The sequence below is a fragment of the Callithrix jacchus genome, chromosome 14, assembly GCF_049354715.1.
Source record: "Callithrix jacchus isolate 240 chromosome 14, calJac240_pri, whole genome shotgun sequence".
NCBI classification, from domain to species: domain Eukaryota; kingdom Metazoa; phylum Chordata; class Mammalia; order Primates; family Cebidae; genus Callithrix; species Callithrix jacchus.
In genome coordinates, this window is record NC_133515.1 from 24582142 (window position 1) to 24723944 (window position 141803).

At 48.7% G+C, this 141803-nt stretch overlaps 2 protein-coding genes across 10 annotated transcripts; one reads left to right on the forward strand and one right to left on the reverse strand.

The window, feature by feature from the left end:
• The first annotated feature begins 509 nt into the window (after nucleotides 1-509).
• On the forward strand, nucleotides 510-45850 carry PSD4 (pleckstrin and Sec7 domain containing 4). Of its 7 annotated transcripts, none has more exons than XM_017964171.4 (17): nucleotides 510-808; nucleotides 25059-26120; nucleotides 27500-27625; nucleotides 27917-27995; nucleotides 28430-28808; nucleotides 35098-35274; nucleotides 35741-35821; nucleotides 35951-36063; nucleotides 36285-36343; nucleotides 36558-36647; nucleotides 38302-38345; nucleotides 38719-38879; nucleotides 40388-40458; nucleotides 40574-40737; nucleotides 41539-41683; nucleotides 41798-41941; nucleotides 44104-45850. In XM_017964171.4, the coding sequence occupies exons 2-17, from the start codon at nucleotides 25173-25175 to the stop codon at nucleotides 44359-44361; spliced, it is 3039 nt and encodes a 1012-aa protein (XP_017819660.3). In that variant the 5' UTR covers nucleotides 510-808; nucleotides 25059-25172; the 3' UTR covers nucleotides 44362-45850. The 7 variants fall into 7 exon arrangements, 6 of the variants coding, with proteins under 6 accessions (XP_017819660.3, XP_078204544.1, XP_008978545.3 ...); XM_078348418.1 differs by having other exon boundaries at nucleotides 27920-27995; XM_008980297.6 differs by having other exon boundaries at nucleotides 510-676.
• Nucleotides 45851-59560: 13710 nt separating this feature from the next.
• PAX8 (paired box 8) lies at nucleotides 59561-119507 on the reverse strand. Of its 3 annotated transcripts, none has more exons than XM_035272008.3 (12): nucleotides 119417-119507; nucleotides 118955-119151; nucleotides 87368-87533; nucleotides 85049-85246; nucleotides 83020-83108; nucleotides 82506-82628; nucleotides 82047-82222; nucleotides 77275-77395; nucleotides 76622-76828; nucleotides 68734-68835; nucleotides 62262-62348; nucleotides 59561-60799 (listed from the first exon to the last, which is right to left on the reverse strand). In XM_035272008.3, exons 2-12 carry the CDS (start codon nucleotides 118977-118979, stop codon nucleotides 60723-60725), a joined length of 1371 nt encoding a protein of 456 aa, XP_035127899.1. In that variant the 5' UTR covers nucleotides 118980-119151; nucleotides 119417-119507; the 3' UTR covers nucleotides 59561-60722. The 3 variants fall into 3 exon arrangements, with proteins under 3 accessions (XP_035127899.1, XP_035127898.1, XP_054100719.1); XM_035272007.3 differs by having other exon boundaries at nucleotides 59564-60799; nucleotides 118955-119054; XM_054244744.2 differs by lacking the exon at nucleotides 76622-76828 and having other exon boundaries at nucleotides 59564-60799; nucleotides 118955-119054.
• Nucleotides 119508-141803: the final 22296 nt, after the last annotated feature.

Sequence of the window (141803 nt, forward strand, 5' to 3'; positions counted from 1 at the left end):
ATATTGAAAAATAATAGCTTCTTGCCAATGGCAACCTATTCTGAGCATAAGTTCTCTAAAATAGATTAAGCGTAAAATCACAGCTATTTGCTTCTGTGCCACCAATCTCTAAACCAACTAGTGAATGTTCACTGTAAGTCAACAGTTACAGACAGCTGAAATTCGGAGATCAAATAGTAAAACTTTTTCTTGTGCCCAATGAATAGTAAATGAATAAGGGGTTTGTAAGGACTCCAGATAAACCCTTTCAAGGCGTGCACGTATCTGGGCAGGCCTCAGTTTCCGGTTTAGGTACTGGAAAAATAACCAGAGGGCTTTGGAGTGCCCGCAGCTCACTAGCGCACAGGTCAGGCTGAGCCGTGCGGGGCGTGCTGGAGGTACCCGGTCTGCCTGGCGGCCCAGCCCGGCGTCGCCGCGGTCAGACCAGTCAGACAGCTTCGCCCCCAAGCCCGGGCCCGGCCTCAGCCCGCCCCTCCCCGCCCTGCGCCGCCACCCGCCCTCCCGCCTGCAGTCCCGGAAACCGAGTCCCTGCTGTGAGCTCCCAGAGCTGGACTGGCCCAGCCCCCCGCGCAACCGAGGCCCCGCAGCTCTCGCTGCCCACCGCCGGCCCCTCGGCGCGGGGCCATGGGGCTCCCGGGCCCGCGGGAGGCCGGAGCAAGAGCCAGGCGGGAAATGGGTAAGGGGTTGTGGGGAGGCCTGGGCCGGGCAGGGGCACCTCCCGCCGTCGCCGCCCTAGACAGTGACTGTGTGCCACGCACCGGTCTCGCCAAGCCGGTGAGCACCTGCGGAGCGGCTGTCGCTGAGAAGGGTAAGGGTCTCTGGAGCCGGAAAGAGGGTTGAGAGCGAGCAGAGGACCCAGAGAATCCAGCCTAACCAAGTGGCGGAGACTGGGACAGCTAGGGGACGCTCTCATCACTGAGAGAATCAGCCTGCGCTCTCCCGCTGCGGGCTACCCCAGCTGCGCTGCTGGATCTGGGCTCCAAGCCCCGCTGGCGAGCAGAAGGAGCCCTTAAAGTCATCCAAGTGTCAGAACCAGGCCACACTGAGGGCTTTCCTTCTAATCTCTCATCGCGCTGTGGTTCGTGGTGCTCATGACTAGGCCAGGCTGTCCCTTGCTTGGTGGGAGCTTCCCCACCAAGAGGGCACTGGGCTGGAGGATGAGGCATCTCTTCCCTGTCCCCTTGGGTGCTGGCCCTTCTCCTAGAGGGTCTAGCAAGGAAGTATTAGAGATTTCTGGGAAGGTAAACAGTGTCTGCTCAGCTGACAAGCTCATATCCCTCTAAGATTTCTTTCTGGTCCTAGAATTGCCTAGCTCATCTTTTCTGGAGGATGGTGAAGCTAAGAATGTGAGTTCTTTGCTGGATTTTTCCATGCCGCAGGATGGACTTGCTGCTTTGGTCAATGCACTTGCCAGGCCTCTATGCATGGTCTGCATATCTAGGTCAGGGGGCCAGTGTCAAAGCGAAGACTGAGCAAGGTCAGCCCATCTGCCCTTGAACCTCAGGCTTGGCCCCCTCCCAAGTCCCAGAGCTGGTTGAATGTAATTAGCAATTGTAATTGGATGTCCATGAGCCTCTCTACTTAAGGAACACACCAAGATCAGGTTTAGACAGTGCATAGCACCAAATGATTCATTCTCTTCTTCCAGATGTGGTATTTCCTGTATGTGAAGCATATTGAAAAGAGTCATTCATTCATTCATCTAACAGATATTTACTGAGTGCCAACTACAAATCAGACATGTAGGTACTGGGAATATGACTGCTCTCATTTGCATGCAAGTTGGAGAGAGAAAATAAGCTACTAAGCAGTTGAATGACATTATTTCAGAGAGCAATAAACACTGAAAACACAAAACTGAAAAATCCCCCAAAAGACAGATATGGGGCATGACAGTGAAACGTATAAGAGAAATTGGTCCTTAGCTAGAAAATGTAGCAAGCAGACTTTCTAAATTAGGTGGGAAAATGGTCCCATGTTCAGGTCCTCAAAATCTAGGGAGACAGGATGAGGTGTCCTCTGTTCCTATCAACAGAGAGTTATAAGCTGCCTATAAGGGATCAGTGAGAAATGGACTAGTGGTGAGTAGCCCCTCTCTTAAGAGTATGTTTCTTATTGGGAGGCTTAAATCTAAGACAGAGATTAAGATTCTCAGAAAACATGCTCTATTGACTCACTCACTCATTCTTATATTTATTCAGCAAACATTTATTGAGGGCCTGTATGTTCCAGGCACTATTCCAGGTTTGAAGGATACACCAGTGAATAAGACAATCCTTACTCTCACAAAGCTTATTTCTTGTAGGAGAAACAGACAATAAACAATATAACAATTTTAATGTCATGTTAGATGAAGGCTCTGAAGAAAAGCAAAGCAGCTTAAGGGGTTAGAAGTTGATTGGGGCTACTGTGTTCAATAAAGTGCTTAGGACAGCCTGTGCTAAGATGAAATTTGAGCAGAGAACTGAATGAAGGTGGGACATGGCCATGTGACTACCGGGGGGAAGAACATCCTAGGCAGAGGGAACAGCAAGTGCAAAGGCCCTGAATCCAGAGTGTGGCATGAAAAGTCTGGGCATGCTGGATTAACAGGGAGGAGGCCAGTGTGGCTCTGGGGTAGAGAGCAGGCATCTCAGAGACTCGCCTTGAAGGAGGTCGGGGTAGGGCTCAGCCTTGACCAGAGGCATATAGGAAAGCAGATGGTGCCCCTCACTGCTGTGGCAGGAACTTGTGGACAGGCCTGGTGGTTTATGCCAAGCAGGACAAGAGGTGATCACAGAGATGGAGAGTGTGTCTTTTGGTGCGAGAGGTATCATTTGCTTTTCTCACTCACACCCTGCATCCGTCAAAACACTGTGGGCAGCCTGGCCAACATGGTGAAACCCCATCTCTGCTAAAAATATAAAAACTAGCCAGGAGTAGTGGTGCTTTCTTATAATACCAGCTACTAGGGAGGCTGAGGCATGAGAATCGCTTGAACCCAGGAGGCAGAAGTTGTGAGCAGAGATTGTGCCACTGCACTCCAGCATGGGTGACAGAGTGAGACCCTGCCTCAAAAAATAATTAAAAAAAAAAAACAAAACCCAAAAACATTATGGGCCCACACAATGAGAATTATAGTGGGCAGCAGACCCTGAGGATTTCAAATTTATTATTAGGTTGGTGCAAAAGCAATTGTGGCTTTTGTCATTAAAAATAAATGCCTACAGAGTGGAAGATGAGAAAAAACTTGCCTTCTGGGAAAATGCCAATAATCTATTTTTTTTTCATCCTGAAAACTATTACATGATCTCATTAGCAGGTTTTTCTTTAAAAAAATAAAAAATAAAAAAAGCAGCCAGAGACCATCATCAGCAGCATTTATTGAGCACACACTAAAGGCCAGGCCCTCCTTTGCGTACTTTGTGCTCAGTAACACACATAATTCTCGCAGCCAGTCTATGCAGTTTATACAGTTAGGATCCATCTTCACAGATGAGAAAACTGAGGCCCAGAGAGAGAAAGAAAGTTGTTCAATGATTGCAAAGTCTTCAGTGAAAAAAGAAAAAAAGAATAAAGAATAAAAATAGAAAAAAAGAAAAAAAGAAAGTTGTCCAAGATTACATGGGTAGTAAGAGAAAAATCAGAATTTGCCATCAGGGGGTGTCATTTTTGAGCCAAGTGTTCTCACACTATGCTGTAACAATGTCAGAGAGCCAAACTTGGGTCCAAATTTTGAAGAGATTCTGTCCACCAAAATGGACTTCTGACTGTCCTAACTTTTGGAGAAGCTTCTAGTTGGCAAATGAAATTGTTTCCTTTATAAAATAGTCATGGCCAGCCAGGCACAGTAGCTCACGCATGAAATTGCAGCACTTTGGGAGGCCAAGGTTAACAGATCACTCAAGGTCAGGAGTTTGAGATCAGCCTGGCCAACATGGTGAAATCCCATTTCTACTTAAAAAAAAAAAAAAAAAAAAAAATAGCTGGGCAAGGTGGTGCATGCCTGTAATCCCATCTACTTGGGAGGCTGAGGCAGGAGAACCGCTTGAACTCAGGAGGTGGAGGTTGCAGTGAGTTGAGATCGTGCCACTGCACTCCAGCCTGGGCAACAAGAGTGAAACTCTGTCTCAAAAAAATATTAATGCAAGCAAACCTCAAGGTACACATTGAAAAATCTCTTTCCCTCTCCTGTCCTGTGATCTCCAATTCTCCTGGGAGGCAATTTCTTGAGAATACTTTCAGAGATATATATTCTATTTGTAAACAAGCATATATATATATATACCTTCCTTGTTTTATTTTTTAAAAATATAAATAGTAGGAAATAATACCTAGATATGCACTTTTAAAAAAAACTCAATATACTTAACAATCATTCTGCTTCAAGACATATAGACAGGCTTCATCTTTCTTTTTTTTTTTGGAAACAAAGTCTTGCTCTGTCACCCAGGCTGGAGTCCAGTGGCCTGATCATGGCTCACTGCAGCCCCACAACCTGGGCTCAAGTGATCCTCCAGCCTCAGTGCCCTGACCTGTCTGCCCCTGCCATTAGCTGGGACCACAGGCAGGTGCCGCCACACCAGGCTAAATTTTGTATTTTTTGTAGAGATGGGAGTGTCACTATGTTGCCAAGGCTGGTCTGAAACTGCTGGCCTCAAGCAATCCTCCCACCTCGGCCAGCCTCCCAAAGTGCTTGGATTGCAGGTGTGAGCCACTGCACCCCGCCTTCATCCTTTTTAAGTACATGTATGATATTGTATCTCATTGAATGGGTTACCATATTTATCTAGCCAGTACACTGGGGGTTTATAAGTTATTTCCCCCATTTCTGTTTGTCTCCTGTGATAGACGATAACACATTAAGCATACCTGTACCTATATAATCTCTCAGTTCTGTGACTGTTTCAGCAGGAGGAATTCATAAATGTGTTTTAAAAGTTATATATTTTAGATCTTGCAGGATGCTGCCAACCTGCTTTCTGAAGGCACGCATGTCTTTGTACGTAGGCAAGTGCTGCTTTCCCCTCAGTTCCACCAGCTTGATGTATCATCATCTTTTTGTTCTTGCCAATTTGACAGATTAAAAAAAAAATGCCCTGATGCTATAGTTTTCGTAGGTGTTTCTTTCTAGTGAATGGTGTTACAATACTTACAAGCCATTTGTATTTCTGTGGACTGTTCATATACTTGGCCTATGTTTTCAATTGGATTTTCGTTGTTGTTATTGAATTATCATTTTCTCTTCATCCTTCATTCCTAGTCCCAGTGATTTTGCCTCACACCTACCCCCTCACCCTACCCTCATGAGCAGCAGCTACTCTGACATATTTATGACAGGTTTATCCTTAGATCTGGATATATTTTAGAAAGATATATAGAAAAAAAGAAAGGTATATGATGTTGATTGATATATGCTTGCATTTTAACCTTACATAAATTGCTCTATGGGGCTGGGCACAGTGGCTTATGCCTGTAACCCCAGCCTTTTGGGAGGCTAAAGTGGGAGGATTTCCTGAGGCCAGGAGTTCAAGACCAGCATGGGCAACATAGAAAGACTCTTCTCTACAAAAAAAAAAGGGGGGGCAAATAATAAAGAAATATTATCCAGGTGTGGTCGTGCACTCCTATAGTCCTAGCTACTTGGGAGGCTGAAGCAGGAGGATCACTTGAGCTCAGGAGTTTGAGGCTGAAGTGAGTTATGATAGCATCACTGTACTAGAGCCTCAGGAACAGAGTGAGACCCCGTCTTAGAAACAATCGCTTAGGCCAGACATGGTGGCTCACGCCTGTAATACTAGCACCCCGGGAGGCCAAGGCAGGAAGATCACAAGGTCAGGAGTTTGAGACCAGCCTGGCCAATATGGTGAAACCTAGTCTCTACTAAAAATACAAAACTTAGTTGGGCATGGTGGCAGGCCCCTGTAATCCCAGCTACTTGGAAAGTTGAGGCAGGAGAATCGCTTGAACCTGGGAGGTGGAGGTTACAGTGAGCCCAGATTGCACCACTGCACTCCAGCCTGGGCAACAGAGCGAGACTCCATCTCAGACACACACACATACACACACACACACACACACACACACACGCAACAAACAGAAAACAACAACAACAAAAACAAAATACTCAATCACTTTTTTCTATAAATCATATTTTTCTTGCTTTTTAAAAGCAGCACTATTATTTTGAGACAGAGTCTCACTCTGTCAATGATCTTGGCTTACTGCATCCCCCACCTCCTGGGTTCAAGTGAGCACACCCAACTAATTTTTATATTTTTAGTAGAGACGGGGTTTTACCATGTTGGCCAGGCTGGTCTCAAACTCCTGACCCCAAGCGATCCGCCCACCTCGGCCTCCCAAAGTACTGAGATTACAGACATGAGCCACCACACCTGACCAACCAGTACTATTTTTTAAAAGATCTATTTGACAGCGATGTGTTCTCTTGGTTTGTTGCTTCTGATTGCTGCATTGCACCCTGTAGTTGGAGTTATGGAATTATTGTAGTAGTCAATTCTTTTTTTTTTTTTTAAGATGGGGTTTACCATGATGGCCAGGCTGGGCTTGAACTCCTGACCTCAGGTGATCCACCCACCTAGGTCTCCCAAAGTGCTAGGATTACAAGTGTGAGCCACTGCGCCTGGCCTGTAATAGTCAATTCTTATTGGATTGGTCTAGAAAGACTGCATGGAGAGTTGGCATTATGGTGTGAGCCTCGAAAGATGAAGAGGATTGGGGATGGAAATGGAGCTCTCCAAGAGGATGTGTGAACATACCAAGAACATTTAGGGAAGGACCCGTAGCCTGATGGGGCTGTAGGTCAGGGTGTGGTGGTGTGTGGTCATAGGAGAGGGTGGAGAGTTCTCAGATAACAGAGCTGGACATTCCCTAAAGCAATGGGGGAGAGAGGCAGTTAGGGGCACTATTGGGGAATGGGGGAGGAGGGTGCCAGGTAAAGATTTTTCTAGGGCAGGAGTGATCTCCCAGTGGAGAATTATGCAGGCAGTTGCTGCAGTTCTCCAGAAAATCGAGGAGGTGATCTGTGTGCTGGTGGAGCCCAGGGACCAGCAGGGGAGGAGATTCCAGCAGGACAGGGTACCAACACCATGAGGGGAGAGGCCTGGGTTGGTGCCAAGGTTGCTAACTTGGGAAGCTGGGGGATGTGATGCCTGTCACTAGACAGGTCCTGGGAAGGGCAGGCATGGGCACAGGTTGAGAAGGGTGCTTACAGGCATGTGAGAAGGCTGTGAAGTCAGATACTCTGCTGTACATCTGCTAGAAGATTCCTGTTGGTAATTAAGAGGCTGGGCTAGAGAGAGAATTGCGAACCTTTAGTGAGTAGGTGGGAGGTTAACATGTGGGACTGGGTGAAGTCCTCCTAGATGAATGTGAGGTTGAGAGATGCCCAGCCAGAACAGAGCCTGGGGCAGGTTTACGGGGAGGAGTGGACGGACAGCATGAGACAGGCAAGAAGACGTGGTGCACTTTTGAACTCTTCCCTTTCCTGGCTAGACAACCTAAGGAAATTATCCTCTTGGCTTGAACTCTGTGCTGCTGTGGAGCATGGGTAGGGGAGGGATGGGAGGTGGGTGTATACAACAAGGCCAACAAGTAGTCTCTGCCTTTCTGGAGCTCCCAGTGTGGCCTTGGGGGATGCATAGATGTACTGAGTTAGAGAGGAGAGAAATGGCTCCAGGAAGCTTAGGTGTACCGGCTCTCCTCCAGGGGCATGACCTCTGAGGCCCCAGCGCTCTTCCTGCTAGGAGCTGCCAAATCATCGGTCTGTTTTTTTCCTCTGAAGATTACAATGGACAGAGTGTGGGTCAGCCCCTGCTGTTGCAGAGGGCACTGGGACACTCACGGCTTTGCTGCTATGGGCAGGGTTAAGGGTGGGCCTTCCCAGGGGAATGCGTGACCCTGTACGAGGCCCAGGAAATGTCCTGGTGTGAGTTTGTCTTCCTCCTTCACTTTTTCAAAGCATACCTGGTTCTAGGTTTAATGCCCAAGCTTTGCTTTTGTGCGAATCGTAGCCACCCTGAATTTCTATTCAGTGATTAGTCGATAATCAGGGCTAAGGAGCATTAGGAAGACTTTCAGTTCTTTCTCCAAAGGAGAAAATGCTGCAAAGGTCAGATCCAGCTGCACGAAGTGTCCGCTTATTTACATATCCCTACTATAATTTTTGAGATGAGAGTTTTGATATTTATTCATATTTGTATTGTTAAATGATATTTAATATTTTTCTTTGAATATACATACTTAAAAACCAACATAAAGTAGATGTTTTCTATTTTGGTGTGTTCCTAAGCAATCTTATCTATAAAATCACAGTTTTGCTGCACTATATCTTATTCTAATGCAGTTTCAAATAGATGTTTAACTATTAATGTTCAGTATGTGTACCACATATCCACGTAGGCAAACACAGCCTCATATTTGTGGGTTCATGGAGAAGGTAATCTTGGGGTAGGTTAGGTTTATCCTAACCCTAGGTAGGGGAGGAAAGAACCATTTTCCTCTTCCTTCTTAGGTTTAGGGACTAGGATCTGTGAATTAAATTGACAAAAGCTAGATTAACAGAAGAAATGTACAAGGAGGTCAGTAAAGGAAGTATCTGGCTTGTTAGATGGTTAAAGTTCAAGGCCATATACCTAACTCAGCAGGGGAAAGAGAGAGAGCAGAAACAGCCTTCTATGGGGAGAAAAATGAGTTTCTTTAAGAAAGATAGATAGGTTTTTAGGAGAACAAATGAGAGAAAGTTTGTGATAATGTTTATCTATTAATCAAGGTAGGAGTGGTCTTTCTGTCTCCTTTAGGGTCTTAAAACTCCCCTGGAGAAGGAATTTGGGATGGGTTTTATTCTTCTTCTCCTTTCTGGGAGTAGATCTGTCCTGAGGCAACCTTATTTTTCCATAAGTTGCTGCTTGTAGTCACATAAGAAAAACTGAAGTTTCTGGCGGGGTGTGGTGGCTTCTGCCTGTAATCCCAGCACTTTGAGAGGCTGAGGCCAGTGGATCACGAGGTCAGGAGTTGGAAACCAGCCTGACTAACATGGTGAAACCGTGTCTGTACTAAAAATACAAAAAACAGCCAGGCATGCTGGCATGTGCCTATAATCCCAGCTACTCAGTAGGCTGAGGAAGGAGAATCGCTTGAACTGAGGAGGTGGAGGTTGCAGAGAGCTGATATCATGCCACGGCACTTCAGCCTGGGTGACAGAGCGAGACTCTGTCTCAAAAAAAAAAAACAAAAAGGGACCATAGTGAAATTATAAATAGTTTTGTTATTTAACAAAATTCTGTGAGCGTATTTCCATTTCATTAGATACTCTTTAAAAACAAGATAGCCAAAAGTTGCCTAGGTTCACCATATAGCTAAATGGCTATGAGTAATGTATTCATTTATCTCATTCCTTACTGTGGATATTGAGGTCATGAGCATTTTTGCCGTCATAAGTAACTGCACACACATGTGTTTCAGCAGATGTTTTGTGGGTGCCTTCTGGTGCCAAGTGGGCTGGGGGATGGAGGGTGAATAACTACAGACCCCCAATTCACTGCTTGTATGAGAAGGACAGACCCACAACAAGTGGCTGGCTGCAGGGAAAGGGCTTATCTAAAAAAACACAAAGCTGGGAGACAGCCCAGGAGAAGGACCTTGAAAGTCTGGGGCAAGCTTTTGTGCTGGGGCAGAGGAGAATCAGGGAGCTGTGACCTGGGTAGCCCCATCCCTGGCCATTTGTCCACAGACACTAATTGTGCTCCGTTTGACTGGCCACAGGCAGGGTAAGGACAGCCTCTCAAGGTCACTGCACCCGTATGGGATTGGGTGAGCAAGTGCAGAGTTGGAGACTTGTCATTCACTTTTGTAACCACTCCCTGCCCTTCTCCAGAACGCCCAGGGCAGCACAGGCGCACACACATGGTCAGGGGCTGGTGCTGTCAGTGCTGGGCTGGGCTGTTCTCCCTTTCCTCTTTTCCCTGACTCTAGGAGAGTTCTCCCTCCCACTCTAAGGTCATAGGAGGCCCTGGCCCAGCCCTACCTCCCTGCTCTCACCCTGGGAAACCACAGCTGAGCTGGCCACTGGGACTGTAAACATCTAGCCGGGCAGAGGAATGGATGCAGAGGCAGGTGTCCCATCTGCCCTTCTCCATGACTGAGGCATGTGGAGGTCAGAGAGCTAGGACGGAACAGGGCCTTTTCTGGAGAAAGGAGTGTGGCCGCCACACTCTCAGCCTTCTCTAAAGTTTAGAACTTTTGGCTGGGCATGGTGGCTCATACCTATAATTCCAGCACTTTGGGAGGCCAAGGCAGGTCCTTGAGTTCAGGAGTTTGAGACCAGCCTGACCAACATGGTGAAGCCTCGTCTCTACTGAAAATACAAAAATTAGCCAGGCATGGTGGTACGCATCTGTAATCCCAGCTACTCAGGAGGCTGAGGCAAGAGAATTACTTGAACCCAGGAGGCAGAGGTTGCAGGGAGCTGAGATCACGCCACTGCACTCTAGCCTGGGAGACAGAGTGAGACTCCATCTGAAAATAAACAAATAAATAAATAAATAAAAATAAAGTATAGGACTTTTATGGAGACTAATTTGGAGCCCATTTGGATGCTTCAGTCCTCCTCTCTCACCCTGCTCAGTCCAATATTTCAACTCCGTTAGCACAAGGGTTTTCATGAACTTCCTGTTGGGAGATGTGAGTCAGGCTTACCCTTTCTAGCTCTGCTTGTTGGGAAAAAGGCCTGCTCCCCACCTGAGTTTTCATTTCTGCAGCATGCAGTGGTAACAGAGTCCAGCAGAAAGTACATTTGGACGGTTCTACAGGCCCAGGTCCAATCCTAGCCTTACCATTTCCTGCCTGTGCATACCCGAGTGATGGGTGGCCCTCTGTCTCCTCGTCTGTTCTGTGGGCTGGGGATAATAATGCCCCTCACCCTGACCCCAGACCCCTAGGGACTACAGATGATGTATAGAGAGGGTCTGGTAAGTGTCAACACATTGGGGTCCTCAGGAAAGGGTCCTGGGCTTTATGTTAGGTGCCATTTCCTTCACTGGTGGCCTCTCTCCTCTCTCCCCTCTGCCTCCCAGGAGGGGCTGACTGTGTGCTGAAATCCCCAGGGCCCCTCTCCTGGAAAGTGGGCTCTACTCTCTGGTCTGTGCTCAGTTTGGGAGAAGTTACCTGTGCTGAGCAGCTTCTTGTGCAGGCAAACAGGAAGAAGCTTACCTCGAGGGAGGCAGGAAAGCTGCCTGGCTGTGCTGTGTGTCTGCTGTGTTGTGTGTCCTCTGTGCCGTAGGGAGGAGGACAGGCTGGGGAGGGAACTCCAACACACATACACCGTACATATGCAAGACCCACTGTCATAGAAGGATCAGGGAGAGGCAGGTCCCATACCACTTAGCATGGTCTTGAAGAGAAGCTGAGCAGCATTTAGTCATTCACCAAATGGCTGTGGAGCAATTGTGAGTCAGGCACTCTGCTGTAAAGCACTTGAGCCAGTCCATGCCCTGGAGAAGTTCACGGTCAAGGGGATGATAGGAACCCATAACTCAGCTGAGTGGCAGGGCCTGGACTTGGGGAAGGGAAAGATCACTGGTGCCTCCCCTTTCAGCCTCAGGAAGCCATGGATCACCCAGAAGCCTAGACTGGGTGGGGCAAAGCCCCAACTTGAGGAGTTTGACCCCTCACCCCTTGATCTCCTGTCTTCTGCCTCAGCATTTGCTGTCAACCCCACCTGTCCATAACCTCTGGCCATGTTCAATATAGATCACTTTCGCTTCTTATCTTCCTCGACTTTTCAGCAGCAATCAACCAAGCCAACCACTTCCTCCTTCTGAAGTAACCCCCTCTTGTCTTCTGTGACGGCACGGCTCTCCCCTTGTTTCTCTCACCTTCATGACAGTCCCTTTTCTGTCTCCTTTTCAGACTTGTCCCCTCCCATCCTGGGTGGTGCCACCTTCCCTCTCCCAGCTCAGATGGGTTCCGGGTGCGTTTTTCAGTTGTCTACTTGAAATATCTTACAGGTAGTTCAAATCCAATATTAAAAATTAAACTCTGAGCTTCTCCCCTAAGCCTTATCTCCCAGTTCTTTCCTATTTCGGCAAATGCCATTATGACCGCGCACCCGGCTGCTTGAGCCAAAAATCTGGAAGTTGCCCTTGACTTCCCCTCCCGTATTGACCCCTCACATATAATGAAGCGGCAGGTTCTACACTCATCTCCCCATATGCATTCCCAGTCCTGTGTCTCCCTTCTGTGCCATGACTGCCCCAGCCAAGCCACTGTCCCCCATTGCCTGGACTCTCACAGAGCCTGCTGACTGGTCTTCTTGAACTTACGTAGCCTCTACCATCTCTTCTCCATACAGCAGACAGATCCATCTGTTCTCCATATAGCAGATGGGTGATCTTAAAACACACAAATACTCCTTAACCTTTCATTTCTCTGCTTTAAAAATGCACCCTTTTTAGGTGCATTGGTTGGGTGTGGTGGCTTACTACTGTAATCCCAGCACTTTGGGAGGCCAGGGTGGGAGGATCACTTGAGGTCAGGTGTTACAGACCAGCCTGGAGGAGTAGAGACCAGTCTCTACTAAAAATAGAAAAACTAGCTGGGTGTGGTGGCATACTCAGTAATCCAGCTACTACAGAGGCTGAGGCAGGAGAATGGTTTAAACCAAACCCAGGAGGTGGAGGTTGCAGTGAGCCGAGATCTCACCGTTGCACTCCAGCCTGGGCGACAGAGCAAGATTCCATCTCAAAAACAAACAAACGAAAGTGCACCTGGGCTGGGTGTGGTGGCTTGTGCCAGTAATCCCAGCACTTTGGGAGGCCGAGGTGAGAAGATCACTTGAGGTTAGGAGTTTGAGACCAGCCTGGCCAATATGATGAAACCCTATCTCTACCAAAAATACAATTAGCTGGATGTGTTGGTGGAAGCCTATAATCCCAGCTCCTCGGGAGGTAGAGGTAGCAGAATCACTGGAACCCAGGAGGCAGAGTTGCAGTGAGCTGAGATCATGCCATTTCACTCCAGCCTGGCTGACAGAGCAAGACTGTCTCAACAACAACAACAACAAAAAACACCCTGTCTTGCCACTGCCCACCTGTGGGAACTGGCCCTGCCCCTCTGGCCCCATCTTTTCCCACCCTCCTGGGTGCCTGGGTCTGGTGCTGCTTCTTGAACTTACGTAGCCTGCTTCCTATTCCCTGGACAGGTGGAGACCTTTCCTGCCTCAGGGAAGGAATTAGAAGCCGAAAATGCCCTTCCATGCTGGACCCATCTCACCAGGACATGGTGCAACTTCAGAGGCCTCCCCGAATTCGCCTAGCAGTGTGCTCACCCTTGCTTGTTTCTCTCTGCTTCTTCCCAGGCATTCCTCACAATGTATGATAAGGTTTGATTCATGAGTCCATTTGTTTATTTTCTTTCTCTGTCACTAGACTGGAAGCTCCCTGAGAACAGGAGTGGTTCTGCAGTAGGCAGGCCTATGCAAAGCTGTCTCAAAGTCTGAGGAAGCTGAGAAGTTGAAGAAAGACGCAGGCAAAGCTAGGGGACTTCCAACAGACGCCGTGTAGGTATCTCAGGAGGTGACGAGATGAGATGGTGGATCCCGGCATTAGCACCCAAACCCGGGGCTCATATACCATAGGGTAGGGGTGGTTCAGGTGGGATTTGTAAGACAACTGAAGTGTGATGCCATCAAGATTGTTTGACCTAAGGTAGCACTTATAGGCTTACAGTAAGTACCTGCTCTTACACAGGGAACAATAGATAAACTGGAAATCGTAGAGCCCTTGCCCTGAAACTGGGGTCAATCAGTTAAGTCAATGTGGCAGGTTAGCTTCCAAGATGCAGTTGCTTCAGCTTCCACAGGGGTCATGTGCTTTATTCCTGATAGGTCAGCAGCTTGTAGCATAGAGCCTGTGCAGAGCAGGTGCTGGCTTTGAGCCATGGCCATGTTCTGGAGGCACTCCTAGAGGCTGGGGGCTGAAGTGGAGGTTTTGCATTTAGATCTTGGTGACTTCAGGTTTCTGACTTACCCAGCTTGGTGGAGAGAGTTGTAAAAGCTGAAATATAGGAGGAAGACCAGCTTGGAGGAAAGAGTTGTAAAAGCTGAAATATAGGAGGAAGACCAGCTTGGAGGAGAGAAGTAACCGGGTTTGCCTTATAAATATTGAGTTTGAGGTGCTGGTGAGATAAGTGTGCTCCCAACATTTGCCAGGCCCAGGAAGTGGAGAGTGGGGGACCCCACCTGTTAAGTCCAAATATGTGAAAGTTAACACTGAAGCTCACAAACTATCATATAAAATGTGTCCTGTCAGACGTGGTGGCTCATGCCTGTAATCTCAGCACTTTGGGAGGATGAGGCATGCAGATCACATGAGGCTGGGAGTTGGAGACCAGCCTGACCAACATGGAGAAACCCCGTCTCTACTAAAAATACAAAATTAGCCAGGCATGGTGGCGCATGCCTGTAATCCCAGCTACTTGGAAAGCTGAGGCAGGAGAATGACTTGAACCCAGGTGGCGGAGGTGGCAGTGAGCCAAGATCTCGCCATTGCACTCCAGCCTGAGTGACATAACAAGACTCCGTCTCAAAAAAAAAGTCCTACCTCCCGCTTTGATCAGGGCCTAGGTGACCAGGTTTGAAGGAGGATTCTCTGCCCCTGAATGACCCTGCCGTAGCACAGCCCGCCCCAGCCTTTGGCCCATGATGCAGCTGCAGCTCCCTTTCTCTTCCTCACCCTGCTCTGTATCACACATGCATGTGGGTGGGTGACCTGCCTCCAGGTTCGACCTGTCTCTATCCACTCCTGTCTCCACTATCAGGAACCTTGCCAGCGCCCCACCCAGTCTCGGGCTGCACAGGGCAGTGGTGCAGTGTGCCCACGAGGGGAGGGGGCCATGTGGGCCCAGAAGCAGAGAATCTCAGGATCTGGGAACCCAGAGTGTGGTGGAAAAGCAGGGTGCATGGGCTCCATGTTGGTATGCTCCTGTGGACTCTGCATCCTGCGGGGAGGGGTGCAGCTGGAGGAGAGCTAGAACTTGACCCTCTCAACTCTGGGTCGGGTGGCTGGTCCACACTGCTGTGCAGACATGCAAATAAGGGAGTCTCCTGGGCAGCTGGAATCATGAAGATGAGAGTTCAGGGAGGCCGGGGATGGTGGAGTCTCAGCAGAGAAGACAGTGCTCATTGAAGCTGAGGAAGTACATTGTGTGGAGGGAGGGTAATGGTATGGTGGGTGAGCTCCCCACCAGCCTCACTCACACTCGTGGACACTGCAGCCTATGTCCAGAGGATACATGCTAGGAATTCAGCAGAGGGGAATGGAGGTCAGTTAGTTCATATAGTCAGAGGCTCTGTATTTTAACTTCAGCTTAGTGACTTTCCAGCTGTGCAACCCTGGGCAGTGGCTTAGCGTCTCTGAGCTTGCCTCCGGATCCAGATCTGTATGATGAGTTTATTAACGCTTCATAAAATAGGTGTGAGGAGGGGTTGAGGTGCTATTGGGGGACACTTTGTAAAGAAAAAGGCAACTGTATTATTTGCATAACAACCAGTGACATGAGACATAGCCATACAAAAATTAAAATGTTGTTTGTTAAAAACCACAATTTGCCTGATTTAGGGCCCTCCTGTCCCCCTGCAGGGGACTGAGACCAAGGGCAAGGCTGAGAACCTGGGGCAGAACCACAGGGAGGAAGGAGGTGGGGCCTGCTTACTGACCAGGCCTCGGCCCCTTCCCCTTTCTCTCTCCCAGGCCTTTGCATGGCAGGGAGAGGCCTGTTCCACCATGGTAGGTTCTTTCTAGGCTGGTGTGCAGGGTGGGGGCCTCCAGGGAGCAGGGGCATGGGGAAGGGAGCTGGAGGCACTGGGCCTAGGAGGAGAGGCTCTTGTCTTGTGGGCAGGAAGTGTGAGGTACCGAGCAGCTCAGGAACCCTGCGGAGGCAGCGGGGAGCAGGAGGGGGTGTGTGCTGTGGTGAGGAGGAGCGGAAGTCGGAAGCTCCAGCTGCCACAGCCACACTCACTGGGCAGGCCGACTGTGCAGCCAGGAAGTGCTCCTGGGACCTCAGGCCAAGTCATCCTTTCTTGGGTCCTTTGGAGGTGAGCTAAGTGGGTCTGCCTAGGGTGGGGCTGGAGGGACCTGCGGGAGAAGGGAATGCGGAGACTCATTTGTGGGTCCTTGTGGCAGGGGCCGGGGCAGGCGGCCAGTGGTAGTTGAGGGCTCATGCAATGCCGGGTGCACCTGCCATGAGCCTGGAGGAGGCTAGGCCCCTCCTTCCCCTCACTTCTCTCCATCCTGTCCCCCTCCTCCCTCAGCCTACCCCTTCTCATCTGACCCTTCTCTGATTCCCTGCCCTGGCTCCCCGCAGAGCCCCTGGAGGTCTGGAATAGTGAAGGGAGAAGGAAGCTCTTTGCTAAACCTCTTGTGTATGTCGCTGGGTCCCCAGTGACTGCTCTGGCTGAGTACCCAGTGGGGGCTTTTGTGGCCAAAGGCTCCAAGTGATCCCTGACCCTAGACTCTGGAGGGAGGGAATCTGGAAGGCCTGGGTGTGGGGAGGGGGCAGCTCTGGGTGTGGCTGCTGTAGGAGCTCAGCGTCAACTTAGCCATCAGGGGACTCCCAACTTCATCTTGCCTTCCGGGACTATCCTGGAGAGGCTCCAAGAGACATAAGTGGACCCTCCTTGCTGGTTTAGCTCTGGCTTAGGCCTGTTGTCCTGGTGGACAACAGGAACTATTGAACTTTCAAAGAGTGCCTGTTTGGGACACTCTAAGACCCACTGTAGTCCTTATTGTCACAGTAAAGGGAGCTGCATGGAACAAAGTTCCCACCCACCTCAATGCCATTCCCCTCTTATTCCAGGGCTTAAAATCCCACAGTTGAAGTCACTCCTTTGCTAGAATGCAGAGAAGGGTGGCCTGTTATCAGCTAGTGATAAATACCCCTCTGTTCGTCGGATCTTGGCCCAGCTTTGAAAAGTAGGCCCCAAGGGGGCCTGTCTCCCAGCTTCCTGGGACTCTAGAGCATCACACGGCCCCGTCCTATGGACAAGGAACCACCAAGCATGAGGGTCGGAACCCGGGCTGCTGAGCCCTTTGCTGGGGAAGGGGGAGAGACCCAAGGAAGGGGTGAGTGATGTGGGGTGAGAGGACCCAGGGAGGAGAGGCCCAGGCTGGCCCTAGCCCTCTGGAGGTCTTTGTCCTCTCCAGGCAGTGTCTGTCCGGAGTGCCTCTACCTCTATCCGCATGCATTCTCCCCTGGATACTCTCTGCCCATCTCAGACCCCCATCTTCTGCTCCCTTCCTGAGCCTCAGCTGGCCTCACCACAGGCCTTCAGTAGCACTGGCTTTCTCTCTCTCTCTTTCTTTCTTTCTCTCTCTCTCTCTCTCTGTGTGTGTGTGTGTGTGTGTGTGTGTGTGTGTGTGTGTGTTCATGCACACGAATTTGCATGGTGGCTCTTTCTGTGTGGGCAGGATGTGGGGCCTTCTCGAGTCATTTCTCTCATGGTGCTTCAGGCCCCAGGTTCAGACAGAGGCCTCTGTCCTGCAGCTTCAGGCCAGAAAGCGCCACTCATGGTTCCTGCCTGGGATACATCTGTAATTTGGCAGCCTCCTGGGCTGCACAGGGACAGGACTGGTCACCTCCTAAGTCCCTGGAAAGGCCAGAAGCCATCACACTTTTTCCATAGGAAGGAAAACATTTCCAGGGTAAAAGGAGGGAGTGTTTGCTTGCTGAGTCTGGAAGCTCAAAAAGGGAAACAGAAAAAGGCACCCTCTGGATGAAGGCTCAGGGCTGACTCCTCTAGGAGGTTGAGAGCAGGGCCTGCCTGGGAGGGCTATTTGTTCGTTTTTGTTAATTTTGTCTTCTCTAAATGGACAGCAAAACAACAAAGTTAAACTGAGCAGGACACGGTATTTCCTGAGCATCCACCAAGGGCCAGGCCCAGCACTCAGACCCATCCCAACTTTACAACAAACCTGTGAAGTGTAGCTTTTACTGGGTCTTAGTTCCTTATTTTACAGATAAGGAAGCAGGTGGAGTTTTTCACCCAGAGCACATGGCTCTCAGCTGTAGAGTTAAGATGGGAGTCTGGTCTGTGAGCCTCTGTGTTTGCATTCTTCACTATGACCCTGAAGTGGGCCAAGGAGGACAGTCAGGGCACCCAAGACTATCACCTTCTTTTTTTTTTTTCCCCCAGCTCTAGTCTTCCCCTCAGAGTGGGGGTAGACACTGAAAGCCGTCACCTTCCTGCTCAGGGCAGGCTCACACCCCAGCCTCTGTGCCTGATCTCCCAGTTCTTCAGCCAGAGCACAAGGCTGCAATGGCAGGCTGAGGGTGAAACACAAACTCAGTTAGAAAGCACAATCTGGGCAGCAGGTGTCAGGTGGGCTCCTTCCTGCCCTCTAGGGTCAAAAAGAAATTGCCTTGAAGTCAGGGGTTGGGGCAGGTTCTATCTTTTAGTCCCTCAGCCACCCTTTCTGTGTCCTTCACCTCCCGCAAGAGGGACACAAGGCTTCCTTGCAGGATTCTCCATGAGAAACACACACCCCCTCCCTACCTTGGTGAAGATGCCCTGGAATGTAGTCAGCTGTGCTCAGGAAGAGTGCCTGGGGGTGGCAGAGTGGAGTGGTGCTCTCTCTTCCCCACCTCCACTCCCTCCCTGCTCCCTACTCTCTGAACTGTCCTTACACTGTCAGAGCCACCTCAGTGCTCAGAAGAAAGGAAAGGCCACTTTAATGTAGAGGTAACAGAACTCACCTGATGGGGCACATGGCAATTCTTTTGCAGTGGATTCCTTTCCTCCTGCTTTCATGCTGGTTGGGGTGAGACAGATAGGAGATTTCAAAAGAGATTTAACTAAACACCAGGGATGGAAAAACATGAGTAAACCAAGAATATTTTAGATGTGTAGACCTGGGCTCTAGCCAGGTGCGGTAGCTCACGCCTGTAATCCCAGCAGTTTGGGAGTCCAAAGCAGGAGTCCGAGACTAGCTTGACCAACATGGAGAAACCCTGTCTCTACTAAAAATACAAAATTATCCAGGCGTGGTGGCACATGCCTGTAATCCCAGTTACTCAGGAGGTTGAGGCAGGAGAGTTGCTTAAACCTGGGAGGCAGAGGTTGAGCCAAGATCGAGCCGAGATCGTGCCATTGCACTCCAGCCTGGGAAACAAGAGTGAAATTCCACCTAAAAAAGAAAAAAAGAAGACCTGCTGCCCAGTTCCTGGCCTGCCTCTGCCTAAGGGATGCCACCCTACCTTGGGGATCAAAGGCTAGTTCCATCCTCCACCCTTCCTAAGTCAGACTGACCTCACCTGGGTACCAGTAGGACTGCCTTCGTGGCCTTAGGAAGTGACCACACCTTTTAGGTCATCCCACCTCTATATTTAGGCAAGAGCAATTTTAAATAAAGGAAGACATCTTCTAAACATACAATTACACAATGCTCCTTCCACAAGTGGAAAGCACAAACAAGATGATTGAATGGGTCCTCCTTTCTTTTCAGACTGCTGCCTGGGAACCAAGACCCCTAGGGACATTTTTGGCTGCTGATTTTGTAGGGACCTACCTTCCTGGGGATGGTAGGAAGAGGTGATTGGTCATGGGCAGACTGGCCCCCAGGAAGAAGTCTTCATGTTATATAGATGCTAATTCTCCTTCTCCAAGCCTCGGTCTCCCCAGTCCTCTGGCCTGGTTGTTGTGGAGGGAGAGTTCTGAGGATCCATTTCATTAGTGTTTCTTCCCATCCATCTGTCCGTTCATCTAGCCATCCCCTCTCTTATTTTCATAAACATTCCACATTGCCAACTCTCAGCCCTTGCACTGGAGTTCAAGTGACTCTCCTGAATTCACGAGTGAATTCAGGAATGACCAAGGAAATTGATCAGTGGGCAGGAAGACAGAGTGATGCTTAAGAGAGCTGTAAGCTCAAGTCACAGGCATGCCTGAACCTCTCAAGTCAATGCCAATCTTTAATGCTAATCCACTTGAACTAAAGTATGCTTCCCAGAGCTTTGTGGGTGGGAGTGGTTTAACAAATCAGTCAATAAAGTGACTGAGCCATTCAACATTTTCATACTGAGACAAGTGGCAAACAGGGAACACAAAGAACCTGCCATCTTGGCACTTACCTTCTGGGCAAAGTAGAACCACGTGGGTAAACACACCAGAAACTACACACCGGGATACATGCACTCAGAAAGTAAAAGTGAGGAGTGGAGTGCAGTCAAATTGAGTTTAACTAGTTTAAAAAGTCATAGCCATGGGGCACAGTGGCTCACACCTGCAATCCGAGCACTTTGGGAGGCCAAGGCTGGTGGATCACCTGAGATCACGAGTTTGAGACCAGCCTGACCAATATGGTGAAACCTCGTCTCTACTAAAAATACAAAACTTAGCTGGGCATGGTGGCGAATGCCTGTAATCCCAGCTACTCGGGAGGCTGAGACAGGAGAATCACTTGAACCCAGGAGAGAGAGGTTACAGTGAGCTGAGATTGCTCCACTACACTCCAGTCTGGGTGACAGAGTGAGATGCTGTCTCAAAAAAAAAAAAAAAGTCAAAGTCGGTCAAACCACATGCCTTGTCCCCATTGAATACCTGATCTGTCTCCACCCTTCCTGTCTCCATTGCCTTGGGCTCCCCTCCACCACTCAGTTCCTAACACCCCACCACTCCCAGGCTCCTCAGGTGCTGCATGCCCCAGAGATCAGCTGTCTTCTCTTTGCTCTCTGGAAAGCTGCTGCAGCCTCTGGTATTTATTTATTTTTTCCTCTGAAAAAAACCCAGCAAGGAACATTGGGTTTCTTCTGGGAAGGCAAGTCCAATCCTCATTTATATCTAGCATCCGCATTAGCATGTATCTACAGGGCTACTTTATGTACATATATGTACCTATTTGCAAGTGCATATATGCAAAGAGAGACAAGCAGGCTTCCCTCTTATCTTATGAAAAATTCAGGATGGCCTTTCCAGCAGGCCCGGCCCCTCATTCCCACTCCCATTCCCATATTGGCATTGGAACTTCTCCTGCCAAGTGAGTTGACTAATGGTGAGAGAAGGTGAGTTGGCATTATCCTGGCAAAATGTTCTGATGCCCAGAGAGCCATGAGGCTGGCACTCATTCAGGTTCAACATGTGGGGTTGGGTGAATGAGAACAGGAGAAGGAATCAGGGGTTGTGCATGGCAGGTGAGCTATCTGGGCCCAAAAACCAGTTCCTAGCAGACCGGGAAGGGGGCTTTGGAGTCTGGGAAGGGAGGCAGTTGAGTAGAGCTAGGGATATCTCATGTTCTGGTATGTGTAAACCAGGTGCTATACCCCATGGGCTGGTTTCTTGAGGAGGCTGCTGTGTGATGTGGCGGGATGAGTCATGTTTTTGCTCACACTCAGGTGCTCTCCACCAGGCAGGCCTGGGGAGGGAGATTTGGGGTCCAGGGTTTTTTCCCTAGTAGAGAAAATAGATCCTGAGGCTCCTCATTCCTTTTGCCTTGGAAGTAGAACTGTCTCAGACTTCTTGCCCAGGGAGCACTGAGAGTGGACAACGGGCAGCTGCACAGGGAACAGATAGTGGTAGGGACTTAAGGAGTAAACCATAGAAACCCTCTGGCTATCACCTAGAGGTAGTGGTGTGGGGTGGAGAGACAGAACCTAGAATGATGAGTGAAGGCTGGATCCACAGGAGAAGAATGAAAGGCGAGACTGTTAGCAGAAAGGGTTCTCGATCCAGACCCAAGAGAGGGCTCTTGGATCTTGTGCAAGAAAGAATTCAAGGTGAATCCGTAAAATGGGGGCAAGTTTACCAGGAAAGTAAAGGAATAAAAGAATGGCTACTCCATAGCTTGGGCTGCTGGATTAAGGATACCTGTACCGTGCTGGGTGCAGAGGCTCACATCTATAATCCCAGCACTTGGGGAGGCTGAGGTGGGCAGATCATCTGAGGTCAGGAGTTTGAGACCACCCTGGCCAACATGATGAAACCCTGTCTCTACTAAAAATACAAAAAAAAGTTAGCCATGTGTGGTAGCATGCACCTGTAACCCCAGCTACTCAGGAGGCTGAGGCAGGAGAATCACTTGAACCTGAGAGACAGAGGTTGCAGTGAGCGGAGATCATGCCATTGCACTCTAGCCTGGGAGACAGAGACTGTGTCAAGAAAAAAAAAAAAAAAAGCAATACCTGTATCTTGTGCTAACCTCTTATGTCATTCTGTGACATAGCATGCCCAGCCTCCTGGGAATGCAGCCCAGGAGGTCTCAGCCTTATTTTACCAGGCTCCTATTCAAAATGGAGTCACTCTGGTTCAAATGCCTCTGACAAGACCAAATCCAGTATATTTGATTCAGAGCACCAAGTATAAGATTAAACGTAAGAAAGGACCCCTCCTTTCAGGAAATCAGCTTGTTGGGTAGGCTGCCATAACTAACAGGTGGAAGAGCCCTGAAGGCCAGTCAGGGACCATTCCAGGTGGGCTGAAACATCAGAATCCTGAGGCTGTTGTCCAGCAAATCTAGATTCCTGTTATCTAAAACAGGAATGCAGGGGTTGGGTCAGAGGGACGGGTAAAAACTCAGAAAGAGATTCTCTTTTGGAGGGACTTTTAGAAAAAGGATACTTTCAAGGTGAGTAAGAAACTGAAATGCATACTGGTCATCCTTCCTTCTCTCAGGTGCCCTCCAGAATGGAGGATGGGGCAAAGCGATGTTTTCTAGGTGACCTTGAATAACAGCTGGACCCCCTGTCCTTGGTGAGAGAGTGTTGAAGGTTACCATTTACCGAGTGTCTAATGGTGGGCCAAGCCTGGGCTGAAGGCTGGGTGAATCACCTCCGTTAGCCCCAGCTTCCTTCTGCAGTGGGGCTCCCAGATGCTAAGGAACTTTCCAGGCTTATCCATTCAACTGTATGTGGCATGACAAGGGTTTGAGCTGCGGTCCACGTGGCTACTGATTCAGCCGCTGTCTTCTAATGCTGGGCAGGGAGGAGTCGATCCCCATGGGTTTGTTATGTGTCCTGGTTGGGGCCCTTCATGCCAGTCAAGCTCCTGCCCTACAGCCTGCCTGTGCAGGACCTAAGTCTGAGGTCTGGAGCCCTGGACAAGGCCACCTGGGCTCACTTCCTCCGTGCTGGAGCTGGGACACGGTAGAGAGCCGCAGACTGCAATGTGGGTGGTCTGGGGTCAGAGTCTGACCACCGTCACCAGCTCTGTCATTAGGCCAGACTCAGGCTAAGGCTTCCTCATTGTGAAACAAGGACACACAGGGTCCTGCTCATTTTTCAGGTGCGAGATTGGGGTAGTGGTTGGGGGGACAGGTCCGGTGTTTGCTGCACGTGGAAGGGGCTGTTCTTGGGTATCTGGAAGTCACACATGGTTATAAGTTGAGAGAATGTGTGTTAATAGTCTTGCTCCCCAAAATATTCTAATACAACTCACAAGCACACACACAGCCTTCAAGATAGAAATCTGTGAGTGGCCTGACACGGTGGCTCACGCCTGTAATCCTAGCACTTTGGGAGGCCAAGGTGGGTGAATCACCTGAGGAGTTCATGACCAGCCTGGCCATAATGGTGAAACCCCATCTTAAAAAAAAAAAAAAAAGAAAAGAAAAGAAAAAGAAATCTGTGAGTGAAGAAAGTAAGGCAAGGGGAAAAGAAAAGACAGCTGTTGGGCGCAGTGGCTCACAGCTGTAATTCCACCACTTTGGGAGGCCGAGGCGGGCAGATCACTTCAGATCAGTTCAAGACCAGCCTGGTCAACATGGTGAAACCTGTCTCTACTAAAAATACAAAAAAAAAAAATTAGCCAGGCGTGCTGGTGGATGCCTGTAATCCCAGCTACTCAAGAGGCTGAGGCAGGATAACTGCTTGAACCCAGGAGGCAGAGGTTGTAGTAAGCCGAGATCTTGCTGCTGCACTCCAGCCTGGGTGACAGAACAACACTCTGTCTCGGAAAAAAAAAAAAAAAAATACAGCTGAAGCCAGGGGAGCACTTACGACATGCCATAAGGGCCTGTGTACTTGACCCTGTACATCCACTGTGGAGAGCCAGAACCATGGGACAAACCAGTTACAACTTTACAGTGTTCTCTGGATCTAAACAAGCCAGCTATACTGAGGAAGTGGGGCTGCTCTGAGAGCCTTGTAAGCTGTGGGCTGCATGCAGGGGATAGGGATGCATGCTTCTTGAAAACACCCTGCGAGCTTCCTGGTCTCATCTGATAAGGGCCCACCCAGAGTGTTAGTGTGGCCTGTGCACAGGGCAGCTCTGGGCAGATTTGTGGCAGCTCCAGGCAGACACAGCCACTGCATCCCAGCTTCTTCCTCCCTAGAAGGCAGAGATCTCACCTCACGCAGCAGGTGGTCTGCCGGGTGATAAGCAGCAGGGCTGAAGCATCCTCCTTTTATGAGGGCTTGGGCTGAGTTGAGCAGAGAGCCCCTTACTGCTTCCACCTGGGCCAAATTCCAAGCTGTCAACAGCTTACAAGGACCAAGAAGCATCCTGTGAGCCAGCTTCATAAACAGGGTAGGCCCAAGGATAGGAATCTTGGAAAGTGGAAGTAAGGAAGGCTGTGGCCTCACTGTTATGGGTGCCTGCTTCTCCCGCGAGTCTGTTCCATTCTCCTCACCGCTCACCTCAGTCTGTGTCTATGTGGCTCCCACATGCTTTGGTTTACATGTCTTTTGTGGCTTGCAGCTGCTTCCTTGATACCTAGAGGCATTTCTGCCTTCTGTTCCTGGTGCCAACCACCTCGGTCTCCACGTTCTCCAATCCAAATGCCAAGAGAAGGATCTGATTTGGCCAGTTGGTTTTTTTCAGCTAAGCCACATGGGCTACCTTCAGCCAACAGATGGGTGTCTTTGGGGCAGGTGCTGCCCTGGTGCAAGTTTGGAGATTGTGGGGGCAGATGGAGTATGTGGTACACCCCTTACTCCCAAAAGGGGAGTGGAGGGCAGTATCCCTTAGCAGTGGGCATAGATGGGGCAGAGACTCCAAACACATCTAACACACTAGGTATGTGCCTCCAAAGGCTGACAACCCTTCCCTAACCTGCACTTGCTCTGGACATTTCCAGGATAGACATGGATTCCCAGTTACCGCAGCGGCCAGTGCTCCCCCTAGTCCACACAGTGAGACTGTGAAAGCAGATACTCCTGGGGGCTCCTGTGCAGTGTTTGCCCTGTGGATAATGGGTGACTACAGACTCTCTGACCACCCCCAGCCCATGGAAATTCTCAACCTTTACCTGGGAGACAACCTGCAGCCCCACCCAGGAGAGTGTCCAAGGGAAACGTGCGGCCATCAAGACCTGCCAGAGCCTTGTGGGGAGCAAACCTGGGCCACTGAGCCTCCTGAATCTACCAGCCAAGATGCTCCTCCCTGGGGCTCCAATGTGGAGCCCACACACCTGGGGATCTGCTCTGCCCAGGGGGAGCACAGGCAGAGCACAGCATCACCAGGCTCACCAGGCTCACCAGGCTCACCTGGGAACAGCCGTCTACTGGGGAGCCCACAGCAGAACCGGAGCACGTCCACGCAGGTGGTGTTCTGGGCAGGCATCCTACAGGCCCAGATGTGTGTCCTAGACCTGGAGGAGGAGCTGGAGAAGACTGAAGGGCTCAAGGCAGGGCTGAGATGCTGCCTCCCCTCACCTGCTGCGGACCTCCCCGGGGACATGGGCCTGCACTCCAGCCAACCTGAAGAGGAGGACTCCGGGGAAGACAGCAGCGAGCCTGAAGGGGAAGGTCAGGCATGGCTGACAGAGGGAATCCCAGACTCTTCCCCACAGTGGGTAGCTGAGGAGAACAGCATATTCTTCAACAACCCCCTCTTCCTGGAGAGTCCTTTCTCAGAGAACAGTGCTTCTGGAGAGCACTTTTCCTGGGGGGCTTCAGACTGCCATGCAGATGTGAGGACAGGACCTGAGAGTCCAGCCACCCTGGAGCCTCCCCTCCCAGGAGACACTGTGCCGTGGGAGCTGGGAAGTGACCCGGATTTGGGGGATGGTGCTGCTACCAGTGGGCGTCATACCCCTCCGTTCCCTGTGCCCGTCTATAAACCACACTCCATCTGCTGGGCCTCAGTGGCTGCTGCTGTGGGGGCTCCTGCAGCACCTCCTGCTCAGGGGGAGAGTGAGGTAAGCCCAGTCTTGGGAACAAACTAGGGCTGTGCTGGGAACACAGAAGGGAGGATCTTCCTTGGGGTCACCAGGCCCAGGACATCTTTTCTGATGCTAAGAGCTTTTGGGATAACCTGCCTCAGTATATAGCAAGGTAATGGCAGAAAATCAGGACCAGTATGGGCTTCAGAATGAGATAGGACATTTTATTAATGCCGTGATGTCAGCTGGTAATTAAGTCCACAAATGTCTCCATCTCACCAGCTCCAAGGGGCTATGTCTAGATACGTTTGGAGAACAAACAGCTCCTCCAATTGCAGCATGTTCCAGGTCATCTCAGATTCTTCCCCTCCCACCTCCAAGACACTCCCAACTGTAACAGGGCAGAGCTCAGCCTGCAAGGGTGACCTCTGCCCCTAATAAAGTGGTGCCTATTTCGAAAGTCCTGTCCTCTCTCTTCTTGACAGATTTCAGCATTTTGTTACTTTTAGGTCATCATTTTTCATTCTTCCCCCATCCATTATCAATAGATCAGGCCCATATGACAATGGCAGAGAGTCTTAATATCAACTAAGGATGGGGACAAGCTCTGTAAGACAATAGGGAGCAGTTTTCCCAGGGAGGCCTCTCCTTAAGAGATAAGGAGACTCAAGATGGCAGAACGTGGCTATAATTTTCTAATCTCTCAATTCCCTAAGAACAACAAAGAGCTGTTACCCAGAGCAGCTCTGTCACCCGAGCCCCAAGATCAGAGGAGCTCCTGGGCACTGATGGGAGTCCCCTCTACCATGGTTAGGGCTGTGCCTGTGGAGGTGCATGTTCTCAGGACTTTCTTTTTTTTAATTATTTTTTGAGATGAAGTCTTGCTACGTTGCCCAGGCTGGAGCGCAGTGGTGCAATCTTAGCTCACCCTCTGCCTCCTGGGTTCAAGCGATTCTCCTGCCTCAGGCTCCCAAGTAGCTAGGATTATAGGCGTGCCACCACACCCAGCTAATTTTATTTTTAGTAGAGGTGGGGTTTCGCCATATTGGCTAGGCCGCTCTCAAATTCCTGACCTCAGGTGAACCACCCGCCTTGGCCTCCCAGAGTGCTGGGATTACAGGCGTGAGCCCCCACGCCTGGATATGGACTTCCTTGCTCTAAGCACTAATTTATCAGAGGAAAGCCTGGGAGTGCTATAAGTTGCACGCTGGCTCCAGTCTGGGAAAGCAGAGCCCACCCAGCCCAGTATTCAGGGCTCTCACCCTCCCTAAAACACAGCCCCTCCTTTGGCTGGCACCACCTGAGGCAGGGCCAACTGGGCAGACTGAAGGGAGAAGGCCTCATGGGATTTGAGAAAGGCCCTGGGAGCAATTTTCCTCTGGTTATCTCTCCTCTCCTTCTCTCTCTCTCTCTAGACTTCTCAGGGAGATCAGCTTGGCCCTGCTCCATCTGCCGCACTGTGTGTGGACGAAGCATTGACCTGGGAATCAGGATGCGTCGGATCTGATCTTGGCCCTGCTGCACGTCCTGTGCAACCTTGGGCAAGTCACTTCCCCTTTCTGGGCCTTGCTTTCTCCATCTTTGGAGGAGGAACATGAACCCATTCATTTCCAGGGCCTAGCACCAACAATCCTAGGATGTGGGACTCTCCTGGGACATCCCAGACTCTCCTGAACTGAGGCTCCAGCCTGGGTGGGAGGAGGAGGGAGGGACTTCTGTCTACTCTTGGCATCCTTCCCCTCCCCTCCTTTTCCCCTCTCCCTGCCTGTCCTCTCCCCTGGTCTGCTTCCCTGTATCTCCAGGGCTCATGGGAACACCTTTGCCTCTCTCAGCAGGCCCTGCCCAGCCCTGAGGGCTGGCAGAGAGCAGGTCCTTTTTGGTCCCAGGTGCCTCTTAACTCCCAGGACAGAGGTGAGCCCTAATAAGGGGGTTTGGGAAATTGGGTCTTGGAAGGATTTAGAATTTGGAGTGCGGACAAAGATCATTCTTGGATCTATGGTTGTCATTAATGGGTCTCATTGTATTATGTTTAAGCCAAACAGACTTGGGGTTAAATCCTGCCTCTTTATAGAGTAAATGAAGGAAATCTACAAAAGACCTATTTTTTACCCCCAGTCTTTGTGGTTTAGCAAAGGTCCTGAGCCCTTAGTTGCCTGGAGGCTGGAGTCCTGGGAGCCGGCTGTCTGCTGCCTCTGTGGCTGGGAGAGGTCACTGCCTGAAGGAGGGACAGGGCATGCTGCCAGGCTCCAGGGGAGGAGCCCCAGGGAGGGAGCCTCTGGAGGTAGTGCCCAGGCTGTTCTCCTGCCTCCTGCCCTGTGCCCGCCTCACTTCCTGCTCTTCCTCAGGTGACAGGGAGGCTGGGCACCCCCAGGAATCTGGTCCCTGCATCTTGGCCCCCAGCCCCTCAAGGAGCCCAGCTTCTTCTCCAGAGCCTAGCAGCCCAGAATCTGAGAGCAGAGGCCCTGGCCCCAGGCCCAGCCCTGTGTCATCCCAGGAGGGCAGCCCGCAGCTTCAGCACCACAGCGCAGGGATTTTGCCCAAGTGGACACTAGACACTTCACACTCTTCACTCTTGGAGACGGATGGGGAAGAGCCAAGTTCCTTGAAGAAAGAGGAGGCAGGGGAGGCCCCAAACCCAGGCGAGGAAGTAAAGAGTGAAGAAACAGTACAGCTTGCAGAGACTGGAAACGTCCAGCCTGACATTCACCTGATTTCTGCAGAACAGTAAGTCTTGGACTGACTGGCTCTCGTGCTCCTAATTATGGATGCATTTAAGAATATCCTGGGGCCGGGCGCGGTGGCTCAAGCCTGTAATCCCAGCACTTTGGGAGGCCAAGGCAGGTGGATCACGAGGTCAAAAGATCGAGACCATCCTGGCCAATATGGTGAAACCCCATCTCTACTAAAAATACAAAAAAAAAAAAATTAGCGGGGTGTGGTGGTGCGTGCCTGTAGTCCCAGCTACCTGGGAGGCTAAGGCAGGAGAATTGCTTGAACCCAGGAGGCAGAGGTTGCAGTGAGCTGAGATCTCACCACTGCACTCCAGCCTGGTGCCTGGCGACAGAACAAGACTCTGTCTCAAAAAAAAAAAAAGAATATCCTAGTCTAGATGGAGTGTGAGAAATGCATGTTGAAATTAAACATACCCATATTTATTAAGCAAGGATTACATGAGTGGGCACCAGGAAAGAGTTTTGAGAAAGACTATAAGGTTCAGAAGCATCAGAAATGAAGAGCAGATAGTCATACACGTGGAGGTGAGATCTGAGTGTGCTGGGGCAGGGCTTTAAAAGAAGCATCCATAGCTGGAGACTAGGAGAGGAGCAAGGGGAGGAGATGTCCACGGAACCTGAGCAGGGGCATGTGCCTGCCCATAAAAATGGGAGCCAAGCTTGGCAGGCTAGGGAAGTGCAAGGTCAGAGCTAGGGATGTGGGGATTACAGACTGCTTTGAATTTGAGGAGGTATCTGGGAGGCATTCACCAAAGAACCTAGGCCTGGGGCAGTGGCTCAGATCTCATCAAGTGGAGGTTTGATGGAGACCAAGGGAATGCATCTTGGGGCCTGACATAGGATTGTGTAACCCCAGAACTGTGACCAGAAGTAGGAATAGGCCAACTGAAAAATCAACCTAGATGTCTACTTGTCCCAGAATGCAGCCTCGAGAGACTATCAGCCCCAGGGATCTCTATACTGAAAGAGAGGTTTTGTTCTCTGGTTGGCTGAATGTGAGTCATATTAACGGGACTAGCAGGAACCAGCAGTGGTTCATGTCATGGACTTAAGGGTGCAGTCCATGCAGGTCAGTTGCGGCAAGGGTGCCCTGAGCTCCGGGCCTTGAACGGTGGGGCCTGGAGGACCTAGACCCAGGCCCTCATCCAGGGAAGAGACAGAGTCACAGCCAGACTGACTTAGCCTGGCCTGGGACCAGAAGCCCAAGAGGAAGCTATCCATGCAAGGTTTCCAGGTCTGCGGCCCTGTGCTTCCTCAGGTAAACCGCAGGCACGTTCCAAGCTTATCTCACCTCAGGCAGCAGGCGCATCCCTCTGAGGCCCCCAGGGTTGTTTTTACCAATGCAAGGCACGTCGGATTGTCGCCCTTTCCTGTCCTGCCATCCTGCTATACCTCCTTGTCTCTTCCCCACCTCCCAGCTCTGGCTCTAGCCTCCACTCCTAGATCTGGAGCCAAGAACGCTGTAAGGATGGGCTGAGAACAGGAAGCTAGCTGGGCCCTAGTAATGGCAGCAGCTGGGGGAGTCCCGGAGGTGGTCCTCAGCCTCTCCCTATCCCCACCTAGCAGCCTGGATGACAACAAGACTGGGTGGTGACCTGTGATCCAGCGTGAACAGGCCCAGGTGCCCCCAGCGGACTCAGAACCTCAGAGTCCAGCACTAAGACTCTCAGATGTCCCTCAGTCCAATCGTTACCTGACTCTTCTGTTTCCCCCACTATGTAACAATCAGGTGTGGGATATTCTAGAGATTTAAACATTCATTATCCAAGTCACCACAGTTAGGAAGTTGACCTGGTAAGCAGGAGTCAATCTTAATATGAAAATGTTCCCTAATAAACAGATGTATAACATTAGGCTTCACTTAAGCACCCTCTCCACCTAACACAGATGGGTCAAGGGCATTGCTGGTGATTTCTCACTGCCTTTTGAGGCTCATACACACTCCACAGTGCAGGAGAAACACAACAGAAAGTAACAGAAAAGTTTAATTACAAATCTTGTCAAAAAACATGTGATTTCATAAGCTCTGTTGAAGTGATGTTGAAAAACTTCACAAATCACATGGAAAGCCACTGACAAATCAGGAACCAAAAGAGTTTGTCCAGTGAACAATGGAAGAGGAGAAAATAAAAATAATGAACCAATTGCACATCTAAAGAGAATTACTTGAATAATCAATTAACAAAGGCCTAAAATATGCTTTTAAAAATTACCTAGTCAATTAGCATTGTTATTAAAATAATACTTAGATGAGGGAGCACTTTGAAAAAAAAGTAAGCAAATATAAATTATCACAAAATTGTACATTTTATTTTATTTTTTGTTTTGTTTTGTTTTGTTTTGAAATGGAGTTTGGCTCTTGTCACCCAGGCTGGAGTGCAATGGCACTATCTTGGCTCACTGCAACCCCCCTCCCAGCTTCAAACGATTCTCTTGCCTCAGCCTCTGGAGTAGCTGGGATTACAGGCACATGCCACCATACCTGGTGAGTTTTTGTTTCACCATGTCACTCCTGACCTCAGGTGATCCACCTGCCTCGGCCTCTCAAACTGCTGGGATTATAGGCGTGAGCCACCACACCAGACCCCACTTTATTATTTTATTTTATTAACTTGAATTTTCTTTTCTTTCTTTTTTATAATTTTTATTTCCATAGCTTATTGGGGAACAGGTAGTGTTTGGTTACATGAGTAAGTTCTTTAATGATAGTTTGTGAGGTTTTGGTGTACCCATCACCTGAGCAGTATACATTGCACCCTATTTGTAGTCTTTTTATCCCTTACCCCCTTCCCACCCTTTCCCCTGAGTCCCGAAAGTCCATTGTGTCATTCGTATGTCTTTGCATCCTTATAGCTTAGCTCTCATATATGAGTGAGAATATATGATGTCTGGGTTTCCATTCCTGAGTTACTTCACTTAGAATAGTAGTCTCCAATCTCATCCAGGTTGCTGTGAATGCCATTAATTCATTCCTTTTTATGGCTGAGTAGTATTCAATTGTATATATATATACCACAGTTTCTTTATTCACTGGTTGATCAATGGGCATATGGGTTGGTTCCACATTTTTGCAGTTGTGAATTCTGCTACTATAAATGTGTGTGCAAGTATCTTTTTCTTATAATGACTTGTTTTCCTCTGGGTAGATACCCAGTAGTGGGATCCCTGGATCAAATAGTAGTTCTACTTTTAGCTCTTTAAGAAATCTGTACACTGTTTTCCATAGTGGCTTTACTAGTTTACATTCTCACCAGCAGTGTAGAAGGGTTCCCTGCTGGCCTTATCCATGCCAATATCTATTTTTTGATTTTTTAATTATGAACATTCCAGCAGGAGTAAGGTGGTATTGCACTGTGGTTGTGATTTGCAGTTCCCTGATCATTAGTGGTGTGGAGCATTTTTTCATATATTCATTGGCCATTTGTGTATTTTCTTTTGAGAATGGTCTATTCATATCATTAGCCCACTTTTTGATGGGATTGTTTGTTTTTTTCTTGTTAATTAGTTTGGGTTCATTGTAGATTCTGGATATTAGTCCTTTGTCGGATGTATAGATTGTGAAGATTTTCTCTCGCTCTGTGGGTGAGAGATTTTCTCTCACTTCTTTCTGTTTGCTCTGCTGACTGTTCCTTTTGCCATGTAAAAGCTCTTCAGTTTAATTATGTCCTTGCAATTTATCTTCATTTTTATTGAATTTACTTTTGGGTTCTTGGTCATGAAATCCTTACCTAAGCCAATGTCTAAAAGGGTTTCCCCAATATTATCTTCTAGAATTTTTATAGTTTCAAGCCTTAGATTTCAGTCATTAATGTATCTTGAGTTGATTTTGGTATAAGGTGAGAGTTGAGGATCCAGTTTCATGATCCTTCTTGTGGCTAGCCAATTATCCCAACACCATTTGTTGAAAAATATGTCCTTTCCCCACTTTATGTTTTTGTTTGCTTTGTTGAAGAGCAGTTGACTGTAAGTTGTATACTTAGGTGAGTGAATTGGATGGTATGTGCGTTATATTTCAAAATAGATGTTATTATTATTATTATTTGAGACAGTGTCTCACCCTGTTGCTCAGGCTGGAGTGTGAGGTACAGTCATGATCACTGAAGCCTCAACCTCCCAGCTCAAGTCGTCTTCCCACTTCAGCCTCCCAAGTAGCTGGGACCACAGGCATGCACCACTATACCCAGCTAATTTTTACTTTTTATTTTTTCTAGAGATGGGGTCTCACTATGTTGTCCAGCCAAGCCACAAGGCTGGTCTTCAACTTCTGAGCTCAAGCAGTCCTCCCACCTCAGCCTCCCAAAGTGCTGGGATTATAGGCATGAACTACTGCACCCAGCCTGCTATTGTTGTTAATGGCCTTTAAGATCCTACTGTGAAAATCAAAGCAGGAATGAAGATGTCTTATCCAGACAGAAAACTGTGCAGGGAAAATTAGATTTTAGGCATTGTGCTGAATATAAGATTTAAATAAACTTATTTGTATAATGTCTAGTGTCATTTACCAAGATAAAGCCCCGGTTAAACCTTTTCATTATTTACTATGAAAATATGTTCTCATTTTAGTTAGATTTACTTACTTCTATTTTGGGTTGGGTGAACTTTAATTTTTGGCATGAAGAACCCTCCGTTTTCCGAGGCTGAAACTACTCTGGCTACCAAGCCTCTGAACCTCTCCACAGGGCAGCCTACTTTCCAGATGCACAAGGAAGATGGTTCTTTGGTTTCTGGCACTGATTGACATTCTGTCACCATCACCCAAGGACCTTGAGATGGGAATGGAGTTCACCCTCCAGTTAACCCTGACCCAATTGTGTTAGGTGGAGAGGGTGCTTAAGCGAAGCCTAATTTTACATGTCTGTTTATCAGGGATTTTCTTTTGTTTTTCTTTTAGATGCTCTGTCATCTGGGCTGGAGTGCAGTGGTGAGATCTCAGCTCACTACAATTTTTGCCTCCCAGGTTCAAGCAGTTCTTCTGTTTTAGCCTCCTGAGTAGCTGGGACTACAGGCATGTGCCACCACGCCTGACTAATTATTTTATTTTATTTTATTTTATTTGAGATGGAGTTTCGCTCGTTACCCAGGCTGGAGTGCAATGGCACCGTCCCGGCTCACCGCAACTTCTGCCTCCTGGGTTCAAGCAATTCTCCTGCCTCAGCCTCCCGAGTAGCTGGGACTACAGACGTGCACCACCATGCCCAGCTAATTTTTTTGTATTTTCAGCAAAGAGGGAGTTTCACCATGTAGACCAAGATAGTCTCGATCTCTTGACCTCATGATCCACCTGCCTCGGCCTCCCAAAGTGCTGGGATTATAGGCGTGAGCCACCGTGCCCAGTCTAATTTTTTTATTTTTAGTAGATATGGGGTTTCACCATAATGGCCAGGCTGGTTTCAAACTCCTGGTCTCAAGTGATCCACCTACTTTGGCCTCCCAAAGTGCTGGGATTACAGGCGTGACTACTGCACCCGGCCCCCTTGAATGTTTTTATATTATGATGTCTTCTGCTTACTGATTCAACTTCCTAACTGTGATGACTTGGATAATGAATGTTTAAATCTCTAGAATATCCCACACCTGATTGTAACATAGTGGGGGAAACAGAAGAGTCAGGTAACGATTGGACTGAGGAACATCTGAGAGTCTTAGTGCTGGACTCTGAGGTTCTGAGTCCGCTGGGGGCACCTGGGCCTGTTCACGCTGGATCACAGGTCGCCACCCAGTCTTGTTGTCATCCAGGCTGCTAGGTGGGGATAGGGAGAGGCTGAGGACCACCTCCGGGACTCCCCCAGCTGCTGCCATTACTAGGGCCCAGCTAGCTTCCTGTTCTCAACCCATCCTTACAGCATTCTTGGCTCCAGATCTAGGAGTGGAGGCTAGAGCCAGAGCTGGGAGGTGGGGAAGAGACAAAGAAGTATAGCACGACCTCAGGTGAGGGAGACAATCCCAGATGGCTGCATTAGAAAAAACAACCCTGGGGGCCTCTCAGGGATACAGCTGCCCTGCCTGAGGTGAGATAAGCTTGGAACAGGCCTGAGGAACAGGGCCCCAGACCTGGAAACCTTGCGTGGATAGCTTCCTCTCGGGCCTCTCCTGGTCCCAGGCCAGGCTAAGTCAGTCTGGCTATGACTCTGTCTCTTCCCTGGGTGAGTGCCTGGGTCCAGCCCCTCCAGGCCCTGAGCTCGGGAAACTCTTGCCACAACTGACCTGCAAGAACACTTGACCCAGAGCCTCTGCATGTCTACCTCAAGTGAGAGTCTGAGGACACCTATGATCTCTTCTAGGCTTCCTGGGAGCCCTATGCCCCAAGCACAGTACCCAGAAGAAGGCCAGAGGCCACCATCTGGAGACAAGTTGTCTAATGGCATCAGGAACAAGGAGGTAGCCTGGAACTTGGCCTCTCGCCTCTATCGCCTGGAGGGCTTCCTGAAGTCTGAAGTGGCTGCCTACCTGCAGAAGAAGTAAGGGGCTTTGAGCCTGCAGAAAGCTGGAGGCTGAGGCAGCCAGGGAGGAGCTGCTGAAGGGCTCCCTTGACTGGCCACCCTCCCCTTCTTGTCTCTGCCCTGTTCCCTCCCCATCTCCCCTCCTAACTTTCCCCCCATACCCTCACTGTCCCTGCTACTTTCTGCCAGTCATGGTCACACCATGTCACCTCTTCTTCACACCCTTGGTCCTTGGGCCTCACTGCCTTGCCAACCAGACTCCACAGGTCTCTCCCAGTCTATGATGAATAGGGTACCAAGGCATACCAACCCTCACTGCCCCCTTGCCCTGTTGAGACCCAAGGCCCAGCGTGCCTGCACCCTTCCCTTGCTTGCCCCCACAGCATCAGGCCCCATAATGTGTGCAGGCCCTGGAGGCCCGTGTGCATCTGCGGCCCCAGCCCAGGCCTCTGGTGCAGACTCCATCCCCCTTTTCCTTCTGCAGCAATGACTTTAGCAGGGCTGTGGCTGAGGAGTACTTGTCCTTCTTCCAGTTTGGAGGCCAAAGCCTGGACCGAGCCCTCCGGTAACACTTTTGGGCCCTCTCTGGGGAGGGTGTGGAGGATGGCATGGGGCAGTGGCACCGGCCTGAGGCTGGGATCTGATTGGCCCCAAGCTTCTGGGCTCTTTCCTTGACCCTGGCCCTCCTTGGCAGGGGCTTCCTCCAGGCCTTAGTGCTCAGTGGGGAGACTCAGGAACGGGAGCGAATCCTCTACCAGTTCTCCAGACGCTTTCACCACTGCAATCCAGGGGTCTTCCCCTCAGTAGGTAGGGAGGGGCTGGCCCTGACAGCAGGGCAGGGAGACTTTGGGGTACCCATGTCTGCTTGGGAGTTTAGTAGGTGGCAGTGAACTGGTGGGAGTGTGTTGGGGGCTATGGATAATGAAAGCATTCCCGGAGTTCTGAGGTTACCCCACCCAGTGTGGGCAGAGGAAACAGGAGCCCTGGTTCCAGTGAGCTTTCTCTCCACTCACCTATCTCTGGGGCAGATTCTGTACACACCTTGACATGTGCAATCATGCTTCTTAACACGGACTTGCATGGACAGGTAAGACAGTAAAGAGTCCCTGTGGGAACTGAGGCTGGGGCTGTGGCTTGGGGTGTGGGGAGGAGGAGACCAGAGGCCTGAGATTGGGCAGGGAACACCCCTAAGGGATGTGGGCCTGGGGAACTGGAAAGAGTTCCATGGTGGGTGGCTTGGGGATTATTCTATTGGGATGGGATGTGTGCTCGAGTCATCCCATTTCTCTCCATGGCCACAGAATATTGGGAAGAGCATGAGCTGCCAGGAATTCATAACCAACCTGAATGGCCTGAGGGATGGTGAAAACTTCCCCAAGCAGCTGCTGAAGGTATGCACCATGGGGTCTTCTTACAGGCTCAGGACCTGGTGAGCCCCATTTAGGACCTGGACCTGGAGCCTTGATTCTCTGTTCCAAGGGAGACGCTGAGCTTGGGACTGGCTTTGCCAAAATATCCTTGAGAGGACAAGGCTTATTTATTGTAGGGCTAGTGAAAGAGTGGTCCCTGGATGGCAGCATCAGTAGCATCTTGGAATCTGTTAGCCTGTTAGATGCAAATCTGCTGGACCTGCTGAATCAGACCCTCTGGGACTGGGACCCCTACAATATTTTCTTAAGTTTTCAAGTCATTCTTACCCCGTCATAGTCTGAGAAGGGCAAAGCTTCATTCACATGGTGCAAGTCTGGAGCTTAGACTTGGGAGCCTCGTGTTCCTGGGTTTGAATTCTAGTCTTGGGCAATTTGCCCCTCTTGGCCAACTCAAGTTCCTCCTGAGGGTATTAGCCACTTTATAATGCCATTATCAAGATGAAATAAAATCCATCAAGTGCTCAGCATGGTGCTTGGCACAGAGCATGTGTGTCATAAGCAATTAAAATGACTTGCTGTTTCATCACAGTCATGTATCACTTAATAATGAAGGTATGTTCTGAGAAATGCGTTGCTGGGCAATTTCACTACTGTGTGAACATTATAGAGTGAACTTACACAAACCTAAATGTATAGCCCACTGCACACCAAGGCTATATGGAATAGCCTATTGCTCCCAAGCTATAAACCTGTATGGCATGCTGCTGTATTTAATACTGCAGGCAGTTCTAACACAGTGCTGTATTTGTGTATCTGAACATAGAAAAGGTACAATAAAAATATGATACAAAAGATTAAAAATGATATACCTGTATAGGACAGCTCCTCCATAGTCTTATGGGACCACCATCATATATGCGATTCATCCTTGACTAAACCATCCTGATGCTGTTATATGGTACATGACTGTATTTTGTGAACATTTACTGAACACTTACTATGTGCCAGACAACTTGCTAGGCACTGCAAGGGCTATCAAAGCAAGTGAGATACATCTATGTTAACACTATTTGTTATTATTTCAAACTTCTAGTGCATCATTCACTCATTCATTCATTTACTGCACATTTATTGTGGGGATTGGTCAGCCAATTTCTTCTCCATCAGTTCCCTCCCAGCAGGATAGCATGTAGGTAATTCATTTCTCCTCCAAGAGAACTAGTTAAACCCTCACTAAGCATGGGCAGGATAGAGACTTGTCTCCCTTGGTCATCTTTATGTTTCTAGCACCAAACATAGGTGTCTGAGGGTGTCTGTCACTGGGAAATGCGCCGGAAGTACTTGTTGCACAGATGGGTGGACAGATGGATGGATGGATGGATGGATGGATGGATGGATGATGGATGGATGGACGGGTGGATGATGGATGGATGGATGGATGGATGGGTGGATGATGGATGGATGGATGGGTGGATGATGGATGGGTGGATGATGGATGGATGGATGGAGGGATGGATGGATGAATTGATGCTTGCCTACTCAAGGAAGAAGGGTAGCTATATTGGGGATGGAGGAGTCAGGCTGTATATATGCCCCTATCCTACCTCTGCCAGACAGAGAGTTTAGGCTCCACAGCCCTGAGGCTCCCCTGCCCACCTGTGTGCTTCTGTTCCAGGCCCTCTACTGGTCTATCCGCAGCGAGAAGCTCGAGTGGGCTGTGTGAGTGAGAGCCCCTTTCCCCTCTCCTCCTCACCCCTCTCCCTTATCTTTGGGCTGTTCTCCCTCTGTCACCCACCCAAGAGTTAGGGGAATCTCAGATAGTGCTCCCCTCTGAGTGGGGCAAAGCCAGAGGCAGGGCTCTGGGCAGAGAGCATAGAGGAACCCAAGTAATACTGGAGGGCCAGAAGTAGTGGGGCGCGGGGTATGGCAGAGTTCCCAGGAATTGGTTAGCTCTGAAGGAGAACTCCTTCTGGGGGGTCCTGGGATGTGGCTCCCCAGCAAAAGAGAGGTTGCTGAGGCTCTGGGAGGCAACAGATACCTCCCAGTGGTCTTTCCACAGTCAGCCCTCCCAGCCCAATTCTCTGATGTCCAGGGATGAAGAAGATGCAGCCAAACCTGAGAAGGCCCAGCTGTCCCTGCCAACTGGCAAGATGAGCAACCCCTTCCTTCAGCTGGCTCAGGATCCCACGGTGCCCACCTACAAGCAGGGCATCCTCGCTCGAAAGATGCATCAAGATGCAGATGGCAAGAAGAGTGAGTGTCTGCTGCCCACAAACAGGGTGGTGTGCTGGGAGTGGCCCTGCTCAGGGACTTGGGCCGATGCATGCACAGGTGTGCAGAGAGATGGCCCTCGTCCAGGACAGGCAGCCAGCCCATGTTCCTTCCTCAGTGTGTGCTGAACAGTGACTATGTGCTGGCTGCTGCGTGAGGCACTAGACAGTAGGTAGGGGAATCCAGACAAAACAGGCCTAGTTATTCCTGGCCCCTGAGTGGTAAGGTAAGAGATTAGACAAGTATGTCAATGTCTGGGAAAAAAAGGTAGCAAGAGCTGAGTGTCTAGGGGCTGAATCAAGTGAGGAGAGAAAGGTGTTTGGTTTTGTTTTGGAGGTGGGATGTGGGGACAGGGAGAGGTAAGGCTTCTGGGAAATGATGGTATCTATACTGAACTTTGGAGAAGAGGTTCTGGATTTGGAAGCTGGGCAGAGGGCATCCCCCACAGAGAAAAAACAGCAAGCCGAGTTTGCTCAGAACATGGGGTGTGTGGAAGGGAGGTACACTTGGGGCAGAATTGCCAGGGCTGTGTTTGGGCCTCATTCCCCAGGCAGCTGAAGGCTTTGATTAGGGCAGCAATATGATGAGAGTGGTGATCTCAGAAGACTAATACACAAGCACAGATTGAATAGGGTGGGTCGACCAGGAAGGGAACTAGCACTGGCTGTGAGAAGCCGCTGGGGCCTCAGGGCTGCCTTTTGCCTAAGCTTAGAATGGATCTCACCACACAAGACCAGGGTTGGGGAGGTAGGGGGAAGAGGGGACTGATGGTGCTCAGAATGGGTTACACAGGGAAAGACACCCCAAGGCTGGGTCCTGAGCCCCCAAGCCCCTCTGGATGGGTATGCAAGTTCGAGATCATCCTGTAAGGACAAGAAAGCTGTCTGGGTGGAGTTGTGTTTGTGCCTGGGTTTCTGCACTTGGGGTAGTGGTTGTGTGTTTGGAGTTGGAGAGAGGATGGTCTGTATGAACATCCCCATTTGGATATGAGTGGTTCTGTGGTTTTGTTTCCAGGCAGGATTGCCCGATTTTTTTTTTTTTTTTGAGAGGAAGTCTTGCTCTTTCACTAGGCTGGAGAGCAGTGGTGAGATCTCGGCTCATGCAACCTCCCCTTCCCGGGTTCTAGTGATTCCCCTGCCTCAGCCTCCCAAGTAGCTTGGAGTACAGACATGCACCACCATGATTGGCAACTTTTTTTTTTTAATTTTAGTAGAGACGGGTTTCATCATGTTGGCCAGGATGGTCTTGATCTCCTGACCTCGTGATCCACCCGCCTCAGCCTCCCAAAGTGCTGGGATTACAGGCAAGAGCCACTGCAACTGGCGGTTGTGTTTTCTTGTGTAGGTGTGTTCTGCATTTGTGTGCATCCTGGTGAGAGACTGGAGTTGGTGTGAAGGGCGGGGGGGGGAGGCAGATGCACACTTGTGTGTATGTGAGTGTGTCTGGATGCGGGTGCCCCCACGTACATTTGTGTTCTGTTCCTGGAACAGCGCCATGGGGCAAGCGTGGCTGGAAGATGTTCCACACCTTACTGCGGGGGATGGTTCTCTACTTCCTGAAGGTAGGAAGGGAGCCAATACCCCTGTCAGAATCAGAGACTGAGAGAGGCCCAGAACTGTGGGGAGGGTGGGCAGCTGATGATAACCTCTTCTCTGAGCCCTTGTGCCTCATGGCAGGGAGAAGACCACTGCCTGGAGGGGGAGAGCTTGGTGGGGCAGATGGTGGACGAGCCCGTGGGGGTGCACCACTCGCTGGCCACCCCCGCCACCCATTATACCAAAAAGCCGCACGTCTTCCAGCTGCGCACGGCTGACTGGCGCCTCTACCTCTTCCAGGCACCGTAAGTCCCTGGGGTGGAGACTATGGCAAGGCGTCACCCTGCCCTAGTTCTTCTCTCCCCTGACCCTGCAGACACCTGAGGCCTGTGGGCCCCTGGAGGCCCTGGTGGGAATGGCCATACTGATCAGAAACCCTTAGAATGTGGCAGCAGGGAGAAGAGCTGGGGAGCAGGGATGAAGCCCGGGCATTGCCTGCTTCCTCCCCATCCTTAGCCAACTTTGCCAGTGCAATATGCCTTTTCCTTGCCGGTGGGATCAAGCCTCCTAGTTCAGAACAGAGGATTCCAGGAAGTTGTTAACAATTGACTATATTTGGCATTTGTTATAAAATCTATTGCCTTCCCAGATTTTCCTCTTTATTTTAATATTTATTTATTTATTTGAGATGGAGTCTCACTCTGTCGCCCTGGCTGGAGTGCAGTGGCATGATCTCGGCTCACAGCAACCCCTGCTTCCCGGGTTCAAGTAATTCTTATTTGATGACAGGCGTGTGCCACCATGTCCTGCTAATTTGTGTATTTTCAATAGAGACGGGGTTTCACTATGTTGGCCAGGCTGGTCTCGATCTCCTGACCTCAGGTCATCTGCCTGCCAAGGCGTAGCCACCGCGCCCAGCCTCCAGATTTTCCTCTATTGATAGAAAATGCTGTGGTCAGGGGTCAAGTACCCTGCTAGTGACAGGGCTTTGACTGTAGGAGGCTGAGTCCTGGGCAGCTGGCCAGCTGTGCACCCACAGGAGGGGCGGGAGGACGGTGACAGGACTGACTCGGCGTCCTGGGGACCAATGACCTCCTTTGCCCCAGCACTGCCAAGGAGATGAGCTCCTGGATCGCGCGCATCAACCTGGCTGCGGCCACGCACTCCGCACCGCCCTTCGCCGCCGCCGTCGGCTCACAGCGCAGATTCGTGCGGCCCATCCTGCCAGTAGGCCCCGCCCAGAGCTCCCTGGTACGGCCTCCGGGAAGGGTTGGGGTGCGGTGGAATTGGGAGTGTGCACCCGGGCCCGGGCCCGAAAAGCGGTGCAGGGAACACCCGGAACAGCGTCCCTCCTGCCGCTCGCAGGAGGAGCAGCATCGATCCCATGAGAACTGCCTGGACGCTGCCTCGGACGACCTGCTGGATCTGCAGAGGAACTTACCGGAGCGGCGGGGCCGCAGCCGCGAGCTGGAGGAGTACCGCCTGCGGAAGGAGTACCTGGAGTACGAGGTGAGGGGCCGAGCCCACCTCAACGCCGCTGCGCCGGACCCTCTCCGCCCTCTCGTGGCTGCCTCGGTCCCTGCAGGCGTCAGAGACCTGACCGCGCGGGGGACGGGGAGAGGCGCCTGTGTGAGGGCGGGGCCCGTGTGCGCTGTCTGCAAACGGGCATGGGTTCACATTTGGGTATCCGCGTGCACGGGTGTGTGCCCCTGTGCACTTAGGCTCCTTGACCTCTTGTCCTGGGGGCACATAGCAGTTGCTTGTCTGGAAACACTCATAGCAGGCGTTATTTTATAGTTTTCTTTCTCCCAAGAGTATATTTGGCTTTTCCCAAGTTGAAGGAAAAACATTTTAGCTGAAATTGTTCCTTCTAATACCCACCAAATATTAATAGGTAGTATTTATGGAGTTTGTCTTCCTTGAATGGATTATCTCATTTAATTATCTATCTAACAACTCTGGGTAGGTACTGTTCTCATTTTACAGATGAGGAAACTGAGGCACAGAGAAATTAAACTACTTGTCCAAAGCTCGTAAATTTACATGCTGCTCCAAATGTCTTATTTATGGTCTTAACTAAGAACTAACTTTTTTTTTTTTTTTTTTTTTTCTGAGTCACAATCTCACTGTTGCCCAGGCTGGAGAGCAGTGGCCCAGTCTCAGCTCACTGCAATCTCTGCCTCTCAGGTTCAAGCAATTCTCCTGCCTCGGACTCTCAAGTAGCTGGAATTACAGGTGTAAGCCACCACACTTGACAATTTGTGTATTTTTAGTAGAGACAGGGTTTTATCTCCCAAAGTGCTGGGATTACAGGTGTGAACCACTGCCCCGGCCAGTATTTTTTTTTTTTTTTTTTTTAGGCAGAGTTCTGCTCTGTCACCCAGGCTGGAGTGCAGTGATGCAATCTTGACTCACTGCAACCTCTGCCTCCAGGGTTCAAGTGATTCTCATGCCTTGGCCTCCCAAGTAGCTGGGATTTCAAGTGCGTGCCACCACACCCGGCTAATTTTTGTATTTTTAGTAGAGATAAGATTTTACCATCTTGGCCATGCTGATCTTGAACTCCTGACCTCATGATCCACCTGCCTTGGCCTCCCAAAGTGCTGGGATTACGGGCATGAGCCATCCGGCCAGTCTCAATAATGACTTTTATTGGCTCTAGAGCCCATGTTTAAATGTTTTATCCCTTAGTTTCCCCCAACCCTCACCTATCCACCCACACTCCCAATTCTGCTTTGGTGTCATGTCAGTGCATCTGGGACTCTAACACTGGGTGCCTGCTTCAGAGGTCCCAGGTGCCTGCTTAGGGAGAGGGTCCACTGGGCAGAAAGGCTAGGTGAATGCAATATGAAAATAGAGGGAATCAGAGGCCACCCAGAGGCAGAGACCAGGAAGTAGGAATCAGCATCAACTTCTACCTGTCCCCACTGTGCCCTCTTGCAGCCTCTGCCTATTTTGCAAGGTCCCAGCCTGTCCCTTGGCTTGTTGGTTGTGTCTATGGCTGTGAACTCCCCACTTGTCAGAGGCCTCAGGGTATGGCTGTGAGGACATAACCTCTTCCTCCCTGACCACCTGGGACCTTTAGCAAGCCACCAGCCCTCCCTTCCACAATGATTTGTGCCCCCTCCCAGGGCTGGCATGAGGATCCAATGGGATGGAGCGTGGGGAAGCACTTTGTAAACTGGAAACCATATTCCAAGGATGCTAGCTACGGGGGCCTTAGGAGTACTGTGTTAAGTAGATGAGGGTAGTTAGCATCATGCTCCACAGATGCTAATTGTTATAATGCTATTCAAACCCAATTAGGGCTGTACAGATGTGAGCTGTTTGTGTGTAGGGCTGCCAAGATCTCAGGCATAGTGGGTGAGACATCTTTCAGTGCCTCAAAGATGTAAAGTGGAATACAGATGTTAGTTACAGCACTCCAAGGGGTTGGCCATTATTAGAACAGGGCTGGGCTGATTTGTGTCAATATAACACTATCCAGAGGTGTGCTGTGCAAAGTCAGCTTCCCCAAGCATTATACTAACACACACTATTGGCCAGCTCCCTTTCTGCAGAGGTCTGTATCGCCACAGCTTCATATTCCTGTGGGCTGTCCCTCATGATTCTAGCCTCCTCCTGACCTGGAGCCAGGATGGTGCTAAGGTGGTAGGGCTTGTGTGTTGCAGAAAACTCGCTACGAGACCTATGTGCAGCTGCTGGTGGCCCGCCTGCACTGCCCCTCTGATGCCCTCGACCTGTGGGAGGAGCAGCTGGGGAGGGAAGCTGGAGGCACTCGGGAGCCCAAGTTCAGCCTGAAGAAGTCCCACTCGAGCCCGTCCCTGCACCAGGATGAGGCTCCCACCACGGCCAAGGTGAAGCGCAACATTTCAGAGCGCAGAACCTACCGGAAGATCATCCCCAAGCGGAACCGCAATCAGCTGTGAAGACAGCGCCACCTCAGAGACACTGGCTCCTGCTCCAGGGTAGACCTGAGATAAAACTCCCTGGAGGAGACTTATTTCAATAAGTCCACCATGACGGATGAGGCACCTCCTTTCCCTGCTGAAGGACAAACCTCGTTTCCCTGTGGCTCTTATTCCCATGCTCACTGAAGCTTCCCTAAGAGTGCTGTGTTCCCTCCAACCCCATGGCAGTCCCTCCACAGCCCCAGTCCCTGACCACTCCCAAGGGAAAAGGCAGGTTGAGGACTTGACTTTACTCCCAAAGTTCATCCCACATCACCTTCCAGGCCACAGAATCCAGAGTGGCCTCATTTCCTAGACCTGCTCGGTCCTCAGCACTAGTTTGAGAACCAGTGCATATATGGTGTGGCCCTGGCTTCTCGGGGAGAGCTTGGAGCAGCAGAGGCTTCTGGGCAGCCCAGCCAGGGGAGCCCCAGTCCTGATGATGGTCTTGCTCTGGGAATTAGGTGACCTTCCTGGGGAGGCCTCAGGAGAGTGAATCAGGGACTCTTGAGAGATTCCTAACTTGCCTCCTGTGACCCAGGGAGCAGGGTCAGTAAGGTCCTGCCCATTGAGGGGATGGCCTTCTGGGCAGGGACCTCGGCAGGCTTCAAGGGCGCCACGTGGCCATGAGGCCCCATGTCTTTGTCTCCTTGTGTCTCCTTTTTTCCTACAGTCTTCCTTTCCTTCGAGGCAGATGAAGGAATCTCACACACCCAACTGCTAATCAACAGAGCTAGCTGATGGCATGAATGATGGCTGGGAGGGGTGGGGCCTCCAGAGCTCTGCAGAGAACCCTGGAAACAAGGGGGCTTTGTTCCAACAGAACACGAAAGGAGGTTCTCTAGGTTCAGACCACTGGAGAGGGTAGAGAGGTAAAGGGTGGTGACAGTTTCCCTTGGGGTCTGCCTAGCAGGAGCCATAGCTTAGGAGAGCTGTGAGGGATGGGACAGAGGCTGGAGACCAGGTGAGGCCTAGGCCAGGAGCTAGAGATTCTTCTGTGCTCCTTCCTACACATGCCTTAAAGTTTCCTTCCTGTAGGGTGCCTGGACCCCTTCCCCATCTCTGGCAGCTCAGAGGGTCTCTGCTGCTCTCCCCTGGGAAATCCCCTTATCCTGCCCTCTGGCTGCCTCCCAGCCTGGCCTGTTCTCTGAGGAAGGTTCCGGAGATTCATGAACTTGGGCTCTGCCTGTAGGAAGGAGGCTGGGCCGGAGGGAGCAGCCACCATTGTCTCTGTTCAGCCAAGTGTGCAAGTAGGCTGCCCGCCAAGAGGGGGCCTCTGCTACCCGCTGCTGCCTGCCGGCTGACGCACTGGCTCCCCAGCCTTCCTGCTGGGCCACCCTCCTCCCTTCCCATGCTTGTAACCAGCTCTGGGGCCTGGACCTCCACAGTTAAGGCTGGCCCATGGAGGACGTGTCTGGGGCTGGGCCATGCACCCAATGGGTGCACAATAAATACAGGTCAATAGAGATGGAGGTGTGTCAGTGTGCGAGGAAGGGAGGTCAGGCAGCTGGGACCACCCACAGTGTGGCAAGCTTCATCCCTCTTTGCCCCAAGTGTGTCTGTGCATGTGTGTAGTGTCTGTGTCTGTGTGTTCATGCATATGCAGGAGTCACACAGTCATAGGCCATCAAAGCTGGAGGAGACCTCAGAATCATTCATTTGCCTACTTGCTCATTTATTCATTCATTCATTTCACAAATAATATGGAACACTTTCTACAGGCCAGTACTAGGGGATTTACACATACATTAAAAATGTCCCTGACTCCATGAGTTGACAATCATGTCCACTGGTTTCCAGCTCTCAGTTTAGAGATGCCCTTTATCTTGCTGGGGAAGTGTGCTGAAAAGACACATTCCCGCCCCACAGCCTGGGATGCTGATTCAGTCAGCCCAAGTCAGGGAGATAGATAAATATGTTAAAGAGAAATAATACGTTTAAAGCTCCTTGGGTAACTCTGATGTGTAGTAGCAGTTACTGCAGTAGAGTTCAACTGTCTCATTTGATTGAGGTGGAATCCCAGCATCAGGTGGACATGACTTTTGGCCCAAGACTGATGCTTACAAACTAAATGGCCTTGGTAGTTTATTTGACCTCACTGAGCATTCTTTCTTTTTCTGTTTTTTTTTTCTTCTGAGATGAAGTTTCACTCTTGTCATCCAGGCTGGAGGGCAATGGTGCTATCTCGGCTCACTGCAACTTCCACCTCCTGGGTTCTACCAAGTAGCTGGGATTATAGGCACGTGCCACCATGCTCGGCTAACTTTTGCATTTTTTTTCTTTTTTGAGACAGAGTCTTGCTCTGCCGTACAGGCTGGAGTGCAATGGTGGGATCTTGACTTACTGCAGACTCTGTCTCCTGGGTTCAAGCAATTCTTCTGCCTCAGATTCCTGAGTAGCTGGAACTACAGGCATGTGCTACCATTGCTGGGTAATTTTTGTATTTTTGTATTTTTAGTAGAGATGGGGTTTCACCATGTTGGTCAGGCTGGTCTTGGACTCTTGACCACGTGATCCGCCCACCTCAGCCTCCCAAAGTGCTGGGATTACAGGCGTGAGCCACCATGCCCGGCCTAAGTTTTGTATTTTTATTAGAGATGGGCTTTTGCCATGTTGGCCAGGCTGGTCTCAAATTCCTGACCTCAGGTGGTCTGCCCACTTTGGCTTCCCAAGGTGTTGGGATTACAGGTGTGAGCCACCATGCCCGGCCTATGCATCCTTATTTCTAAAACTATGATAAAAGGTGAAAGTTTGAATGCATGTGTGTGTGACACTTTGCTGCTCCTTTGCTCATGTGGAACCGGCACCTCTCTTTCACCTGAGCACAGGGAGTCTTCAGAGCCAGATGACAGTGGCTGCCTGGCCTATCATAGTCAATGCTGCGCAGGAACCTCTGCCTGGAGGGTCTGGTTTGTGGGCTGCAGTTATGATGTGTGACCACTTGGAGGCAGCCTTGCATCTTTCTAGCTTCTGGCTGCCCAGGTGTCCTGCTGTGGAGCTGAGCTGTGCTCCCTGAAAGCCAGGAAGTTATTATGTGTGCCACTGTGCCAACGCAGAACCAGGACCTTCAGCTTTGCAAAACCTACAGTGGCCCAGGCAAGGACTCCCACCATCTAGGGATGCCTCTCCCATGGAGAAGGTTGGGGCTCTGACATCTTCCTGGAGATGGAGAGAAAGAAAGACATCTCCGCAGTCTGTGGGGACAGTCTACAGCTCCCCACAGGGTTGCTTCAGGTAGTCCTGGAAGGTGAAAACTGAGAGGGCCCCAGTCTCCATCCTGGGTATGAAACAGATCAAACCACCATAGGCCTATGTCTCACCTTGTCCCCACCCCATGCTCCTCTCCCACCTGTGTAGTGGGTCAGTCCTTCTCTTTGCAGGAGAAGGGATAGACAGAAGTTCTCGGTGATGAGCTCAGGCTCTGGAAGGGCCGTGGACGTTTGGCTTTAGTTCTTTATTTTCCCATATAGGGAGCTCAGCTTCCCTGCTGAGCCTGGCTTTCTGCTGATGACATTTGTTCGTTGATTGCCAGGCACTAGGGAAGATGAAAAGATCACTAAGGCCTACCTTTTTCCTTAGGAGGCTCTGCCTCTTCTGGAGATGAAGACATATGGAATGTGTTGGAGTTGGAAGGAGTGGGACTGGAGGGTCAGGGTGAGGTGGGCTGAGGGAAACAGGGCCATCAATCAGGGTGGCCTGAGCCCAGATCATTCAGGGCCTCCAATGTAGCCAAGGAGAGTGGCTTTTTGTGAATGTGCAGTGCTGTTTTTTTTTTTTCTTTTTGATATAGAGCCTTTCTCTGTCACCCAGGCTGGAGTGCGATGGCTCGATCTCTGCTCACTGCAACCTCTGCCTCCTGGGTTCAAGCGATTTTGCTATCCCAGCCTCCCAAGTACCTGGGATTACAAGCATGTGCCACCATGCCCAGCTAATTTTGTATTTTTTAGTAGAGATGGGGTTTCACCATGTTGGTCAGGCTGGTCTTGAACTTCTGACCTCAAGTCACCCACCTGCTTTGGCCTCCCAAAGTGCTGGGATTATAGGCATGAGTCACCAAGCCAGGCCAGTACAGTGCAATTTTTAAAGAGAAGAGTTATAGGCTCAGGACTTGGGGGACAGCCTAGGGATTATGTTAGAAAAAGGTGAGCTTTTACCTGGCCAACACTTTGGGAGGCTGAGGCAGGCAGATCACTTGAGGTCAGGAGTTCGAGGCCAGCCTGGCCAACACGGAGAAAACCTGTCTCTACTAAAATACAAAAATTAGCGGGGTATGGTGGTGTATGCCTATAAGCCCAGATACTCTGGAGACTGAGGCAGGAGAATGGCTTGAACCTAGGAGGTGGAGGTTGCAGGAAGCTGAAGTCATGCCATTGCACTCCAACCTGGGCAACAGAGCAAGACTCTGTCTCAAAAAAACAAAACAAAACAAAAAAAAGAGAGAAGATGAAATATCTTGAATAAGTAAGGCCAATGGGTAGGATAAGAATATGGCCTGCAAATGCACATTATTTGTGTAATTTATATGTAATTCTGAAATTATTTCAAAATAAATATGAAAAGAAAGAAAAAGACAATATCCTTGAACCTTGTGAAAACCCGGCCATAGCAGGTCCTCTTTCCTCCCTGTTTCCACAGACAGGCTCACAGGTCCTCAGGCTTTCCTGAATGGCTTCTGTCCTCCCCACTGGCCCCTCTGCCAACACTGCTGACCTCCAGCTCTTCTGATGCCTCCCCACCAGCTACCGTGGCTTGCACCTTTACCTGTTCCCTTCATCATCCTTTCTCCAGTGAAGAGGTGCTCTCCACAGCCTGTGACCAACCGTTACCCCCAGCCAGCACGCTGGCCCCTTTCTCCTGCCTGCCGCAGACCTCTCTCCTTCATGGGTCCATTGGGGCTCTTTGGGCCTATTTTCTACCCACTTCATTAGCATGTCTTGCAAACACCATCATGAGCAAAAATCAAAGCTGGTGTTAGACACTCTTGCTTTCAGTAGCTGAGCCTGGCTTCCCTGCTTCCTGTGATAAACTCACGGGATATGTGGGCTTTGACAGCTGTTTCCAGCCCTCACCAGGTTCCCATTCATACCTGGCTCTAATTCACACCTTACAAATCGGCGTCCAATCAGCGTCTATCCCACCTCTGCCTGAAATGCCACCTCCTAGGGGCATTGATGGCTTCAGTCATCAACTCCAATGCCTTCTCAGCTTTCTTCCCCACTCACCTCTCAGCAACCTTTGGCCTTGGTAGCCACGTGATCATCTACTAGACCCTGCACCAAAGCTCAGCCTGATCTTGCCCTAGTGGCCAGGCCCTTGAGTGGGACTGCTGGGAATTGAGTCCAGCTGTAGCTTTTCTAGTCATCTGACCGTGGCCAGTTAGCCTCTTATGTTCTGTTTGTTTCTTTATAAAATGGGGATAATAACACTACTTATGTCGTAAGGTCCTCGTGAAGATTAAGTGAAATTATGCACGTAAACATCTCAGAACAATGCCCGACACAGAAGGAATGCCTGTGAGGTTAGCTATTAATTCATAGCCTCAGCAGACTTACCCCACGTCCACTCCCCTCCTCCTCTGGGCTCTGGTTTAGGCTCTGCCCTCAAGCATGCCATCCTGTATGGATGCTGGGTCTCTGTACTTGGCTATGCCTTGGCCCACAGGTAACATATCTTAGCTCATGAGCTTTAGCAGAAAAGGACTTTGAATGGCTCCAATAATTGAATCATCTGTGTCCTGGTATGGTGAGGTTTCATTTAGGGCTCCACTCTGATCAAAGGCCCCTTTTCTCTCCTGTTCTGGAGCTCCATCTTCCAGGCCTATGAGTAGGAGCAACCCTCATGCTTCCAAGATGGCCCCAGAAGCTCCCAAGATCCCTTTTCTTGGTGCACATCTAGCAGAAAGTGACTCTCTGTTTCCTGGAAACTTCAAACTCCAGTCCAGGAATACAGTCTCCTGGAGCAGCCTGCCTTGAGCCATATGCCCATATCTGAGACAGTCACTAGGGCCAGGGGTTTAAGGTGATCAAGAGCCTATGTCTGGAAAGGACGAGAGTGAAGCCAGTAGCATCCCGAGCATAGGGATTAGCTGCAGAGAGCTAGAAGGACAGGCTAGGAGGAATGGATGATGGGGAGAAAACCAACTAATATGCAGATGCCCTTTCCTCCAGGAGGCCTTCCATAAATCTTCCTCCTTCAGTTTCTATCACATCAAACTCTGTAACTCTCCTCTCCCATCCTCTTCATTTCTTTTTTGCCTCTCTGCTTCCAGAGCAACATAAACTCCCCATGGGAGTTGTTGATTTCCACTGCTCCCCGAGGGCCCGATATCTAGAGTCGAAAGAATGCACATCTCAAAACTGTCTCTTGGTTCTTTTTCTACTTTCTCACATATTCTTTTTCTGTCTTTCCTGCTACTCCCTCTTGCTCTTCTCACCCATAAACTCTGCAGCCTCAAAGATCTTACCTGGATGACTACTGGGCTTTCAAAACAGTTTCTGGAAGAAATCTCTAAATCTGAGCCTTCAACTCTCAACTCTGTTCTGAATTTCAGACCTGGAATTCTAACTGTCCACAATACATGACTCCTTAATATAGCTTCCTGGAAATTACAAATGACCATACGGTACAGGTGTTACTTATTTCCTGCAAGACCACACATGGTGTCATCTCTTGCAAACTCTCCTGACTCCCCCATTTCTGTGAGTGATTCTGCCACGGCTTGAGCTCATCCACTGTTTTGAATGACCACCCACCAGGGTACATACAGAGATTTGAGCTGGATGGTTGGACCTTTGTCTCACGATCAGGGTAGAACCCTTTGGTTTTCTGATTTCTTCGTCCTCCTCTGTGGTGTGACACAGAGGAAGAGGTACACAGAGAAGAGATGCTTTCCCTGTACAGGGTTGCTGGCTGTCTTACCTGCCTCTCCTGGCCTTCCCCCAACTCCATGTACACATTCACTGCCCCGACTCTGGACCCAGCTAGAAATCACAACTTTGGTTACTCATATTTCCTCCGAGCCTCTAGTCATGGCCATGGACTAATCTGTGAATGAAAACCCACCTGAAAAAAATCCCAGTGCTGAAGAAAGGATGGAAACATACAGTATTTCTTTGCTCAAGAGAGTGTGGGTTTCAGCACTCCCACTGAGCAGGGACTGTGGATGCCCACCTTGGCTCTCCTGCAGGAGACGGCCCAGGGAAGCGGAGTTTTTGAGGACATTATCCATGCTAATCTTTTTTCCGGGCTGAGGTGGGTAATTTTCCTTAGAGCCAAGTACTAGAAAAAGTGCTGCTTCTCCCAAGAGCTGGTACATTGCCCTCTTGTGAACGAGAGCCATATACGTGACCACTAAGGAACTGAAGGCCAATTCCAGATCAACTTTGCAGCCGCCTAGGGCCCGCTATACCACCCAGGACATACCTTCTGTGGTCTGATGCTTTATTTTTTATTGTATTTTACTAATTTATGGCATGCATATCATATGAGCTGTCTCAAATCCTCCCCGGAACAAGGCGAGGAATATATTAATATTTAAAATAAAATAAACAAAATGTCAGTGTGTGTGTGTCTTAGGCTGGAAATTCCTTAAGGGCAGGGACCATGTATGTTTATATAGCACCTGGCACAGTGTCAAATTGAGGCTTAACAAATGAATTTTGATGAAGAGCAGAAAGAAGCTGCAGAGACTTAGGCCTCATTCTCCCACTGATAGTTAGCCAGACCCTATTTGCCAAGGGTCCCCTTCCTCATCCCTGACAAATCCTTACCCCACTTCTGACCATACAGGCTCACCACCCACAATCTACCTGGTTCTCACTCAAGCTCAGGCTCCCTCATAAGCCTAGACACCCCCATACCTCCTCAGAGGTTCACCCCAAACACCCAACCCACCCTTTCACCCACTGTCCCCACCGCCCTGTAAGCCCGTCCCAGGGTGGGCAGCCGCACGTGATGCTAGGAAATGCCACTGGCATTCGAGGCATTTGAGGTGCTGTCCCCACACGTGCCTTGGCCCTGTGGGGGCCTCCAGCCAGGCGGGGACCTGGCAGAGGGAGGGAGAGGATAAGCTGCTTCAAAACTCCAGATGCAGCAGTTAAAAAGAGGACAGAGGCAATGATCCTTCAAATTGCCACATCTGTATAATCTGCCTTTTATTTTCTGCTTCATGAAGTTTTATTTCCTATTATTTATTCACCTCCCCACCCTCCCCTCCCCTGCCTTCGCTCCTCCTTAGCAGGCGACATGCTCAGATGGGCCCTGAGCCTTGGCCTGGGTCTGGGCCCACCCCCATTCCCTCCCTGAGGCTGGCTGTTGGGAGGAGGCACCTGCTCCCTGCTTCTCTGACTCCCTCTTTTCTACTTTCCCTCCCTTCCTTGGGACATTTGGGTACTGCATCCCCCCCATCATTGTGTTTCAGCCTCTTAAGTTGCCTCCCTCCATCTTCCAAGTAGAGCTCTGAGCAAATGTGCACAAATCATGGGGATCATAGAGGTAAGGCCTGTCCCTAAAGCTTGGATCACCATCACCTCCCCCAGCTGTCCTAGAACTCACAGCCAGGTGATGTCCCTGGCTTTCTCCTTTCCTCTGCTTGTCATTTCCCACTTTCTCCACCCTGGACCCTTTTCTCCCTTTTCTAGTCCTCTGATCTGTGGTTGGGGAGCTGGGCTGGCCCACCTTGGGTGCAGGGGGCTATCAAGATGGGAAGGAAAGAACCAGCCAGATGTGCAGGGAGGGGCAGCCTGTGGTCTGTCTTCAGGCCCTGGGCAGCCACTGTCCCCTTCCCCATCCAGGTGTAAGAACAAAGAAGTACTTCGGAGAGAGGCCCAGGCCTTGGTCCTAAGCATGCAGTCCTGTTAGCTAGGTTTGGGGCAAGACTGGAAGAGGGTGGTTGGAACGGGCGAGAGGATGTTTGGGAAAGGATGCTGATGATATTTTGTTTTTTACTTACCTAGCACCACCTTACTCTTTTCCAGACACAGAAGCACAGGAAGCCAGGGGAGCAGACATTTCCAGGAAGACAGGTAGGACTTTAGGCTTAAGGGTTAGAGTTTACAGTTGTTATTCCTCATAGCTGCTTCTTGGAGAAGACAGTGATGCCAGACAGAGGCCTGGGATGACCATGAGGGACTTTGCAAATAGTATCTGAAACTCAACAGTATTTGTATTTTATATGCAACTGTCTTCTGATCTCCACTTTCTCACTTTGCTGTATAGTCCTGTACAAGTTGTGTTTCTAAGCTTTTTTTTTTTTCCATAGGAGTTGGGAGTCCTTTTGGGCTCATCTTATTTTCTCCTGATGCCTACCAAAGGGAAACGTTCCTAGTAGGTGGTTCATGAAAGACTTCTGAATGAATGAATGAATCAACCAATGTGAGGGCTACAGCAGAATCCTCATGCCCCAGCGTATACTAACTGTGGCTAGTGGGCTCTCCTCTGGTTTCTGCCCCATCCTGGAATTTTTTGGAAGCCTGGCTTTAGCTCGGCAAGCTGAGTCAGGACCCAAGCTCCCATCAGGATGGGTGGGGCACTAGAAGCCGCCCCATCCCCACCCCAAACACAGGGTAGATTCCAAATACCGAAATACGGTGTTTGCCTGATGGAAAATTACCAGGGAAATTTGGGAGAAAGAGAGCTTCATACCTAAACCAGTCAGATGAGGCCCTCAATGCTTTTCACTGACCTGGGTCACTACTGCGTCACAGTATTAAGCTGGACATTTTCTCAATTTGACAGTTGAGGTAAGTGAGCAGTCTCCTGGGGTCACCAACAGGGAAGGGACAGAAATCCAGTCATAACCCTACATCCCAGGGGGCTCTTTCAGCAACACCTCTCAGCCAATCTTTTCCAGAGGGAAAACAAAAGCAATGACCAGGGTCCATGTTATCATAATATGATAACTAGCAAACCTTATTTTTTTTATTTTTATTTATTTATTTTTTTTGAGACAGGGTCATGCTCTGTTGCCCAGGCTGGAATGCAATGGCATGATCTCAGCTTACTGCAACCTCTGCCTCCTAAATTCAAGCCATTCTCCTGCCTCAGCCCCGCTAGTAGCTGGGATTACAGGTGTGTGCCACCACGCCCGGCTACTTTTTGTATTTTTAGTAGAGGAGGGGTTTCACCATGTTGGCCAGGCTGGCCTTGAACACTTGACCTTAGGTGATCTGCCCGCCTTGGCCTCCCACAGTGCTGGGATTATAGGCGTGAGCCACCATGCCCAGCCACTAACAAACTTTAATAACAACAACCAGTTCAGCCCCTAGAATAACAGACAGAGCAGACTCTTTCCCCCTTCCTCAGTTTCTAGTGAAGAAATGGCTACACTTTGCGTGGGTAAACACTTTCATTGTCCTCATGACCACAAGCGCTCCTTGCACCAGGCCTTGTCCCTCCCTTCTTTCTTCCTCCTTGTCTCTTTTTCTTCCTTGTTTTTCTTTGGTGGGAAAATGAGTTTCCATTCTGACCAAGATCATTTGTTTTAAGGACAATTTCTTTCTTGCTGCAGTTAAGTCTTCTGGGTGCTCTTGTCTCCCCAGGGGGGTGGATATATGTGAGGTTACCCATGTTACCCATAGCTGGGTGCCTCCCCACTGGGTCCCGTTAGGAGGTGAGGACAGGGGAATGATGTGACTTGGTGGGAGGATGCGAGGGCCTGGACTCCATCCCAATCTGTGCTCCTGGCAAGGCCTGTGGTTGGCAGTGAAGCTTGCTACCGGGGCCCCCGTCTCCACCATAAAAAGCAAACAAACATAAAACAAACAAAAAGACGGTATTTATAAATGAACTTGTCTCTCATTGGGGCGGCTCTGGGCTTTTGGGCAGTAGGTGGGTAAGCCTGGTTATGTGCAGGGCAGGAGCTCGGGCTCCTGAAACTGGTGGGAGAGTGGCTTGCCTGAGGGAGGTGCCCTGGCGGTGGAGAAGGCAGAAGAGAGTCTGATGGGAAGAAGACCATGAAGGAGGAGGGGAAGTGGGGGGGGTCTCGGAGGGGTGGAGGAGGGAGGCGCGGTGGGGGGGTGTTGGCTTCATGCTGTTACTAGTTTGATTTATCCCTAATGAGTTCTCAGCACATGGCTGCTCCCGGCTCACTCCAGGGGCCAGCCCGCCCGCCCCGACTGCGCAGCAACAGCCACAGCTCGCTCAGAAAAGAGCCAATTTCCACACTGCACAGTCCGCTTCACTCAGGGGGAAATCATATTTCCCCGGGAGAGCCGCAGGCAGCGCTTCCCTCCACAGCCTGGCCGGCTGCCACCGGGCACAGATGCCAAGGAGCTGGGTCCCCCACCTCCCCTTCTCTCCCCACCCAAAGCCCCTCTTGCTGCCTTCCAGGAGGCCTGAGCCCCTCCACCATGGGCCTTAGCCCCTGCTGCTTCTCAAGGGTAGGAGAAAGGGCGAGGTCAGGGGAAGAAGAGACCGGTCTGCCCTGCCTGCCTTCTCCAGCTTCTTCCAGGAAGGAGAACCAGGCACCCTCCTTCTATGTGAAGGCATAGAGATGTGGGGGTGGGGTTGGTGATGGTGGTGTGTGCCTATGGGAGTGGGGACTCTCAGGGACAGGTGTCTGCCACCCAGGAGGTAATGAACTCCAGCGTCGGTGTCCCAGTGGCCCCCAAAGAGTAGACAATAATGAGAAGAGTAAGAAGCCAAAGAGAGGGCCATGGGGAGAGGAGGAAGGGGAGAGAGTGAGTGGGGAGGGTGAAGGGGTGAGGGTGATAGGGAGAGGGAGCTGGAGAGAGGGAGGAGAGATGCTTCCTGGCATTTCCTGAGCACGGTCAGGGACTCGCAGCTCTCCTCAAACATTCCCTTGCTCTTTCCCTCATTCATAGACTTGGATACACAAATGTCTCTCAAACAGTAGGGAAAGGAATAATTGCTATAGACTCAGCAGAAAAGGAAAAAGACTAGAAAACTAAAAGAAATGAACAAAGGAAGGAGATAGAGTGAGAGAGAGGGAGTTTCCTCCATGAAAACCACAGTCACAGTGACTGGGGTCACTTGGTGTTGAAGGTAGCACAGCAGCCTGGGCAGAGGAGCCACCAGCTCCTTTATGGAACATGGAAATGCTTTATGACCCTAAAGGTTAGAGAGGGTCTGCTAAAGGGAACCCTGAAGGGAGATTTAAGGCCAAGGATGGAGGGAGGTCTGAGATCAGCCTGGCAGAGCTCTGCCTGGCCCCAGTGTTTCTTCTGTTGTGCTCTGGGCCTTGTGTCCAGTCATGCTTTGTAGGGATGGGCAGCAGAAGTCACTGTGCCCTAACTAGCCAAATGACTTCTGCCCCTCCCTGCAAAGCAAAGGGTGTCTGAGGTCTCTCAGAAGCCTGGTGATGCCCAGATATCTGAAGCCTGACAATAGGATGCATATCAGGCCTCGGATTAGGGTTCAGGCTGTGGTCTCTGCTCCTCTGCTGACTGACTGAATGATCTTGAAAAAGTCATCTTTTGGTCTCTGATTCCCCAAGCACAAAACAAAAGGGGACCAATGTTCAGAATCAGAGATGTAAATGGATATGAATAGGCTTCTTATGGAGAAGGAAACTAAGCCTGAGTGGAGAGTTATTATCACATCTGAGGCTGAGGCAGGGCAGTGCTGTTAAGCTATGGGGGCAGGAGCTGCCTGGGAGGGAGTTCAGTCCTGCCTCCCCACCTCTCTCTCCCCTGATTGACCAGGCTGATGCTGACGCCCAGGCCCAGTAATGATGGCATTGAAGTCTGCAGTCCCCTTCCTCTGGTGCCCACTCCCAAAGGACAAGAAAGTGTGAATTATCTTAAAGATGCCTCATGTTGATATGGATGGGAAAGGTGTGTGTATTTTGGGTCATGGAAGTGGGAGGAAGGTGAGGACAGGCAGGGGCGGGGAGATCTTAGCAAGGGCCTCAGACTCTCTGTCTTTGTTTCTATTTGGAGGCTGCTCCTTCCATTTCCAGTTGATTTCACTACCTCCTCTTGCCTGTAGTTGTCCTCAGGGTTGAGTGTGTTTGGCACAAGATATATGCTTCTTAGTCACAACTCATGGCAAGAATATTGGAGAAGTGAGAGAAGGTGCAACAAGGGGAGAGGTTGGAACTGGCCTGGGGGCTGTCTTGTAGGTGAGGACTCCCAGTTCCATTGACTCTACCCCTGGAACTTTGCGGTAGAGGGTACAGGGTCATAGCACTTCTGCTCATCTGGTGGGACCCGGGCAGGGTTCCAGCTGTCCCCTCTCCTAGCAAGAAACCCACTGCCCTACCCAGGTTGGTTGATCCACATGAATTTCCTGCAAGCTCCTAGCCCCCTGGGCTGGCCTGGCCTGTGCTAGAACCTGAGGAGGAGGAGGAGGAGTGAAGTACCAGGGAGATGTTCAGGGCAAACTGCCTGGGAAGCTCAGGTGGTCTCCCTACATGAGCAGTAAAGGGAATATTCCAGGGGGAAGGGTGCCTCAGGAATGTTTTGGGTCCATGCTCCATCCTCAGTTCTCCTACCAATACACATAGTACCCCCAGAAGGCCCCTGACTTCCTTACACCATGAAGTAAACCCCCTTCAACCTGCGACCACCCTCAGATGCTGGCCTCACTCCTCCAGGTGAAAGTGGCTCCTCAGCCAACCCACAAAGACCCCTACACATCCTCCCTGTCCTTGTCACACCCTTCTTCATTGTGTCACCCCATGTGCCAGCCTGATTTCTCCCAACACCACCCCAAATGCTGGGGCACTTTGAATTGTCTTTCTTTCACCCAATACATAAATGACCCTATTTTCTAAGCCCCAAAAGGGGAACCATGGTTTGACCATGGGCAGAATATTGGATAGTTACTAGCCAAGGCCTACTGCATGGGGTCACATCCCACGGTCACCCAACACCCACTCCGAGCAGAGCGTCCTGGCAAGTCCAGCTCACCTCAGGGAAAGAAAGGTGAGTTTTAAACCATAGTCACCTTAGCCAAAGCACAACCCAAGCTCCTTTGCTGGTTGTGAATTGGAAAGTGTCTTCTGGGGGTACAGAGTGTCACCAGAGGGGTTGTGGCTGCAAATGCAGGGGATGGCTATACAGGCTCACTGGGATGCTGCACATCTCAAAGTGATTCTTTGGGTAGGAAGCACTCAGGATCCCAGAGGTTTGAGGTCAGGAAGACTCTCAGATATAAATTCGGAGTCTCACTGCCGAGGGAAGTCCTGCCACTGAAAAAACAGCTGCATCTCGGATCCCCTCCAAAGACATGGATTTACTTCCTGGTCCCCCCTGCCATGCCATCCAGGACAGCATCCCTAACCTCTCTCTGGGAGGCCTAAGGAGGTAAGATCTCTGCCTCCCAGCCTCTGTTCTCACAGCCCTGGAGTCCCTGGGCCCCTTCCACCTGACTCAACCCCAGAGTTGTCTGTCCAGCTCTGGAGAGGGTCCATGTGGGCACCAGATAGCTCCCTGGAGTGCAGAGCCCAAGCTGTCACATTGCATTTCCCAAGTTTCCTGGAGGGGGCTGTCCTAAAGTCCTGTCTCTACAGCCTCCCTTACCATGTCCGGGCCCCACCACACTACCTCTCCATTCAGTCAGGTCAAATCTTTAGCAAATCAAAAGAAATGAAATCCCCAGTGGCAACTCCAGAACTTCCCTTGGGTCTAGAACCCTTTGGCATCCCTGATGACTCTGGGGTTTTGGGTAAAAGTCCTGGACTTACAGTAAGAGGACTCGGTTGAATCTACTACTTCCCATCTTGGGCAAATCATTTCACTTTTTTCAAAGTGTCAATTTCCTCAATATGTAAAATGAGGCTGTATGTAAAACAGGGCTAATTTCAACTTAACTCATATGAAGCCCTCTATACTGTGCCTGGCACACAGGAGAGCCCCGTCTTCTCTCTCCCTTCAGGCTCTAGTCATAGCTATTCCCGGATCCTTCACCAATCCACCCTGCTGATTCTCTGGTTTCTTGTTAATAACAACAGCAACTTTTTTTGTGGGGAGTCTGTGATTGGCTTGACACTGTGACCTCTTTGCATTTACTGAGTGTTGAAGAACTTGGGATGAGTGAGGTACCCCGCGTTCTACGTCAGTTACAGGCAGAGGGAGAAGGCCAAGCCAGAGCTCTGGGGCATTAGATGGTCCCTTCCAACCCACAGCCCCAAAGTGACTTTGTTGGCTACTCAGCTCTGATGTTCTTGGGAGAAAGCCCGGCCCTGAGGTGTCTCCTTTCCCAGCCAACCCCAAAGCCTGAGACGAAGAGCAATGGTTTATTGAGTGATGTGACAATGGCAGGTTGTCTTTAAAAATGAAAGAAGCATCAAGGAGTGAAGCCCCATGTGGCAGAGAGACATTTCAGAGGCCAAAGTCTGAGGGTGGAAAGAAGGAAGCTTGTCCCAAACAAAGTTTCATTTACAGTATATACAGTCAGGCCTTGGGGGCAGGAGCTGCTGGAGAGCAGAAAGGGACCCTCTATTGCTGGCTTCAGGGGGTGCCTCGGGTCTCTTCAGTAGCTGGTGGGCGTGAGCTGCAGGAAGCCCTCTTGGCTTGGCAGGAGCTGTTGGGATGGGGAGCGGGTTCCCTGCGATTCTGTCTTGCTCTGCCCTGGGTGCAGCTGCACACCACACCTCACTTCCCAGGGGCCCAGGCCCTGTGGAATGTCTGTTTTAAGCTGCCTGGGACTGGTGTGGCTGATGGCAGCTGCCAAGGGAATGCCCCACTGCTGGAGGACCTGGGGTGGGGCTGTACATTCACAGCAGCAGGCAAAAGAGGTCAGCTGACAGCCTGGTGGAATTTCCGAGGGACTCACCCCAGCCCTCAGCCCATGCCCAAGAGGGAGGTGTAGAAAGAGCCAAGCAAGTGTAGTGGATAAGAAGGATAGCCAGAGCCTCAGTGTGGAGCAGGCGGGAGGCTGAGGGAGGTGACTCCCCGGGTGGCTGGTTAGGGGAGACTCAGCTCCAGGCTGTGACTTGTGGGCTGGAGGGAAGTGCTTACAGTCCATAATTGCTAGAGTTGTGTTAATAATGGAGCCACAGAGGTGCCCTGTGCACTCCTTGGGCCCAGGCAGGAGCCATCCCCCCAAGTTCCTCAGCTATTCCTTCTTCTCTCCTTTGGTGGGTACCGGCTGGGGGCTACATTTCTTCTTCAATGTTGTCTTTTTCAGCATGTCACGGCTCTCTTTCCCTGGGACTCCTGCCCCTCATTAAGGAGTCTTGGAGGACAGTTTGGCCTTCTCCAAGGTCATCCTGTCTTTCATGGTTCATTAAATTAACCACATAGGGAGTGTGCCGCAATGCTGGATTTGTGGTTATTTTTCATGTAATAAATAAAGATTCCTTTGTGTGACTCTCTGGGGCCTGTCCCAGGCCAAGTCCTCCTGTTGCTCAGTCGCTCCCACTGTCCCCATGGCAACTACAGATGGTCAAAGGCCGTGGCAGTGGTGGGTGGCGCGCTCGGCCTCGATGTGGAACTGTAATAATATGGGGAACCTGGACACATTAAAAAAAAATAACAACAACACTGCTGGTCAGAAAGGAAAATTGCACCATAGCCTTCCCTGCATCTGCTGACCTTTAAGACAACACAAGTTAATCATTCATTTCTCTGGCCTATCTGATCATCAAAGATTAACTCCTCTCCAGCCCTATTTCCTCCTTCTCCTGCCTCACCTTTGAGTTTCTAGCCAGAATGAGAACAGTGGCTTCTTGCCCCTTCCCCCTATGGCTGCTTTGACCTTCAACACCCTCGTTGCAGGGAGAGAGCAATAGAAAACAATTGCATGTGGAACCCTAAAGAATCAAGTGCACTGAGGGGTCATCAGTGCACTGAGGGGTCATCCTCCCTTGCCTTGCCCAAACAGTGCCAGGACAGAGAGTCTTCTCCCTTAAGATTCAGGAGGATTAGACTGCAGAGGGGTCAAAGGGGATCTGGGCTTGAGGGCCCTTAAGGTGAGGGCTGCACACCTGTAGGATGGGCCACCTGGGGAGACTCAGTGGGAAGGTGCCTGAACCCTGGCGTGTCTGAATGCTCTGGTCTTTTGTGGCTAAATTGAATGGAAAGGTGGGTTGGAGGTGAACTCATCTGGCAAACAGGGCCCAGGTCTGCCATCTTCCAAGTTATTTTTGGAATACAAGAAGGTAATTGGAAGAGAGGGGGCCTTGGTGTATGGATGGTTCCTAGCCTGCAATGGTGCCTGTGGGGTCAGCCATCCTTGGGTCACCAATTCTGCCTGGCTCAGATTTGCTCTGACACCCACAAGGTCACCATTCAGGGAGGCTCTAGTGAGATCACTCAAGTTTTCCGTTGGTGGAACTTTGCTTTGCTGAAAAGCTTCTCTTCCCAGTCCAGGACCCCAGGACAAGAGAGGGGTAAAGAGAAGCCTGTGAGCTCATTGAAGTTCACTCTCTGGACCTCAACCCTGAATGCTGTCTGCATCTCAAGCTAAATATGGGGAATGTGGTGGAACAAAGGATTTTTGTGTAAGAGTTTGGTGCTGACTGATGAGTATTTGTGAGCCAGTTAGATGGCTGATAGGGGCGACAGTCCCAGGAAGGAGGGCAGTTGCATTCTGGCAGGGTGGCCTGTGCCAGTGTCTGCACTGTGGGGCTAGAAGCCACTCGAGAGGGAGGAGGTCCTCTCTTAGGCTTTTCTCTGCCCTCCCCTTCAAGGCCTGAGCCCTGAATCTTATACAAAACAAAGATTTAAAAGACAGGAGGGAAAAGGAGGAGGGAAACCAGTGCCTGGGAGTCTATGGACTTCTGGCCCTTTTCCCCCAAACAATGAGGTACACTGCCCCCCTGCTGCCTTCTTCCATTACAAACAACACCATCTCCCAGACCCTCTGTAGAATCTGAGGTCTCCCAGCTTTTGGGTAACTTTTGACCCACCCTTGCCACCCACCACACCATCCATCCTGCCCAGCAGAGGGCCTGGGTGGCCCCAGGGACTTACTCAGCAAGCTGGAGTTGGGGAAGCGCCAGGCCTCACTGTAGGAGGAGTAGGGGGTGTGGCCATAGGCATTGCCAGAGTATTCACTTCCTGTTGGAGGCACACAGGGGAGAGGCCTGTGAGGTGAAGTGCACCAATGCGGGGCATGGGGAGGTCTGCAGGGCTGGCAGTGGGCAAGCTCAGGAATGGTGGGGATAGAGCTGGAGCCAGGAGCAGGGACAGTGGAGCTCAGAAGGTCCCTCTGTCATCCCTTTGGGAACCCATCAGCCTGGGTAACTTGGGGCAGTGTCATTTTCCGTAGGTACTAGAGGCACTGCCTTGACACACTACAGCCCTCCCAGGAGGCCCAGAAGGTAGATGTTATAAGTATCCCCATTTTACAGATAGAGAAACTGAGGCTCTGAGATCTGTAGAAGCTCCCAGAGCTGAAGGGTTTGGTGGAGCTCCAAAACTGGGCTGTGACTCTAGGTCCCAGGGACTAACTGCTCCTTCTACTGCTGCCTGGACTTTCTGCAGAAGGGCTCTTCTGGGAGGGCCCCACAGCAGGGATATGGGGCTGGGGACCAAAGAGGAAATCTGTCTGTATGAACCTTTTAGCCTCCCTAGGTAAGAGTGTGTTGAGTATGTGTGTGTGCATTGGGGGTGAGGGGAGGTGCGAGGGTTAAGGATGGGAGAGGAGGGAGAGCCATGGAGGGCACCCACCTCCCAGGAAGCTGTGTCCTGAGACTTGGAGTAGTTTGTTGCTCCATCCCAAGTCTGCCACTTTAAGCAAACTCAGCACATAAATTTACACAAAGCAAATCAGATCATCTCCTCCTGTCAATGGATTCTTGACTTTTCCAAAGGAATTATTTATGGAAGAAATTACTTAAGAATTCCCTTACATAACAAAAAAAAAGTGAAGCTGACCACCACAGCTGCTACTGGTGCTTGGTATAGAGCTTAAAGTTTGTAAGGCACTTTCCCACACACTATGATCTTTTATTCTCACGACTACCCTAACGAGATACGTGTGAATACTACCAATTTATAGAAAAGGAAACTGCAGTACAGCATGATTAAGTAGTTTTCCTCAAATCACATTGTTGCTAAATTTCTGAGCAGGACTCAACCTTAGGGCTCTTGACTCTAAATTGCAGGTAATCCCTTTATTCATTTATGAGATGATTCCATTTACAAAGTTAGATTCCTGCCAACCCTGAGACCAATGAATGTCTACCCAGCCTTTCAGAAACCCATATACGATTGTGGGCTACGTGTCTTCTGTGGTTCTGAGTCTCCTTCCCAGACTCTCTGGAGGGGTTGCTCGAAACTCCTTGACTGTGGAGCTGACCTGTCTAGAGTCAAATCCACACTTCCTATTTCCTGGTTGTGTAACCTTGGACAAGTCATTTAGCTTCGCTGAGTGAGTGACTTACAGGTAAGCCTTGGTTTCCTCAACTGTAAAGTGGGCCAAATAATTATCCCTATGTCATTTGGTTTAATGAGAACTAAACAAGAAAACCTTAGCACCATCCTTCAAATATATATACAGTGCTCAATAAATGTAAACTTCTATTATTTTCTCATTAAACAGGTGGGAAAGTAAAGTTCAATGGAGGCTTAAATCAGTCATTCAACCTTAAATCAGTCATCCAGTCTTAAGGCCTGGATTGGGGTTAATGGGAGCTGCTTTATTGCCAGACAAATAGGCATTTATACAGGTAGAAGAGAGAGATGAAGAGGAGGAGCCTGAAGCAGAGAAAGGCTTTGGATCCTTTCCTTGTCTAGGAAGTCAATGACAGGCTAAGGACATAGTAAGGAAGTTTCTTAGGGGCAGAGACTAAGTCTAATGTAATCAAGCAAAAAATACAGGTAAAAGAAGGAAGGGAGTAAAGAAGGAAAAACACAAAGAAAAAAACTTAATAAATAGTCTAATCTAAACATCTATTTAACAGATGAAAAACTGAGAAACAACTTAATCTAAACATCTATTTAGCAGATAACACATCTGTTATTTAGAGAAGGAAAGACATTTGTCCAAGACCACATGATCAGTGAAAGCCTGAACTAGAACCCTGGCCCTGTCCTTCCGCACTGGTGCTCTCTTGCATCTCACAGTGCAAACTGCCCCCTGCTTAGTCCAGGTCTCCCTGGTTTCACTCAATTCTCTATTGGCCACATAGCAAGGCCCCTCAAACCTTTTACCGTACCCTACCCCATGGCAAACACAGCAAGCTCTAAAGGACAAGGGAGAGAGGTGAAAAACATGATGTGTTTACCTTCTCATTTTGTCATTCACTCATGCATTCACTCACTCACCCACTTATTTATGTATTTAACTACCATTTACCGAGCACCTCAGTCACATGGAACCTGGGACAGGGGATGGGGCTCAGTAGGTAGTACACACCTGGGTGTGGCATCTTCCCGTCACCAGATGTGCCTACCTGCTTGCAGCCACAGCAGATGAAAGGCTAACCCTGCCTCTGTGTTCTGCATCAAGGATTTGGCCCCTCCAACAGTCTCATTTTCTTTTTCATCAGTCTCTCCCTTCACCCTGCAGACATGCTCTGCTATCTTCTATCTTTAAAAAAATCCCTTTCCTACCCCCACATTCCTCTCTAGAAAAGCTACCAGTGCCTTTCTCTGCCCCGATCTCTGCCTTCACCTTCTTATTCCTTCCCATCACGCTAACTCTGATCTCTTCAAATCCCCACAGTCTCTAACTCCATCATTCCAATGGTCACTTCTATATCCACAATTCCCTTAACTTTTTAGCTCATCCCCCTCTCCACGCCTTTGGGCTTGTGATGCCCAGTCTTCTGTTTGTTTTGTAACTCAGTTTTCTTTCCTACTCATTCTCCTTGCCGTTCCTTCTCTGTTAGAGCTCTAAATCATTTTAAAGAACTCCAGGCTTGGTTTCTAGCAGTATTGTCTAATCCCTTGGCATTAAATGACAGCTTTGTGAAATGGCTGAAGTTTATACTCTGGTCAGGATTCTTTCCTGGCTTCAGACATATATGATGTGCCTACTAACTTACTGAAACTGGATATTTAGTAGGCATCTCAATCTTAACGTGGCCCAAAAAGCTCTTGATTTCCACTTGCCCTCTACTATGTGCCTTTCTAACTTCCCCTCCTGGTCTCCCACATATATATTTGCCACCATCATCCATGCCCAAATCTACAAGTGATCCTTGTTTCCTCTATTTCCTCATCCTGACAGCCAATCCACCAGCAAGGCTTGCTGGCTTTTCATCCAAAATATATTTTCATGGTCTCTTTTTTCCTCCTCCACTGCTAATTTCCTAGCTCATGCCACTGTCATTTCTTGCAAGAACTATTGCAACCATCCCCTAACTGGTCTTTGTGCTTTCTCCCTTGACTGTCTACAGTTCATTTCCCCAGAGATCAGAGTAGCCTTTCAAACTTGAACCAGCCACTACCAATTATGTGCTACCATGCTAAGGTAGTTCCTGCCTTAGGCCCTTTGCTCTTGCTGTTCTTTTGGGCCAGGGATGGTCTGTCCCAGTTTACCACTTGGCTGGTCATTTTGAACACCTTCTCAGAGAGGCCTCCCCTGACAACCCAATCTAAAGTAGTTATCTCCTTACCCTGTGGATCTTTATTACGTCATCCCATTTGATTGCCTTCAATAAATTATTATGTTTATCCATTCAATGACTTATTTACTGTCAATTTCTCTTCACCATTAGGTTGTAAGCTCCAAGAATAAAGGAATCTGACTTATTCATGTCTGTATCCCCAGCATCCCACATAATAGACCTTCAATCAGTATTTGTTAAGTGAAAAAGTGGTGAATGGATGGAAGGATGCAAGGATGAATGAAAGTGTGAATGATCAAAGGACTGATGAAAGGATGGATGGGTGAAAAGATGGATGGAAAGATGGATAGATAAAAGGTGTATGTATAGAAAGACTCCATCTCCAAAAAAAAAAAAGATGGATGGAGAGTCAGAAGGATGGGTGGGTGAAAAGTGGAAGATGGAGATGGAGGGATGGATGATGAAAGATGAAAGGATAGATGGGAATGGGAAAATGCATGGATATGTAGAAAAATGTATGGGAAGATGAATGAGTGGAAAGGAAGATAGATGACAGGATGGATCCAGATATCTGGAGCTGCTGGTTCTTCTCTAGAACTGGTTGAAAATCATTGACTGTGCTATTGGAGTCTGAACAAAAAATAAGATAGGTAAGACAAAAGATAAGATAAGATAAAATAAAATAAAAGAGAAACAAAAGGTGAACAGACTAGGGAAATCTGTCCTAGCCCTTTTCCTGTGCTGCTCTCTTGAGGCTTGTGTCTTTATTTCTGGTATGGTAGGAGACCGTATGGTGTAGTGGAAAGAGCCTTAGACTTGAAATTGAAAGACCTGTGTTTGCATAATTCAACCACTTAGTATGACTATGACCCTGAGCACACCACTTTGCTTTTGTTTCAGTTTCCTTATCCATAAAACTGGGATAGTATCAGCCTCTCAGTCTCACGGTCAGGGTAAAATTAGAAATAAAGTTATACGTATTTGAATGGCCAGACATGCAGAAGTGCAAAACAAGCGATCACTTCTTCCTTCCACAGCAGATTGTTGAATGTCTTTGGCATGCCTTGCTTTGAATATTTATCATGTACCTAACATGCATGCGATAGATGCTCAATGAAAGTTTATTCACTTTAATTGCAGGAATCCCCATTCAGTCAACTGGGAGATTGCAGGCAGTGCTAACAGATGAACATATACTTTTTCCACAAAAAATTCTTTAAGAATTCATTTGTGCAATGCTGTTCCTAGGAACCAAGTGATTCATTTAAATAGTACTATATTTTCTAAAACCTGATTTTCATGGAACTTACTGGAAGCCCAACCGCAGTGTAGGGCAAGGTCCCTCCTTTGTGGATTTCACTTGCAGTCAATGTCCTAGCTGTGCTATTTTTTTCTTTTTCACAGCATTCACTCAGGATTCTTTCTGGAAACAACCTGGGGGACTTTGATGAGAAGCCCATGCTTTCCAGCTTCCTCACAGGTCAGACTCTGGGCCCCAGGAACCCCTTGCCCTGGGCCTGCCCTCAAGGAATGATTCAAAATTAAGAAAAGAGCCTTGTGCTTTATGTTTCTTCCTCCTCCTCTAAGCAGGCAGCAGGGGAAGGTGGAGGGGTTGGAAGGGGAATCGGGGGAGCCGACTGGAGCCTGGGATTTTGATTGAGAGGCCCCATTATCCACACTCTTAAAAAAATAACCGAATCTTTTCCTTTTTTATCTTGACCAATCTCATTTCACGCTCCAGAAGAGGAAGGGAGGGAGGGAGGGAGTCCGGGGCCAGGAGGGAGAGAGGAGTCAGTATTCTGTATTTTCAACGCTGCATTAAGCACATCGCCACGGTAACCAGGCAGCAACAAGTGCCAGCTCAGCAGGTTCCCAGGGAGCACAGAGCCTTTTTCCCTCCCTCTCTCTCTCCCTCCCTTCCCTCTGCCCAGGAGATCCCAGCCCACCTGCCTCTGCATAGGGTGCTCAGAGTGGGTGGCTGGCAAAGATTAACTCCTGCCAGGGAGGAAGGGAAGCAGGCCTGCGTAAATAAGCCAAATCTCTGGGGTCAGAGCTAGAGAGGCTGGCCTAGGACTGGCATGGGGGTCACAGATGCCTTGAGTTCAGAGCTCTTTCCAGAAACTCCAGGTCCCAGGCCTTTCTGACCAGTGAAAATGGCTCTATTATGCCTCATCCATCCTAAAGTCTTTCCTATATGGCTCTTAAAAACATGAGACTTGCTCAAAGGAACTCCCATTATCTTCATTTGTCCAGAATTGTCAACCTGACTCATCACTGAATGTGGCAGACAAAGAAAACCAAATGACTAGCAGGCAGGTTCCCGGACAGTCCAAAAGAGGATGGAATGCTACTCCAGGCTCATCTCATTGTCTGTAGAACTCAGAGTACCTAGAACCCGGTGCTATCCATGCAGGGTTGAGTGAGAGTGATATGAAGCATATATTTCATCATTATCCTCATCAATATCTTTTAGATTCAGATTTTACAGAAGCAGAAAACTGGGATTCATCAGACTTAAATCACTGGGAGACCAGCTCTGCTTGACGGCAGGCTCATCTTCCACTCAGTGTTTTGGGGCCCTTAGAGCGGTCTACCTTTATGTTCACTGATTCACTGGAAGAAGTGGTGGAGCTTGGATTTGAACATACGTCTGTCTCAGCCCCTCCCTTTTCATCATGGAGGGTAATGTGGCAGACGGCAGACTTGAGAAGAAGGAGGCTGAGCAGGGGCAGGTTAAATAGGGAGTCAAGACTGCACTGGGACATTGTCTCCAGGCATTTACAAGAAGATGCCCCCTTCAGTCCATCCTTCAATGCCCTTCGGGAAGACTATGCATAGGGGATAGTATGCCTCTTGCCCCTCATGTCCCACCTTGCTCCAACACTTCCTCTTTGCAATACTCCCCCTCCTGCTGGCCCTCTCCTTACCTGCCACCATGCCTGCGATGGCAGAGGAGGCATAGCTGCCCTGTCCACTTGTGGGGATGTGGGGTGGGTATCCAGGCAGCGTGGGCCCCACCATCTCTCGCCCTGGAAAAATACAGTGAAGAGTCATCAGTTGAACCACGGGGGCTCCTGTGTGTATCATCTCACTCTCCTGAGACTCTCCTCCTGCATGCCATTCCAACCCTCTCCACAGCCATTCCCCAAATCCACTTCCTCTTGACCCCCTCGTCCTCTGAGCCCAAGTTCTTGTTACCTCTGTCTGGTCTTCTGCAGGACAGAGGCTCCACCATGCAGTGAGCACTTACTACTGCAGTCTCACATTGTTTCCTGTACTCCATTGGTTTTATTTAAGTGATCATTATTTTATGAACCCACAAGAATGTCCTGGTATTGGAGGCTGAGGCTATGTCATCTGTTCTTTGTTATTCCCCACAGCAGCCAGCAGAGCAGTGGGTACAGCTGGCCTTGGTAAGTACATTTGAGGTCTCTTGACTTAGAGCTCATCCCTTTTATCCCAGCTCTGAGGAGAACTAAGGACAAGACTCTGTGAAAGGATGGCATGTATGTGGCGCACTGACCCATCACTATTTTGGGGAGGACCTGTGACAGACATTATTAATCAACCCCTATAACATTTCCCATTGAGTAGGGGGCCTTACAAGTAGGTGCAATCTGTCAGAGTTGTAAGGGACAGGAAACCGATTGGCTAACCCTGACCTAGAAGGAAATGTGGCTGAGATATTTAGCTTTTACATGACCATGAGCCACATATCTGTCAATTCTATTTTGAAACTAACCATTTTTGGCAAAACAAACACCAATCTCTCTGTTTATCTATAGCTTGTGGGTCACAATCACACGTTGGTGACACCAAGTCAGCTCTATAAAGACCTCATTTCCTGGCTCTGTGTCTCCTCTACATCGAGAAATCACTTTCCCATTTTGGAGACCCCAGCTGACCTGGCGATCATCTCCCCATCTACCATATATAACAACAAACATAAACATAATCCCTTGCCCCTGCCCCTCTTCTGTTGCTCCTATGTCCTGCAGGCCCCACCCAGACTCTCCTTCACCCCAAGATTCTTGGCAAGGTGACAATACATCCTGGTTTGCCAAGGTGTATCCAGGTGATGACCACTATCCCAGCATATTTATTAATAATGCCCATTTCACTTTCAAAATGTTCCAGTTGGGTTAATGAATTATGTGCTCATCCTAGTTCTTGGTGATGCTTACAGAGTTTCTCAGTCTCAGTGATATTGGCACGTTAGGCTGCACAATTCCTCGCTGTAGGAGGCTGTCCTGTGCACTGCACGATGTTTAGCAGCATTTCTGGCCTCCGTTCAGTAGATACCAGCAGCAGTTTTCACCCAGGGTGACAACAAAAATGTCTCCAGACATTGCCGTATGTCCCCAGCAGGAGGTAGTAGGGGCAAAATCACTCCTGGCTAAGAACCACTGTGTTGGACTATGACTGTTTTCCCCAAATGCCTTCTACCTCTTCCATTCTGGGGGCTACTTTTTCCTCCCAGAACTTATGTGAGACCCTGTTAACCAACTTACCAAATTCATCTCTTCTATGGTACTGCTTGTTCAACTTTCTGCCTATCAGAGCCCCCAAGTCCTTCATACTTCAGCCCCTTCAAGGGCTGCCTGGTCATGACAGAAGGGAAGGCCCCATGAAATCCTGCAAGTTGCTAATTCTACAGTGATTACCTCCTTCTTATCTCTCTTTCTGAGGATTCCCCAAAGACAGTGTTCATTCACCAAATACTTATTGAGTAAGTACTACATCCTAGGCACTTTTCTAAGCACTTCATATGGCAGAAAGTCAGAATGCTAAATTAGCAAGGCCAGGCACCAAATCAAGAAGGGACATAGACTGGGATAGGCATTTGGAGCCAAAGCCCAAGGAGTCAAGGAACAAGACAGGCACACTTCTGCCCTTCCTCTAGAGGGAAGGGCCTGGGAATCAGAGGGCCTGGGTTTCTTATCCTGCTTCTGTGGCTAGTTTTCTGAGTGCCCTTAGATAAGCTCATGTGTGCCCCAAGACTCAGTTTCTTCATATGCAAAATGGGAAAAAATAATGAGGGCTTAGGCACCTTACTATAATTTCTATGAGGTTATCCATGGAATTCAGAGCTAGGGTTTCATGCTACAGGTGGACATGGATTAGTGTAATGGCCACATTGTAGAAATAGTTATATGCCAATGAACTCCTATAGAATAAAGAGCCATCAGTGTTTATTGTTTAAAACTGTGCAAATGTTTTGGTAAGCCTGAACACCACCTTCTAATTTGTTTGACTATTTCTGCAGTGTCCAGCTGTGCTTGGCATGGGACCAAATGGGGTGAAACTCACTAGAAATCTACAGGTGGGCTCAGTTCACTTGACAAGGCCATCAAGGGAACAAATAAAGGATTGGAAACACAGGAGGGGAAAAGAGGATTTTAAGATATTCAGATGTAGACGGAGAAATATACAGAAGCTATACTGAGACAAAATCTGAGCTTTCTGTGAAGAAGAATACAACACAATAGATCCTTAAACTCAGCTCCCTTGGCTCTCAGATGAAGCACTGGCTAGGCAAGAGGGTAAGAGTGATAGGAAGTCTGTGAGAGCAGGAGCACACGGCATGGACAGGTGGTGAAGGGAGAGTGATGGAAGAGGGTGGTGGCTGATTCAGGCCTGTTTCCTTCTTTTCTCTTCCCTCCCTACTTCCTCCTCTGTGAGAGAGAAAGAGAAAGGGAACTCTAGATCCAGGCCAGACCCTGGATGAAGGACAGCCCTTAATTCTCTGAAACACATCTTCCTGCCTGTCACATAAGGAACTAGCTTAGATTTCAGCTTGTAAACTGGATTCAGCTGACTACTTGATTGACAGGTAGGGGCTTCCTGGTACCTGGTGTTGAGAAGGATTCTGAGGCAGCCTGTGTCTGCCATGAGGTGGGCGTGGCGGGGGGCGGGGAACAGTGGGAGGTGGTCTTGGCTCCCAGGTGACCCGTTTGCTGGTGCTGGCCTTGTGCCCTGCAGGGTGCTTCTGGCCTGGCAGCTGTGGCCCTGTGCTCCCCTCCCCCCACCTCATCCTGTCCCCTCCCTTTCCACTACCTGAGCCTAGCAGAGTAGCAGGCAGAGTTCCAGCGCACATTCTTCCTTACAACACAGCTGAATGTGGTCCAAGGTGCCCCCATGAGGCTCCATCACATGAGAACTAGCCCCCAAGTTGCTCTTACAAATGGAATTCATCAGTCTTACTCCCTTGTATTCTAAGATTTTAATCTTCATCTCCCCTCAGTCACCTATTGTCTTCCCAGTGAGGTAGAGGTTTCTGAATCAAACATCAGAACAGACGCCTGAGGCTTCCTCCCACGAAAGCTGGTCTTCCTGGAAAGACTGGTAAGACTTTCTTCAGGATGGCTCTCACCCAGACTGTGGGACCATAAACTCTCCCAACAGCCCTACAAAATTCTTTGCTCCAATTGCTTAAATGCACAGTTTCTTCCAAAAAGCCAAGAGCCTTGCAAGCCTTCTTAGAAACAAAACCACAGAAGCCATGACGTGGAAACATTCCAATATGGCCTAACCGTGCCCACTTATCTACTTCTCTGTTTTTAAGTCTCTTCATCATAAAATTATCCTTGCTGTGAATTCCATCTCCTCTACACCCAGGTATCCTTCCAATGTGGTCCTAGTTTTAAGAAGTTGACATAAAGCACAGGCCCATGTTGACTGGTTATGGAGTGGGGTTCTCTAAGAAAACGCTAGCTGCCCCCACCCCTGGAAATATTGGTAAATATTCTAAGTATTGGTAGAGACCAGGATCAGAAAGCTATTGCCTGGAGGAATTCAAAGGGTAGAGGTGATTTCAGACTATTTTATTCACCCCCTTTGAAGTCTGCCCTCCATGTAACCCCTTTTCAATTCCTTATCTTGTTCTGATAGCAAGGAGAATTTATGGCAATCCAGAAATCTCTTTGGCAGTACTAAATATAATTTTGTACAAAAGGATGGAGGAGGGGAATGGACTCTTTGATGATAAAACCTGACTCAAAGCTTTCCTTTGAGTTGAGCTGGAGTCAGTCCCAGAGCAGCTGGGACCAGGATGGCCTCAACATTGCTGTCTTGGCCAGTGTGTCAGGACTCCAGACTGCGGTTTCTAAAGGGAACTAGCAGCAATGATAGTGGCAGTCTTGCTATTCCCCAAACGCTGCTACTTCCTCTTTCTTGGCTGACTGGGAACAAGCTGAGACCCAGAAGGATAGTCACTCTGGACACCACAGTGTCAGAGCCACGGGACCGAAAGAAGTGCCTCAGAGAGAAACTGTGAAGCAGGTAAAGGAGTTGCAGGAGATGGCAGCGAGGGTCCTTGGGAGTCACTCAGAGGGTGTGGAAGGTTCACACAGGTTAAAATTGAGTTGATTATGGGACGAAAATTTACTGGGTCCTCCCTCCTCTCCCCTGGTCTGCAGTGTTACCTAGGAATATTGTGGCCTCTGCTTGCCTGCCTTCCTTCGTCCCTCCCTTTCTCCCTTTCTCTCTTTCTTTCTTTTTCCTTTTTTCTTTCTTTTGAGATGGAGTTTCACTCTTGTTGCCCAGGCTAGAGTGCAATGGAGCAATCTTAGCTCACCACAACCTCCACCTCCCGGGTTCAAGCAATTCTCCTGCCTCCATCTCCCGAGTACCTGGGATTACAGGCATGCGCCACCACACCCAACTAATTCTGTATTTTTAGTAGACATGAGGTTTCTTCATGTTGGTCAGGCTGGTCTTGAACTCCTGACCTCAAATGATTCACCCAACTTGGCCTCCAAAAGTACTGGGATTACCTCCTTCTCTTTCTTTCAAATTCACCTCTTCTTTCCTTGAGTAGGTCTTCAGCCTCCTGTGCTCTTGGAACCATTCCCTTCCTACCTTCTCCCACCCCGTCATGTCCTCCCAGTCCTTCCGCCATGGCTGAGCCACATATTAGATATTGAGGTCCAGTCTTTACCAGAGGCCTCAGGTGGACAGTCTGTAAGCAGCTCCAGGCCAACACCCTGAGCTCAGCATGGGCACCAGCCATCCCCCTGGCTCGTGCCTGATCCACTTTCTGACTTGCTTCCTACTCTTGCCCATCTGCCTGGATCCCAGTTCCTACAAGCCTAGCACTCCTCACTCTTTTCAGAGCTGCTGTCTCTGTGTTGAATTCTCAATCCTTGGGCTAGTGGGCTCTGTGACCAGCCGGCAAGCTTTGAAGTGCTCACATACGCACTTCAGCATCATCTGGGCCTGGATTGAGGGCCACCTGCCTGATGGATATGCTGGTGCTGCAGATTTGGCTGCCTGCTGCCTCAATGACCACCAGGTGTCTGCTCCCAGCTGCTCTGTCCCATGGACTGGGTGACCTCTCAGTCCAGCAGTTGGCCTGGAGAGTGGGTATGGCTACTACATTAACAGCTGACAGTAGTTGGAAGCATCACCTCTGATTGACTGCATGTTGACAGGGGATGCTTATAGCGCTAACAGGATGACAGGGAGGGACAAAGTGTGAGGGCTTTGGGAGCAGGGAGTTTGCCCTGGGCTGTTCCAATTACACTTTAGACAACAGCCTATGTCTGCACTCTGCTTCTATCCACTTCCTTCCAGCTGCCCTACATCCTTCCCTCTCCTTCAGCTGGCCCTGCCAAGCCTCTCTGTGACTTGCACAGCAACTGCTCCCCATCATCATGGGTACCACCACACCCTCACCCCCTGCCTGCTCCACAACCATCCCGAGCCCTGGCCCACCATTCTCAGGAGACATCCAGGCTTGTGTATCTCCCTGTAGCTGATGTGAACCTCTTCTGCTCACCTCCTCCCCTCCCCTCCCCTTCCCTCTTTTTCCCCTTCCCTCCCCCATTCCCATTTTCTGGCTGACATAATTTTACTCAGCTCACAGATTTTTCTCCTTTAATCACTTTGGTCAAAACAAATGACCCATCTCTGCTGACTTCACCCTCTTGAATTCCTGAACTCTGAGTCACCATTTTCTTCCTTGCTTTAGACCCTTAAACACCATCTCTCTGCCTGCATACTAGGTTTCCAGCTCTCTTCTAAGGAAACTGCTCACATTAGGTGCAGGGATGCACAGAGGAAAGAAAAGAAAAAAACAACCCAGGGGCCAGCCAGACAGAAAATGTAGAGCCAGTTACAAAAAAAGGGTCCATGGACTTGTATCACATGATCCTGTGGTTTCTCTGGGCTGGCAGAGGTCTTGCTCTTCTGGAGCAGTGGTTTTCAAGTTCAAAGGCCTTCTAGGGGCAGGGGTCCCCTTCAAAAAGAGAATTCTTCAGGGGTCTGGTGGGGATACGTGGCTTCTGTAAAAGGCTTCATTTCAAGAGATCATTGAGAGGCCCAGGTTTGAAACCACTGGTCCAGATAGACTGACTCTGGGCTGCCTCTGTGACAGGTCTCCTACACCCCACCCCCACACTGGTCTCTGCTGCAGCATCTCAAGGTTGTTGGGGCAAGGGGTTGTGGGAGGTAAGGAGGCATTTACTCTGTCACTAAATAACCACACTCCTTGGAGACAATGCCAATATTAAAGAGATTCCTCCAAAGCTGAACTGAGAGCTAGCCAGCTTTCTCCCTTGGTCCTGGGCCCCCACTGGGCCCACAAATAAAATAGTTCTATCCCTGTGGAAGCCCTTGAGGTATCTGAAGACCATATGGGTCCCTACTTCCCACTTTCACTGCATCTCAGGCCCTCTCTAGCCCAAGCCAAGCACTTGACTCTCAGCCATTCCTCAGGCCCTGGCTGGATGAGCAAAGGTCCTTCTGCCAGGGGGTCTCAGCTCCCCTGAGGTCTGACTTATGGAGTGCAGGCCCAGGCCTCGGCCAACTGCACATGGTGCTTCCCCCCAGAGGCCTTGGCAGGGACCTTTTCCTCCCTGGGCTGGTTTCCTCCTCAGCATAAGAGGTTTCCTCTAGAGACTCCCTCAGGTGCTTCCAGCTTTATTTATTTGTATGTTTTTATTTTTTGAGGTGGAGTCTTGCTCTGTTACCTAGGCTGGAGTGCAATGGTGTGACCTTGGCTCATCACAACCTTTGCCTCCTGGGTTCAAGCAATTTTCCTGCCTCAGCCTCCCCAGTAGCTGGTATTACTGTTGCCTGCGACCACACCCTGATAACTTTTTGTATTTTAGTAGAGACGGGGCTTCACTGTCTTGGCCAGGCTGGTCTTGAACTCTTGACCGCGTGATTCACCTGCCTCAGCCTCCCAAAGTTCTGGGATTACAGGCATGAACCCCCACGCCCAGCCGGTGCTTCCAGCTTTAAATATTTTGAGGCAGTTGAGGTTCCTGGTGGGAAGTCTGCCACCCCTCCACTCCCAAGTTGCAGAATCACTGAATTGATCCTATTTAACAGATGTCTGACTGTCATCCCGGTGACACTGTTAAGCTAGATAAGAAGATAGTTACATTGTAGAAACACAGCTGGGACTGACCCTTGGCCTTTTTAGAAATTTGATCCAGAAACTGGCTCCAAAGCCAAAGCCTTTTTCCCTCCAAAATGTTCATTTTTCCTTCCATTTATTTATGTATTTACCAAGACCAAGTGTCCCTGTGTTACAGCACCTGGCTCCCGGCCTTAGGGTCCCTGCTCTTCCGTGGGGTTTTGGGGTGGTGTATCCCACTTCCTGGCACCCCCAGAGCATCCACCCCTTCCGAGTATGTCTTCGCAGTCACGGAGAACCTCACGTTGGCATCTCCAAAAGTTGTGGAGTAATTAGGGAATAGGGTGGTGGTGGACATGATCGGGGCCAGAGAGGGGGCTGGCGGTCGGCCCTGAGGACCCTCCTCCCACCCACCGCAATGCCTGCATGACCCCGGGACCTCCCTGTCGTACCTGAGAGGAGGGCCTGGCCCGTGAACTGCCCGTACACGGAGGCAGCATGGGGAAAGGCATTGAAGGGCGGGACCGAGGCACCGGCTGGGACCCCGGAGCCGACTTGCTGCAGATCCAAAAATGCGGAGCTAGATAAAGAGGAAGGGGTGGAGCTAGAACTGGACACCTCGGGGGTTTCCTGCTTTATGGCGAAGGGTGAATGAGGATCTGCCGGAGGGAGGGAGACAACAAGGAGAGAGGGGTGTGAGATGACGGGGTGGGAACATGCACAAACCAAGCCATGAGATGTGGAGGGTGCAGGCGGGGCACCGGGCAGGCAGGCCCAGCTGCTGTCAGAGTCTGGGCTGGGGAGCCAGGGCCCATGAGGGGTGGTGAGGAGGGAAGAGAGAAGCTCGACCTCCCTGCTGTGCTTCTACTGTGAAATGGGGAGACTGGGAAGGAGTGTGTGTACCCGCCTCTCCCACAGGAGGGAGTGTGGAGACCCCGGAGAGGCCTAGGGCTGGAAGCACAACCCCTTGAACCACCTTGAGACCCAGCCAGCACAGCCCACCTCTCCTCTCCAGGCCAGGCCCCACATGCCTTTCACCTGCCAGCCAGCCAAGCTCTACCGTCTCCCGCCCTCCACCTGGCCAGGGAGACTCCGGGCGTCATACCTGCCACCACGGGGTAGGTCTGGTGAGTCGAGAGGTTGCGCCCCAAGGGCGTGTTGGAAGGGGTCAGGGTGGCCTTCCCATCATCCAGGGTGCTGTTGAGCAAGGGCAGTGGGTAGAGGCCCTGGGGAGCAAAGAGAAGTCAGCGCACAGAGATAATCTGACAAGCTGGCCTTCCTGCAGACCCTCAGACTGTCTTACCACTTGACCACCCTCATCTCCCCAGGACATTTCCTTATCATTCCCTTCTTCCTTTACGTTATCAGCTCCACTCAGCACATTTCGTTTGTCCTCATTGTCCTCCCGCATCCCTGGGCTTCAAGGCCAGCAGGTGGCATGGGTGTCCAGGCGTGGGATAGAGGGTCTCTGCCAGAGGATCATACTCTGGCTGGATGGCTGGTCTCCTTCCTTGTTTCACCACACTGTTGAAACCCACAGAGTACAGGATGGTGCCAAGGACCGGAGCAGTCTCTGACTGGACTGTTCAGGGTGCTTCCATCTGTTAATTTATTCTTCCCCACATAGGGAACCCAGGCACAGAGGTTTAAGAAACTTGTCCCACTTCCATATGGGGCAAAGACAGGAGTCGGACTCGAGGGATCTGAATGCCTCTACTCTAAACCACTGTCCTAAACTGGGTGACATAAGGACCTCTTCTTATAATTGCAAAGAGTTTACATCAGAGCTTTGCCTCTGTTGTCCTGGTGGAGTCCCCCAGCAGTCCTGTGACATGGGCAAGTAATACTATGTCTGTTTTTATATGTGGAGCCTGGAGCTCAGAGAGGTACATGGCCCAGTTTTGTGTAATGAAATTGGGACTAAACCCAGGATTTTGGCTGTGGACCCAGGTGCTTTACCCATCATGTGGATTTCTTCTTTTCTCTCTCCACATCCAAACAAATAAAAGTTCAGCTTGAAAATGATATTTAGAGTTGTTTTTGATGGAAATGCTCTTTATCAAGTACCTAAAACCTCATTTCAGATGCCTCCTGGCCTTCCCTTGCCAGGAGCACAGCTATGGCCTTAGGTACTCCTTCCAAAAAAGACTTGTTTAGCTAAAGGCAAGTGTACCTCATCCTCACCATGGCCTCCTCCCACCAGGGAAGGAGATAGCGCAGAAAAAAGAACACACTCATTTTCCACATACCATCATGCACGTCACATACCCGCTACGTGAGATGTGCAAAGCTGAAATCAGGGAATGCTCAGTGGTTACATAATAGTGCCACTAAAAGCAATTGTTTTCAGTGATTTCCATGGAGCTGGGTTCTGCAAAGATCCACAGCATTTTCCGGTTGCATGCTGGGCACTTTTGGAAGCTACAGTTCTGGAGGCCACCAGGGCACCATTAGCACATAGCAGCAATTACTGACTAAATGGTGTTCTGGTTCCATGCCTTCCGAGGGGGCCCATTTAGAGGCAGGGTGGAGTTGCTTAGGGCCTCACTTTTTTTTTGAGACAAAGTTTCACTCTTGTTGCCCAAGCTAAAGTGCAATGGTGCAATCTCAGCTTACTGCAACCTCCGCCTACCTAGTTCAAGCGATTTTCCTGCCTCAGCCTCCCGATTAGCTGGGATTACAAGCATGGGCCACCACGCCTGGCTAATTTTTTGTATCTTTATTAGATATGGGGTTTAAACATGTTGGCCAGGCTGGTCTTGAACTCCTGACCTTGTGATCCACCCACCTCAGCCTCCCAAAGTGCTGGGTTTACAGGTGTGAGCCACTGTACCCGGCCAGGGCTTGGCTTAATGAAATTGAACAAAATACCTAATTTCTAGAGTGTAAGAAGAGTTTAAAATGCTTTATGGAATCCTACAGCTATTTCAAAATCCAAGTAACTTAGTGAAAAAAGAAAAAGAAAAACCTATATAGTCAAACCCTTTGGTGATTTTGAATTCCATGGCTGAAAAATCCCAGGGGTTATTGGGCTTTTTAACGGGAATTGAACTTGAATCAGGGCAGAGCAGCACAGTGCTTCAGAACTTCAGCGAGTCTGAGCCCTGGTTCTGCAATGACCTGCCAAATAGCTTTAGCCTTCTTGACTGCTCTGAAGCTTAATTTTTTCACGTGTATAGGTATCACAGACTCTATGAGGCTGATGTAGGCATTACATGACATTTTATATACTTATATAAAGTGCTTAGCACTGAATACTTGGTGACAACAGATGCCCAGTGAGAGTTATCATAGATACTATTTCAGAGTCATGTGAAGAGTCAGACCAAATTCTTGATTTCTGTCAATAAACTGATATTCGTATTCTGTTGATTTTTAAAATATATTTGTAAAATAGGGAAACAGAGCTGTATGGACTTCTAGCTATTTTTTTTAGATGGAGTCTTGCTCTGTCACCCAGGCTGGAGTGTAGTGGCACAATCTCAGCTCATTGCAACCTCTGCCTCCCAGTTTCAAGTGATTCTCCTGCCTCAGCCTCCCGAGTAGCTGGGATTACAGGTGCATGCCACCAGGGCTGGCTAACTTTTGTATTTTTAGTAGAGATTTTGCCATCTTGGCCAGGCTCATCTTGAACTCCTGACCTCAGGTCCCACCTTGGCCTTCCAAAGTGCTGGGACTACAGGTGTGAGCCACCATGCCCAGTCCCCCACTTATTGATTTTACAGAAAAGATGGCTATGTTACAACCTGTCCTAAGGTCAGGTGTGAATACTTCTGCTTCTTTCTTGGCTCCCCAAGACAGAGGGTCTTCCCGTGCCCAGGTGAGAGAGCACAGAGTGTTTGGCAGCACAGTCAGTCACTAGAGGTGGGAAAAGCAAAGGCCAGGCAGGACATGAGGGGCCTTTGCACCCGCTGGTTCTCCCTGCCCTTTACCACCCTCCAGGTAAATGAATGAGTCACGATTGACTGAGGGGTAGTGAATAATTTATGGACTCTGCTGGACCTCAGTCTCCTCATCTGAAAGATGAGTAGTTGGAGAAGTTCAATGGTTTTCAAATGCTTTTTTTTTCAGTCTTCAAATAAGACCTTACATAGACACACCATATCTGAAGCAGGTGACAGTGAACTAGTCTGAATGAAACAAGGGTTGGCAGGCCTAAGCTCCAAAACCTTCTGCTTCCCCAAGCTGTCCTTGTCTTCCCTGGCCTTGGATGATCTCCACAAAACTGGACTGGGTGGTCACAGAGTTTCCTGCAAGCTCAAAGACTCTCTCATTCCAGGATCCCCATGTTTATATGCCAGCACGGCATGGGGGTGTTCTGTAGCCAAGCAGGGTCCTTTGGAGGGCTTAGGGTTGGAGCCAGGACATGGCTCTGGGACTCAGTGGGTATCCAGAGTCTCATCAGCAGGGTTTCTTTACTTTCACTGGGCGCTGGTGCCTGCACACTGAGTTTTGCAATCTTGCTCTCACAGAGCGAGCTTCCTGCAGGCCCCCCACTGCAGCCCCCTTTCCTTCCTGGAGCTGTGTACTGACTGGTGGGTGAGCACCCAGCCTCTCTCCCCATGGCTGCTGATGGCCAGCTTTTTCTGCACCCTCGTGGTTGCCACAGTCAAAGCTGATAAAATCGCTGATGCAGATTACCTGCACAGCTGAAAGTGCTGGCACAGGGCCAGCAGCCCAGACAGTCATTGGAAGTGGTTGGGCTGGTTATTGGCATCATCTCCATTGTCCTAACCGTTCTTAAAGGCATATGGGCTTGCCTCACTCCTGCAGCAAATGACGGCATGGGCAAAGAGGGGCAACAGACACCACCCTGAAGACACTCCTCAGCTGGTTGACTTGGTGGGGTTAAGGGGAGAAGATGTGACAACCGGGGGCTGAGAGCTTGATGATTCTGCCAGAGCTGGAGTCTTTTTTGGCCTTTGGGGTGGGACCTCTCACATCTCTGTCAGCTTTTCACAGAAGCCAACCTGTTATGATTCATTTCACCTGTCCTGAGCACTAGCAAGAAAAATTCCCTGTAGCTTGTGATTTATTGTTCTGGATTTCTCAACTCATTCATTTGTTCATTCATTCACTGTACCATTACTGTCTGTTATTTAGGAGGGGCACAATGGTAGGTGCTGGGAATAAAAACGACTTTTCATGTTTCGTGAGGCTTCCCTGTCCTTAAGGAGTCTGTGTGTCTTTATACCTCTCTGTCTGCTAGATTATTAAGTGACACTGTGAGAGGCTACTGAGAGTGGCATGTGGGACATGCAGAAGTGCAAGAGGCAGGAGAGATGATTCATGTCGGAGGGGCAGGGGAGAACTCACAGAGAGGGTGATATTTGAGCTGAGTCATAAAGGCCAGTAGTATTTTTCCATGCAGAGAAGTGGGAGGAAAGGCATTCTGTGCGGAGGGCACATGGCGTGCGAGGGCAGAGAGGTGTGAGTGAAGGCGGCCTGCTCGGGGCCAGAGTAATGCAAGAGCATGGGGTGTGCAGGGTGAGTGGCCAAAGGTGGGGCTAGGAAGGTGGATGAGGTCATTGTGTGGAGGCTTTGTGCTGCTGCTTCAGAGTTGTGGAAGCCGACGTTGAGGTCTAGGGAAGATGCTGATGGCAAGAAATGGCATCATCAAGCTGTGCTGCCCTCCCTGAAAGGTCCAGGCTCAAAAGTTAGGGTGAAGGAAATCATGAGGGTTAGAAAGAGAGGAAGATACCAGGGCATCTGGTGAAACAAAGCAAGTGTCAGGCTTGGAGTTGCATGAGGCATGTGCCCTGAGCCCATGGATGCAGCTTCCAGCTGCTTTGGTGGCAGAGTGCAGGCTTATTTGGAGAGCACACCTTGCTCCAGTTCCTGCCCACCCTGCTCACCTCCCAGGAACCAGCTTCTCACCTGCTCGCCTTTGGCGTGGCTGGGGGAGGCATAGGCCTCCGGGTAGTGCTGCCGCTCAAATGGGCACTCGAGCGGCTCGAGGTGGTGCTGGTTGAAGGCGTCCGTGCGGAGGTGCTTTCGGGGTCCACTGCTGCTGCTCTGTGAGTCAATGCTCAGCCGGCAGCTATCCTGGTCACCTGGTACCCCCGGGGCAGGAAGAAAGCTTTTAGCAGACCTATCTACTCATCTCCTAGCCCAAAGCAGAGCACTGACTCCAAGCTGACCCACTGTGGAGGAAGAAAAAAGGCCAGCCACCTGGGTCCAGGAGCCTTGGTCAGCTGAGTGACAGGACAAGTGACAGTCACATGCAGAGCCCCTACAAAGTCGCATGTCATAAGTGGAAGGACTTCTGTCCCCATCAAAGCCTGACCAAACTGCCCTCATGCACCCCCAACTGCCATCCTGTCCCCCAGCACTCACTGTCATCCATTTTCCTCTTGTCACCACCAGGCTGAGCGATGCCTAGGAGCCCATTGATGGAGTAGGTGGAGCCCAGGGAATCCGACTGGGGTGACTCCGGGGGAGTTACAGCCGAGCTGGGGACTGGAGTGCAGGGAGAGGGAGAGGGTCAGGGGGTAGAAGTGACACCCCTCACAGTCCCTGCTGCCGCTGTGGAGGCGGCAGCAAACCGAGCCATGGACTAAGTCCTGGAGGGGCTCAGGTCCTTCCTCCAGGGAGCCTGCTGGCGGGAGGGGTTCTTGGCCTCAGAGCTGTCTCAAGTGTTTGCATCTCTCCATAGTTCAGTGAATCTGCCCTGGGAACAGGCCAGGCTTTGTTGCAATGGCACAGCTCAGTCCACACACTGGTTTGTGAGTAGTATTGTGCACAGCTGTGTCTGTGTGGGTGTGTCTGTGTGTGCTCTATGTATATGTGGGTATGCCAAAGGGGAGGTGTACAGGGGGATGTGTGTGCATCCAGGTCCCTCAGCACTCACTCAGTGTGTGTCCGGGGCTCAGGGACTTGGTGGCCACGCAGCTGTCCATAGGGAGGTTGAATGGTTGCTGCACTTTGGTCCGGATGATTCTGTGATGAAGAGAAGAAAGGCCATGAGAGAGAAGGGGAAAGAGAACGCATGGCTGCCCCAGACCCAGTAGCCTTTTTAACACCCCTCTTGGGTATCTCAAAGGCACCCGAAACTCAACTGTCCACTGTTGAGCCTGTGACCTTACTCTGCAGGCCTGTCCTCCCCAGTTGTTCGCATTTCATGATTGGTACCATCAGTCACTCAAGGCCAAAGTACAGATGGGGCTTAACATCTGCCTCCTCGACTTTCCTATCAAACCCATCATCGAGTTCTGTGGTTTGACCTTGTGAACCTCGTCAATGCTGACCCCTCTCTGCATCTCTCCATCAGCACCTTAGTGCATGCCATCACCAGCCTTCCAGGGTCACTCACTGGCCCACCCCCATCCCCTCTTGACCCTTTCTAAATGATTCTCCCTACTGCAGTCAGAGTGGACTTTCTGAAATGCAAGTTGGCCAGCTGCTTAAGATCTGCCAAGAGCTTCCCACTGCTTTATGGCCAAAGGCAAGAAGTATAACGCAGCCCCAGCCTCTGAAAGTCCACCTCCACTGACATCTTCAATTTCAGCCTGCCTCATGCTCCCCTGCTCTTTACTGGTTTTTTTTTCCTTCCTTCCTTCCTTCCTTCCTTCCTTCCTTCCTTCCTTCCTTCCTTCCTTCCTTCTTTCCTTCCTTCCTTCCCTCCTTCCTTCTTTCCCTCCCTCCCTCTCCCTCCCTCCCTTCCTCCTTCCTTTCTTTCTTTCCTTCTCTCTCTTTCCTTCTTTCTTTCTTTCTTTTTCTTTCTTTCTTTCTCTCTCTCTCTTTCTTTCTTTCTTTCTTTCTTTCTTTCTTTTTCTTTCTTTCTTCTTTCTCTTTCTTCCTTTCTTCTTTTCTCCTTCCTTCCTTTCTTCCCTTCCTTTTCTTTTCTTTTCTCTTTTTTCTTTCTCTTTCTTCACTCTTGTCACCCAGGCTGGAGTGTAGTGGCGTGGTCTCAGCTCACCACAACCTCTGCCTCCCAGGTTCAAGTGATTCTCCTGCCTTAGCCTACCAAGTAGCTGGGATTACAGGTGCCTGCCACCACGCCCAGCTAATTTTTGTATTTTTAGTAGAGATGGGGTTTCACCCTGCTGGCCAGGCTGGTCTCGAACTCCTGACCTCAGGTGATTCACGCCTTGGCCTCCCAAAGTGCTGGGATTATAGGCGTGAATCACTGTACCCAGACTATCTACTGGTTTTCTTTTGATCCTATTAGCCACAGGGCCTTTGCTGTGCTGTCTGAGCTCTTTTCACCTACTTCTCTTATTCACTGTTTCTTACTCAGGGGAAGACTTTCCTGATCTTCATAAACAAAATAATCCTATGCTAGCTTGCATACCCTCATGTTCCTTTTCCTAGCAGGACTTAGAACTGCATTTTTACAATATTGGGTAGATACTTGATTAATATCTGTGTTCACATTAGACTGTAAGCTCCACAAAGATGGATTTTGTGTGTCCCTAGGGCTTAGCACAAAATGAATGAGTAAATTACATGTGAATCAATTAATGAAAAGTAAGTGAGTAAGTAAATGGTTGTTTGAGGTAGTGAGTGAATCATTGAAGGAATAAACAAATGAGTGAATGCTTTAATGCAGGCAGGGTTAGGGGTCTAGTGGCTTAGAAAAGGATCCATTCAAGACAATTCTTTTATTGAATGAAAGAGGATGTGGTGTTTGAGGAAGGAAACTGTGCATAGCACACTGGCTGGGGACAAGGCAGTGGGTGCTTCATAGCATGAGGCAAGGAAAGAGACAGGTAGGTGTGGTACCTGCCCCGAGCCTGGTGTGCTCCCTGCCTGATTCTTCAGTATCAGGCCCCTTCCCAGCCTCTGCTCCACCTAAGCCAGGCTCTTGTGGTCTCTTTCCTGATTTCCCCAAAGCCCAGGGACCCCAGCCTGACACCAGATGCTGCTTTCTCTCTCACCTGTTAATGGAGCTGACACTGGGCACAGTGTCATTGTCACAGACGCCCTCAGCCAGGAGCCGGTCTCGGATCTCCCAGGCAAACATGGTAGGGTTCTGACGTTTGTAGTCCCCAATCTTTTCCACCACCTTGGGAGTGGCCACCTTGGGCTTGGAGCCGCCTATCACTCCAGGCCGGATGCTCCCAGTCTCGTAGTACCTACTCCAATAGAGAACCCCGAAGAATTACCCAATAAGCAGGTGAAGTCTTTAGACAGGGACTTAGCTAGAGCCTCCCTCCTCTCTGAAGCTTCTGGGGAGGGGTATGAGACTGAAACGTGCCCCCAAGGCTGGCCTCAAATGCTTGATGTGCATGGAACTATCTGTTTCCCTGCATGCTACTGCCAAACCAGCACCATGTGCTAAAGGCCTGACCCTGGCTGCTCTCTCTCCCTTCCCTCTGGCCAGTCTCTTGTGTCCTAGCACCTGCAACAGCCATCATATGGGTCACAAAAGATTTCCTTTCTAAGAAAGGAAATCTTGGTGTGCATGATGTGTGAATGACAGGGGCACAGTACAGTTTTCTCTATCCAGCTTCTCTTGACTAAAACATGACTGACTGTTTGTTTGTTTGTTTGTTTGTTTGTTTTTGTTTTATTTTTTTGAGACAATGTTTCACTCTGTCACCCAGGCTGAAGTGCAATGGCACAATCTTGGCTCACTGCAAACTCCACCTCCTGGGTTCAAGCAATTCTCCTGCCTCGACCCCCTGAGTAGCTGGGATTACAGGTGCCTGCCATCACACCCAGCTAATTTTTATAATTTTAGTAGGGACAGGTTTTACTGAGTTGACCAGGCTGGTCTTGAACTCCTAACCTCAAGTGATCTGCCTGCCTCGGCCTCCCAAAGTGATGGGATTACAGGCATGAGCCACAGCGTCCAGCCAATGACTATTTTCTTTGGCCACCTAGGAAGCTAGCTGAGGTCACTGCTCTATCTTGCTGGTTCACCTTCGCTCCCTGCCTGTCCAAACCTGAGCCATACCCCTCACCCCGCTGGTCGCTGATTTTCTATCAGGTTTTAGCAGGTTCAAGTTGAAGCTACTCCTCATGGACTCTGGAATCCTGACCTTGCTTGGATCCCCAGCCAGGTCTGGCTTGTTAAGCTGAGCCTCCTCTTCCAGGGTGTCCACCCTTTCCCTCCCTCTACCCTCCAACTAGTTGGTTTGGCAGATCATTGGCCTGGGTCAGGATATCTTCTCCTCCTCTCCTTGTTGTAGAAACTCTCTGGTCTCATCTGCTTGAAAAAGAATCTGGCTCTTTAAAACTGCATTCATCTGTTACTTCCATCCAGGGCTCATCCCTGTGGGACACCACAGTCCTTCACAGAAGTCCCCTCTTCCAGACCCAGCAAAGGATCACACCTTCCCTTATTTCAGGTGGGGAGCCAGGGCTTTTCACAGTTCAAAGAACAGTCGAGGCCCCTTTCCCTTGCCCAGCCAGGGCTCCTCCTAAACCCACATAAGGGTCAGAGCAGGGGGACAGGCACACGTACACAGAGCTGACTGAAAGCTCTGACACAGAGATGTTTCTGGGGGAAGTGGCTTTGCAGACTGGAATCTGTGGCTGCGTCAGCTCAGAAGCAGGCCTTTGCTGCTCCTGGTCTCTCCTGAACCTTTGGGTCAGTGGTTCTCAACCCTGGCTGCAGAGAATTAGAGTCACTTACTAGGCACAGATGGACGAGGGAGTTATATACCAAAACTTGGGCCTATTCCCCTAAAGCTCTGATTTATTTGGTCTCGGCTGGGACATAAACACTATTGCTATTTTTAAAATCAGCTTCCCCAGGTGACTCGAATGTGCTGCCAGGGCTATGAAGCACTGATCTGGGGTCTTGGGGGATTATGGTTTGAGAAGCACAAACTCACATGATTCTCTTTTAGGGGTTAGACCTTGGGAGCTCATCTGACCATGTGTCCCCTCCCTAGTGGCTCAATTTCCCTAGGTCTCAGTAGGAGGAGGACCTTTGGGGAAGATTCTCCTGCCTCAGGAGGAGAGAAGCCTCTAGCGAATGAGACATGGAGCTGAGGAGAAGGGAGAGGGAGAACCTAAGAGAAGAGTAAGTGGACAAAGAAAGAAGGAAGGGCAAGAAAATAGTAGGAAAGTAGTGGCTGTGCAGAGGTCCAGAAGGACCACCATAACTGTTCAGGTCTCAGGATCAAAGCTGGACATTGGGAGAAATTCCCCATTCCCTGGGGGGACAGATGGGCTTGCTGTCTTGAGATCAGCTGGAGAAGTCAAGGTCTGCAGGGAGGGCAATCTGGGGTGAATTTCGTGCTTACCTGCCCAGGATCTTGCTGACACAGCCATGGCTGACACGGAGCTGGCGAGAGATGTCACAGGGCCTCACGCCCTGGTGGGCCAGGTCTACAATGCGCTGGCGGACCACTTCCGGCAGAGGTCTGCCATTCACAAAGGCCCCTCCCAGCTGGTTCAGCCCGCCATGGCCTAAGGAGACAATATTCCCAGGGACAGTTGTCAAGGCCAGTCAGGAGTTTGGGTGAGCATTAGCTATGAGTGCAGGTGCAGGTGTGTGTGTGTGTGTGTGTGTGTGTGTGTGTGATTGTGACCATGAAATCCCACGGCCAGGCCCTGTGGGTCCCTCTGGACCCCCACCCCAGTTCTTGCCCCCAGGATGCTGGCACAAATGGTATGTGATGCTCATCCCCCACCATGGGATGGTGTCACAGGAGCACATTGCACTTGGGGACTCTTCCAGCAGACTCAGTCTTTTAATCCAAATTACAACAATCACTCTTTCTTCCCTCTTTCTGAAAAGTGTGTAAGGAGTTGAGGATATGGGGTCTTATCACTCCAGTACTGAGCCATTTGACCTTGGGGAAAACTCCTTTTCTTCTCAGAGTCTCCTTTCCTTTTGTAAAATGAAGCACAGGTGATTTTCACATTTACCTTCTCCTCATAGAACCAAATTTTAAAACACTACCCCATTGAGAAAAACAAATACAAAAGAACAAAAGCAGAACCTCTCTGATAGAGCTTGGGCAGAGAAGACCGAAGCTCTGTCTGTGGAATCCTGGCCTGAATGACCCTGAAGGTTCCTTCTTTCTCTAACAGGCCAGAGCACCAGGAACCTGGTAGAGGGTCTTCACAGGCACAGATAGCACTGGGTTTCATGACGGACATGGGGGCTACAGGCCATTGTGGGAATCTGTCCGCATCATGGATATGTGTGCACATTCCCTTAGCTGCTTTCCTGACTTAGCCCCTGCTCTTTGGCCTCAGCCTGTGCTTCATTCTGAGTCCATCCATCCTGGCAAATCCATATATACTGAGTGCCTACTATGTGCCAGGCACTGTACAGGGCCCTGAAGATGCCAAGGTGAATAAGGCAGACATGATCTCTGCTCTTCCCTCATGGGGTTTATCACAGTGAGGTCCCAGACCAGCAAACAGCCAGTTAACATGCTTTGTGACCACTTTTGGGACTGGTGACATGCAGAGAGTTATGGGAACCACTGAAGGGGAAATTGATTTGGCTCAAGGAAACACAGAAGGGTTCCCGAGGGGGTCTAAACTGAGACTGAAGATAAACAGGTACTAGCCAAGTGAGGGAGAGAGGGGAGAAAATGGTTCCAGGCCATGGGAACAGAATGTGCAAAGGCTCAGAGGCAAGAGGATACTTGTCTGTTAGATTTTCCAACATATTCAACTCTATCATCCCTAGAATCATATTGGGCTAATTTCAGGGCTGAGATTTCCATTTTTGTCATGAGGAGACTGGGGTTCAGAGAGTTTTAGTGATCTGATTTATATGACTTGTCTAACTCAGCTTATATGAGGAGGAGCTGGGATCCAATCAGAATTTAAGGCTTAGATCAGGGCTGCTCCTTGAGGGGAGCAAAGCTGCCCTGGACGCTTGGCATTGGCTCTGCTGTTTTGTGCTGAACATGCCAAGGTCTTTTCACAGCAGGGGCAGGATTTGGTGATATGGCTGGGAGGGTAGAGCCCTGGGGGTTGGGAGTCAGGGAGCGGGCAAGTGAGAAGGAAGAGCCAACCCCAAGCTTCTGTGTAAACCACTTAAAGACTATTTATGGCAGAGGGTGGGAAGTGCCTTTGCTGGGCACACAGTGCCCATTATCACCCACTGACTTAGCACATTGAGAACTGCCTTGCAATGTCTCCTCAGGGGCCTGAGCTGTCTTCAGCAGAACACTCAATTTCCCTTTAATGAAAGGGTTGAGGGTGTTCTAAGCCTTTTCTGCCCTGGGCAGTAAGTCATGAGGAGAAGCCCTCTGGCCAAACACCTAGCAGGAAGGATGCAATGATCCATCCTCCTAGTGGAGGCAACGGGTGAGCTTGGGCACAGCTTTCACCTATGCCCCTCCAGGCAAGTTTTTCTAGTGAATGCTTTTCCACTAGGGCTGGAAGAGTGCTTGGAAGGGCTTCAGGAGAGCCCACATGGTGGTCAGAGGGGCCTTTGCCCACTGCTAAGCCCATTCCTCTGGTCCTCTCTGGCTAGAGTGCCATTTGTGAATTGCTGTAGCCATTTGCCCCTCACTGCATCATTGTTGCCTTCCAGCTCTTTTGGGTCCTGATACTGAACACAAGAGGGCACCAGACAGCCATCCAAACAGACAAGATCTTCAGCAGTCCTGCTTTGTCCTCATTTTCCAGAACTTTCCCTGCTGTATCCACCCAAACCTATTTGTTTGTTCTGGAACCTCTATATATAGAAGTGAGGTTTCTTACAGATGGGGGGGTTCTTCACCTTTACAAATGTGAAGCAGGTTTTAAAAGCCAATTTGGGGTTGCATGAATTGGATATTATGTTTTTTATAAAAAGTTAACTATACTGTAAGCTGAATGACCCATTGCCTTTAATTATCCTGAAGGACTGATTGGCATCCTTAGAAACCCAAACCCTCAGGAAGCCCCTTGAGAAGTCATTTACCGTTATCAGCCAGCATCGTAGTGCTGGGAAAGATGTATTCACATTTCTGGCCCCTAAAGTGTGAAGTCTCTGGTGCTTTATTTTATTTGACTGGCTTCTGAATGACTTTGTGTTACTGTAGAAAGACCCTTGGGCCTGAGTCCTTCCTTGACTCTGCCTGTTCCAGTCTTATGATTTGAGAAAGTAGGGTTTTTTTTCTTCAACTTTAGTGTTTTTATCCATTGACTGGAGCTTAATAAAATGTATGCCTGCTGCTAACTTAAACTATTATAAGAAGATAGGGGGATCAGGACGGAGAAGTGTTTATTCAGATAAACAAATCTTGTTATAAATATAAAATTTTTCTAATTTTCAATATTCCCATGATTGAATGTTATGACCCAAGCTTGGCCCTAGACCTAGGGAGTGTTTCCTCAAACTTCAGTGTGCATCAGAATCACTGGAGGTTATTAAAACCGCCAGTGGGGGTTATTAAAATACAGAATACTGAACAAAGTGCCCTGAGTTTCTGAATCAGCAGGTCTGGGACTGAACCAAGAATTTATGTTTCTAAGAAATTTCTACATAGTGTTAATGTTGCAAGGCCAGGGTCACACTTTGAAAACCACCAGTTTAGGCCAGGTGATGACTGGTAAATTAAACATAAGAGAATAAGTCTTCGTACTCCTCCAACCTTCTTCTAAGAATAATAATGATGGTTTGTATATTACAGTTTCCATTTCTTTTCAACTCAAGACATTGACCAAGTGCCTATCATGACTCAGGTTCAAAGCAGTGGGAATACAACCTTGAATAAGACAAGAATCCTGGCCTTCAAGAAACTTAGAACCTTTTGGACAATATGATAAGATACATTGGGAATCATCATGTTAAGGGTGACTTTTCTTGAAAGATATAAGTCCCGACGCTTAGGGAGCTTGTAAGTGGTTAGAGGTAAGTTGCAAGGAAGAATAACTAGGAGGTAACTAGGTGAAGAATTTTCCACAGGGAGAAAAAAATCCATGCATAAAGTCTTGGTGCTTTGAAGAAATTGAAAGACATTTACTGTGGCTGTAGGACAGGCAAGAAAGAGAATTTGAAAGAGCCTCCTGGCTGCAGATGGAGATGGCCTCTATGGTTTGAGGTTTTGAGCTGACTCCCTGTAATGGAAGGACTTTTGTCTTTCCTGTGTCCGGTGTGGGGGAGTGGACTCTTCTGGGTGAGTCACCACCAAACGCCCAGAGGTGGGTGCAGGCTTCCTTCCTGCACTGGGGTGGGGAAAGATTGGTGCCCACTGTGCTGACCACCTTTTTATGCTGCTGCTGATAGGATGGGCTTTGAGGCCGGAAGCCAAAACTGAGTAGGAGCCTCCTGGAAGGGCGGGAAGTGGGATAAAGGGGGAAGGTATGACCCAGGAAGAGGTTTGAAGCCTCATAAGCAAAGGCTCTTTGCGTGTTTGGAGGATTGTGAGTGGGGCGGCGGGGTGGGTATGGGGGAGGAAGGCAAGACTGCTTGGCCGGATGCAAGCAGGTTCCTGAGTGGAAAGTACTCAGACAGGCAATGCAAGCTTTCCTGGGGCCAGAGAGGGCTTATCTTAACAGCAAAGGGATTGGAGCTCAGTAAAGTTCTAGGTGAAGCTTGCTGTCCAGAAATGTATCCTTTTGGAAAGTGACCATTTGGGGAGGTCTTAGGACTTTGGTAATTTCTTCATCCTTTATAGAGCTTAGTTGGGATGGGAGAAGAAAAGGAGAGACACTCATTGATCAAAATTGTTGTTACATGCACCAATATCTAAACCCTTAAGATGTGGAAATGCTTTTTCCATGTCTCTATAGTCCTTTGCACAAATTCCTATCATCACACTGAACACATGGAGCAGTAACTTTCTCTATTTAGGTTTCTTTATGAATTACTCAAAGGCAGGTGCCCTGTCTTTGTCTAGCATAGTTAGTGTTTTAGTATATACAAGGGGTAATGGTTTACATTGGTATGGTTTTTGCACGGATTCCCACAACTCTGCATGCTGGGACCCCCAAATCCCATGCTTCGCTACTTTTCCTTTTATCCTTTTGCTTTGTCTTTTGCCGCTCTGCCCAGTCTTAAAGTGGCAATGGCTCAACGTGTTGCTCTGCAAAAATTTCCTTTTAACTACCTGGGGTTTTTTGCTTTAGTCCCAAAGAGTGTCAAGGTGGTAGTTGAGCCTTGGCAGGGCTCTTGCGAGAGGCATAGTGGCTGCTTTGGGTGCCCTTCAAATCATTCCATACCTACTCCCCTTCCACAAAGGAAAGGCCTTGCCCATGCGAATCGGTCCCTGGTGTTCTCAGCTTGGTGGTGTTCCCTTCTCCAGAATGCTCACTTGCAGGTCTGTGATCTGCATGTGCCACCTCCCAGCTAATCCTCTTGGCTTGGTGCCTTTCCGGAGTAAAGACCAGGGCCTGTGCCTCCAACTGCTCCTGAAGAAAGTGTCCCAGGTCCATGGAATCCCAGTGTCCAAAGTCTGCACACCAGATCACGCCAGTATCCATGAGGTGATGGCTTACCTGGACATATGAGACCCTTGGACTGGGTAAAAGGGGCTGCATGCTGGAAAGCAGCACCCTGCATCTGCTATTACTCTCCAACTTGCTGCATGACCCTTGGTATCTCTGTGCCTTACACTTGTCTTCCTAAGGGAAACTGGAGCAGAAAGACAGCTGCTGGGCAAAGCCGCTGCTTGTGTTTCTCATTGATCTCTCACCCTTCTACCTTTTCTGGAACGCTACTCCATCAATGATCCTCCCATTAAAAATGTTATTTGCCTCTTCTTTTCTACCAGGTCCTTCCCCTAAAGCTACAAATGGAATTAAATTAATCCATGTTGTCTCTTCAGTCCCTGATCTCAAAATAAATCAAACACACAAAAAATTCTTCCCTTGACCATGATGCTCTTCTTTCCTATTGTTTTCAACTAACTTTCTCTAAAAGCAGTCAACTTGCAGCCCATTCTTCCCTTCACATTCAGTGCTCAGCCCGCTCTGTGCCTCCTGTTTAGCATGCGCTTGGTGATGAGTGGCCGTGGAGGGATGGTGAGTGGGTGGAGGGTGCCATGCGCTCCCTCTTGAAGGGGTTTTTGTGACAATGCCATCTCCTAATTCCTTATACCTTCATTTTGCTTTAATGGGGTTCTCTTCCCTCATTTGCTCCATGACCTCTGTTTTTTCCCTTCAGGCTTCTGTCAGTTCTCAGTGCTTCTCTCCCTCTGCATGGCTATCCTTGGTGATCCCACACCTAGGATGGCGGGTACCTAGTACCCACCTCCTGATGGCATTGTGGGCATCCCCAACTTTACGTGGGTAACCCCAGTCAGGTCTCCCCCCAACTTTGGTTGTCAGTTTTTATTGGCGATCTCTTCTTGGTGATAAGGAGGCTCCTCCTGTAGTGTTGTCTTGGTTGATAACACCACCAGCTGCCATGCAAGCTCAGGGCATGCCCCTTCCACTCAGCCTCATGCCACCTGCCACCACACTCTCTGCGCTGCACCATCATTGGCCTTCTGCATGACCTTGGAAGTAACAGTGTGTCCCCAGGCTTGGGTTGCCTGCAAATGCTGTTCCCTCCTCCTGGAGCTCTTGTCTCCCCCTTTATCTAGTTAACTACTGCTCATCCTCTATGTGTGGGCACTGAGTCACTTCCTCGGTGGCTTTGCTTTATCCTACAGAGTAGGTTCAGGCCTCCGTTTGGATGTTCTCATACATGCTTTACCTTTCTTGAATGACAGTCATCAAAATGCAGCATCAAATATAACTGCTATTTGGAATCTGGTTGAAAATCAGAGAAAGAAAAAGTCTCATCGTCAAGGGAGGAATTTCAGGGGAACTGCTGAGGTGTGTTAGGTAAATTTAATTGCATCTGTAGGTCCAAATTTTAATTTTACATTTTTTGCATATATATATGAATAATGACTGTCTTCTCTCACCAGATTGAAAGCTCCATGAGGGCAAGACTTCTTTCATTTTGATTTTTATTAAATTATATTAGGCATTCAATAAACATAGGTCACATGAATGAACTAGTAGCCTTTAGCGTTTTCCATTCGCCCATACGGAATACCCCCAAGACAACTTTTTATCTCCTAAATATTTACCTAACCAATACCTTCCTATCTGTCCCCAGCATTCAAACATCCATTTATTCAGTTATTCATTCAACATACAGTTTATATGCCTACTGTGTAGCAAGCATTTTAATAGGACTGATTATACAGAATTGATTTCTACCTTTATGGATCTTCCAGTCTAGGGAGAGGTGAGCTGAAGGTGGGTATGTATTTAAAAAGTAAGTGCACAAATAAATGTATAATTACTACTTGGGGTAAGTGCTAAGAAGAACACAAAGGGTGCCATGATAAAAAAATGATGGGGTGAGGGTGCAAGAGAGAATTAGTTCAAGCTGTTTAGGAAGATGTCTCTAAATGACATGAGTGGAAGGCGAGTAGGAGTTAACTACTCACTTGGACTCATTGGTCTCCACGTCCAACCTTGCTCAAGTGACCCTTTGCTACCCAGCCGGGGAGCAACACATCTAAACCCTAGTCTGGCCACATCACTCCCATATTTAAGAGTTCTTGCAAGGCATGACATCATTTTCTTCATGGCAAACTCCAAGCTACTAAATCTTGCAGATGATGCCCACCATTGTCTTCTGCAATGACTTATTATTCTTGAGCCTGACCCTGACTAGTGCTCAAGCCTCATTTCTTTTTTTTTTTTTTTTGAGACAGAGTTTCGCTCTTGTTACCCAGGCTGGAGTGCAATGGCGCGATCTCGGCTCACCGCAACCTCTGCCTCCTGGGTTCAGGCAATTCTCCTGCCTCAGTCTCCCGAGTAGCTGGGATTACAGGCACACGCCACCATGCCCAGCTAATTTTTGTATTTTTAGTAGAGACAGGGTTTCACCATGTTGACCAGGATGGTCTCGATCTCTTGATCTTGTGATCCACCCACCTCGGCCTCCCAAAGTGCTGGGATTACAGGCTTGAGCCACTGCGCCCGGCCCAAGCCTCATTTCTTACCTGTCTGAGCCTTGAACCCGATGCTCTAACAACACAGAATTGCTTGCTCTTCTTTCACCGCATCTGAATCCTCTCCTGGGTCCTTGCTTGTATCCTCCATGCCTGAAGTGCCTTTCCTCACATTCTCCTGATTGATTTCTACTCATGCCCAGGGAGTTAGTTCAGGAAGCTCCCTCCTATAGAAAGTCTTCCCTGGCTTTCCCTGCCTGTTCTCTTTGGTCCTTTCTTTTAAATAAGCTATGCCATAATCTCATTAAGCAGAATATAAGTATCTGTTTACTGACTGGGTCCTTCTGCATAGATTGTTTGCCCCTTAGAGGATGACACTGTTTCTTTATCTCTGAAACCCTAATATCTGGTGTAATGCTTGGTGTGGTGCACAGCTGGTACCCAATAAATGATGACTGAGTTGGTTATTGAAAGTGAAGAAGAAAGGAAAGAAGGGAGGGAGGGAAGGAAGGAAGGAAGGGAGGGAGGGAGGGAGGGAGGGAGGGAGGGAGGGAGGGAGGGAGGGAGGGAGGGAGGGAGGGAGGGAGGGAAAAGAGAGGGATAGAGGGAGGGAGGGAAAAGAGAGGGATAGAGGGAGGGAGGGAGGAAGGGGAGGCAGATCAACAAGTTTAGTGAAGCCCACACTTTCTTTGCCTTAAACAGAATTCTGTTTTCCACAGACACACACTCATAGAAATGAGTTATTTAAAGAGGATAGTCTAGAGTCCAAAAAAAAAAAAAAAAGAGGTTTTCCTGGCTTCTGAAGGAGTCAGGATATGAATGCAGAGGTCTTCCTGTTGGCTTGTATATCAGACCTTCAATGTTAACATTAACTGTGTGAGCACTTGCCAAGTTCACACTGTTATGAGCAGCTTTATGGTTGAATGTGGCAGTGTGTTCTGCAGGAATCCTCTGTGAAATTAGTGCTACTCCTGTCATTTTACACCACTAAGGAAACTGTCACTGACTCTAGTCTTCGGATTCTGAGCCAAGAAGCCTTTTTCTTCTAACCTTGGCCATAGAGACTCTACGGAGGATGATGGCAGATGATCTACACGGACTCCTCCCTCACTGGGTTAATAGCTCTGTTGGGAAGATTTCAACATGCATCAAGAAAAAACCATGAGAGACACCTCAAGCTAGGGAGGCAGAGGGTTAGCAGCAAATGTTACTCCACCTGAGAACTCAGGCATCCTAAACTAAGAGCTCCCATGAGAAGTTTCTGATTCAGGACTGTGTGGGAAGTGCTGCCTATATGTGCCTGCCAGAGCTCAGTCAGTTAAAAAAAAAAAAAAATAGTCTCCAGTTCACATTGCCAAGGAGTTCAGTACTGTGTTCAAGGCCAAGGACATGATCAATCCAGTCTTAGAATCTGGTTTCCTCAGATGTCTTCTGGTATCAGCCAGGGCTTGGTCAGAGGACAGAAATCTTCCTAGTATTTCAACAGAGGGGCTTTAATATAGGGAATTGCTGTCCTGGTGTTGGTGGGCTGTAAGAGCACAAAGGAAGCATTGAAATAGCCCAGAGAGAGTAGCTACAGGAAGCAGCCACTGCCTCTCGGGCTGGAGGAAGCAAAGGGAAGAAACTGGAGTTATCAGAACCTACATGCTTAGAGGAAGGGCCTATGGAGCTGGGCCTTGGATCTCTGAAGGGCTGGCACATCCCAGCTGTTGCTGGGAGGCATGTGAGGCTGGCTCTGGGAAAGCTGAGAGCTGGAATCTGATTCAACTACTGCTGCCAAGGTGTTGGCTGACAAGAGCTGCATACAAGAAGAAGAAAGTCCTTCTACTATCTTTTAAAATTCTACTACTTGTCAGGTGGCCCATTTATTAGTCCCTCATAGACACCCAAACTGAGAGGTATCTTTCAAGTCTGTCCTCTTGCCCTGATGAGTGGGTGAGGTTCATATATTCATTTATTTCCATTCCTGGAAGCTGTATGGAGGAGAGAGTCAGACATCCCTGCTTCACCTCTGACTAACTTACGACTTTGGTATGAATGTCAGTCACCTCTTTCTGCCTTTCCTTCTAGATGTGCCAAGTGATCTAAATAACAAGGTGCATGTGTAGCACCTGACATAGGACCTGGGCTTCAGTAGGCCCTCCACAAATGTCAGCCATTACCGTCATCACCAAGACCCACCATTTCCATAACAGGCTCTGCTCCAGGTTCTGGGGACATAAGAGGATGAAGACAGATGGGTCTCTGCCCTTTTAGAGGTTATGGTTTTACAGGAAAGATTTCTTTTGTAACAGTTTTGAGTTAATTAACTTATTTCTTAGCAAATGGCAAACCTCCCCCACCTCTATCTGCCCCTCTTCTTACCTGGATTGATTTCTCTTCTCACTATTCCAAAATTTTTAGTAATGAGAAAAGGGCAGGGTTCTGGGATGCTCAGAGAGACAGGAAATAATCCCAGCTCCTTCTTTCCCTCTCTGGTGCCCATGACTAGGAAATTACTGATTAACTCCCAGCTTGTTATTGTTGTTGTGTTCTGGTCTTTGGGGCTCTGTTTCCCTCTTGGGGTGGCCATGCTTTTTAATGCAGCCCAGGAGGACCCTAAGATGTGAGACCATGAGGACCAACTCTAGCTCCTTGTTGACTACACTCTCACGCTCAGGCAGATATAAGAGTGTCTCCCAGTAGAATATGAAATTTGGCTTCCTTGGATGCTTCTGCCTTACTGAGATCAGCCAGAGGGTGGCTGTGGTGGGAGGACTTAGCACTATTCTTTCATCCCCTGCAGGGAGAGGGAGCTGGGGAGGGACAGGGGAGTTGGACAGAGGATGGATAAAGAGGTCTCCTGTGGTTTAGACTCTATCTGGGGGAGAATCAAACTTCACTGGTATTTCACCAATGTTAGACCTAAAAGAAGAGGAAGGAGGGGAAGAAGGAGGGAGGAAAGGCTATCTTTAGTACCCAGTCCCTCTTCCCCATTACTCAGTGCCTAAGAATAATAATTATGGACAGTATTATGGGAAGTGCTTATTTTTGAGCCAAGTTGAGTACTTTAAATGCATCTTTTCAATTAATTCTCAGAACAACCCTTAGAAGTATGAAGTACATTATTCCCATTTTACAGATGAGAAGATGAGGAGCAGAGACGGCATGTAACAGGTTCAAGGCTCCACCCTTACAACGTGGCATGACAGAGATTCAAGCTGAGAGCTCTTAGATGCCACAATGAATGCTCTGCACTGCTTACTTTTCCCACCCACCTCCAGTGCTACCCCTGGAAGTAGCACTATATTCCAGAAATAGCCAGACCCTTCCTTAAGAGCAAATATATCTTTTCAACACCTACCAAGTAGAGGTGCTTTCCAAAACTCACTTTTAAATTCTCTGCAGGTTTTCATTTTCTTGGGGTCTGATTTTTCCTTTAAAATTTTTCTACAGTCAGAGAGAGCACCAAATTCCTTTATTTCCCTCCCCTCTTGGGTAGTGGCTGGCTGCCCTCCATTCTCGTTGCTTACATCCATCGCTGCCTCCTTTCTTCCCACTCTTTCCCCCTCTGGGTTTGCATCCCTACCCTCAGTGTCTCCCAGTTACCTTGCTTGCTTTTATTTCCCTCCTGATTGCTGCCTCCTTGGTTCTTACCAGCCCTCTGCCCCAGTGCTTTCCTGTCAAAGATGGCAGACTCCTCCAATGCCACCGCTCCCCTACCCATCCGCCTGGAGTCTTCCCTTCTCTCTTCCTCCCCGCTGGCTCCTTTGGCCATCCCCCTTCCCTGCATAATCTTTATTGCTTGCATGACTGCTCAGGTTCTTTATCCCATCTTCCCCTCAAAGGCATTCGCAGCTCTGCTGTTATTCTTGTATTAGCATTGAACCCATTAAAGCTAATTTGTTTGCCCTAATCTCCATTTATTTTTCCCTAGTTGATATTAGATTTCTCTTTCTATTGCTCCAGCATGATTTTCTCTTTGTCTTCCTAATGGTCTACCCCCCTCTCTCTTCCTCTATTAATCTGGTTGGCTTCACTGTGTGGTTTCAAGGCCTTTCTCCGCCTCCCCCAGCCCTTAGATTAACCCTGTCACCTCCCTCCCAGGAAGGGCTTCAGTGTGTGGATTTCTAGGGATGGAGCTGCTTCAAATGTCAATAGGTCTCTAAGCTCCCTAAGAAAAGTACTGCTTGACATGAGGCCCTGCCTTTCCCTGGAGTCAGGCTGGAGGCCTTCGGAGCACAGGGGCCAGAGAACTTGAGTCAAGTGGGACACACAGGGCCTGCTCTGAGCCTGAAGGTCACCAAGTCCAGGGGTTCCCTGGGTAGGGTCGCGTTTGGTGCTGTCTCAGAGATTTCTGGAGGTCTCTTCAAGCTGTCTTAGTTCCTATAAATTATATTAGCAATATATGGTTTATAAAGTAACAGCAGGTGGGCCACTTTCTCCCTCTGAAATCAGGCACTATTTTCCAACCGAGGGACTCACCTCCTTTTTTCCTACAGGAGTGACACTCCCCTCTGTGGATGTGGCTTTGGGTATGGTTAATCCACAACCTGCACTCTGGCCTTCAGAAGCCCAGGGAGACAAGCCTCCCAGAAGCAACATTCCAGAGCCTTCTCTGTACTCCCAGCGACCTCCTCATCCCCTATCCTCTCTCTGAATCTCATTGTCAAGTTCTTCCCCCAGACACCTGGATCCTTGAGGGCAGGTGCAGCTTTTTTCTGGCTGTGCAGGTGTGCTTTGCAGGGGTGAGAGCAGTGCTTTCCTCCTCCCAGCTGCACACTGGAATCACCTGGAGAGTCCAGAAACTTCCCCTCTCAGGTCATTTCAGTCAGAATCTTTTGGCATAGCGTCCCTGAATCTGTAGTTTTAAAAATCTCTGTTGATAGCCTAGAGTTGATATCCACTCTATGGATGCCAACAAACACTTATTGAAAGCATTAATTAATTGATCAAACATGAACTTCTAGTCATGGGCTGCAAATGGAGCTTGCCAGTGCTCCCTGTGGGTTTCCTAGAGGCCATTCTTCCCAGATCCTTCCCACTGAGCTTCCTAGACACTTGCAGATTCCTGGCATCACACACCGGGGCTGTGGAAGGACCCTCTGGGCTTCAGAAGGAAGGTCCAGGCTCTCTGCATTCGGGGAGGGAAGCAGGCAAGGCAGGTATGGATGGCAGCACCTGCTGAACATGCGTTTAGATGCTCAGCGACTATGCAAGTTACTGTGCTACACCCTCAACTCCCCCTGAGGTCAGAGGCCTGTGGCTAGCAATGCTTTTTTTTAAATGGGTTGATATTAAAGCAATTTTCAGTACATTAGATTTCAATTCAGTGAGCACCCACTCTATGTCTAATAATATTCCAGGGTGTATATATGTGGGGAGTTGGTTTCTGAGTAGAAAACAGTCCTTGCCCTTGAGAAACTTACAAGTTAATAGTCCCTGACATGTTATAGTCTTTCATGTTAAAGTTTTTCAACTCATTGGCATGCACTATCTCTTTCAATTCTGTCAAGTAACTCCGTGGAATATCTGTGCAGGTGTGCATATGGGTGTCTTGTGAATGTGTATGAGTGTGTGTGTGCACATATGAGTATGTGTGTGTGGTGGGGATGGGATGGATAGTAAATGTCATAAAGTACTGGTAGGTTCTACAGCTCGAAGTTATAATGCTATAAATGTGAGTTTAGTAGGCACTGATTTAAAAATCACCCAGAGATGGTTAAGGGGGTAAATACAGCTGAGGACAGAACACCATGACAATGGCATGAGAGTAGGGGTGGGTGGAGAGGAGAGGGAGCTGTGGTTGGAATGACTGTAGAGACTGAGAGGCCAGAGGAATAAGACAATCTTGAATATAATGAAGTCACATAAAGACGCCTCCCTCACCCAGAAACTTGAACTAAATGACCTCTGAAGCTTCCTTCCAATGCTGGGATTCTTTGCTTCTGAGATCTTAACTAAGATACAACTTGATGGGCTTGATTTGCTCATGGAGGAAGCATTTGTAAAGGGTGGGTTTCATCCTGAATTAGGGCATGATTAGAGAAAGTGAGAGAGAGAGAGAGACTGTGTGTGTGTGTGTGTGTTGTGTATGTGTGTGTCTGTGTGTGTGAGTTGCAGAGTCCTCAGGGTGCGGGCCAGAAGGAGGGCCTGGCCATCCTGGGGATCATAACAGGTAAGAGCAAATGAAGAGGAACTGCCTTTCTGAGCAGCACACAGGAGCAAAATCTGTGACAAGACCATGCATCTGTTGTTTCCACACCTGCCTACAGTAGGCACCATGGCGAAGATTATCCACTCTAAAGGCTGTCCTCGCTGCTGCAGAAGAAAAGGGGAAGGGACAGAGGCCAACAGACATGGCCTGCAGGCTGCAGTTTCGGGAGAGGAAACAGGAGGTGCTGAGAATTAGGAGGCCTATGTTCTGCCCACTCTGTGATGATGCCAGTCTGTGCCTCAGTTTCTTCATCTGGCCTGACAGAAGCAGATGATCCTTCCAGTCTTAATGTCTACAACTCTGGGACTGCCCTTGGCCAGAGAACAGAGGCCAGAAACCCCCAGAAGCTGATACAGAGAGAGCTCTAGAGGGAGACGTTGAGTAACCTTCCTATGTGATAAAACATGAGAGGTGGCTTGGGTTGCCATGAGATGAGGGAAGGCGGCACACAGTAGGCCCTATAACTGTGGTGACTCGCATGGTGGCAAAATGGGTTGCTGCGGCTCACAGACTATGCAGGTAGATGTGCACGGTGTTTATAGAGTGGCAGAGTTGCAGGGCACCCTTCTGAGAGGATCCTTGACTGGGAAAAGGTGACCTATCTGATGTCACAGACTCACCTTGTGGCGGAACCAAGAAAGAACCTCAGCGTTCTGACCTAAGTCCCCGTCTAAGCCCTTTGGGAGCTTAGTGCCTTCTTGGCTGGGGCCAAGAAGGAAGAAAGTGATGAGGTTTGCAGAACATGTTCTGAAGCAGGCATGCCCTGAAAGATTTTAGGTTTTGTTGTTGTTGTTGTTGTTTGTTTGTTTGTTTGTTTGTTTGTTTTTGAGACAGAGTTTTGCTCTTTCACCCAGGCAGAAGTGAAGTGGCACGATCTCAGCTCACTGCAAACTTTACCCCTGGGTTCAAGCAATTCTCCTGCCTCAGCCTCCTGAGCAGCTGGGATTATAGACACCTGCCACCACACTTGGCTAATTTTTGTATTTTTTTAGTAGAGACAGGGTTTTGTCATGTTGGCCAGGCTGGTCTCAAACTCCTGACCTCAGGTGGTCCACCTGTCTCAGCCTCCCAAAGTGTTAGCGTGAGCCACAGTGCCCGCCTGATTTTAGGTTCTTGAATCAGCTTGTTTGCTTGTCATTTTTGTTTTCTTAAGTGTTTTTTATTTTTTATAGAGATGGGATCTTACTATGATGCCCAGGCTGGTCCTGAACTCCTGGGCTCAAACAATCTTCCAGCCTCCAAAGTGCTGGGATTACAGGCATGAGCCACTATGTGTGGCCTTTTCTAAGTGTTGAACCTGGACTTGAGGTTCTCTGGGGATTCTGGCTTGGGAGGGGAGTCCCCTTCTGTTTTGGAGCAACAGGAAAGGCTCTGGAGGATGGATGCCACCTTCCCCTTCTCTCTCTGTCAGACCCAAATCAGAGCTTCTGCAGCTAGTGTTGCTCAGACCCAAAGGAGCTGAGGGTCAGTTCAGGGCTGTGTGGGGACTGAAACGGACTAAGGACATGCCATACTCAGGTGTTATGAATTGAATAGTCCCCTCCCCTGCCTCCACCCACCACTCTAGTACCTTGGAAACAGTCTTTGCAGATGATCTAATTCAGGTGAGGTCATTAGGATGGGCCTAATTCACTATGATCAAGTCCTTATGAAAAGGGGAGATTTGGATACAGATAAGGTGAGAAAGCCACGTGAATATCAGAGTTACCTTGCCACAAGCCAAGGAATGCCGAAGACTTCTGGCAAACCACCAGGAGCTACGAGAGAGGCACAGAACAGATTCTCCTCCAGCCTCAGAAGAAAACAACGCTTCTGACCCCTTGATTTGACACTTTTGGCCTCCAGAACTGTGAGACAATACATTTCCATTATTTAAGTCCTCCAGTTTGTAGTACTTTGTCACTGCAGACCTAGCAAACCCCTGCACAGATCAACAGAGCTTTAAAGCTTTAGCCATGAATTGGACACAGCAGGCTTGGGCAGCCCCTGGAGGCCGCTCTCCTAGGGTAACTGGCTGCCCCTCCAGTTCCCTCCAAATGACTCTTAAGTATAAGGCAGGTTCAGTCAGTCAAGTAGAGAATAAAATCCTTTCTAGCATCTAACCCTCTTGGTGAACATGTTTCTCTTGACATTACTGTCCTTGCTACTGAGTCATCATCTTCTCCATTTGTGATCCTTCCATCATGCAGCATTTATTTTTTATGAAAGAACATTGGTGCATCAACACAGCAAAGGCCCCACATGCCCTCCAATTACCAGGACTTGCAGGCTTCTCTTTCTTTCAAGAACTTTCTGACCCTGGGTTCAGTCTAAATGCTGGTTATGCACTCACCTGACATCCAAAGGGCCCTTCCACAGTGCTGTCAGGTAAGTGATCCTTACATGTAGTTCAACACACAAGTCAGGTCCTGATTGCATCGGGGTTGGGTTTTCACAACAATAATGTGAAATAGGTGGGGCTGGTGCTTTGCCCATTTTACACATAAAGATGCCATCTTGGAGGGCCAAATGGCCTGTGCACAGCCAGTTAGGGCAGACCTGAGACTGCATTCAAATCTGATCTGCTTCTACCCACAATTGGATGGGAGATCTCTGGAGGAGGGGACACAGTGCAAGGGGAAGGACTGTGCTCCCAGCAGGCAGGCATGAGGGACTCCACATGGGAAAGACCACGGGTGGGTTGTACATCAGTGTTTCCTTCCTTCCTTCCTTCCTTCCTTCCTTCCTTCCTTCCTTCCTTCCTTCCTTCCTTCCTTCCTTCCTTCCTTCCTTCCTTCCTTCCTTTCTTCCTGCCTTCCTGCCTTCCTGCCTTCCTTCCTTCCTTTTTGACAGAGTCTCGCTCTGTCTCCAGACTGGAGTGCAATGGTGAAATCTTGGCTCACTGCAACTTCCGACTCCAGGGTTCAAGCGATTCTCCTGCCTCAGCCTCCCAACTAGATGGGACTATAGGCATGTGCTACCATGCCCAGCTAATTTTTATATTTTTAGTTGAGACAGAGTTTCACCATTTGGCCAGGATGGTCTCCATCGCTTGACCTCATGATCCACCAGCCTTGGCCTCCCAAAGTGCTGGGATTACAGGTGTGAGCCACCATGCCTGGCTGATCAGTGTTTCTTAAATGCTGATCACAAAAGAATCCCTGGGAGCTTGTGAAGGATACAGATTCCAGGGCACCACATTTGCCAACAAAATCCCAGGAGGTTCTGACAGAGACTTGAGAAACACTTCTTTAAAGCCAAGAAAGGAGAAAAAAAGAAAGGAAATAAAGAAGGAGAGGAAAAAAGAAGAAAAGAAAGATCCACATAACGAATATTTGTGAAGCACCTCGTATACGTCTGCTATGTGCTAGATATTGTTTGGAGTTTTATTCCCAGTCTGAAGGAATTACAGGAATCTTGTAATCTTTTATCCTCACAGATGCTCTTACCCTAAATCTGACCAATCGCCCTGCCAAGTCGACACCAAGCATCCACCAGGAAGGTCGCTTGTTGGTTCAGAATTACCCAGGCTTGACAGTGTTTGTTACTCCTGTGGCCACTGCTGTTCAACCTGGCTATCTGGCCTTCAAGCATAGGCTTCTGTGCCTGCAAGATGCCCCTAGGACCAGGCAGCTATCCCAGTGGGGCAGCTCAGGCCTCAATGGATGCATCAGGTTTGCTAAAAGATGGCATTTCTTGTTTCCTCTGTTCCCTAGATGCCAATTACTATAAAGAAAATAGAAAAGTAATTATAGCAATATCATGGGAAAGGATCACGTGTGCTTCATGTTGGAAAAACTTCATATACAAGACTCAAATATCCAAGTTGAGTCAACCAAGTAAACAATAACAAATGTTATTGGAGAATTAGGTGAAAACCAGCAGCCCAGACATTCATGGAGCCCTCAGTTCTCATGTAGGATTTTGCGTAAGGTGCTGGAGATAGAGATATGAAAGCGTTCTTGTTCTTGTCTAGCTCAGAGGCAGGATGTCACCGTAAGAAGCTTAAAGACATTTGTTGGAACAGGTACTGAGTGCCCAAGGAGTGGAGCAGAGCAGGTGCAGTGGGAAGTCAGACAGGATGGTCACTAAAGATGGAAGATGTCTAAAAAGGTCCCTGGAAGAAGGTGGAGCTTGACTGAGGCTTTGTCAAGGGTGTGGGAGTGGGAAGGGTGTTCCAGGCAGCTGCACTGAATGGCCTGAGACACAGAGGTGAGAATGTACATGATGTATTTTGGAAACAATGACTAGTTGCCTGGAACATGGGTTTGCATAGGGAAATAGTGGGAAATAGGGCCACGGAGGTTGGAGAAAGTCTTCTCAGCTTGTACATCAGCAGTTTGCCTGAAAATGCTTGTTAATGATTGGATTAAAAGGAAGTGCAAGGAGAAATCTGATTATTTTGGAAAATCACCAGGCTAAGTTTGTCTGAAACAGAGCCAAGAGAGCAGAGAAATTAGAACATTTTGATCAAGTGAATAATCTAGCTATCACAGATTATTGCCATGACTTTTCCACTTAACGAAAGCACCACAAAGCCTGAAGACAACAGAGTCGGTAGGTACATGGCTGTGGCAAAAGAGCCAAGAAGGATATCAAAACTGCCAATGACAGAAGCATGAGGTCAAGCCAGGGGAGGATGGAAGTTTCATGCACAAGTGAATAAAATGTCCTAAAACATATACATCAAGTACAGTTTACTCAGATGTTCTGATGGCAGAGTGGAATGAACAACATAGCTTAGCTGCTGTTGTCAAAGCCACACAGTTAGGCTGAACCTGAGCGTGTTTCCATTGCTGTCTCCTTCACTCAGGGCTGACTTCTGGTGCCTGGAATCTGCACAGGCTCCTGGGACTCCTCATCTCTGTTGGGGCTGGTTACTCCTCTGAGCCACCTTATGGAATCCCACCCTGACCCGGTCACAGCTCAGCCTGCCTCCCTCGCCCACTTGCTCAGCATTTTGTGTCTATCTGGACTGAAGCCTTTGCTTTCTCTCTGTGATTGTGGTGTAAGTTCAGTTTGCTTTCCTCTCTCTAGAATGTCAACACGAAGGCAGAGGTATGGTCTCCTGAGTTCCATAACCCCAAAGCCTAACTCCCTGCCTGCCACGTTGAGGTGCTCAGTAGACACTGACTTAACTAAATTGAATAGTTGAGTAATAATGCTCTTTGAAATAATTTGGAGTTAGATCTTGAGGCTTGTGTGGCCAGGGGATGCATGATAGGGTGAGGGCACATCATAAAACCTGAAGGTAACTGAGCATGCCAGTGGTTAGGGTGAGAAATTTGCATGGAGCATATCAGGCACAGAGGCAGCAAAGCCCCGCCGAGTGCTGGGGAGTCAGAGCGGGAGAGTGAAGGGCACTGCCAACAACAGAAGTTTTTAGGAGCTGGACCAAAATCCAGGATGATCTGGCCACAGGGCGCACACTGAGCACACACTTGAGAGAGCAATGGGCCAGGAGGAGAGAAGAGAGGTTCACCATAGGATAGTGGGTGGCTGGGAATAGAAGTCCTCCCCATGGTGGACCAAGAAATCTATGTAGCTGAGAGCAGGACAAAAGAAATAATGATTTCTATGGGTAGCTGGGATGAAAACCTCAGGGGCGACAAGGTCTTTAAAGGAAATCTCAAGAAGGGCACCATGTCCCAGGTGTGCTCCTGGGATGCTGAGTAAGAAGAGACCACCTTTTCTGTGCGTCTGCCTTTACTCTGCCACAAAGCACCTGGGCCCTTAAATGACCAACACACATGTGCTATACTGGTGCCAGGAAAGAAGGGTGTTTTGTTGGGAAAGTCAAGGTATGAGGAGGGCCCAGGACTTGGCTCCTTTCTTTGAAGGAAGACAGTGTAAATTCTCCATGCTGGGGATCCTTCTGATGGATGGAGGCACTCATCATTTCACAGAGTGGGAGCTAGAGCCACTACGTGCCGATCAGGCAAGTCCAGCCTCACATCGGCTGGACACCAGCTATTCTGACACTTGCCAGCACATGGGGCACCGAGAAGGTCACGGTGTGCTGCAAAGAATGCCACAAATCAGTGAGTTCAACTTCTTGAAGATTATAATGTGTTGCTAAATCAGATCCTAGATCCTAAAAAAAAATGAGGTAGTGGCCATTGAACAGAAAAAATGTACATCTTAAATTTGAAGATAAGTACAAGTGTACCTTTTCCTACCAGTTGTTTAGTTATATCGACGAGCACCTCTGCTCACCCTCTGGGGAAACACTTTGAGAATCACTGATTTATGAAAGTTATATAAATATTGGTTGATAAAATGTACAAAATATGCATGGTGATGCCATATTGTGTATAATAGTGACTAATACAGTTCACGTGGGTGCTGAAACAAGCTCGGTGTTGTGCATGTGACTATGTTTTGTGTTCACACTTCTCCTTTAGAGTGTAGTAGACAGAGCATGCCTGAACTGCCTGGGGCTGAAGGGTTCTCAGGCGCAGAGTTGCCCAGGAATTCTGAGCAAGGACAGAATGTCAGAGAGATTATCCTTCTGAGCTGAGCAGAGAGGCCCGCTCATGCCAGCTGGCAGCTACCTGCCTTCAGTGCCTTATTCTTGGGGGACCTTGAGGCCAGGTCTGGAGTGGACAAGTCCTGCTGCTACTGCTGCTGCCCACTTGGTAGCTCTGCTGGGAAGAGCCACTGTGAACCCCAGAGACCTAGTGGTGCTAGGGGCTGATGCAAGCAGATGACTGGCTGCCCCCGGATCGAATGTGAAAACAAGAATGCCAGACCCAAAGTTTTCTTTGGGTCTATGGGCACCATAACTACCCATAACCCATAACTTCAGTGAGGGGTAAGGGGCCAGGAGGAACTCATGGTTGGACACTGGTATTCCTCTACTCAGACCTTAAACCACAAGTTGCAAGAACAGGGAGGTCACAGGTCAGTAACCTCATGCCTAAATAGATGCACAGCACAGAGCAGATTCCCTGGATAACTTGGGCCCCACTTTCCCTACTGCATTGATTATGACTTCCTTCCTAGCAATTGTGAGTACAACTGGGACTCATCTGTCACACCTATAACTTCACGGCTGCATTTCTTAGGGTCTCTGAGAGCAGGGCCTTCTCTGGTCTTTTTTAATAGGATAGTCTTCTGTGTATACTTGTACAGTTTAAAGGCTTACCTTTAGTATGTTTATGTGTATGAGATGGTAAGTATTGTATGCATGTGTGTATGTGTATGTTGTGAGTACTGTGGTCTGTGTGCGTAACTGGGTATGAGTGTATGTCATATGGATACAGGGGACTAGAATGAAGACAGCCAGGTGGTGTCCAGGCTACAAGATCCAAAGAGGCTTTTGCTCTCAGGGCCAACCCTGCCCTTTCATGAGCACCAGAGGGAGAGCCTCCTTGAAATTTGCACCCTGGGTGCCTTATTGCTTCATCCTAACCCACCTGATTGTCTGTATGTTTGGACGTGAGTGTTGTGCATATGCTGTGTATGTGTTTGCATGCAGGTGAGTGTGTATGGGTGTGTGGTTGTGTGTCTCAGCAGCTCTTACTGGGCTTCCCAGTTCCTGTCAGCTGGTGAAGGAGGCCCCTTCATTCCCCTGGGTCCTGTGTATGCATCATAGGCTACAGCAAAGGCTCCCTGGGTTGGATCAGCCCTCACTCTAACCTCAGCATGCCCTGAAAGTCACCACAGGGTCATGGAAAGAGTCTTGGTGATGAGATGGAGTCTCTGCTCTGCCGCAAGGGCTGTGGGACCAGGGTCAGGACATACCTCCCTGGATTCCACTTTCCTCATTGGTAAAATGTGGTGACAGAATCTCATCTGTGAACCCCCCTCCAGCCTTGAACAACTCTGGATCTAGGTAAACCAGCATAGTGAAAGCCTATGAGCCTTCTGAGATGTGTGAGGAATACATTCTCCCAGTCACTCAAGCAGCTCAAGTCTAGAAGCTGAGAGCTACAGAGATCAATGCTCCTCTAAAAAGTGAACTGTGAGGCATGCCATACAAACAGAGTGCTAGGAGAACTTGGGGAGGTGGGGAGGAGGAAGAGGAATCACAGACAGCTTCAGAGAGAGGTGGCTTTGAAGCTGGACTGGGTGAAGACAGATAGAATGTGGGAAGCACATGACCAAGTGCTTTGCAGACATGGCATGGGCCCCAACCAGGCCTTGAGGAAAGGAGAGTCTCAGGACAGCAGCTGCATCATTGTCAGCAGGACTCTTTAGAGCAGGTGCCACCTGCAAAAGGGGGAGCCCTGAGGCCCAGGCAGGCCTGTCACAGTGCAGGGCACCTGTCCAGACAGGCTTATGGCCAGCAGGGGAGGGTGGGACATGGGACATGGGGACTTTCCTGGTATGGGGTACTGCCATGTCCCCAGGTAATATGGAAGGCCCAGGAAGGTCCCCAGGAGTGCCTGGGAGAATGTATGCTTCACACATCTCAGAAGCTTCATAGACTTTCACTATGCTGGTCTACCTAGATCCAGAGTTATCCAAGGCTGGAGGAGGCTCACAGATGAGATTTGTCACCACATTTTACCAATGAGGAAAACCCCCTCAAGGCTCAAAGAACCCAGGTCTTGTCATACCGTCAAAAAGTTGTAAGGCCTAGAGAGGGGAAAGTTTGCATATCTATGAAGGCATGGAGCCTAGGTGTTGGAAGTATCCAGCAAGCACTTTCATTTGGCAGAAGCAGGCATGTCATCATGGCACTTGTACCTACAGCCCTGCCACATTTTGCCACAAACTGTCCAGCAGCTCTGAGATGGAGCTCCAGTGTAGACTGTCATGGAGCCTGCCAGCTCTGGAACAATGAGGCACCAGACTTGAGAAAGCCAGATGGGGTTTAACTGTCAACAGCAACAACATAGTTGAACTTGGGTGGCTGTTCAAGATAAATGACCTTTGGTGCTCCTGCTGACCGGGTTGTTAGTGTTCAGTCCTTTACCCACCACTGAGTTGTTTTGTCTGAGCACTCCCCCGCCTGCATCTGTGGAACTGCCTTCTTGAAAGGGAAGAACAAGACTTCAGCTCCCTGCTTGGCAGAGATGCCTTTTACCTTGCTCAGTGTTGGAGCAAAGGAGCAAAGCAGAGCTTAAGTCAGATTTGGTGCTCAGCTAATCACAGAGACTTTTAAATGTCAACCAGGGTTTGCTATCAGGCCAAAGCTGGATTATTATTACCCAAAGTAGAAAATTGTGAGACAGAGGTAGGTGAGGAGGGAGGGAGAGAGAAGAGGGAAGGCAGAGGATTCGTGGATTTAATTTTTAAAAAAATAAATGTATGGTTCAATGTAAATTACAAGCAAGTACTCAGACAAGTCTTCCTGCTCCTGTCTTAGCTGCACAGACAGCATAACTGCAAACCCATTTGAGCTCATTTTTGCTCAAAGACCAATTCTATTAAACCCTTAGAATGTTCTGGATTTTAACACACAGTCCACAGATGGCTGATTCTATCAAAAGCTGAGTGTTTTCCCTACAAGTGGGTTTTCTGCTAAGGCAAACCTAAGTCTTCCTTTCCCATTTTGGGCTGTGGTAATAGCAGATAACAGCCGCAGAGGTCATAGCCAGCACTTTCCATGTGTCCCTTCATTTAATTCCAGTACTCCTAGGTGGTAGATCTATTATTTTGTCCAGGTAAAATATTAAAAAGTATGTCTTAATTTTTAAATGAAACAGAGTACTGGGTTTCATGTTATTGGTGGATGTTTCACAGGAAATACTAAGACAATGAGACTTTGGGAATGTGTCCTGGAGACTCTGCTCCCTGGTGACTACTACACAGAGCACGAAAAAAATGTCTTGAGTGGCAGCTATGTGCCAGGCAAACAGGCTTTACTCACATTACTCCCAAGAATCCCTGCAGCATCCCCATGTTTTATAAAGAAGAGGGAGACAAGCCCAGAGAGACAACTGACCTGACTAAGGGTCACACAAAAACAGCAAAGGAGGCCCAGGGCAGGGGCTTTTGCCCTGGCTTCACAGTGATTTTGAAAGTTTCTTACCCTCTCAACACCTCACGGCCCCTGAGTTTATCCCAAGAATAATAGTTCTACTGTCCTCCTAGAGACGCCAAAGCATCAAAACTGCACCACACGCAGAGGGCCTGGGTGTGTGCAAACATCGTAGTACACACAGACGACAGCAGATTAAGCCATTTCTGTTTTAGGTGTGTCACCCAGCCAGCTCCTGGACCTTCCTGCTGTGCTGCCCTGACAGTGACAATATGTCCTAGTGGACTAATTAGCACTAACTACCCAGGTCACTCCAAGGCCATTTAAGAAAACAAATTAAAAAGGCAAAGCCCATGAGTGCTGTGGCTGAAGACAGAAGGAAAAAAAGTTAAAAGTAGGTAGGAATGAAATATTGTTTTCTTTATCAGTCTCTCCCTCTGCTTAAATCAAAAACAGGTTTTCATCTGAAAGCCCAGAAGCTAAACAGCTACTTTCTACATGAAAAAGTAAAAATACTAAAATAAAAGCCCTTTCTTTCAAGCTGTTATAAAACTGAACCTCTGCAGAGACTCCAAAAGAGAGTTGCCTTGCTCTTAAGCCCCTGAATGAGAGGGATCCAGAGGAAGCAGCAAAGGGTATGAACCTAAGCTTGGGGACATAACAACTGGCACCTTTAGAGCCCACCACTCCTACCTATGTTGTCCATGGATGGGATCCCCAGTGCTGGCCCCTAACAGCGTGAGGAAGCCTCCATAGCAACTTGGAAGCCATTTCTGTCACATCTAGGATGAACCTAGGCAAGGATGCTGAGTGTGTGTTGGAGATGCCAAACTAGGGAAATCAGTTCCCCAGGGGCCTTCAACTTGGGGTGCCTGAGGATAGCTGCTTTTTTCCGGGGCAGATGGAGACACAGCAGCCTTGCGGGGGATGTGCGAAAGTAAGGTCACCTTCCCTCTGCCTTTCCAAGTGGCTGATCATCTCCTTCCTTCTCATAGCTACTTCTAGGAGGGCCATCCAGATGAACCACTTCTCCATTTCACTGACAGGAAGACTGAGAACCGTACTCAAAAGGGGAGTATTTTAATTAAGCTGGAGAGTGGGGAACACTGATGAGGAAAGCAAGCTGATTGACTGAAGGCCCTGGCTGTCACTGCCAGCACAGGCACTTGAGCCTTCTTATCAAGGGTTCTGATGGGAGTTTCCACTAGGATTGCAAGTATTGATCATCTAGTAGCAGAGTTCTGATGAGCTGGACTTTGGGTGGTTGGGGTAGGGAGCAGTGGAAAGGGGAATTAGAATCATATCATCCTGTTTAACATCAGTTTCTTCCCCTCTCTTCTATAAAAATGTCAATAGCAATACCTGCCTGGCAGAGTCGTGAGAATTAAATGAGATAATGAATACTCCTGCTCTCAGCACCATGCCACATCTGTGGCAGTCCTCAGAGAGGAGAATCACAGCTTCCATTCATTGAGAGCTCAGTATGTGCCGGGTGTCCGCAGCTCTTGTGCAGACACAGACATTCTCTTTCTTTGGATGTAAATGTGGCATTGGCAGAGCAGGAAGAGCTATGAGGCTGGCTGAGCTGAACCAGAGGGATTGTCTACGTCTTATACGGCATTCAGGACTATGGAGGAGCCACAAAAAGAAACAGAAACAGAACCCAAGTATCCTTGGGGAACTGTTGGACTTTTCTCCCCTTGATCTTGGACATGCCTCAGTAGAGATGCTGGTTTCTACCCAGACCCATTCCTGGGGAAGGAACCCCAGCCAAGCAAGGGAAAGCCCAGACTCAGTGACATGAATTATAGGTTTAAGACAGATGCCTTCCCATGAAGATTTTTCTGGCCAGTAGCCTATATAAGAGAAATTTGCTCATTGTATTTCTATTTGGCCAAGGGAGGGGTCTGGAGGGGCTTTCAGCAACCCAAATGGGCTTGTCAGCCCTAACCCTGGACCTAAGGAAAATAGTTATAAACCCTCAAGATCTACTTAAAAGTGTCATGACTGTAGATAAACAAAGAAGAATGGATGCCTTTTCCTACTCCGCCTCACTGCAGAGACTTCATCCGTCCCAGGGTCACCCACCACAGACTGGATGAACTGGGATTGGTCTTGGAGAGTGAAGTTCTCAGGAGCCAGGAGACTCCTGTATTCTCTGTACTCCTTCTCCGCAAAAGGAATGTCTAGAACCCCTGTTGGAAGTAGTCATTGCCTGCATTTCCTAGGCAGAATGTCTATTAGCTCCCTCCTCAGAAGAACTTGGGCTAAGGTGTTCCGGTCTGCATCCAGAAAGAATCTCTCCTGCAAAGAACTCTACACTCTCTAAGAGGAGATAATGTGAGGGCACATTCTCCTTTCTTAGAGGATGTTTTCAATCCTAAACTCTATCTCTGAAGTGAATGAGAACCCAATGGGGGATGGTGCCCCAGTTTTCCCCAAGTTTCAAGTAAAACAAAAGCAAAACTAACCTGCAGTTTTGAAGGTGGGCTCCTTCATTCCCCTACCCCCACTTTTTAAAACATTTTTTTTTTCTTAAGGTTTCTTTTATCTTTCGGCTTTTTGCATACTCAGAAATCAAAGAGCTCAAAGCTTCTCAGCTCAGCTGAGAACTCAGCACTTCTTGGACTGATAAATAGAGCAGCTTTAAAATGCTTAGAAGTGAAGACAGACCAACTGTGGCGAGAGAAAGTAAACACATCCATGCACCAGCCAACCCTAGCAAGCTCCTCACTGAGATTACAAACTGCAGTTCCTGCCTGAGCTGGCAAGGATGCTGGAGCAGGCTGGGGGACCAGAACCACAAAGCAGCCTCCTCTGCTTCAGCTAGTTGTGCCCCAGAGGAGGCGGGTCCTCAGAGAGTCTTCCTGGGGTCTGGTTTGGATGTTCCTAAGCATAGCAGACTTTGCCAGTGTGTCCCTCATTCGTTTCACATTTGGAAATGTACCAAGAGAAGCAGGAACGAGCTTCATTCTTTCTGATCTAGAAGGGACTCCTTTCCTTTGCATTCAAGCTCTCTGTGTACAGGTGAAACTTGACAGTGAGAGACTTGGAATTTTTCACAAAATAGAATGTGGTAACGACACAATTTAATATGAATATTTGAGGAACTTTATCTGTGGATAATACATACTTTAAACATCCCCCTCCCCAAGTCACACACACAAATTGTTTTTATGAGAACCAATTAATAAATGCTAATTCATTCAGGCATATCTTCACTAAATTACTGTTTCATTTAATTGCAGGGGAATTTTCCATTACTAAACTCTCCCTTGCTGATTTTTTTTTTGCATTATTTATATATTCTTTCAATTTCACTAATAGTGAGGTTGGTATGTGATATTATCTGATGTTTGTACGTCTTAAATTTCTTTTTCATTTAAAATATTTCCTCATTCTTGCAGCTCCACATAATCTGGGAGAAACATCATTAAAAGCAGGCAAGATTTTATACATAAATGATTGAAAAAGGCACTGGCTGAAATTAACCTGACAGGAACGCGTCTTGTGTGATTGTTTTTTCTTGTCCCAGGCATGCGTGTGTGTGCGCATGTGTGTCTACTTTGGATTAATGTGGGAATGCTTTCCTATATCAGTAAGTCGCAAGTCGATCTATTAAAAGATTGTGCATACAAAATAGAGATGAAGATCACCGGGGCTTTAATAATAAAATGAACACAAACAACACTCGAAATCTCTTTCTAAAACCCAGAGCACAATGTGCGTTTTCTTGCTTCCTTTTCATGGACCCCAAATAAAGACTTTGACAATCAGATATCCAAAATCCTAATCAGCCAGCTCCCTAAAATTCTGCCTCTTTTGTACGTGTAGAAAAGTGGGGGTGTCCCATGGTGGTTAGGAGTTGCTTAGAGACTGTGGTAGAGATTCGGTGTTGACAAAAGTGTGTTTTGAAAGCAGGATTTTGATTTTCTTATATTGAATGGCAAAGGTTCCATCACCGGCTATCTTCATTTCTGAAATAAATGCTTCATTTCATTATCTCCAGCTACCTTCTCCCTCTCTTTCCTCTCCACCCCCATCGCCTCCTTTCAATGTCTTTCTTTTTCTCTTTATTCTTTTACCCTTTTCTCTCTCACAGCAAAATGTTCTGGAGGATGTGAATGATTAAACTGTTTACTCCAAGGTTTAGGTATGAAAAGGCATGTCACTGTAAGTAAAGTTTCACCTTTATACCCAAGTCCATCAATAATTACAGAACAAGGATGACTATTCTTAAATCTTTCTTACAATTGGCTTTTACAAAAATGATTTTATTTTTTCTGGGCATACCAAGTTCGACAGATTTTACTTCTCACTGAAAATTATTTACACAGCAGAGGAATAAATACCTCCAAAATAAAGGTAGCATATAAGGGGCCTGTGAGTGTATCCACAGGAAAATGAATACCTATAAAATGCATCTCAATAAATTAAAGAATTTGAGGCCATAAATAGAACATTTTGACATATTATATTAGTAGATGCCCACTAATTTAAACCAAAATGTCCCTTAATAATTAAAATTCCATGAGATTAATTTTTTTATTTTGTTTCCTTCACTTCCTTTGTCTTCTTCAAGAAAATTAGGCAGAGTCTTTTTGGGGGTAGGCTGATAAAATTAATTAACTTTCCTTCCATCCCCAAAAAGTTCCAAATAAATGCTTCCAATAGACATCAAAAAAGTGTCAATTAGAAATAATTACTTCTTATCAATCAGTGGGGCAATTAAAGTGACAAAGCTTAAAAAGATACTTATCTTAAAACTAATTCACAAGGTAGCTAAATTATCTCCTAATTAACTTACATTGAGGAGGGTGGGGAGGATAGACCATCTTGAAACAAAGATGAATTGATGAACCCCAATACCTCTTTATGTTCCTCAAAGCTGCTTCCCTTCTCTGAAATATTATTTTCCACCCAGGCAGGAAAACTGGGAAGAAAACAGATCCTTTCCAAATGCATTTATTCCCCTTTTCTCAATTCTAAAACCAAGAGGAAAGAATGGGGCTTTAGCTCTCAGATCAGAGAAGTTAGAGACATTTATTTTACCACTTGAATGAACTATTTTCAGTACCGGGGGAGTGGGCTGCGACAAGTTATTTAAGGTAACTTTTAATGACAGCCTGCTTGCTTTTACAAAACTCTCTTCCTCGTTGGTACAGTATTGTTTTCACTTTAATATATATGTGTAACATTTATCATTTCTCCCGCATCTTTGAATTAAAAAAAATGTTTTTGCTTTAGAGAATTTCGTCCCAGATACAACAAAAATAGCGATTTTAAGGAACGTTCAGCCCATCGTTGACCTGCGCATGTTAGAATGATTCACGCTAAACATTCCTTCAGAATAAAGCTTTAGGAAAGACAATGTTAAGGCTCTGCAAGACAAGATCAGCCAAAGACGAGGGGAGCGTGAGCCCTGGAAGGCTGGGCGGCGGAGGCCGCGCAGGAAACTTTTCTTGAGCGTCTTGGGTTATTGGGAAGGGTGCGCTCGGCCCCGTTCCCGCGAAAAGCTGTGTGGTTGCTTGCCTCCCAGATTCTAGTCAAAGAAAACTTAAAAGGGAGCTCCCTAAGCACTGCCGAACTCAGAAATGGAGGTGCCTGGGTAAATGGGGGAAGCTGCTAAAACCTAAGAGAAAATGGACTTGTAAAAACAAGAGAGGTCCGCTTATGAATTTAGCTTCAATTATAGACAACAGTATCAGGTAAACGGATCGGAAAGACAGAGGGCCTCTCCCAGAGTTTTGCCGAGGGAGCGTTCAGAAAAAGAAACAGGGGAGTGCCTTCAACAGTCTGTGCTGTTATAGGCTATTTTCTAGTTTTATTAGCATTTAAATTAAAGTAAAGAGGAAAGTCTTATCCTCTCTCCCTCGCCGCTTTATTTGTTTATTTGTTTTGGAAATTGGGTGGGAGAAGGCCCTCTGTCTTCTGAAAAGAAAAAACGGGGAAAAATTACCTGGCAGGTCCAGGGGCAGAGTACTCCCTCCCCAAACCCAGGCGCGATTTGCATCCAAGCTAATGGGAAAGCGCTCATCTCATAATCTGGGACTGATATTGATTAAAACTACAGTAAAAATAAATTGTGCCTTTTTTTTTCTGTCCCTACTTGATTTCCATTTATTCTAATGAGTGCTTCTAGAATGAAAATAAGTAGCCGGGGGGAAAAAATAAGCTGATCTGAGGGACGCGGACATCTTATTTCTTGGGCAACGACATGGAGTAAGTGTCCAGTCCAACCCAGCACATTCGAGTTCCGAGAGCACCCACTCCTCCTGCGATAGCCGGAAGGGTCAGGGGAAGGTCAGGAGAAAAGATGGACCTCCAGAGCCAGGCGGAAGTGCCCCGGACCAGCCTGGCAATGGGATCCGGCACCGGGGGCACTGTGTAGTCGGCCTCGGGGATGGCCCTGGCGTTGTCCGGTATCGTACCTCTGTTTGGCTAAAGATTAAGGGGCTAAAACCTGGTCCAGACCTTAGAAAGTGGCCGAGGAGAGCTAGTGGTTCCAGGACACCGACCCTAAAGAGGTGCCAGGCAGCTCTGCTCGATCCCAGGGCTCGCCAACCCCGCCGCGCCAGGGAAGGGCTACAAGGTCTCTACCCTGAGGCCCCTGAAGGGTCCCCGCGCCTTCTGGGAGAAGCCGGACGGTTCTAGCCCAGCTCTCTGAGGGGAACCGGGTCGGGGGGGGGGGAGCATCCTGCTGACTTTGTCTGCAGCTCTAGAGCGAACCCGGGTGAGAAACCTTCCGACGCCCCAAGGGGTTCCCGCTGCCCTCCTAGTTGAACGTCGGCCCCGCCCGGGGACTCGAGACTGCCCGGCAAAGCCCGAACGCGCGGTGCGCTCGGCTAAATAGAGATCTCAGCCGCTCTCCGCGCCGGATCCGACCCTCCTTATTATAACAAATGTCCCATTTGCCGGGCGGGACTTCATATTCGCGGAGAATTCATTCTGAAATATTGATTTCCTCTCACTTCGCCGGCCCAAATCGATAGCGATGCGCCCTGGCCCCATAAATCGCCTTCTCTGCGGCCGGCCAGGCTCCATCCATCACCGCGGGCCGCGCTGCGCCTCAGCCGCTGTCCGCACTCGCTGAGCGCAGGACTGCTGCACCCACCAGTCCCGACCCTGGGGCTCCTTTCCAGCAAAGACCCTACCCAGCCCTGGCTGGGAAGGGGGAAAGCAGGCATCGCGGCCTGGGAACTCGAGTGTTTTTGAAGGCCCTGCTCCCGGGCTCAGGTGGGGAGGGGGTTTTGACTCTGCGAGCAGCTTAGTCCTCACCAGCCAGACGCCTTGCGCGCGCGGCTCCCCGCCTGCCCGGTGCTGGGCCAGGAGGATTCAGAAAACACCTGAGTGTGCGGCGGGCTCCCGGTCCCCTGACCACCGGCTCTATTCCCGTTGGCTTGAAAGATGCCAGGAGCTCACAGTCCAGCCAGGGGAGTCACTGGCAAAGACTGCGGGCACCCGAGGTAGAGGGGGCTTAGAGGTCGGGGACAGGGAAACTGCAAGTCCAGCACCGCACCGGTGCATCCCAGGGACAGAACACGAAGAATGTCCACCCTAACGCGCCATTCAAGACTGGGAATGGAGCTCCAAGGAAACCCTCTCCAACTCCACAGGGAGCCCCTCATTTCCTGTGGTCCCTCGAAACCAAGACCTGGAGAGGGTGGCTCAGCTGGCCGAAGGGAACCCCAGTGCCCGAGAACAGCGAGGCGGCTCCAGCCTAGAGCCAGGCGCCAGGCACCCCCAGCTGGTCCCCATGCGGGTGGGTCCCGCGAATCCCGTGCATATGCTCCCAAGATCCAACGACCGGAGCGCATGCACTGACGCTCAGCGGCGCGGGGGTTCGGGGGTCCTGACCATGCAGCGTTCTTACCAGATCTGATGGAGTTGTGAGGCATCGCCGGGTAGTCACTCGCAGCCCGCCGAGGGCTCGGGGCTTACTCACACAGATCCGGGCCGCGCCTGCCGCTGCCCTGCACAAACCCAGGAGAGGGGTATGAGATGCAATGAGATTCGATGCCTGCATCCTCAGGCCCCCTCCCCAGGCCTTGTCCTTTACATTTGCGTCGCCTGCCAAGAGTAGAAGGATTTTTAGGCGAAGTAGGGCCAACCTCAGCCTGGCCTAGCTAAAGGGCTTCCCAGGATGATCAAGGATTGGGGGCGCGCTGAAGAAGATCCAGACTCCAGCCTGCGTGCCCACTCCCTCTGCTGTCCCAGTCTTATCCCGTTTAACTTGGGAGGGAAAAGACTGCCAGGCTTCCTGGGATCCTCTCCTTTCTTGCATCTCCCCGTCCTCCCTGCCAGCCAGCTTTCAGCTGATCCCTGGGCGACCTACCTGGCCGGCCGGTTGCAGGCCCTCACTGCCTGGGTGCTCCCGCGGGGGTGCCCTGGGCCCCGTGTCTCTCCTCCTTCTGAAGTTTGTTCCCATCCACCCGGCATCGCCGACCGGTTTTATCCCGCTGAGGCCCTGGGAGATGGGTCTGGTGAGGCTCGAAGGCCACGGATTGGCTGGCTGGGTGCAGGGGGGTGCGGGAAGGGGAGGATTTTGCAAGGGGGACATGGCTGAGTGGACTCAGGAGTTAGAAACATTCGCTGGGAGCTTCTGTTTCCAGCGGAGGGAAGATGGAGGCAGCTGAGCCCTAACTCAGCAGGCCTGGAAATATTGGAGGAGTGGGGAACCAAGGCCTAGGAGCCTGAGGATAAGGCTCTCTGGGTCCTCCTGGGTCACTGACCATCAGAAGTGAGAGGCATGGTCTCTGCAGGATGCCCTTCCTGCCCCATTCACTCCTGGTTTGCTCACCGGGAAGCAGCCTTTTCTTTTGTAAAAGGAAGGAGGGAACTTTTGTTTTATGCTTGATTCTTAAGGTAGAGCCTGATTTCAGGGCTGTAGGTAAGCTGTTATCACCTTCTCACCAAGGCTGTGACCTCTTCCAGGAAAGAATCCTGAGCAGCACCTGAAGCCATTCTCTCTGGTCTACACAGATAGTGTCCACACCCTTGCATTGTTAAGCTAATGAAATTGTCACGTAACCCATTCCACAGCAACTCCTCCTTGCCTCTCTCCTCTGGAACACATACACAGCCACCTGCCTTCTTTCTTGCTCCTTAAGGATTTTGAACTTGGAAGAAGTGTTCCGGAGAAGGGCAGTGAGGGCCTAGACTTCGCCTCTGCGTGGAAAGGCCTTAGAATGGAACAGAACTGAGCTGACCTCTGGCCTTTTCTGTAGGAATTAACAGCCTCAACAATATGGGGACCTGGGTGTGTTCAAGAAGGGGTCTCACCAGTGGGAATGAGAAGACCTTAGTGATGGCAAAAGCTGCCTCCTCCTTCCTCATGGTTCTTCTCTCTGTTGGGGAGTGAGGGTACGTGTAAGATTGTGAGTGGGTATGCGTGAGCAAATGTCCGGGAACACTGGCAGGTCTGTGGGTCAAGGTCTGAATGCTCCCCCAATCTTTGACCAGACCTTTGGACTCATGATTACAGTCTAGAAGATAGCTATGCCCTTTTCAGAGAAGGCGCTGCAGTCCTGGTGGGGTTGTTCTGGGACAGGAGGCTAAGGAGCCAGAGGGAAGGGGAAAAGGAAGGGTCAGGGGAAACTGGGACATTCAGTGGAATTGGATGTGTGTATGTGTATGTGCACATATGTAAGTGTGTATGAAAACACATGAACTATTTTTCTGAATTAAAAAAAAAACTTTTATCTTCCATGTCAATCCACAACCTCCTTCTACCCAGTCTTTCTCATCTCTCAATTTAGGAGAAATGAATCATCTTGTGAAAAAAGACAGAAGAATGTGTGTGTCCCTATATGTTTTCTCCATATTTGCAAAGAGGGGCTCTAAACAAAAACAGTTGGTGCTTCATTGTTTTAAATGTGTCTCTAAAATTGTAATTTTTAATTGCTCTGTGGTTTTCAAAGATCCAGATTCCCCAACTTCTCTGGCAATCCCTCCCAGAGAGAGACAATCCAAGGGTGTTGGGTGGAAATGGCTCTTGGCATAGGTCCTATGGACCTCATGGGCCCGTTTGCTGCCCTGGCATATATCCTGCTGCTGCAGGGGAGGTGTGGAGTGTGGCAGACACAGCAGAAACTCTCTTTGTCCACCCAGGATTCCCTCCCACTAGGGAGGCAATGCTCCAGGGTGACTCTGATAGGCTCTCATTTCAAACAGTTCTGACAAAAGGTTCTACCTCTAAGGGTCTGACAGGTACCAATATCCTTCTACTCCTGAAGTCATTCTTGCCTATGCACACTTTTTCTGCCCAAGTGGTGAACTCTCCATTCCCCATCCCCTTTTTGGGCAAAATTTCTTAGAGGACAAATCCAGCAAGTTATCAGAACACTCCTGTCCCATTTAAAAGCTTATGTTTAAATTTTCATTTTAAGATAAAAACAATGCGCACTGTTCAAAGTTACTCCTCAGGGAAAAACACACCCCACACTTTGACAACACCTCTTCTCCCAGCTTCGGGTGACATGGCAGATGACCAGAAGACTCAGCAGAGAAGATCTAGGACCAGCAAGAAGTGAGAAAGTAGTGAACTGCTACAGAGATAAACACAGGCCTCCTGGACTGGCCCTGCTTCTAATGAGAGTTGGAAATCAGGCCTGGGTTCCTTGGTACTTCCTAATTCTCTGAGACTAAGGCCAATGAATGTCATTAGCCAGTACCTTAACTCTGTGTCTTTGGCATTAGTCTCCTCCTCTGCAAAACGAAAGGTTCAAAATACATACATTTTTAAAATCATCTTTTATCACAGTATCTTTTCAAACTTAAAATTCATGATCCTTTTAGTTAAAAATAAAAATCATATGCCTTCCTTTGATGATATTTGAAATTTTAAAATAAATTTGTGTTGTGACTAATAAACTTTCAGTTCAATGGGACATTTAGAATTCTTTTTATTTTTATTTTTTTCTGAAACAGTCTCACTCTGTCACCTAGGCTGGAGTGAGTGCAGTGGCATGTTATCTCGGCTCACTGCAACCTCCACCACCCCAAGCGATTCTCCTGCCTAGCCTCCCAAGTATATGTATATGGGGCTACAGGTGTGCATCACCATGCCTGGCTAAGCTTTTATATGTTTGGTAGAGGCGGTGTTTCACCATGTTGGCCAGGCTGGTCTTGAACTCTTGACCTCAGGTGATCTGCCTGCCTCAGCCTCCCAAAGTCCTGGGATCACAGGTATGAGCCACGGTACCTGGCCTGTTCTTAGAGCTCACTTTCTAAAATTAATACCACATTTCCCACCTTTTCTTCTCAGGCTTGATGCCCTTAAGGTTTTCTTGTCAAGATTATCAACTGGCAACTAGTTATACTTTTTTTTTTTTTGACTCTGTGTTTTTGAGAAAATGTAATTCATTGCCAATATCAAAATACAGAATTAGAGAAGGGAGAGTAACTCTGCCTTACTTTTAAAAATGTGAATGATCTGGCCACAGATCGGAGTGTTTCTTTGTGAAAATGAATATTCGTTCAGGTTTAACATTCCAACAATCCTAGGTAATTGCCTAACTACAGTGAGTTTTTGAATTTGCATAGTATTCTGCAATTTGTTTAATTCTATGCTGATCTGCTGAGCCTTCAAAAGATGCTTTTTCTTTTCTGGACACAGCGAAAATGCAATGGGCTGGTGATAGGGTGATAAAGTGACCTGGTTTGCTCTGGACAAAACCAAAAGTGTTTCCCAGATATGAGATTTTTGGTGTTAAAACTGGGACTTTCCTGGGCAAACGATGATCAATTGGTCATTCTCCCTAATTAGAGTTGGGGAGTGGGATGGCTTGGGGTCTTTTAAAGCTGCTCTGTTTCAACTGACTATTGGGTAGGTGTTTGATTGCACAGGTGGGTCATTCTACCTGCTGGCTCAGGTGACTGAGACCTTTGAACTCCAGCAGGTCCATGAGCTCTTCCGCTCACTCTCATGTACCCTAGTTTCTTTGCACACACTGCCCAGAGGCCAGCCTGAGGTGGGGGACACCACTGTCCCCAACAATCCCCCTTGGTTACTTGCCACCATGCCACTTCCCCTACGCAAGAACCACCATTGGGACTAAAGTGCATCCCTTCAGGAAGAAAACAGCAGCTCTCTACTTTGCATGAGAGGTGAGTGTGCAAGACCTAAATGTGTAGAATGGGACCATTTCTTCTGTCTGAACCTCAGTTTCCCCTTCTGTATGATGTGGGTGTAGATTGGGGGTGGGGAGGTGGGGAGGGCCAAACCCACCTCGTAGCTTTGTTGTAAGGATGAATAAAATTATAAATGTGAAAGCCCTTTGAAAACTACACCTCTGTACAAAAGTTAATTATTATTAGACAACAATGGCAGAGGAATACGTCCAAGGAGGGCAAAGTTAAAATGTCTCTAAAATTTTGCTGTGGAAGTCGGTTCCTTTAATCCTTTCCCAAAGGAGCCTTGGAGAGGAAAGGGCCAGTAAGCGCATGCCTGTGGGTGCAGGTGTGGGTGTCTGCAGGGGTAGTGGTAAGGGCAGGGGGGTCTGTGAGGGGAGCAATTAACATTTGTTGAACCAGAGAGCGGGGCGAGTCAATGGCAGAAGGCCAGCACCACAGCAAAACTTCCAGCCACTACTTCACCATCTTGCAGAGGTCAGAAGTGTTCAGGGTGCTGGCGGTTTTCGCTCCACCCTCTCCCCTCACAGACTTGCCCAATCCTGCCACAGCCACGTGGGATTTCAATCCTGTCCCTGAACTCAGGAAATGGCCGAAGGCCTGCCCTGAGGCCTCCTGGTGGCTGTGCTTGAGAATCAGTCATTAATTATTCCAGGTTCCCCACCTCCCTAGGCTTTGAAAACACAGAAATAGAAATACAGGTCCTGGCAGGTGAAAGGAAAAAGGCCGCTGGCTGGGCTGCTGAAGGCAGTTTGGAAGAAGCCAAAGCGGCCGGTGGCATTTGTCCAGTTGGTTTGTGTGGGAGCTGTGTCCTGAGCACTTGCCTCTCCAGCTCTTTGCCCACTCCACAGCCTTAGGCAGCAGCTGCCAGGGCTTCTGGAAGGAGACTCTGGTACTTTCAAATGGGTGAAAAAAAACCTTACTGGGGACACAAAAAGGAAGGTGGCAGAGGGAGATAAAAGGATTGATATATACAGCTCATTTTTTTCGCTAGTAATTGCAGTGTTTTTTTTTTTTTTTAAGTTACAAAAAGTGAGCTAGACTCTTTTGGCCACCGATTTTGCAGATAAGGAAACTGAGTCCTAGGGAAGGTAAGTGATGAGCAAGGCCTCCCAACTAGTAGGTGGCCAGCAAAGTGGCCAAAGAAGCACCAGCGACTCAGGCTTTGCTTTAAATGTTAGAAATTCTACTCACTCCAGCCTGGATTTTCCCACTCCCCGCACCTGCCTCCTCCCCTCTGGAAGGAAGTTTCTGGAACCTAGGGAGTGGCCAGGGTGAGGTCAGACCCCCAAGGCTAGAAAACTTTCCTGCCACAGGAGAGGAGAGCAGCTCACTGGGCAGGAATGCCCTCCCCTCAGCTAGGCCCCTGTGGTCCACCCCAGAGCAGCAGGAGTCAGGACGCAGGAATCCTCTCCTACCAGTGCCAGGGCACTGGAGTGGGCTGCCTTCCTGACAGCTGTTCTTGGGGAAGTGCCAAGGAAAAATCCCAGGCCGAGACCTTTTCATCAGACTCAGGTTTGGCTTTGTTCTCTGTGGCCTTGGAATGCCAGTGGTTGCTGCTGTGGGCACAAACCCTGGAACAGGGCATGTCCTCCCCAGCTCCTGGCAGTGCCCAGGGACCTGGTGGAGGGACCTCCGACTCTGCTGAGTGGGGCAAGGGGAAGAGGTTGAGGGACAGAGAAGATTCAGGATATCCAACTGGCTTTTTGCCTGCCCCAGGAGGGCTTCTGGCACATTCTGAGTGAAGCAAACTTGGGTGTTTTGCCCACTCCATCGGGGGGCCAGACTGTGTCCTCTTGTGTCATGCTGTGGACCACACAGCACTGCCTTCCTGGCATCTGAAGGAGCAGCCTTGAGGGTTTAGGGGTCTGGACCCCCATTTTCCTCTCTATGCTTCAGTGGTGCTCATGGCACCCACACTAGGGTGGACATACCATTACCCTGAGGGAATGCTAAGCATGGTATTTCCTTCTAATAACAACAGCTACTACTACTGTAATTTACTAAGTATTACTTAATGCCAGGAACTATGGAGTACCTTATACATAGCTCCATTTATCTTTCACAACACCCAGTGAAGTCAGAATCTTGAGGCAACTGGGTCACAGAGGGTCCCACTTCAGCTCTGGGTCACCCACTTGCTGAACATCAGAACCAGTATCTGAACTCAGGTCTATCTAATACTTGAACCAGCATTCTCTTCACTACCCTATGGAGTAGCTCCAAGGCATGGACAACTGTAATAACTCCAAGGAAGCTATTAAAATAAACTTAAAAAAAAAAAAGAGTGTCAGTGTCAGGGGCCACCAGTGGACTGTTGAGGAGTAGACCCCAGTAACATGATGTGTGCTTTTTTAGGCTCACAGAGGTAAGTGAAAGAATGCAAAGGAAATCAAAGGCTGGGGTCATGGTGAATCCCACTGCTCTCTAACTGAACTCCTGCTGCGCTTGCAAAGCACAGACACAGAACACACTTGTGGCAAGAATGAGTGAGTCATCCATTTACACATTTTCTAAACTTTGTTGTAAAATTCTTTCCATTTTTTGACCTACCGTTTTTTATGTCACGTAGCATTTCCTTTTATTTTTCCCAAACACCTCTCCCTTGAACCTCCTGGAGTGTGTTGGTAATTTTTGTTCACTTAGTCCACATTCCCTACACTTTATAGATTTTGATCCCATCTGCTCTGGGATTTTTTTTTAAGTAGAATCACTTGCTCCAATGGAGATGGCCTAGCGTCTTGAGAGAAGGATTTTTTTTTTTACTAATGACAAATGAAGAAAGGGGTCCGGTATCCTTTCTTCCATAATGCAGAGAGAACATAGGGGTCACATTGCTGGGCTGGGAATCTGGTGGCCAAAGTTGGAATCCTGGGACATTCTCATACTGGCTGTGTGACCTCGTGCCAATCAATTAGCTTCTCTGAGCCAAAGTTTCTATGTCTGAAGACTGAGACTAAAAATGGTACTTCTCTTGTAGGATATTATGACGTTTAAGGCAGACAGAGTGCTTGGAGCACAGTGAATGCTCAATAAATGTTAGTGACTGCAAGTCAAACTAGCCGCAATAAAGATGGCAGAGAAGGATTGCTCATGGACCTGGGTGTGGTGTCACAGTCATTGTACTGGTGATACCAAGAGACAGAGAGAGGTCCCAAAAAATGGCCATGAGGCAAGGGGACTGCGGAGAAGGAGCAATGAGGACAACATGAGGGGGTGGACTCTCAGGTGTGAGTGGGCTGATTCTTCCCTTACATCCTGGATCTCAGTGTGCAGTCTCTGGGGCTTAGCCATCTGCTCTTAGGGGGTCCAAGACTACACTCATGGAATAGAGCCTACTCCAGAAGCTCAATGGGCTTCCAAGTTCTACTATCTGAGAACTTTCTGAGTTTTGAGAGAGTGTTCCATGCTACCAGGGACCTGTGGCTCTGAAGACCAGAGTCCAGAATAGAAAACACCATTACCATGGTCTCTAGAACCATGGTGTTCTAGGCTCGGTTTCTCCATGAACCCAGGAGCTGGAGGTTGCAGTGAGCCGAGACAGTGTACTCCACTCCAGCCTGGGCGATAGAGTGTAACTCTGCCTTAAAAAAAAAAAAAAGAAAGAAAAGTTGTTCTGTAATGAACTCTTTGTATGAATATTTTCCTGGAGGGATGTGAAGTGACAAATGGAGCCATGGGAGTACAGGTTGGGCACCTTTAGATTGAACATGGACAAGTTGGCTTCCCAGAAACCTAGTCTGTCTTCTCTTTTTACGGCTTTTGAATATCCCTTTAAAGATTGAAGGTAAGCAGGCAGGGCAGAGTAGGAAGGAAATACATGGAGAGATTCCCCAATCCAGGGCCATTGCTATTTTCCAGGCAGTGACCAAGGTATACAGAAGCTTAGAATGGGCATCCTGATTGGGAAATGCTCCTGATCCTCAAAGTAGCTTTGGTTGCCTACAGGTAATCAGGAAATAATGAGAGGGTATATGTCAACTCCCTGAGATCCTCAAGCCACTTTCACATGTCAAATTAGGTGACTGAGTTCAGTCTTATGGTCTCTTGCTCAGGACTCAAAGAGAGCTGTGCCACCATGTTTGAAACTTAGTCTCTCCATTCTAGAATCCAAGGAGTTGTCAGTTATGGAAAGCACCCTGGACTCAAAGTCAGAGAGACCTGGGTTAGTGAGACGGCCTTGCCCTGAGCTGTGTGACCTTGGGGAAGACATGCTTAAGGTCTTGGGTTTCTCACACTTAGTAAAACTATACATAGCCACATCTTATTAGCTGGGTGGCATGAAAATGATTTGTAAACTATTAAGAAATGGAGAAAAGTAAGTGATGATGAATTTGAGGCAATTATGATGATGAATATAGCTCCATGGCTCCCTTACCAGGAGAGCCTTTTCTCTTTTTTCTCTCTTCCTCCCCTTTGATGTATTTAGCTGTATAAGCATTCACTGAGCACCTACTAAGTGCTAGACTATCTGCTAGGACCTGAGAACACAGTGGTGACTGAAACAAGAACCATGTCCTCATGGAACAAATAAACAGGTCCTTGTAGGGAGGTAATGCTTCATGCTGTAATATGGCTGGAGTGCAGAGGGGGAGGTGTGGGGAGCAGTGAGGGCACCCCACAGAATCTTGACTGTCCAGAAGAAGAGACCTCTAAGTAGAGAAAAGAAATAAGAGTTGGAATCCACCAGGAAGATGTAAGAATGTGAGGGGTAAAGGTGGAATGTTCTGGTATCATCAGAAAAAAGGTCCAGAAGCTAAAGAGGGCCAGGTACATTTAGGGAACTGAGTTGAGTGCAGTGGGAGATAAAGTACATTAATAGAGTGCATGTGGGTATGTGTGTGTGTGCTCACGTGTGTGTGCATGAGTGTGTGTGCATGTGTGTGCATAAGCGTATGCACGTGCGAGTGTGTGTGCGTGTGTGTGTATGCGTGCATGTGTGTATCTGCAGTGAGAGCTGAGAGATGGGTCTGGGAAAGTGTGCTGGGGTAGATCACAAAAATTCTTATAGGCATGTTGAGAAATTTGGACTTTATACTAAAAAGCAAAAGGATCTTAGTTGGAGAAAGTGAAGGAACAGACATGTTTTGGAAAGCTCTTTCTGGCTACAGTGTGGTGAATGGATTGGAGATGGCCAGGTTGCAGGCAATTTTGGAGTGGGTGGGGCACTGTGTTCCCATAACTTTAAGGGATGATGGCAGCCCTGAGAATAGAGGAAAGTGGTGATGGGGTTGGTTAGGGAAATATTGCCACAGTCAGCTTTTGACTCTCAATTCTACTCTTGGCTGTTGATGATGGGCTGTAACCCTCTGAAGACCAGACTGAGTGTAAGCCCCCTCCTATTTTCCCATGTCCTTTGGTGAGCTTCAGCTTCCCTAAGCCCAGTAGTCACTACAAGCAGATATGGCTCCTCCCACTTGAAAATTTTCCAGTGGCCCAGGGGAAGTTTCTGTCTGATGACAGTCAGATCAGAGAATTAAGGAGGGGATGCAGGTCTAGAGCAATACTGCCATAAATGGACTGATGGGATGCTCACTCTCTCATCTCCAAGCCTTGGCTCCAAGATCATTTTCTCAGGGAACTCTTTTCCAATCCCCCTATTGCAAACCAATCCTGCCTTCCCCACCACCTCGCCACCGGCTTTATTTCTTTAATTCTGCTTTATTTCTCTCCACCATTTGACATATAGTCTACTTCACTTATTTATTCCCCCCAGTAGAAGGTAAGTTACATAAGGGCAGGAATTATTGGTTGTTTTGTTTACTGCTGTATTCCCAGTGCCTAGAACAGTGCCTGGTGCAGAGACAATGCTCAATAAATTTGTGTGCTTACATGAGTATTCGATGGAATGACTGTGAACAGCAAAGGTTCACAGACACCTTTCACAGACACAGAACAGCAAAGGAACACAACGACCTCATTGTGATGGTGTGGTGCTGGGTAGTGGGCATACAGCTGTTAACAAGATAAACACTGGACTGATGTCTTAGCCGTGCCTGCCCCTCAATGGTTCTTGGAAGCTAGTGGCAGAAGCAGAAGCTCAGTAGCCTTTTATTTTTCACCTGGGCGTGCTGCCTGCCTCTCTTTTTTTCTGGACAGCTGAGGACCCTCTGAGTAGACTATCGGTGAGAGTTGGGCACAGGCTATGGACAGGGTCAGGGAGTGGCAATCCCCAGATCCCAGGGGCAGTGGGAGACAGCCAGACCACCTTCCTCCTCATTGGCACTCAGTCTCACCACTGAAGGCTCCAAATCTCTGGGCAAAAGTTGTAGCACCTGCTGCCCAGGGAACATGTGACCACTTGAGCATTGCTGGGTTGGAACAACCCACACAATCAGGTCATTGTACTAGACATGCAGGTCCCCTTACCAAGCCACACCCCATTCCAGCACTGCCAGACACTTTTGGGGCCCTGATTTACATGTGCCCCAAAGCGGGAGGTGTTGTTCTAATGGCCCTGGGGGAGGATGAGGTCACATCTGTGGGACTCACTTACTCTGGCCTGTTCTGAGATCCCGGGAGAAACAGATGGGAGAAAGAGTAAATAAGCACATCCTAGCTTCAGGCCCTATGAGGAGTGGTAGACAAGGTCATTACTATTTGACTCTTGATGCCATTGGCATTGACTATTGTCCTCCAATATTTGCTTTGCTTGGTGAAGACTGTTGAGGACTTGCTGATTTTTCAGAAGTCCAACAGATTTCCTTCTGCCATGACTGGGTCCAGAAATTCCCACCAAGTCACTGTCTGTTCTTGAAGATTTTCCTGCCTTCCTTCTGGTTCTCAGCAGACCATTAGTCAGGATTTGTGGCGACTGAACTCTTGGTCTGTATAAGAGTGTGTCTGTTATTGTCCTTCTAGGAGCAACGAGTTCTGCAGGGCTTTGTACCCTGTTCACACTCAGGCCAAGCTCACTGGCAGGTTTCACTCCACAGGACCGTTCAGTGACTGCAAGGAAGTCCCCACTTGGGCTGTTTATTTTTTTCATTATAAGTAATCCCAAAGGAGATTGCATGATGAGGTAGAATCCAATTTGGCTACAGCAACCTTTTTTCTGAAACAGGATCTCAGTCTGTCACCCCAGGCTGGAGTGCAGTGGCCTGATCACAGCTCACTGCAGCCTGCAGCCTTAACCTCCTGGGCTCAGGCAATCCTCTGCTTTAATTTCCTGAGTAGCTGGGGTCACGGACACATGCCATGATGCCCAGATAATTTATTTTATTTTAGTAGAGATAAGTCCTGTCATGTTTCATAGGCTGGTCTCTAACTCCTGGGCTCAAGCCATCCTCCCACCTTGGTCTCCCAAGTTGCTGGGATTACAGATGTGAGTCACTGTGCCCAGTGTCCACAGGTTCTAACAGGTAAGTGAATAAGGATATACCTTTGCTTGGTACATTGCAAGATACTTGAATGCCTGGCATGTAGTGAGTACTAAAACAAGGTGAATCCAAATTAAGAAGCTTAAAGCCAACCAGGGCCATTTTGAGTGCTGGGTATTACTTACAGGTTCAGAGATACCAGTTCTGCTTTATCCCCAGTCCTCATCATACCCTTCCACAAAGAGAGATGAAGAGACAATGCCGGCACTTATTCTTTCCCACCTTCGCTTGCAGGAAAGACACTGGTTTAGAGGTCAGGACCGAGGCAGCTAAGATGCCCTTGTTCCTGACCCTGGCTCTTGGGGCCCAGCAGGTGGTCTCTGTGTCTCATGTTTTGTCTCTCCAGAGTCATCCTCCAGGGGAGCGCACACACCCTGACCATGGGAAGGGAGGTCTGGCTAAGGGAGGTGGCCACTGCAATGACTGAACTCCTACTTTGTGAGCAGCACCTACTATGTGACAGAGGCTGCCCAACGTGTGGTGTATCCAACATTTTCACCATTCTTGGTGCCCTTATCTTTAAGGAAAAGGGTCCTGCGACCTTGAACTTCTGAGTTGTACTGTCTTGGAGACTCCTCTATGCCAGCTTCTATGGGGCCTTAACAGGTGATGTAGCCCTCCTGGAGCCCCAGTGACCTATTCTGCGACGTGGAATAATGAGAACACCTTCGTTTCAAGAGTTGTGTGAGGATTAAATGAGATGATGAAGCACATGGCACAGAGCTTAAGAGCTTTGCAAATTTTAGACATGCTGGTGATGATGAAGAAGAAATGTGAATGCTCTAAGGCTCCCCAAGGTGTTACTCTTGGCTCCACTGGTTCCTGGAATTTGCAGCGGAGCAGCAAAAAGGCCCAGATGCTGGCAGTCCTGGGAGGCCTGAGTATTTCTCACTTGCCTAATGACCTGGGACAATCACTTTCTCCTTCCACATCTTCACATCAGGGTCTGAGGGTTGAGTCCCCAGGGCTCTGGGTCAGAGACACACGTCAGAGTTGTTCCAAAGGACAGAAAGTCCCTCTCCTCCAGGCTCCCAAGCCTCACTCTTAACTCGTCTGGGTCAGGCCACCTCCTATCCCCTCAGCCTGCTGAAGGTGGGAGGAGTAGCGGGGAGGAGCCGGGTAGCAGAGGAGAAGGGCCCTGGAGGAACAGCGAGTCCCTGGAGAGCCGGGTGTCTCTCCCCGTCCCGCCCCAGAGCGCAGCAGACTTGCTCTACTTCTCTCCTTCCACCAGCTGGGTCTCCAGGTGCCTTCCTTTAATTAAAAGTATTTAGCCTTCCGCTACACTGGCCTTCATTTGCATGGGATTCTTCTTTTTATGCAGCCTCAGTATCAGGAGGTTAACGGAGCGTCTTGCAGCGTCCCGGGACACCCGGGCCGAGCGGGCGCCCTGCTTCCCTGCGCTGCCCTTTGGGACTCCGCAGGCAGCGGCCTGAGCTCTCAGGTTTCCAGCCCCTCCGCCCCCGCAGGACTGGGCCTCCCGGAGCGGAGCTAGGAGAGGCGCCGCAGCTTCCCCATCCTCCCGTGGCAAAAGCGCATTCACAGTCCGTGTCTCCGTGGGTCTCAGCGCCAGGGCTGGTCACCCTAGTATCTGAAGGAAGGAGGAAGATAGCTGTTTTCTGATCACCTACTTGCGCCAGACACTGGACTGAGTTCTGTGAGTATTCAGGGAAGGACGGCCACAATCCCTGCCTGCAACTCATAGCTCCTCAGGAGGAATCTGTATTGGCGACTACACAAAGATCTCTGACATCAGGTAGCAGGTGGTTAAAACTGCAGGAAGGTTTCACCTGAAGGGGCACTGGTTGTTAAAGAAAAGCAGAACAAGAACTGTCAGCGGCAGATCCTTGCATATAATTTTTTGTTTGTTTTCTTAGATGAACATTCTGACATTCTGATGCTTAAGATAATCAGGCAAAGTCACCAAGGCTATGTAGATGGTGGCAGGCAGGCCTGGGGTTTAAACCCCAGTCAGGTGGTCTCCCAGGCCAATCTCTTCCTACTCAGGAGGAGAGGAAGCTGACTGCTTGAGACCAGACTCCTTACCCTTCAGATGCTCTTGCTCTGATGGAGGCTGAGACACAGATCTGGGAGACTTCAGATTTGTTTGTTTCTGACTCCAGTTGCTTCTGCCTCATGGTTCTGGCTTCCTCAACAGACCTGAGGTTTTTGTCTGTAACCACCTCCTGGCCTCCTCACTGTCCCACTCGTCCCCCTCCATCCCCAGGCCAATATCCACCCCTTCCAGCTGCCCCAGGGTCTCAGGGACCAGGGTACAAGAGCAGGAAGAAGGCCTGATTCTTACAGCAGGAAAGGGAGATGCAGGCTGGGTTTCTCCAGTGCTTCTTAAATTTTTACCAGTTATCCCAGGCTGATTCAGGAGCCCCACCCTCCTCACTTTTGTGAGCTAGTTTTGATGGTCCTTTTCTACAAATTTCTCTTCCTTGGATTAGGAGGCAGGCATCATGGGGGTGGGATGTGGTAATGGGAGTTGCTGTGTTTCGTTTCCATGCAGAGTGTCTGATGCAGAGCAGACAACCAGTACATAGTGAATGAATGAATGGATGGGTCCTACATTGGGCTCAGAAGTAAATGTAGTTCACATGTAAAAGACAGAGGAGGAAAGAATATGAATGAAAAGGTGGAAAGAATGTGGAATCCCTTAGCCACCAGCATTCTGTAGTCTTCCAGAGAGTAGACACCAGGGCTCATGCCACAGCCCCTCCCATGATACTCCTGATGAAAGCAGGCAACATTTCCTCTCACTTTGCTCTGTGGAAACTTTGGAACTGGGACTAAGGGACCACCGTTGCTGTCTGGAATCAGCTCAGAAAGACCATCAGTTAATACTATTCTAGGTCTGGGGTAGACCTCGTCCAGGGGCAGGAGAGGGCATGATGAGCTCAGGATTTATTTTAGAGGTGTGTTTTCAGCACATTTTTACTTATTCCTGTTCCTTCCCTGCTAGCTGATGAAGGACCTAGAAGATGAAAATCTTCCATTTGCGCTTTCTCAGCCATGCACCCAGAGTGTGCTGAGCTCTCCTGTCTCACATCTCGTTTGCCACGGTTACTGTACTGAGTTGGGGAAAGGTGGGGAGATGGCTTGAAATAATGGCAGCATTCATGTCCTAGAATAATTTAATAGCATTGTCGCATATCATTTTCATGAGGAATTGATGAGGTTACTGTTGATATGTTTTACAAATGAGCAAAGTGAAGCTCTGATGAACTAAATAGCATACCTGAGGTCAGGTCATTTAATGACTGCATGTTGAAATCAGGACTTGGATGGACCCAGGCCTTCCAATTCCAGAGTCTGTCTCTGGAACTAGGGAAGGCCATGAGGGAGGGAACTGGAATCTGGACAAGATCATTGAATCCCCAGGCTTGACCTTCTTGAATAGGTCACTCGGAAGAACAAGATAAGCATCTTGCTTGAAATGATGCTCAGTAGGTCAGGTTTCTTTTCTATGTTAGGCACTGCAACTTTAGAGATGTGTTAAAACACAATATTTTTGTTGGGAGGAGTGTGATGATGTTAAGCCAAAGGCTCACCAGAGTTATTAGCAGACGCTGGACCATTCAATGAGCTTGCTGTCACTCGAAAAGCAGAGAACATGACCTTTAGGGAACAGATCTTTAGGGCAGGTACAATTTGATGGGGGTGCAGGCAGGCTGGCAATGGGAAGGGGATGAGAAGGATCTGAGCAGTGAGCTCTGAGTGGAGAGATTCTGAGGGCTGCAAGGAGGCCTCAGAATCCTTAGAAGTTTTCTGAGGCCAAAGCCTGGGACTGCTTTATCCTCTCTGTGTCCCCACTGACCTTCACAGCTCCTGGCACATATAGGTTCTCAATACATACTAAGAAGCAGTAAGTAGTAATTGAGTATTCCAAGAGAGATAGTTGAGAGAGAAGGTATGGAAGTAGGAGAGCAGAGTAGGAGGCAGCTTTTGTTTAGGTGAATTTCACTTTAGCACTGGAGCCATGAGAGAGGGGGAGTGAGGGGGAGTGTATACACGTCAGTGTGAACTGAAACTCCAGCTTTCTCACAGTGCTTTCTTTACCTCAAAAAAGAATATTTCCAAAAAGTATTTAAAAAGGTTTTGTTGACTTTATTGTTGAATATGAAATTAGGCTTACCCTGGAGTGGGTTGTGCTAGGGGTGGTAAAGATGCTGGCTTGGTAGAATGCAGGCAGGTCCTTTACTGATTGAGGTGAAAAGAAAGGTCTTGATGGGCCTAGAGACCCAAGGAATACCAATCCTGCACAAGCAAGGCTTGTTTCCACCCAGTGCAGACATAACAGCATGAGCAGTGCCAAAGGTCTTCTAGAAATTGTATTCTATTCACCAACACTCTTTACGTGCAAAAATGGCAACCAATTAGGCCCAATTAGGCAAAAATATTGTTGGATGGGTTATAGAGATGCAGAGATGAGTTATGGAACCCAAGGTCAGTGATGCAGCTGAGTTTCAGAAATGACCAGAACCAGGATCCAGAAGGCCACTGGGCTGCTGGCCATCTCTTCTCCTTCTCTTCTCCTTCTCCCTCTCCCTCTCCTTCTCCCTTTCCTTCTCTTCTCCTTCTTCCTCTCCCTCTCCCTATCCCTCTTCTCTTCTCTTCTCTTCTCTTCTCTTCTCTTCTCTTCTCTTCTCTTCTCTTCTCTTCTCTCTTCTCTCCTCTCTTCTCCCCCTCCCTCCTCCTCCCCCTCCTCTTCCCCCTCTCTCTCCCTCTCTCTCTCCTCTTTCTTTCTATTGGAACATTGGCTTCTCTTTCTGTATCTCTGTGGGGAAGTTCTGTTTTCCATCACAAGGAAGGTCCTGAGATTATCCATTAAATCCTCATGAAGAGAGTGACCACTCCTCTTTCATCAATGAGAATCTGCCTGTCCCAGCCTGGGATGCTTGATACCCTGGTCCAGTCTGCTTTCACTGAGGCTGTTGGGGGTTCATTTCTGTGAATAAGGATTGCAGTTCTCAGAGAACAGGAAGTCAAGATCTTTTGGGCTCCATAGACATCTCGAAGATACTCATTGAGGGTGCTTTCTCAGGTAGCTTGGGAGTTTTCTAAATATCTATTTGTCATAATTTACCTATCCAATGTGCTGGGGCTGACTGAAAGGTTGTTATATTCTTAGGTGGCACTAACAGGAAAAGCACATCCAAGATAAAAGTGGTATATTTCCTCCATGCTTCTTTGAATTGCACCACACTTGGGTTAATATCTACATTCTAAGCACTACCTACAAAGGAAACTGAGAAAGAGAAACAGAGGGGACTAGGAACCATGAGGACACTGTAAACCATGCCCACTGTGGATGAATTAAAGGAACGAAGGATATTTTGCCTAGAAAAAGAAGACTGAGGGTGAAATAAAAGTTCTTTTTAGAAAACTAGACAGTGGTTATGAGGAGAGAGAATCCATATGTGTGGTGAGCAATGTGTGAACGTCGTGAACAAGTCAGTTTTGCTTAAATCTGAGCTGCCCACACTGCAGTGGGCATTGCCTTAGGAGGGAGTTAACGGCCTTTTGCTATAAGCCTTCTTTTAAAAAAACTTTCAATAGGTTTTTGGAGAAGAGGTGATGTTTGGCTACATGAATAAGTGGTGATTTCTGAGATTCTGAAGCACCCATCACCCAAGGCGTGTACACTGTACCCAATGTGTAGTCTTTTATCCCTCACCCCACCTCCCACCCTTCCCACTGAGTCTGATAGTCTATGGCATCATTTTTATGCCTTTGCATCTCATAGCTTAGTTTCCACTTATGAGTAAGAGCATACGATGTTTGTTAATTTAATCTTGAGATACTTCACTTAGAATAATGGTTTCCAGTTCCATTCAGGTTGCTGCAAATGTCATTGTTTCATTCCTTTTTATGGCTGAGTAGTATTCCATGGCTTATACATATACTCTAATTTGCTGAGAGTCTTCTTTAAGACGAGTGTTGATGCTGGGGATGCTAAGCAGAGGACACCTTTAGGATAGGGGATTCCCAGACCTGACTGATCATGCAATTGCCTAGAGGAGTTTAAAAAGTCATACACTCTTGAGTTGGGGTGGGGAAGAATCCCCTGCAGGTGATTCTGATGGTCATCTGGACTTGGAAACCATTGAATCAAAAGACCTTGAAGATATGTTCAAACTCTAAACCTTGAAGGACTTATCTACACCAAGTGTGGTCTCCAGACTAACAGCATTGGTATTATCTGGAAACTTATTTGAAATGCCAGTTCTTCAGCCCCACCAAAGACCTACTAAATCAGAAACTCAAGGGGTGGATTTTTGCAATCTGTGTATTGCTAAATACACAGGTGATTCTGATACCTGCTCAAATCTGAGAACCACCAATCTTCAGTATTTATTAGTAATTCTATTTTTAATCTATATATTGGAGTCATAAGTTCTGTTGCATTTACCACGTAATATGTTGTAGCCAGCCTTAAAGGTGGCCGCCAGAGAATCCTGAAGGCAAAGGATTCCCTGCCTTCCACGAGTTAGGCCCTTGTGTTCTTCTTTCTCACATGTTATCAACGTTAGCCTGTATGACCACTAGAGTATAGCAGATTGATGGTATGTCAATCCTGAGGCTTGATTCTGAAAGATAAGGCTTCTGTCCTGCTCTTCCTTCGATCACATGTCCTAGAGGAAGCCCACTGCCATGTCATGAGAACACTCAGGTATCCTCATGGAGAAACCCATGTGGAGAGAAACTGAAGCTTCCTGCCCACAGCTATTAGGAACCCAAGGCCTCCATTCAGAAATTAGGCAATACTGCCAATCCTTCAGCCTGAGTCAAGCTTTCATATCACTGCAGGACTGGTTGACAGCTTGACTATAACCTCATGAAAAATCCTGAGCCAGAATCACTCAATTATGCAGCTCCTGGATTGCTGACCCCCAGGAATAGATGTCTGAGATAACAAATGTTTGTTGTTCTAAGCTTCTAGGTTTGGAATAATTTGTCACATGGCAACAGAGAACTAATACTAGACTCTTCTTCTCACATCTACTCTAAGACATCCTACTCTTGGCTATATAGGTCTTCAGACAGGAGACTTCTCAGAGAATATTTTCACAGCCAGAGAAGAAAGTGAAATTTTTTCTTCTATTTTTTTGTTTGTTTTAAACTGAATTCATTTGAGCTGTAAATCTGTATCTAGCACTGACACTGAAGTTTGGTGAATGCACACAGCAATTCATTCTTGACATTAAATGTGTCTATGATAAAATTCCCTTAGGGGATCCTTTCGGAAGCCAGTTGGGAGATATCAGGGGCACTCCTTTGGGTCCAGTAGATGCTTTACTCTGCCTTGGCTGGACATTCTGGCTGGGACAATGGGTCAGCCTGAGGGAGAGATGACATGGCCTTTTCTAGAGACAAACCAGAAAGAATGGCAGTTGCAGGGGGTGGGGAGTAGTAGTTGAGGGTGGTGACACTTACCTTCCAGTGAAAGAAAAAGAGAAGCTAATCAGGTCTTAGTCCTCGCATTTTGTATATGTGTGTGCATGCAGTGTTTTTTCCATTTACCATCTTGGAAGTCTTCAAAGAATTAGTGACCAGGACCAGCACTTGTCAAACGTTATACCTTTTGTTCGCTGCTTTCCCCTGGCTAGTATTTTCTTGCATAGAAGAGGGAGCTACAGAGGAGGGATCACAGAACTAGAGTGGGGCAGAAAATATTCTGAGTCTCTGAGGACTAAGGCTAGTCCATGAGAAGCTGGCCTGGGTCTGTGAAGGAGGTCTCAGCTCTTAAGATTTCCTTCTGGGATTCCAAGACAGGATCTGCTTCTTTCCACCAGCTGGACTCTGCCTGTAATTCAGGCAGGAGCCACCAGGTGGAGAAATGGGTAGATGACATCCTGGGGACTCATGATTTCCCGCAGGTGTGGGGAACTGGGAAGATAGGGTTTAACCATCATGCTTTAAACTGTTTCTAAACACACACACATGCACACACACATAGACACAAAGGTTCATTCATAACAAACACTGTACATTTATGAAAGTTAGTTACCACTAATTCTCTCTTGACCTTTGTTTCCTCTTCTTTAAAATGAAAAGGTTGAGAAAAATGAATTCTACTGCCTCCTCTGAATTTCTAGGATACTAAGGTATTGCAGTTATAACAAGGCTTCTTTTACTTGTTAAAAACTTATCACAGCTCCTTAAGGTTTTGGGGTCACGGTCATGTTCCCCATTCCTTCCTTTCCCACAGTTTACAGGAGCTGTCTTTGAACCACACCTAACACTCAAAGTCAGTTTCCTCATCTTCTCTTTATTTAAAAATGTCTCTATATCTTCACTTACCTGTTTTTCTTTTTTCCTAGAATTTTGGACACAAACTTTGTGTACTTTCCTGGATTTCCTCAACTGCTTCTATTTTCTCTCTTGTTCGGTGTCCAGACAATTCTGAGATTTCCCTCCTCTTCCAGACTTGATCACATCACGAGATTTAGTGTTGTGGTGAACGGGGTCTCAATGATGCAATCCAGAAGCCCAGGGACATTTGTTCACTGATGGGTAAATCTTGATTGGTGGGAAATGGGAGACTGTAGGAAGATAGTCAGATAAATCCCCCTCCTCCTTCCTGTGAATACTTCAAGGTATGATTGCTCCTTGCAAATCCTATAGAGAAGCCCAGTATGTAAAGCAAACATGTCTTATGAGTGACCTGCTGTATGTCTGTGATGGTTAATGTTATGAATCAACTTGAGTAGACCATGGGGTGCCCAGATGCCTGGCTAAACATTATTTCTGGGTGTTTCTGTGGGTGTGTTTCTGGATGAGATAAGCATTTGGATCAGTAGACTGAATAAAGTAAATTGCCTTCCCTAAGGTAGAAGTTCCAGTCAATTGAGGGCCTGAATAGAACAAAAAGGCAGAGGAAAAGTAAATTTGCCCTCTGCCTAACTGCTTGAGCTGGGACATCAGTCTTCTACCTTTGCATTGGAACTTACACCATTGGAATTCCTGGTTGTCAAGCCTTTGGACTGGGACTGTAGAACTATATTGCTGGCTTTCCTGGTTCTCCAGCTTGCAGATGGAAGACCTTGGAAATTCTCAGCTTCCATAATCACATGAACCCACTCCTTATAATAAATATCTCTGTCTCTCCACATCTCTCTGTTCCCCTCTCTTTCTTTCTGTTCTTCTGTTTCTCTCTCCATGTATAAATATATAGATGCATATATGAGAGATCTACCTCTAGATCTATGTATATATCTCTATCTCTATTGCTATCTCTATCTCTATCTCTAATCTCTATCTCTATTGTATTAGTTCATTTCTCAGGAGAACTCCCACTAATACAGCATCTTCCCAGCTTGGTGTGAAGTTGCCATGAGGACAGCAATGCATTTCATCACAAAACCTCGCATCTGCCCTGCCTTGCCTCCATTTATTCCTCGCTTTCACTGTCCTGAGCTTGCACCCTTCCCCCATATAAAACGTCAGCACTTCAATCCTTGCCCCAGGTTCTGCTTTCAGTAGACCTGGGCCAAGACACCTGGTCCGGGATGACAAAGTGTCCCTCACCTTTTTCGGCCAATTATGCCACTCAATTCTCCTTTTAATCTTTTTCTTTCTCCTCCATGTTTTATTAGCCATTCTTCCATTGTTTTGAATCTTCAACTTCTCTCTCTCTCTATGGATTGTTTTCTCTTAGTCTATAAACATTCTCAAGTACGTCCATGAAAAGCAAGCATTCTCTTTACTGAAAGAACTTAATTCCATCTCTTCATGAACACATTTCTTATAAAAGGACACTTACTGCCTGTATTAGTTTTCTAGGGATGCCATAATGAAGTCCCACAAATTGGGTTGCTTCAGACAACATAAATTCATTCTCTTGCAATCCTGGAGAGTTGGCTTACAAAAATCAAGATGTGGCAGGGCCTTGCTCCCTCCAAAGGCTCTAGGGGAGCACATTTCTTTGTCTCTTCCAGCTTCTGGTAACCCAGGAGTTCCTTGACTTGTGGCTGCTTCACTTCAGCCCTAGCCTCCATCTTCTGTCTTCTCTCTGTGTGTCTGTGTCTTCACTTGGTATCATCCTCTCTCTTATAAGGACACCAGTAGTATTGGCTTAAGGACCAATCCTAATTACCTCATCTTAACTTGATTCCATCTGCAAAGACTTTATTTCCAAATAAGGTCCTACTTTTAGGTACTGGGATGAGGATTTTGTCATTTTTGGGGGGTGTACAATTTAACCCATAAGACTGCCTAAATGTCCTTACTGCTAACTAACTCCTTGGCTTTGTGTAATCAGGTTTCTTTCCATATGTTTCTCCTTGTATAGTTCCTGTGAAGGTCATCAATGCCAATTCAATGGCTTTCACTCATTCCCTGTCTTTGTGACTGTCCTGCAGTATTTGTCACGGTTGCCTTTTCCCTCCTTCCCGAAGCTCTCTACTCACTTGTGGCTCTTCCTGTCTTTTGGCTTGCTCCACGTGTGCCCTCTTGTCTCACTTTTTCTTCATTCCCCATCTCCAGTTCAAGGTTCATTTTTTAATGCTAGGGCCTTGGTCACAGTCTCTTCTTTCAACACACTGTTCTCTGGCTTCCTCACAACCTTCATGCATCAGTGCTCTCTTCTGAGTAGGGAACAGATATATCTCTCTGGCCTGACTGTCTTCCAAGCTCAGGGCAAGCATTGCCACCAAATAGCCTTAAAAGAAATATACCCCCATATATTCCAAGCACAAGACATCCTCTTTTCTTACACACACACACCCCTACCCCCAACCCCATATCACCATCTATCCATTTTCTATTTTGTGTGTGTCTACGTCAGTCTTTGTGATAATGCTCAGAGACTTCTACAAGTACTTGTGGTACTCTGAATGTGGATAGACTCCTGAAGGAGTAGGTGGGATTAACGCAGTGAAATGTGGCTTATAGCCATTATTATGATCTAATCTTTAGATTCAGCCTATTGAGGCCTAGAGAAGTTTGATCTGCATTTCATTCTATTGTCTGAGACCCTCAAAGCAGCACCAGAACAAGCATCTATATGGCAGACAACTTAAGGCTGTTAGTTTTGTAGGCTGCATGTTTCTGTACCCCCAAATTCATATGTTGAAACCCTAACTACTGGTGGGGTGGTATTTGGAGATAGGGCCTTTGGGAGGCTATTGGGTCATGAGGATGGAGCCTTCATGATGGGATTAGAACCCTTCTTTCTCTTTCTCTCTCTCCCTCTCTCTCTCTCTC

What these genes read in the sequence shown, in the direction of transcription:
- PSD4 (XM_008980296.6), top strand. Translation starts at nt 15,755, where the DNA reads ATGGCAGGGAGAGGCCTGTTCCACCATGGTAGGTTCTTTCTAGGCTGG. An exon ending in AGGGGTCTTCCCCTCAGTAG is followed by an intron (nt 36,064 to 36,284) that starts GTAGGGAGGGGC and finishes TCTCTGGGGCAG; the next exon opens with ATTCTGTACACACCTTGACA. An exon ending in AGATGCAGATGGCAAGAAGA is followed by an intron (nt 38,880 to 40,387) that starts GTGAGTGTCTGC and finishes TTCCTGGAACAG; the next exon opens with CGCCATGGGGCAAGCGTGGC.
- PAX8 (XM_035272008.3), bottom strand. Translation starts at nt 118,979, where the DNA reads ATGCCTCACAACTCCATCAGATCTG. An exon ending in GTCAGCAAGATCCTGGGCAG is followed by an intron (nt 85,247 to 87,367) that starts GTAAGCACGAAA and finishes CTATTGGAGTAG; the next exon opens with GTACTACGAGACTGGGAGCA. An exon ending in GAGCCCCGGACACACACTGA is followed by an intron (nt 82,629 to 83,019) that starts GTGAGTGCTGAG and finishes CCTGCACTCCAG; the next exon opens with TCCCCAGCTCGGCTGTAACT.